At 44.7% G+C, this 114,432-nt stretch overlaps 5 protein-coding genes across 9 annotated transcripts; 3 read left to right on the forward strand and 2 right to left on the reverse strand.

Annotated features, from left to right (window-relative positions):
• The first annotated feature begins 201 nt into the window (after positions 1-201).
• On the forward strand, positions 202-18,597 carry CDC23 (cell division cycle 23). Of its 2 annotated transcripts, XM_084780058.1 has the most exons (16): positions 202-404; positions 490-562; positions 2,213-2,350; positions 5,559-5,601; positions 6,050-6,155; positions 6,244-6,376; positions 8,755-8,932; positions 9,013-9,110; positions 9,227-9,308; positions 13,713-13,866; positions 13,998-14,117; positions 14,388-14,463; positions 14,734-14,795; positions 16,338-16,416; positions 16,492-16,611; positions 17,012-18,597. In XM_084780058.1, exons 1-16 carry the CDS (start codon positions 244-246, stop codon positions 17,180-17,182), a joined length of 1,794 nt encoding a protein of 597 aa, XP_084636184.1. In that variant the 5' UTR covers positions 202-243; the 3' UTR covers positions 17,183-18,597. The 2 variants fall into 2 exon arrangements, with proteins under 2 accessions (XP_084636184.1, XP_084636185.1); XM_084780059.1 differs by lacking the exons at positions 202-404; positions 490-562 and adding an exon at positions 1,304-1,376.
• Positions 18,598-18,715: 118 nt separating this feature from the next.
• KIF20A (kinesin family member 20A) lies at positions 18,716-28,215 on the reverse strand. The gene is made up of 19 exons (XM_084780048.1): positions 28,072-28,215; positions 27,463-27,642; positions 25,519-25,608; positions 25,083-25,202; positions 24,399-24,537; positions 23,267-23,454; positions 23,057-23,186; positions 22,677-22,871; positions 22,469-22,580; positions 22,313-22,381; positions 21,961-22,104; positions 21,660-21,825; positions 21,226-21,387; positions 20,960-21,099; positions 20,756-20,858; positions 19,999-20,197; positions 19,736-19,827; positions 19,310-19,447; positions 18,716-19,078 (listed from the first exon to the last, which is right to left on the reverse strand). Exons 2-19 carry the CDS (start codon positions 27,622-27,624, stop codon positions 18,767-18,769), a joined length of 2,661 nt encoding a protein of 886 aa, XP_084636174.1. The 5' UTR covers positions 27,625-27,642; positions 28,072-28,215; the 3' UTR covers positions 18,716-18,766.
• A 247-nt stretch (positions 28,216-28,462) lies between these two features.
• Positions 28,463-76,111, forward strand: BRD8 (bromodomain containing 8). Of its 3 annotated transcripts, XM_084780023.1 has the most exons (27): positions 28,463-28,611; positions 29,615-29,711; positions 37,002-37,071; positions 39,028-39,077; positions 39,242-39,364; positions 40,599-40,679; positions 40,794-40,858; positions 43,199-43,335; positions 43,945-44,163; positions 44,573-44,717; positions 45,855-46,064; positions 46,431-46,711; positions 47,183-47,635; positions 47,874-47,967; positions 48,168-48,214; positions 48,932-49,146; positions 49,581-49,673; positions 49,838-49,906; positions 50,417-50,594; positions 51,372-51,476; positions 51,881-51,925; positions 58,243-58,521; positions 62,252-62,409; positions 71,000-71,089; positions 72,578-72,646; positions 74,992-75,169; positions 75,644-76,111. In XM_084780023.1, exons 1-27 carry the CDS (start codon positions 28,593-28,595, stop codon positions 75,692-75,694), a joined length of 3,621 nt encoding a protein of 1,206 aa, XP_084636149.1. In that variant the 5' UTR covers positions 28,463-28,592; the 3' UTR covers positions 75,695-76,111. The 3 variants fall into 3 exon arrangements, with proteins under 3 accessions (XP_084636149.1, XP_084636150.1, XP_084636151.1); XM_084780024.1 differs by lacking the exon at positions 45,855-46,064; XM_084780025.1 differs by lacking the exon at positions 43,945-44,163.
• Positions 76,112-77,017: 906 nt separating this feature from the next.
• NME5 (NME/NM23 family member 5) lies at positions 77,018-91,384 on the forward strand. Of its 2 annotated transcripts, none has more exons than XM_084780072.1 (6): positions 77,018-77,144; positions 77,489-77,664; positions 82,747-82,952; positions 85,445-85,545; positions 87,276-87,394; positions 91,176-91,384. In XM_084780072.1, the coding sequence occupies exons 2-6, from the start codon at positions 77,536-77,538 to the stop codon at positions 91,254-91,256; spliced, it is 636 nt and encodes a 211-aa protein (XP_084636198.1). In that variant the 5' UTR covers positions 77,018-77,144; positions 77,489-77,535; the 3' UTR covers positions 91,257-91,384. The 2 variants fall into 2 exon arrangements, with proteins under 2 accessions (XP_084636198.1, XP_084636197.1); XM_084780071.1 differs by lacking the exon at positions 77,018-77,144 and adding an exon at positions 77,155-77,385.
• A 15,927-nt stretch (positions 91,385-107,311) lies between these two features.
• On the reverse strand, positions 107,312-113,504 carry WNT8A (Wnt family member 8A). The gene is made up of 6 exons (XM_084779361.1): positions 113,416-113,504; positions 113,294-113,327; positions 112,822-112,960; positions 110,651-110,776; positions 109,662-109,804; positions 107,312-108,062 (listed from the first exon to the last, which is right to left on the reverse strand). The coding sequence occupies exons 1-6, from the start codon at positions 113,481-113,483 to the stop codon at positions 107,502-107,504; spliced, it is 1,071 nt and encodes a 356-aa protein (XP_084635487.1). The 5' UTR covers positions 113,484-113,504; the 3' UTR covers positions 107,312-107,501.
• Positions 113,505-114,432: the final 928 nt, after the last annotated feature.

The raw sequence follows: 114,432 nt of genomic DNA on the forward strand, positions 1-114,432 counted from the left end.
GCCCGCACCAACTGTTTTATTCATCTTCCTCCCCATCACTTCCTGTTCTAATCTACCTCCTTCAGTAGCTCTTGCCAATCAGGGCCTAACGGTCCCTTTTCCCATCGCCTTTTGGGTACATTACGAATAAGGCTTGTGATTGGTTGTTCCGGAGCAAGGCTAAACCAATGAGAGTTAGACTTTTTCGGTTTGGCGGAGCAAGTATTGTTGCCGCTGATTGGCTGGAGCGGCCGAGGGAGGAAAATGGCTGCGAGTTCCTCGGTTGTCTCGGTGGCAGCGGCCACCCCGACGGTACCGGGTGTGTCCACTAGCGCGGATTTCTCAGACTTGCGGGAAATTAAAAAGCAGCTGCTGCTCATCGCGGGCCTCACTCGGGAGCGGGGCCTGCTACACAGCAGCAAATGGTGAGAGGTCGGGGTCTGACGGGGCGGCGCTGGAACGCGGCTTCGGGGGCTCGCGTGGCTGATTGCGGTTTGTGTGGTGTTCCAGGTCCGCGGAGTTGGCCTTCTCTCTGCCGGCCTTGCCTCTGTCCGAGCTGCAGCCGCCGCCGCCTCTTACAGAGGTAAGGGGCGCCGTTACAGTGAGGTTCCCGCTAACAGAGAGATGTGGCTCGAGGGGGTGCCCAGCAGCCTGTCACTGGAGGGGAGCCAGCTGCTCGGAGGCAGGGGGATGATGTAGCTGAACCGAGCCTTTCTTTGGCCCGGGCCTTACCAGCGAGCCCATGCGGAGGAGAGGGTGGTTGTTTGTGCCTAGGAAGATGTAGTCTCCGCTGTTCCTTAAGCTGGAGAGAATTGGTAAACAGTTATTGCCTGAGATTTCAGCCGTGGTAGGGGTTGAAGGGATGGATCAATGGTTAAGAAGAACCCTTGTTCTTTTTCCGGAGAACCCCAGTTGGATTTCCATCACCCTCAGGAGATGGTTTAAAGCCACTTGTAACTCCAGCTCCAGGGGAACCAATCCCTTTTTTGTCCTTTACGGGTACCCACACACGCATGTGGTGGTATACAGATACGTATGCATACACGTAAATAAAAGTAAATCTTAAGAAAAAGTTCATCCTTGTGCTGGTGAGGTGGTTCAGTGGTTAGCGTGCGTGCCGCTCTTGGAAAGAACCAGAGCCCAGTTCCCAGGGCTGGCGTACAGACATATGTAAGCAGACCACGCCTACACAGAAATCTAAAACAGAGATGCCTCAAGCCTTTTAGGTTTTGTAGACCACATGGACAACACTAGTAAGAAACATACGAACTGAAGTTTTTGCAACAGTGTGAAATCGTTTTTTTCTATACCATAGTTTCTTCATTGGGTTTGGGCTGAGCCGTGTCACGTGCCTTTGATCCCAGCACTGTGGTCAGCTCCTGTGTCACCAAGCCCAGGTATATTTCTAGGCAACTTAAACCTTTTTTTCCCATTTAATTCTCTCCACAACACAAGATAGATGCTATTATTATCCCTACTTGACAGGTAAGGAAACCGCGGACCAGCAATGAGGATGACCTTTTCCCCTCAAGATACCGTTTATCGCCTCTCCCTACCTCTCCCCTTTCCTCCTCCTTTTGCCTTTCCTCGCCTCTTCTCTCTTTAGACACAGGGCCTCTTGTTGCCCAGGCTGGCCTTAGATTTGCTGTAAAGCCGAGGATAGCCTTGAATTCACCCTCCTGCCTCTAGGCATGCACTGAGGTTACAGATATAGGGTGCTGTGTCTGGTTTTTATGTGGGTGCTGGGGATGCAAATTCAGTTTATCATGTGTATGTGGCAGGCACTTTACTCACTGAACCATCTCCCCAAACCACCCTTCCCCTTTTTTTGAGACAGGGTCTCACCGTATAGCTGGCTGTCCTATCTCACTCTGTAGACAGGCTTGGTTTGAACCTACAGAGATCTGCTTCCTAATTGCTTGGATCAAAGGTGTGCACCACCATGCCAGGCTCCACTTCTTATTTGGGGGGGAGGGTGGGGGAAGAAAGGAAATGGAAAAAATAAAAACAACCTTGGAAAAAAAGGCTCTTTGGCTTTACAGGTGCTAATGTTATTAAAATATTGTATCAATGCATGAATTTGTAGGCATGATGTTACTGAGTGCTGTGAAAAGAATGCATTTTGGGAGGAAGAATAATCATTCTTCCTGCATCTTGCAGTTAATGAATATGCTTTTTAAGGTGAACTTTGACTGTCCTAGTCCTAACCACTCACATAACCTGTTTCTCCTAGGAGGACGCACAGGATGTGGATGCTTACACTCTGGCCAAGGCCTACTTCGATGTCAAAGAGTATGACCGGGCAGCACATTTCCTGCATGGCTGCAACAGCAAGAAAGCCTATTTCCTGTATATGTATTCCAGATACCTGGTGAGGTCCACTTTAAGATGTAATTCTGCCTTTGGTGAGGCATCTGTATTTAGAACCAAAAGGAAAAAATGTAATAAAAAAAGAAATTACCTATATGGCTATTTTACACACACACACACACACACACACACACACACACACACACACACATATATATGCACCATGGGTGGGCCTTGTATCAGCAGAGGCCTGAAGAGGGCATTGGATCACCTGAAACAGGAATTACAGATGGTTATTTGAATCTGAGCCATCTGGAAGAGCAGCCAGTGCTCTTGACCACTGAGCCATTTCTCCAGCCTTGAAAAAGTTTAAGTTTTAAATAGCTTGGCAGTGAGTCACCAAGTGAATGTACTTAATAGTTATAGTGCAGAAATAAAAATGTATAGTAGTATACTCCTTTAATTCTAGCACTTGGGAGGCAGAGGCAGGTGGATCTTTGTGAGTTCAAGGTTAGCCTGGTCTACAGAGTGAATTTCTGCCCAGCTAGGGCAACACATACACGCGCGCGTGATGAAGAAGAAGCCAAGCATGATTCCAGGACATGGGAGGCAGAGGCAGGCCTTGAATCTCTGAGTTCAAGGCCACCTGGGTTTACAGACAGCAAGTTCCAGGGCAGCCAGGGCTACACAGAGTAGTCCTGACTTGAGAAATGAAACAAAACAAAAAAGAAAGAAGAAGGAAAAGAACATAAGTAGTTAAAGACAGGGTGACTCTTTTCTTTGGGTTATGTAAGGTCTTTATGAGTTGATAACTCAAGAATTTGCAAGGTGTGGTGGTGTCTGTTGTTTCAGTACTCCAGATGCAGAGGATTTTGGCACGTGTGAGGCTAGCTTGACCCACACAGTGACAGTGATTTCCAGGCCAGGTAGTGGTAGGGACCCTCACTCAAAATGAAGTGGCTGAAAGCAGGACCTGATAGTACACACATGGAATCCGAGAACTCGGGATCCTGAAGCAGACAGAAGAAGCGTTTGAGACCAGTTTGGGCTAAATAGCATGGCCCTGTCTCAAAAAAACAAAAAACAGAAAATAAAGGAACCTCTCTAAAAAATAGAATTGAATTAAAAAGCCTTAGTTGATTTATATAGTTTTATGAATTCACTTATCACTGTTAATGGCTGTTAATTTTGGTTTTGGTTTTGGTTTTGGTTTTTTTGAGACAGGGTTTCTCTGTGTAGCTTGGCTGTCCTGGAGCTTGTTCTATAGGTTAGCTTGGAACTCAAGAGATCCTCCTGCCTCTGCCTCCTGAGTGCTGGGACTAAAGGTGTGCGCCACCTTAATACAGGAACAATACAGCCTGTGTGGCAGCATACACCTGGAATTCTAGCACTCCAAAGGCAGAGGCAGGAGAATTTCTCTGAAGTTGAAACTGGTCTATATTGAAAGTTCTAGGCCAGCTATGGCTATAGTAATGAGAATGTGTCTCAGAAAGACCTAAATAAAAGGAATAAATGACAATGTAAGTCAAACTAATACTGTATTTATAATTGTTTGTTTGCTTGTTTTGGATACTGTCTTACCGTGTCCTGTAGCCCAGGCTGCCCTGGACCCATAATCCTCCTGCTGTAGCTCTCCAGCGTGCCAGGTTTACAGGCATGTACTACCACATGTGGCTTTTCTTGTTTTTTCAATTCGTAGTCTATGCATATAGCAGAACTTGTTTGGACAAGTTATGGTAGAAAAAGAAGCAGCTTTTGCTGACATTTTGGAGAAATTTTTCCTTAATGAGAATGTATACAATGTAAGTATACAAGTCCCAATATTTCCTTTTCTTGAGACCGTCTCATGTAGCCCAGGCTGGCCCCCGTTAAGCTCCTGCTTCTCTTCCTTCTGCCTCCCGTGTGCTGGGGTTGTAGGCGTGTGCTCCCTTGTCCAGTCCATGCAGTGCTGGCATCAAACCCAAAGCTTCCTACATGCGAAGCAAACATGCTTCTAACTGGGCTACACCTCCAGCCCCTTTCTGGCTTTTGTATTTATTAATGCCTTAGGTTTACTTACTTTTTTTTCTTTTTATAATTTTTGGTGGGAGGTAAAGCAGCATAAGAGGACAACGTGAGGGAGCTGGTCTCTACCTGTGGATCCCTGGGAATAACACTCTGCCCATCAGTCTTGGTAGCAAGCTCATTTACCTGCTGAGCCTTCTTACTGGCTCCTTTACATTTTTATTCATTTACTTATTATTATATTTGGTTTTTTGTTTGTTTGTTTGTTTTTTGTTTTGTTTTTTGAAGACAGAGTTTCCCTGTGAATCCTTGGCTGTCCTGGAACTCACTCTGTAGACCAGGCTGGCCTTCAATTCAGAGATATGCCAGCCTTTGCCTCTCCGTTGCTGAGGTTGATAGTGTGCGCCACCATGCCCAGTTTGACTTCTTTTTATTTATTTAATTTAATTTTATTTTATTTTGAGACAGGGTTTCTCTGTGTAGCCTTGGCTGTCCTGGACTTGCTTTGTAGACCAGGCTGGCCTCGAACTCACAGCAATCCGCTTGCCTCTGCCTCCCGAGTGCTGGGATTAAAGGCATGTGCCACCACGCCTGGCTGCGACTTTTTTTAAAAAAGGTGATGTACACAGAGAAACCCTGTCTCAAAAAATTAGATAGACAGACAGACAGACTATCCTGGACTCCCTTTGTAGACCTGGCTGGCCTTGAACTGTCATAGATCTGCCTGTCCCTGCATTCCTGGTGCTGGGATTATAGCATGTGCCACCACACCCAGCAAGGCAGGCACTCTAACAACTGAACTACATCTGCAGCCACAATATCCATTGCTGATTTTTGCCTGAAACAGACATTTTGCTCCTCAAAGCACTTTTACCTGATGTTGCAGAATGATTTGTTTTCTCCATTCCTGCATTCTTTCCACCCTTTGCCACCATGAGGAGAACCATGTCCCCTTCCACATTTACTTCTTTACTTAGTGTCAATACGAACTCTCAGATTCTCATATATTTAACTATTCTATAAATCATTAATGTAAAAAACCAATTCATTAATGTATTTAAGTGTTTGGTAGTCAGTTTGTTCCATATTTATCCGGTGGGAACACTTGAATGAATGGCTGTTTATAAGGTGGATGATATTTTGCTGAGACATTAGTTAACTCTATAGATAGAACCAGGCTACTAATTTTAGAGTAAGCTGGGAAAGAAAAAAATAAAACCTACTTGTTGATTTTTTCCTTTTCCTTTTTCCCCCCTCTCTTGCAGTCTGGAGAGAAAAAGAAGGATGATGAAACAGTTGATAGCCTAGGTATGATTTTATTTTTCCTGTCCTAACCTTTCAGACAGAAAAGCAGGGCTGTGTGCTTAGAGGCCGTACAGGCATGCAGTTACTGTAATGAGTAGACTGCAAGGCCCAAGCAGAGTGGAGAGTTCGTGGCTTACCTCAGCTACCAGTGTCGCCCAGATCCACCTGAGGGTTGTTGTGGGAATGAGCCTGGTGGCGTGCTTGTTCCCTTTGACCCGTGTTTGCTTTCTGCAGCCTAAGGTGGATAATTCAATTTTATAGCAGCTTCTGATCTGTAAGCATTGATAATCTAGGACTGCACAGCAGCCATTATCTCGAATGAACGGATTGTGTGAGGGAAGGGCCACCTGCAGTTACTAGAGGTTTAGGTTGATGATAACAGAAATATGTGCTGTATCTGAGGATGAAAATGAGCCTGCTTTCTTCAGATAAGAGACTGTTTCTCTCTTAGGACCCCTAGAAAAAGGACAGGTGAAAAATGAGGCTCTCAGAGAACTGAGAGTGGAGCTCAGCAGGAAGCACCAGGCTCGGGGACTCGATGGATTTGGCCTTTACCTGTGAGTGTTACAGGGTTTGGGGCTTTCAGCTGCTAGTTTGCTTCCTGAGTAGAGGAGATCTCTCAGCAGTAACCTCCCTCTTTCCCAGGTACGGGGTGGTGCTTCGGAAACTGGACTTGGTGAAAGAGGCCATTGATGTGTTTGTGGAGGCCACTCATGTGTTGCCTTTGCACTGGGGAGCCTGGTTGGAGCTGTGTAACCTGATCACAGACAAAGAGATGGTAAATTGACCTGAGGTTCATGGGAAGCCCTTTGTAATCTGTGATCGTCCTGTGGGGAGAAAGCATGCCACCACTCTATAGCCTTTGTTCATAGAGAGCTCTGTGCTGTGTCCCCAGTCCCTTTCACTGTTTTGTTTGTTTTGGAACACTGTCGTAGCTGTAAAGGCTGAGCTGGAACTCGCTAGGTAGCCTGGGAGTTATTTAGCCTGGTCGTCGTTCTGCCTCTACCTCCCTGGAAGTTCAGGTGTGTACTGTCTGTTTGAGACAGAGGCTCTCTATGTAGCCCTGGCTATCCTGGAACTCTGTGTAGACCAGGCTGTGTCCCATGTGCTGGGATTAAAGGTGTGTGCCACTCTACCCTACCCTGACATGCTTTTTAATATTTGCTATCTGTGAATTTTGTTTATAGGACTCGTTTTGTCCTCCTTCAGTAGTCGACACACAATGTGCTTTCTTTTGTTGCTCGGAAAGAGCTCAAGGCGAGCCACGCATGGTGGTGAACGCCTTTAATCTCAGTACCGGGGAGGCAGATCTCCGAGTTAAAGGCTATTGTGGTCTATATATTGGGTTTCAGGCCAGCCAGGGCTACACTGTGGGTTCTTATTTCAAAAACAACAAAAGCTAAAGGTGGATTGATTCTTCCCTTTCCCCCACAGTGGTTTGTGCTGCTAAGTCAGTGTCTAAAAATGGATCTTTATTTGTATTCACCTCTATGTTATGCTTTCCTTGAACTCAAAATATGCAAAAGCATTTTTTGTTTTGTTTTATGACAAGGTTTCTCTGTGTAGCCCTGGCGGTCCTGAACTCACTCTGTAGATCACGCTGACCCGGAACTCAGAGATCTGCCTGCCTCTGCCTCCCTGGGTGCTGGGATTAAAGACCTATGCCAGCGCAAAAGCAGGTTTTGCTTGTTTGTTTGTTTAGTTGGTTTTTTGGTTTTTTTGGCATATCAAAAATCTCTTTTGCCTATCCTATTTCTTCTTCTTTCCAACTTGATCATTATTATCACTATTCAAGATATCCTGGGCTCAGTGGGGGTGGGTACAGTTGATGTTGATCATAGTAGAGATTAAATCTAGATCTGTCCCTGAGCTGAGAAAGCTTTCTACCGCTGACATGCAGTATAAGTCCAAGACATCCAGTCTCAACGCCTCCTAGACTGTCTCCTCCTTTTCTCCTGTCTCTCCTATCCGGTGCCTTGGTTACTTCTCTATAGAAATCTTTCTCTTGCTTGCCTGTCATGTCTGTTAGCATCTCACATCTGGATCATTTAAATAATAGACCTTTCTTTCTACCTTTCCTGAATTTCCAAGTCATCCTGAACACCATTTCCAAAATTACATTTAAAAAATTTATTTAGAAAAGGACTTACTTAGTTTTATTTTATATGTGTGAGTGTTTGCCTGCATTAAGGGATGTGCACCCTATGTGTGTGAGTGTTTGCCTGCATGAGTGGATGTGCACCCTATGTGTGTGAGTGTTTGCCTGCGTGAGTGGATGTGCACCCTATGTGTGTGAGTGTTTGCCTGCATGAGTGGATGTGCACCCTATGTGTGTGAGTGTTTGCCTGCATGAAGGGATGTGCACCCTATGTGTGCCTGGTGCCTAAGGAGGCCAGAAGGCATCAGAATCCCTGGAGTTCTAAACAGTTGTGAGCCACCATGTGGGTGCAAGGGATTGAACCCAGCTCTATGCAAGAGCACACCCCCATCCCCCAACTGGGTCTCTTTATGTAGCTCTGGCTGTCCTGGAATTCTCTATATAGACCAGGATCTCACAGGGCTCCTGCCTCTACCTCCCGTGTGCTTGGTTTAAAGGTGTGTACCACCATGCGCAGCTCCTTTTTCTTTTTTTTTTTTTTAAGATGGCCTCTGTGTAGACCAGACTGGCATCAAATTTGTGGCAGTCCTCCTGTTGTAGCCTACTGAGTGCTGGGATTATAAGAAGCCGAACGAAACACCTCGGGCAGAAATTTGAGTAGGGTTTCATTGACTCTTGTTCCCTGGTGTGTGTGGGAACAAATTTTTTTTGTTGTTTGTTTTTTGTTTTTTGCATATAACTTCCTCAAATTTTGACTGGAATGCTTTCTTTATTCTCTTCTCTCTGTTTCTATTTAAAGTCTACTTATTCTCTCAAGTTTTGTGTGGTTTTGTTTGTTTGTTTTGTGCCTTGTTTTTTTGAAGTCTATCCTACTTATTAGGCCATTCTCTCCTAATTATGTTGTAAGTCAAACTTACTGGGATTGTCCTGTACTTATTTGTAGGCGTTCCAATAAAATTTTAGAGATAAATTCTTTTTGAAAGCAATGATGGCTCTTTGGTGTTCTTTTGGGAGAAAGGCTAGATTGTATTAAGTGTGTCCTTCTCTTCTGGTGCCAGCTGAAATTCCTGTCTTTGCCCGACACCTGGATGAAAGAGTTCTTCTTGGCTCACATATACACAGAATTGCAGCTGATAGAGGAGGCCTTGCAGAAGTATCAGCATCTCATTGATGTGGGCTTCTCCAAGAGCTCATACATTGTTTCCCAAATCGCAGTTGCCTATCACAACATCAGAGGTAAGTGACTGAGGACAGTGGGGTGCTGACAGAGCGGAGCTGCGGTTAGTTGGGATTTGAACTCTGTATTCTTTCTGCAGATATCGACAAAGCCCTTTCTATTTTTAATGAGCTGAGGAAACAAGATCCTTACAGGATTGAAAATATGGACACATTCTCCAATCTTCTTTATGTCAGGGTAATTTGTTTCTCTTGATGAAGCTCCTGTATTAGATTATCATGTTTGCACTAGCTACGGAAAAAACAATTCAGGGTGCTTGTTCTGGCTCATGTGGTCTCCCTCTTTTTTCCCAGAGCATGAAGTCCGAATTGAGTTATCTGGCACATAACCTCTGTGAAATTGATAAATACCGAGTAGAAACATGCTGTGTAATTGGTGAGAGTTAACTACTTTTATTTCTCTTAAGATCTCTCTTTATCTCTGTTTTTCTTTTACTTTTTTGAGACAAATATATATTGCTTCCTGGATGTTGCCATCAACGGCAAGACACCACTCCTGGCTCCACCTTGATACTTTGTGACAAGATCTGTTCCTGAACCTAAGCCCAACCATTTGTTTGTTTTTTCGAGACAGGGTTTCTCTGTGTAACACCTGGCTGTCCTGGACTCCCTGTGTAAGACCAGGCTGGGCTGGAACTCACAGAGATCAAGTGCTGGGATTAAAGGCGGGGGCCACCACTGCCCAGCAGCCCAACCATTTGTATAGACTGGCCTAAAACCTATCTTGCTAGCCCTGTTTTTTTGTTTTTTGTTTTTATTTTTTTCTAGACAGGGTTTCTTTGTGTAATAATCTTAGCTGTCCTGAACTCAATTTGTAGACCAGGCTAGCCTTAAACTCAAAGATCCACCTGCCTCTGCGCTAGCCATGTTTTTATTCTTACTTTTATTATATTTATTTGTGTGTGTGCATGTGCATTTATGTACCAAGGTATGTGTTCCAAGGTGCACTGGGGCGGTCTGAGGACATTTGAAGAGATTCTCTTTTTACCACGTGGGTCCTAGGGCTCAAATTCAGGTTATTAGGCCTGGCAGCCAGTGCTCTTAACCTCAGAACCATCTTAGAGTGTTTTCTTTTTTCTTTTTCTAATTTAAAACTGTATTTTTATCTGTAAAGATATTTTGCTTGCATGGTATGCCTGGTTGCATGGAGGCAAAAGAGGGCTTGGGACCCTGGAACTGGAGTTACAGGTGGCTGTGAACAGCCGTGTGGGGGCTGGGAACTGACCCAGGTCCTTTGCAACAGGAGCTGAGGAGCTGCCGCTCCAGACGCATCTTACACGCTCTCTGAGTGTCTCTCCCTGTCGCAGAATAATGTAGAATTCTTTAGCCCACATAGGCTTCTAACTCATGGCATTTCTTTTGCCTTAAGTTCCCAAGTGTTATGATTATTGTCATGAACTTCCATGTCTGGTTTGCTTTTGAAATTTTTAATTAAAAAATTTTTGTGCTTAAGTCTTGGCCTATGAGTGCTGATAACCACCTCCAGTCAGATCCTGGCACTCGTGAGCCTTGTAACATAGGGACTAAGAGTCAAGCTCAGTTCCCCCATAAAATCAGTATTCTCTCCTAGGTGCTGAGACCTCTCTCCAGCTCTGTTTTGCTTGCTTTTGTTTTTGTTTTTTCTTTTTTGTTGTTGTTCTTGGGACAGGATTTCTCTATGCAGCCCTGTCTGTCCAACACTTGCTTTGTGCACCAAATTGGCCTCTAACTCACAGAGCTCCACCTGCCTCTGCTTCCTTTTTTAGCCTCCTAAATACCTCTCAAGTAGTGAGGTTGCAGGTGAATTCCTTTTTTTCTTTTCTTTTTTTTAAGACAGAACTTATCTACAGAGCCCTGGTTTTTGTGGAACTGACTCTGTAGACCAGGCTGCCTAGAATTCATAGATATCTTCCTGCCTCTGCCTCCTGAGTACTAAAATTAAAAGACATGTAATTTCAGTATATAAAGTATGGCTATAGAGATCATAATACCCTATTGCTTTCTTCTAGGTGGATGTGAAATTGAGTTTGAACTCACCGTAAATAATCAGACACAGACAGAATACAAACAGTGAATATAATTGATTGTTCATAAAACAACCTAGAGTTATTTTAAGAACTTATAAAGAATTTTTATTGATGTTGTCTTACCAAAATGGAATCATTTATATAATTACTTCAAATGTTCATTATTTTACTTACTAGTATCTCATGTTCCCTACAAGTCAGTATAATTTATATTGTGCAATCTGTATTTGTGCTGGCTTATTTGTGCACATATCATTTATACATAAGAGAAATGTTATTTTGTTTTTTGAGGTAAGGTTTCAACCTGTAGCCTAGGTTTGACTGGAACTCACTTCGTAGCCCAAGATGGCCTGCCCCTCTAGGCACACCTGCTTGACTGCATCCAGCTAAGAGGGGGTTCGTGGGATTTTATTTGTTTTGCTTGTTCTACTTTTCCCTCTTTAAGATAGTTATCTGCATGTTCTTGGTCCATATAAAACAGTGGTTCTCAACTTCCCTAATGCTGCCACCCTTTAATAACAAACAGTTCCTCTTGTGGTGACCCCCAAACATAAAATTATTTTTGTTGTTACTTTATAACTGTGATTTTGCTACTGTTATGAAGAAGAATGTAACCATCTGTGTTTTTTAATAGTCTTAGGTGATCCCTGTTAAAGGATTGTTCAGCTTCTGAAGGCATTCAGGCCCGTAGGTTGAGAACCACTGATGAAAACATACACATGCTGGGCAGTGGTGGTGCTCACCTGTAATCCCGGCACTTGGGAGGCAGAGGCAGGTGGATCTTTGTGAGTTCAAGGCCAGCCTGGTCTACAGGTGAGTGCAGGCCGATCACAGTGATCACCTGCCTCTGTCTCTCTGAGTTCTGGGATTAAAGCCACCACTGCCTGGCTAAGAAAAGCTTCATTGGAACAGTTAGCAAACCACAGGACTTACCCGTTTTTAAGTTCATGGTTGAACAGATTTTGCAGATTTACAGTTTTGTTAACGACATTACAGTCGGAATCCATTAGCACAAGAATTTCCCTTTGTCTGGTTGTAGTTAGCTCCTTTCCCTTACCCCAGTCCACTGGTTAGCTTTCTAGCTTATACATTTGCCTCTTACAGGAATTTTATATAAATTAATATTATTTAATATTAATAAAATACTACTGTCTGACTTTTTAGTTAGCATCTTTCTTTCTTTTCCTTCCTTCCTTCTTTCCTTCCTTCTTTCCTCTGGGTGTCTGGAGCTTGCTATGCAGACCAGAGTGGCCTCAAACTTAGAGAGCTCTGCCTACCTTTTCTTCCAAAATGCTTGGATTTAAAGCATTTGCCACCACTCAGCCAGCATGCTTCTGAGACTTACAAAGTTTGTACCATCTAAAGTAATTCTTCCTGTATTGTGTCCCATTGTTTGGGTCTACCATATTTTGCTTGTCCATTCATGATGCACAGTAAGACAGGTAGCTTTTAGACTCTTAGTATCTTTCACAGTGCCGTAAATGGCTCTTTTCTCTGTGCACAAACAGTAGTGATAGAACTGCTATGCTGCATGGGCATGAAGCTCAGCACTCTACTTTGTTTTTGTTTGTTTTTCGAGACAGGGATTCTCTGTGTAGCCTGGCTGTCTTGGACTCACTTGTAGACCAGGACTCTACAGACCTTGAACTCAGCCTCCCAAGTGTTGGGATTAAAGGCGTTTGCCACCACGCCCAGCTGAGCTCTACCTTTTTAATCCTTTTGGGAAATTCCTTTGAAGTCTAAGTTTAAAATAATATAGTTCAGAACACTAATCTAAACAAGCAAAACTCAAGCCAGGTGTGGTAGAGCACACCTTTATTTCCAGCTCTTGGAGGCAGATCTCTGTGAGTTTGAGGCTAGCCTGATTTACAGCCAGGGCTACACATAAAAGCCCAAACCTGTCTTGAAAAACCAAAATGTAAAAAATAAAATAAACAAAAATTACCAATTTAAAGCATGCTGTAGAAAATTCTTATATTATAAAAATGTATGCAAATGCTATATCTAGCCAGGATCTTTGTAAGTTCAAGGCCAGTATGCCGGGTGTGGTGGTAAACTGCCTGGTGAACACCTGTAAATCCAGCACTCGGGAGGCAGAGGCAGACAAATCGCTGTGAGTTCTAGGCCAGCTGGTCTCCAGAGTGAGTCCAGGACAGCCAAAGCTACACAGAGAAACTCTGTCTCGGAAAAAAAAAAAAAAAAAAAAGAAAGAAAGAAAGAAAGAAAGAAAGAAAAAAGAAAAAAAGAATAAAGGGAACTGTTTTTCATTTTTGTTTGTTTGTTTTTTGCTTTTTTGAGACAGGGTTTTTCTGTGTAGCCTTTGTGTTGGACTCACCTTGTAGACCAGGCTGGCCTTGAACTCACAGAGAACCACCTGACTCTGCCTCCCAAGTGCTGGGATTAAAGGTGTGAGCCACTGCACCCAGCAGGTTTTTTTTTTTAATGTTTATTTTTATTTTTAAAGATTTATGTTGTTTATTATTATTTGCCTGTGTGTGTGTGTGTGTGTGTGTGTGTGTGTGTGTGTGTGTGTGTGTGTGTCAGTATGTATGAGCCTGGTACAAGAGGAGGCCTGAAGAGGGTGTTAGATCTGGCACTGTAGTTACAGGTGGTTGGGAGCTGCCATGTGGGTTCTGAGAACTGAACCCGGATCCTGTGGAAGAGCATCCAGTTTTTTAAACCACTGAGCCATCTCTCTAGCCCCTTTAGTTCTGTTTATATGTATATGTATGTGTTGTTTTACTATGTTTTATTTTGGTTTTGTTTTAAATCAGGCAATTACTATAGCTTACGTTCCCAGCATGAGAAAGCAGCCTTATATTTCCAGAGAGCTCTAAAATTAAATCCTCGTTATCTTGGGGCCTGGACACTGATGGGCCATGAGTACATGGAAATGAAAAACACGTCTGCTGCTATTCAGGCTTACCGGTGAGCATCTAGTAGGGCAGGGGAGGGGTGGGTGTGACATTTGCCTGTGGTATGGGAAGCCTCCGTTACACCTGTGTGCTGCTAACCTTAATTATTTTGCAATGCCACTAGTGTGTTGGTCTGTTTCGTAGACATGCCATTGAGGTCAACAAGAGAGACTACAGAGCTTGGTATGGCCTTGGGCAGACCTACGAAATCCTTAAGATGCCATTCTATTGCCTGTATTATTACAGACGGGCCCACCAGCTTCGGTAAGTTGGTTATTTAACAATGTGGGAAGGGTTGATAGGATACCGTCTTTCTCAGACCTAAAGGGTGTGGTTTAGTTATTTTTACTTAGTGTCTTCTGCTTGTGGGTCTCAAGGATAATTATGAACACAATATAATGTAGTTAAATGAAGCATTTGACTGAAGAACAGTCCTTTCATAGACTTGGAGAAGCATGGAAATAGTAGAGAGTAATCTTTCAGTTGAAGACTTGAGGTAAATCTTTGCTCTGATGATGTTGCTCTTTTTCATAGTCCCAATGATTCTCGTATGCTGGTTGCCTTAGGAGAATGTTATGAGAAACTCAATCAACTAGTGGAAGCCAAAAAGGTACCTCAAATTTCGGCCTGGAGAAGTTGAGCTTGGGCTGTATGTGCTGTGATTCCCCGCCCCCCGCCCCTTTTCTATAGTCTGTTCTGTGTATAGCAACATATGAATATTGTTTAGGTATATAGTATAAAAAGAAATGTAGGCTGAGATTACAGTGTGGACCTATCACTGTTCAGAAAATACTCTGCATCCTGAAAGCCTGAGTTTCTAGAAGGTGCAGATTGTTGCACATGAGCAGTAGCCAGAAGTGACCTGTTTGTTCTTTGACAGTGTTACTGGAGGGCATATGCTGTGGGAGATGTGGAGAAAATGGCTCTCGTGAAGCTGGCAAAGTGAGTGAATATTTCTGATGCTTATGTTGGTTTTCCTGGAGTGTTGCTCATATATAAATATGTGGGTGGAGCAGGGTGTAGAAATGCTAGTTTGGTAATTGAGCACACCCCCCCCCCCCAAATGTTCTGGATGAATCCAGGATCTTATAAACGCTAGGCACAGAGTTCTGGTCTAGCCTTAGCCTCTTCACTCTAGAGAGTGGCACTTCATTTTGAATTGGAAATAGATTTCTATTAGGCAAGAGTTGAAAAAGACATGATAGACTAGAAGTCCAGTTCCGTGCTTGAGGGCTTGTCTAGCATGCGTCAGAGCCTGTGCTTGCTCAGCAATAGTTGTTTGCTATAGTTTTCATTCTCACCAATATTAGCAGCATGTTGTTGTTGTTGTTTGGGGTTTTTGTTGTTGTTGTTTTTTGGTTTTTCGAGACAGAGTTTCTCTAGCCTTGGCTGTCCTAGACTCACTTTGTAGACCAGGCTGGCCTCGGACTCAGAGAGATCTGCCTGCCTCTGCCTCCTGAGCCCTGGGATTAAAGGCGTGCACCACCACACCTGGCTCTGCTGAGCTAGCTCTCCAGCCCCAGAATTATTACTATTATTAGGTGCCACCACGCCCGGCAGGAAATTTTTGTAAGGGTATATTATCCACTGTCCAGTTTAAGTTAATTACTCTTTTTAAAAACATTTTCGTAAAATTTTGCATGTGTGTTGGAAGTCAGAGGCCAACTTGTGGGAGTCAGTTCACTCCTGTCACTATGTAAGCCCTGAGAGTTGAGCTCAGTTACCAGGCTTGCCTTCGAACCTTGCTCTGTACCACTGGGTGGACACCTGTTACTTTTCAAAAAATTATTTGGGAGTCAGGTGTGGTGGTACACATCTTTAAACCAAGCACTCAGGAGGCAGAGGCAAGCGGATCTCTGTGAGTTCAAGGCCAACTTGGTCTACAAAGTGAGTCCAAGACAGCCAGGGCTGTTACACAGTGAAACACTGTCTCAAAAAACCAAAACAACAACAACAATAATAATAACAACAACAACAACAGTAGCAGCAGCAGCAGCAGCAACAACAACCATCATCATCATCATTTGGGCACTCCAATCGTGCTCACTTCCCAGTCCTTTTATGTCCACTGTGTGTCAGTCCCCACCCCTAAAAAGGGAAAAAACCAACAAAACCTCAAGTCTGGTTTGTGTTGTTCATATACTCACTGGAGCATGGTCAAACTCCCAGTGGCCAGAACCCCAAGGGAAGCTGAGTCCTTCAAGACAGGGCTTTTCTGTGTGGCCTTGGCTGTCCTAGAACTCACTTTGTAGACCAAGCTGGCCTCAGACTCAGAGATCCACCTGTGTTACATAGGTGTGCATTACTGCTCTCAGCCCTAAACTTTCTTAGAATAACCATCTGGTGGGCACTGATAGTCTTCTGTGTCTTTATATGTAGTTTGTATTAAAATTTACTTGTTTACCTGTCATTTCTGATTTTAATTACATCTTTACTTTTTAATCTCTGACTTGCTTAGTGGTGTGACTTTTATTTCTTTTTTAGGCTTCATGAACAGTTGACTGAGTCAGAGCAGGCTGCCCAGTGTTACATCAAATACATCCAAGATATCTATTCCTGTGGGGTATGTGTCAGAGCCTGAGAGCTTTGTCACTGAAGGGTTCTTGTCATCTCAGTCACGCCTGCTTTCCCTATCTAGGAAACAGTGGAGCACTTGGAGGAGAGCACAGCCTTCCGCTATCTGGCCCAGTACTATTTTAAGTGCAAGCTGTGGGATGAAGCTTCAACTTGTGCTCAAAAATGCTGTGCATTTAATGATGTGAGTATTATATTTTAAAGGGTTTGGATTTTAGGCCAAAATGTATATTTCTTACCCTGATGTGTAGGAAGCTTGCTTTGACCCTCGGAAGTCATCCATTGAATGGTGCCTTTTTTTATTAAAGGGGAGTAGGACTCCTTTTGCTTGTGAGGAATGATCTGAACAGTATTTTATTAACCAGTTTTTTTGCTTTTTGCTTTTGCGAGACAGGGTTTCTTTGTGTAGTCTTGGCTGTCCTGGACTCACTTTGTAGACCAGGCTGGCCTCGAACTCAGATATCTGCCTGCCTCTGCCTCCCTAGTGCTGGCATTAAAAGCGTGCGCCACCACCACCCAGCTTAATAACCAGTTTCTGAGAATAGCATTGAACACATCTTGAAATAGCTTTGACTTTGTTTCAGACCCGGGAAGAAGGTAAGGCCTTGCTCCGCCAAATCCTGCAGCTGCGGAACCAAGGGGAGACGCCCACCACTGACACGCCTGGTACCTTTTTCCTCCCTGCCTCACTGTCTGCAAACAACACCCCCACACGGAGAGTTTCTCCACTCAACCTGTCTTCAGTCACACCGTAGTTGCTCAAGTCAGCACTCTGCTAGACCAACATTAAACGTTACCTCCGGTGAAGAACGGCCACATCTGTTCTCCAAGGACCTACGTTCTCATCTTTACAGACAGAAGCAGCCTGGGGCACAGCCTATGGAAGCACCTTCAGAGGCAGACAGAAATATGGCAGGAACAGATACTGTCTTCTGCGAGCCAGCAAGTCTCCCTTCTATTCAGAATGGCAGGTCTTGGCCTTCCCATAGTCTCTCCACACCCTGCGCCCCAAATGTTTTTACAGCATAAGTGATGCAACAGAAACAAGATTTCTTTTCTTTTTTTTCTTTTTGGTTTTCCAAGACAGGGTTTCTCTGTGTTGTCTTAGCTGTCTTAGACTAGCTTTGTAGACTAGGCTGGCCTCGAACTCACAGAGATCCGCCTGCCTCTGCCTCCGGAGTGCTGGGATTAAAGGCATGCACCACCACGCCCGGCCTCAGAAACAAGATTTCTGTAGGGAGTGGGATAGACAAGGGAGAAAAAATTATGCTTTTGTTCTGGCCGTACAGAAGTCAGCTTGAACAATAGTGACTTTTTTATTTTTTAAAGGCAGGGTTTCTTGGTGTAGCCTGAGCTGGGTTCCTCCTGCCTCTGCCTTCCTAATGATAGGATTATAGGCGTATGTCATGAGGTCTGGCTGGAATGACCTTTATGTATGTCCCCTATTCCCATGTCACATTTTGTGGTTTTCTGAGACAGGGTTTCTCTGTGTAGCCTTGCCTGTCCTGGACTCACTCTGTAGACCAGGCTGGCCTGGAATTCAGAGATCCACCTGCCTGTGCCTCCCTGAGTGCTGGGAGTAAAGGCGTGCATCAACACCCCTGACTGAGATTAGGTTTTAATAGAGTGGAGCTACTCATATGATCTGGAGTTTTCAAAGGGAGTCTAATGAGCATGAGCTGTGGCTTACAAACTATACCTGATGAAAACAGCACACGGGGACAAGATGACTTCATGGACACTTGGAAATAATTTTTTTACTTCAGATATTAAAATTTATGCTGGTATCTTTTAGTAAATGCTTGATGTAATTGTTTTATTTTTAATCTCCAAAAGAATACTTGCTTTCCAACCTTATCTACAAGGTTGAGGGAATCATTCTGTTCATGGAGGTTTCGAATACCCTTTGATGCCTGCTGTGAGTTTGTGCCGACGATGCTATGGATCATTGTTTAGGAGGCTAGTCTGTCTACACAGCAAGTTCCAGGCCAGACAGAGCTACGTCTGAAGACCTTACTTGCCATTTTATTCATTTATAGTGCACATTAGGCTGGTTCCTGTTGTTGCTCCTGTCCAAGGGTCCAATAGGCCAGATTGTATTTATATCAATTTTCTGTCCCCCTTTTTATATTTTTCTAAGTTTGGAATCCAAATAAAAGCATAAACAATATCTTTATTCCATATAATATTTGTGCATGAAAAAAACAAGATTATATAGGTGATTATTATACAATAATTCTGGATATAGTTCTGGGTATGTGCTGAAGCTTAAAAGAGACTCAAGCTGAGCAGCTGACCAACCTCAGGGCAACAAGCTGTGCGTCTTCAGCCCCACAACTTTATTTTTTGCAAAAGGGAGATCTGAGTAAAGGAGAGTGCCGAGAGCGCAAGATCCGCGCATAAGGGCTGCTGCCTGTCGAGCTCTGGCAGGTAGGTGTTCGGGGAAGCAAGTTTCGAAGGAATGGTTTCTTTCCTGGGGGTTGGTGATTTGGCTGCTGGTTTTCCTGGTTTGCGCCCAGCCGCTTTTTGGCAGAAGCCTGGCCTTGAAGCACCAGCACGGTGTGGTACTGCTCGGCGATGCAGGCTGCCTTTTTCCGAAGGTCCAGCTTCACTAGCATCATGTTGTTCTGCAGCTCAGCCAGGGTCTGGTTCTAAGAACATTAAAGTTAGTATAGAGAAAACAAATACCAGGACTCCCAGCCTCTCCCTACATATCAAGTACCGTGTTCAATCTAAAGTGTGCATCTTTAAATCGATGAGAGTAGAGTGCCTGCTTAGCACCTAGAAGACTCTAGGGTCTCAAATTCCCCTCTCACATACACACTGGATTGGGCTAGAAAGGAGAGCAGGACCAAGGGGCAGGGTAGCTAGGCTGTCCTCACCTGTTTTATTAAGATGTCATCGCAGTTGGTCAAGGCTTGACGAAGTTTTCCTGCCCCAGTGCTGTGGCAGCAGGCCCTCTCTGCTGACTGGAGAGACTGTCCTAGTTTCTGAAGCTCTGTTCGTAGCAGCCTTATATTCTGAAAGTGTAGGAATTCGACTGTAGCCAACGGCAGCCATTTGAAGGCAGACTTAGGGAGGCTGGGACGGGGGGAGACTTAGCTAGTGATGGTACTTGCCCCCCAAGCTTGACAATCTGGGTGAAGTCCCAGGTGGAAAGAGAACCACTCTTCTGGCTTCTACATTACCATATACAAATAAATAAATGGAAAACAAAGCAAAAGGCTGGTTTTCTAAATGAAATAGCCTTTCTTCAGGACTCTGGCACCGAAACAAAAAACCCTTGAAAACAGAAAAAGTTTAACTACCTTCCGGCCCTCCTCTAACTTCTTATCCACGTCAGCGGTGAAGGGCGTGGCTGTGGGCGGCGGTTCCAACATTTGCTGATACTTCTGCAGCTCTGAGGAGGGAAACGTGGACTGTGTAGACACGTTTGATACATGGGTTTCCCACTTTGGGCCTTAACAGTAACAAGAAGGCCGTGAGGCCATATGCAGTCTAGAGTGAGATGTGGGTAGATAGCGCTTGGAGTTGGCCTCAGACCCGAGTCTGAACAGCCGCCCTTCCTCACCTTCAGTAGCAGAGTTCAGCTCTGCTTTGCACTGCTCTAGTTCAGCTTTAACCTCCTGCAGCTGCTGGGTGGAGGCGGAAGCTGCCAGCCTTTCTGACCGCCGCAGGGACAATTCAGAGCCCCCCAACTGTTGTGCCACTGGCTGCTGCTTGGCTTTCTGCAACAGAGTTTCTAGCTCTTCAATCTTTTGATCCCGCTCCTAAGAGGGAACAGAGAGCACAATTCTGTCCAGGATCAGACAGATATCAAGGAACCAGATTAAGTGAACATAAACTTTCTTGCCATTTGTGTTTGACATTAAGCCTATTAGCATACTTTCGTGGCAAACTAAACCCTGAATTTAAGCATGACACCTACAAGGCACTATGGGAAATTAATAATATATTCCTGTTCTTTCTAGAGTTTATAGAACTTAGTTTGAGGCCACACTGGTCTACATAGGAGTTGTGGGCTGGCTAAAGCTACAATCCTGAAATCCTGTCTCAAAAATACAGAAATAAGCTGTGGAGAAGGGGGATGGCAGGGACGTGCCTTTAATCCCAGCCCAGAGGCAGGCGATCTCCGAGCTCAAGGCCACTCTTGAACTGGTCCACAAAGCGAATTCTAGGATAGCCAAGTCTCTGTTACACAGAGAAACCCTGTCTTGAAAAGCCAAACCAATCAACCAAACACTTAAGTAAAAGTAAAAAATGTGTTTATCCCAACAACCAGGTGGCGGAAGTCTGAGTGGCAGCCTGACTGGCTGGGGCACGCTCACCTGAATCTCTTCTTGGTAAAAACTTGTCAGCGACTCCTTCAGGATCTTTAGCTTCTCTTCATATGTTTCCTCCAGCAGCTCCTTCTGGGTGTCCAAGTGTTCACTGTCAGACAAGGCTTGTGAGGAGGGAAGCCGGGAGCCACACCCTAACCCAGTCCCTCTGTCCCCATCACAGGGCAGAAGGGGTTGTCACTCAGCCAGCACCTGCACCACTGCTCCCGTTGCTGCATCTGTTCTACCATCTCGTTGCAAATTTCCTCACGGAGCTGCATCTCCAACTGCAGCTTTTCTTGACGTTCTTTTAAAAGTAGTGTTTTCATGGCTTCCACCACCTGGAGCAGCTCCTGAGAAGAACATGTCTGTGAGATCATGAGATTCTCCTGCACTAAAAAGGCCCAAGCCCCCCTGGAACACGCTGTGGAAATATACAGCCATCCCGCCGCTGGCCTAGAGCTTTCTTGTATTCTCACCTCCTTGCCATACATGGAGACGTCAGCTTCACTTTCAGGGTCGTCATCAAGGCCTGAGTCAGCCTTGTCCCCTTTCTTTAAGCCAGGGGAAACCTGGCTGTGCTCTTTGATGAGTGAATGCAGGGATGGGAGTCCCAGATGCACAGGTGGGGCATGCACAAGCTGGAGGAGGGGGAAAAAAATCTTAATTGACTCCTGTCTCTAGTTGCTAAGAGCTATTTTAAGATTGCCAATCCTGCTGGGTGGTGGTGGCACGTGCCTTTAATCCCAGCACTCTAGAGGCAGAGGCAGGTGGATCTCTATAAATTTGAGGCCATCCTGGTCTACAGAATGAGTCCAGGACAGTCAGCCACACAGTGAGGCCCTGTCTCAAAAACAAATAAAAAGATGGCCAGTCCAAAGTCAATACAATCATTATGCCTACAGCTTCTCACCTGGCTGGCCAGGGCTGAGAATTTGGCTACATGAAGAGTCTCATCATATGTAGATGCACAGGGATTCACATTGACAACCATACAGGAACGGCCTCGACCTGTGAAGAAGCCTTGGAACACACGAGTCAACTTGCTGTCGCGGAACGGAATCAGGTTCTGCTTTGACCTTGCATAGAACCAGACAAATAGTATTGTCAACATAACTGCAGCTCTTAGGGGGCACGTGATCCAAGCACCATCCTCAGCGCTGACCGGGGACTGAGCAAATTGCTAGGCCCCAGGCCCCCAGCCTACAGCTTACCGGTTCTGCTGATTCTGTCGCAGGGCAGCAATACAGCGGCCCAGGGTGTGCAAAGAAGTGTTAATGTTTCCTGCTTCCTTTAACCGCTCACCACTCTTTTGATCTTTGCACCGCTCTGAGCCAGCCAGATCACAGAGTGACAGTCTGGAATAAAGTATAGGTATATATGTGTATACATATATATATTATTATTATATTAAGGACCTCATAGCTTATAGAATTCCGGAAAGGGAAGGACCCACTAAAGCCTTTTGTATCCAAAGAAGGAAAACAATGAATTCCTTTGAGAACTTCCTTCTGCCCCCACAACCAGGTGGCCAAGATGATCAGATTTCTTAGCGGGAAAACTTACTCACTGATCTTGGGCACTATATCCCCTTCTCCCTGAAGGTGCAAGATTCTGATTGAGAAGATGCTATGACTGAAAAGGAAAAGAGAAAAATCACTAAGTCTTCCACGATCAGGGGGAGGACCACAGCTTCCTAGACAGTTAATTCTCACAACTTACCTGCGACTAGAGTTCTGGTTCAGATGGGTGCTGGCAAAGCTCTGGTTCTTACGGCCCACCTTCAAGAGTTTCCAGGCTTCCTCGATGTCTTGAACATGAATCCAATTGAGGTCTGGGGCCAAGAAAGAAAGATGGGAACACACAGCCCCCTTTCTAGTTCCCCCATACCCCTCCCGAGTCCCTGCGAACCTCTTCTGCCACTGCCTACCTTTCACGTAAGGATTGCCATTTTGATCCTCGCACAGCCGCAGTGTCTGTCGTTTATGCTGATGGCTAGGTGGCTCCAACAGGTCATAAAGCAATTCATTGTAGATCTCAAAGAAGGAGATCCAGACAGAGAAACGAATGTCTGCAGGGACACTTACTGGGACAGTGTCTGGCTGTGCCCATGAATGACTTGTTTCTGTGAGAAAAACCAACGCGTACGTCATTAACCATGGGGTGTTAATGACCGTCTTGCCTTGGTCTATAGGAACTTCAAAAGATGAAATTCAGGTTGCCATCGCTCACCGATACCCCTCACAGCTGCTGGGAGGAGGGAGTGGATGCCCACCACTGTGCAGCACAAAGCCCATGCATGGGACGTACCATCCAGCTGGCTACTGCTGGTGAACTGACTGGTGGAAGAGAGCCCAGCAATGCCACTGTCAAAGCTGCTGCTAGTACCCATCCGACTTTCAATGTGGACACGTTTTCTCAGGGAGGTGGACAGCTCCTCCTGAAGGGGCACAGAGAGAAGATAAGCACCCACCTTTGCTGAAACCTGTGCTCTTTATCCCAACTTCACAAATACGTCACCTCTTGGAGGCCTCCAGTTAGCAAGGACAGCTTCTTTTTCTCCTCCTGTCGAACTTGCTTGCTGTCTAGCCAGATTACTTCGTTGGACAATAAGGGCTTCAGATCAGGTGTTGGATGAAGTTGGCCTTGGAGACTATTAAAGATGAGAGCCAGGGACCGAGGCAGAATCCCCCCATCCTTAATAGTACCTGGAATAGTATTACAGATAGTATCTTTCACTTTAGGGTATCAAAAGGCAAAGACAATCTATAAGATTGCTTGTTGGATGCCTGTTGTGCACTGTGTAATCAAACGCTGATTTTTGTACCCAGAGACCAGGTTGCAGTCAAGACTTTGGCACTGTCTTTTTTTTTTTTTTTTGGAGACAGCGTTTCTCTGTGTAGCCTTGGCTGTCCTAGACTCACTTTGTAGACCAGGCTGGCCTCAAACTCACAGAGATCCACCTGCCTCTGCCTCCCGAGTGCTGGGATTAAAGGCATGCGCCACCACGCCTGGCATGGCACTGTCATATTATGAGGCATCTCCTGTCATCATATGTTGTACACATTGTTCTCCATCACCTTCTGATTCGTCAAATAAAGACCTGAATGGCCAATAGCTGGGCAGGAGATTAAGACAGGACTATTGATCCCAGAGAGACAGATAGACAGAAACAGAGTGAGTGTCTCAGGTGGAGACTGAGAGGAGTCACCATCAGGACACGGATGAAGAAGGTAGAGCCAGGGTGAGACTAAGAGCAGGTAACAGGCCACGTGGCTGAGATGTAGGCCGGGCCAATATTGTTGGGTTAGAATAGCTTAGTATATGCCCAGCTATAGTGCCTGAAGCTTTTGATAAATATAAAGGTCAGGCTGGAGAGATGGCTCAGAGGTTAAGAGCACCAACTGCTCTTCCAAAGGTCCTGAGTTCAATTCCCAGCAACCACATGGTAGCTCATAGCCATCTATGAGATCTGATATCCTCTTCTGGTTTACATGCAGGCAGAACATTATATACATAATAAATAAATAAATCTTAAATATATAAATAAAATGTAAAGGTCTCTGTGTCATTATGCAGAGCTAGGACAGACATAGAAAAACCATACTTTGACAGATGCCAGTTAGCAAGCCTCCTGAAGCTTACTCCTTACCTTGAATCGTGTAGGTTTTCCCCGAGTTGGTGACTCCGTACGTGTATATGAGCCAGTTCTGCCCTTTGAGTACATCCTTTACCATCTCCTTCACGGTCAGGTTAAAGAAGGGCGCCTGTCCCACTTCTGGCCCAAATATCTAGAAACAGACCAGTTTCTCAGAGGGCGCACTTCACCTGCCGCAGGCCTCCTGGGCAGGGCTGGCAGATACAGCCCTACTCTGAAGACCACTCAAGCTAGTGTTCCTGCTGGACCCCACCCGTCCCTAAATGCTGAAGACTCAGCCACTCTCGGCTAGTCCCTTTCACTCAGAGTAAACACTTAAGGACTGCTCGTAATGTGATGCTGCGCGCACAGGGATAATGTAAGTTGGATGTAAGCCTGGGTTTGGAAATGGATGGGTCCAGACCCTAGCTCTGTCCCTACCATTAACGAGCTCTATAGCTCCAGCAAATTTACCTTCACTGTAGTACGTGCCACAGTACTCTTCTCAGGGAGAAGACGGGTATAGTAATACAACACCAGTGGAAACTGATGTGCATAAACTCCCTGACACACTGACTGGCACATAACAAGTTATAGATAGACACACTCAAAGAACCGACACTCAAGTAGAATCTTTTAAAGAAGAAATAAAACCTCCCGTAAGTGCTGGGTTTTTGTTCAGACACTAGCATTGCATACCTGGGAAAAGGTGAATTTGTGGGTGGCTTGACCAATTCCCCTCTCATTGCTCTTCAAGGCAAAGGAGTCTTTGGGTGCTTGTAGCAGAAGGGTTTCATTATTCTCAATATGGACACAGCCCTGAGAAGGTAGAAAGTAGAGGCTAGCAGAGTAAAGAAAAATTCCTGGGGCTGGGCGTGGTAGCATAAGCCTTCAATCCCAGCACTTGGGAAGCAAAGGCAGGCGGATCTCTGTGAGTTTGAGGCTAGCCTGGTCCACAAAATGAGTTCCAGGACAGCCAAGGCTACACAAGAGAACCTTGGAAAGGGGGAGGGAAGAAGAAGAAGAAGAAGAAGAAGAAGAAAGAAAGAAAGGAAGGAAGGAAGAAAAAAGCAGCCGCAGCAGCCACATCCTGGGAGCCTCTCTTGTTCTACACCAACCCACCTTAAATCCTTACCTGATCCTCCTGTCGGTCTAACTCAGAAGTTAAGAAGGGTCTGATTCGAAGGAAAACTTTCACCTTCTCTGTAGTGTCCTCAAATGGAGCCTGTAACAAATTCCAGAGATTCCAGACCGCACACAGAATTAACCTCGAGGCAAATGGCAAACAGCCTAGTTCCTAGGAAGCGTGCTGCCACTCCCTCATTCCATCTTAAGTGGCCCTGTGCAGCTGTTCTTTGCTTCCACAATCACTCTTGCTCACATGAACTATGTTACCCTTTCCTGTTTCATCACTGCCCTGTAAACCTGGCTTGCTGTCTCAATGATCAGAGTTAGAAATGGTTGATACTTGAAAATCAGCATGGACCGTATGGTGATGTGTGCTTGTCCCAACACCTAGTAGTAGGTGGGGAGAGGGAGATCAGAAATTTAAAGCCAGATATGGCTGCAAATACTATGTCAAAGTAAATAATTTTTAGTTAAAGGCAATTGTGAGCCATCCAACATTGGTGGTGTGACACTAACTTGGGTCCTCTGGAAAAGCACAAAGGACTCTTGACCCTGAGCCATCTCTCCAGCTGATAAACATTCTTTCAAAGCTCAGTAATGAAAACAGAGTTAGTGAGCCTGGCGCAGTGGCACACACCTATAATCCCAGCACTTAGGGAGGCAGAGAGATCTCTATGAGTTCAAGGCCAGTCTGGTCTGCAAAGTGAGTCCGGGACAGCCAAAACTACACAAAGGAAAGAAACCCTCTCAAAAAAAAAAAAAAAAAAAAAAAAAAAAAACCAAAAACAAAAATAAATAAAAATTGAGTTAGTAGCCAAGCGTGGTGGCGCACACTTTTAATCTCAGCACTCAGGAGGCAGAGGCAGGTGGATCACTGCGTTCGAAGCCAGCCTGGTCTACAAAGTGAGTCCAGGACAGCCAAGGCTACACAGAGAGACCCTATCTTGAAAAAAAAATTGCCTTAGTGAAATGGCTCATCTTGCTGAACAAGCCTGCTAACTTGAGTTCAACAACAGGAATCCATATAAAGACTGAGGAGAACTGACTCTGACTTCCACATGTGTGTATCTCCCCATCATACATACATACGTGCAACAGTAAGAATGTGCATGCCTGAATTGAATCTGAGCCTCAAACTTATCATTAATAACCAGAAGACCATGAACAAGTTCTGAGTGAATCATATGAAGAATGAAGTTTAACAGCAACCACTCCGTTTATTCAGCAGGTATTTAGAGAATGTCCCTGCGTTCCCAAGGACACTGAATTCTAACTGTGAAAAACATCTTGCCAAGCATAGGGCAGCCCCCTCCAACAAACAGATGCTCCCAAACATCAATAGTGCTGTAACTGAGAATCTTTGGCCTTGCAAAAGAAAGGCTAAAACAATGGCTGCCAGGATTTATTACTGAAACAAGAATTCCATTTTACCCACTTAAGGCCAGCATGCTTCTCTGCAAACAATTGTGTGTGGTGCTGATATATGAACCCAGAATATACCAAACATGCATTCCCACATCTGCCATCCTTGTACCTGTCATTTAACAGAAATAGTCTGTGTGTTAGAGAAATAAGCTTATTCTTCATCAGTTAACGGAAACCATGCTGCACTTGGAGTATTGTATTTCATGGATATGATGCCAATAATATTCTTACGGATACAGATTCCATTTTTCACTTGTTTTGTTTTGTTTTTGAGACAGAGGTGCTCTGTGTAGTCTTGGTTTGTCCAGGAACTCAATGCGTAGACCAGGGCTGGCTTTGAACTCACAGAGATCCGCTTGCTTCTGCCTCCCAAATGCTGGGATTAAAGGCGTGCACCACCACACTGCCTGGCTTTTAAATTGATCTTTCATTTCATTACTGGCCTTTGATCTCATACTACCTTGTATAAAGAACTATTAATCTGAAGATACCACTTTCTGCCCCTAACGTCACTTAACTCCTTTACCTGTTTGTCCTCCAGACAGGGGGAGATGACAGAGCAGTCTGACAACAGGTCCTTTCGGATCACAGACCTCAGATCTGCAGCTGTAGATTCAAACACGGGGGAGACCACAACGTCTTCATCAGACAGTAAGCCCTCTGGCGGAGACAGGATCCCGTGAGACATGACAGAGTCGGTCTATGTCTAAAACCAGACAAAAGCAGATGGGTGGAAGGACATTAACGCTCAGAAACTGCAAGCCTGTGGGCTAAAAACAATCCCCTCGTTCTGCCAGGAGAGACGCCCTTGCTTAGGACACTCGGTCACGTCTATACAGCTTATCAGCCAAGGGGGAAGAGAACGAGAACAAATAATCCAGCCCGAGGCTGTGTTTCTGAAGGCGAACAGACACCGAGACAGATCTAGCTCTAAAAGCAGAGGGCCACGCTCCACATAGGCTGTCTATAGCCCCGCCAGGGCAGGTGTGGGTCCGTCTCCCTAGGGTACTTTTTCAACCTCCCTCCAAGACCACGGGGAGAGCTCGGGAATTACGGAAAACACAGGAGGAGCCTCCAGGAACCATGCCACGCGGGCAAGAGCTGATAACCCGGGCTCCAGCCCAGCAGCACTCACCCGAGGACGGCCCGGTCCGCCTCGCAGCTTCTCGGATCCCAGCTCCCACCGAGTTGCAGAACGGCGACTCCCGCTACCGGAGAGCGCAACTCCGCCCACGAGGAGCAGCTTTGTTCCTCTTACAATGTTTTAAATTGCGCGCTGAGCTCGTCCGGCCAATCAGAAAGCGAAGCCTGAAGGACCCAATCACCAAAAGGTAGGGGCGGAGCCAGCCGGGAGGGAGCCTGCGTCCAGTGTGGGTCTGGGTTACCAACTGTCACGAGTTCCTAGTTGTTTGTTATGGGATTCCTCTCAGTTAAAACTCTAGATCTAGGCGTTTCGTTTTTGAGGCTTCGTCTCTGATCCCTTGTCCGTTATTAGTTTAAAAAGAAAAAAAAATTTTTCCCCCCCTAAAGGGACTTCGTTTTAGGGCAAACGGACCCACCCACATTACCCAGGAGGCACCGCGAACGGACTCTGGCGTACTGTATTTCCCAGAGTGCCCCGCGTCTCTCGCAAGCGTTGAAGAAGTGGGAGCCAAGATGGCGACCGGGACAGGCAGTGAGTATCGTAGCTGCTTCTACGTTCAAGGCCTTTCGTAGAGTCCAGGCTAGGCATCCCGTTTTCCTCACGCATGGAGGGATTGGCGGGGTGTGGGTTGTCAGAGGGCGCCGTCTGCGGAGGCCGGCCTGCCGTGGCGCTCTCGGGCTCCTCCGCCTGCTTTCTAGTGTAGGAGGGGAAGGGAGGCTGCAGCGAGCAGCCCAGGAAGCCTTTGTGCGCGCCGCTGTGTACGGTAGAACATAAAGGCAATGTCGACTGGCCGGCGGCTCGGTCGCTTATCTAACCGAGCTGTGTGAAGCGGTCGGGATGATATCTTGTTAACTGGGCGTTCTCTGCCCCCGGGGAAAATTCGCTTCGTGTATTTCCGCCATTTTTCAGTTTCACTGACGAACTGTTTTCATAAAACCCGACAGTTGAGGAGGGGGCGGGGCTGAGGTGTAAACAACTTTATGCAAAGAAGGAGGTGGGCAGTGGGAGCCGGTGGCCGCAGGGAATCTTGGGAAGTAAGCCTGCGTTCAAACTGAAAGTTGTTAAAACCGGATTTTCTAAGGAGGGCTTTATTTTAACGTAATGCTACCATTTTTTTTTTTTTTAATTTAAAGCAGACCTTGAAGCCATGGCATTTAAACAAACAAAATGTTCCATAAATGTGGATTCAGAGAAAGGTATCCTGGCCTATAATGGTGGTATTTCATTGGAATGGTGAAAAATCAAGATTTGGTGATAGTAATTTATTGTAGTAGTTCACATTGTTGGAACAAGTTCGAGATTTGCTTATTTTGAGGCAGGCTTTTGTTGTGTGACTGACCCTGGCTGGCCTGGAACTCACTGTGCAGACCAGGCTAGTTTCACACTGAAGTCTGGCTGCTTCTGCTGCCTGAGATCCAGGACTAAGACTTCCCCCTTGGCCTGCGGTCATATGGCATAACAGGCTTTTAGATGTGCTAGTTTAGTTTTAGATGAACTAGCTCAGCGGCTGTTTCTAAGCCTACTTTATTCACAGAGCACAAGCTGCTGAGTACTGGCCCGACAGAGCCATGGTCCATCCGAGAGAAGTTGTGTTTAGCATCGTCTGTCATGAGGAGTGGAGATCAGAACTGGTAAGGAATCAATCCAAGCTGGCTGGTTTCTTGAGCTGTAGAACTGAGTACCTCTTTCTTTTTTTGTTTTCGTTTGGTTGGTGTTTGGTTTGGTATTTATTTTATTTTATATTTTATTTTGTGGAACCCTGGTAATCTTAGAATTCACACTACAGACCAGGCCGGCCAATATTGGAATTTAAGGTGTGTGCCATCAAGCTAGCCAGGAGTATTTTTCACTGCAGTGTGTTCCTTTACTAAGTTACAGCTTTATGAAAATCCAAGTCACACACCATGAAATGGGCCTACTAAAAGTGAAAAATCTGATGCTATTTTCACAAAGTTGTGCAGCCATCCCTGCAATCTAATTAAAGATTTTTTTTTTAAATGCCTGGCAGTGGTGGCGCATGCCTTTAATCCCAGCACTTGGGAAGCAGACACAGACAGATCTCTCTGAGTCCAAGGCCAGCCTGGTCTACAAATCAAGTCCAGGACAGCCAAGGCTATACAGAGAAACCTTGTTGTCTCGAAAAACAAACAAAAAAGGCTGGTGCTATGGCTCAGTGGTTAAGAGCATTGCTTGCTGTTTCAGAAGTCTTGAGTTCAATTCCCAACAACCACATAGCAGCTCCTGACCATCTATAAAAAGAGATCTGATGCCCTCTTCTGGCATGCAGGTGTACACACAGACAGACCATTCATATGTAAATGGATTTTTAAAAAAATAGTATAGCCCAGGCAGGCTCTCTGCTGTTTCAGCATATCCTACTAATTTGTGTCACCTGAACTACAAGTTTGTTTGTTTTCAAATAATGTAGCTCTGGTTGTCCTGGAATTCACAGATACCTTCCTGCTTCTGTCTCCTGAATACTAAGATTAAGTGTGAGCCACTACAATGAGCTAAATTCTTTTTTTTTTTTTTCTTCTTTTAGTCAAGCTAGCTTCAAACTCGCTATGTAGCCTAGGATGGATGATACCCTTAAGCTCCTGACCCTGCCTCTACCTTCTGAATACTATGATTTCAGGCATGTGCCACGAGGCACATTCATTCATGCTAAGCAAGTACACTACCAATTGAACTGTATTCCCATTCCCTCCAGTTTCTTTTTTTGTTTGGTTGGGTTGTTTTGTTTTGTTTTGTTTTCAGAGACAGGGTTTCTCTATGTTATCCTGGCTGTGCTGCACTCACTTTGTTCTGCCTCAAACTCCCAGCAACCCACCTGCCCCTGCCTCCTGAGTGCTGGGATTAAAGGTGTGTGCCACCTCCAGTTTCTTTATTTACATCATTACTATTTCTTTTATAGTAGCTGTACTAATAAGTCGCCTCATTATAGATTTTCTTTCACAATTATTCGTGTGTTTGCGTGCATGCAAGTGTGGATGGAGGTCAGAAGACAGCTTGCAGGATTGCTCTGGGGATCAAACTCAGATCATTAGACATGTTTCTCTTGTCTTTACCAGCTGAGCCAATTCAGTGTGCCTTGTTGGGTTTTTGTTTTATTTTGTTTTTCTTTTTTAAAGGTTTATTATTTATTGTGTATACAGTGCTCTGCCTGCATGTACACCTGCAGGCCAGAAGAGGGCATCAGATCACATTATAGATGGTTATGAGCCAACGTGGTTGCTGGGAATTGAACTCAGGACCTCTAGAAGAGCAGTCAGTGCCCTTAACCTCTGAACTGTCTCTCCAGCCCTTTTTTTGTCTTTTAAGACAGGGTCAGTACATATAGTCCAGGCTGGCCTAGATCACAGTGATTCCCCTTTCAGCCTTCTCACAAGGAATTATAGAATAGAGCCATCACATCTAGTTGCTTATTGTTTGGGGGGGGGGTTGTTTTGTTTTGTTTGTTGTTTTTTTTTCCCCCTTGGCAAGGTTTCTTTTCTGTGTAGCCCTGACTGATCTGGAACTCACTCTGTAGACCAGGCTAGATCTGAACTCACAGGCATCCACCTGTCTCTGCCCCTGGAGTGCTGAGATAAAAGGAGTGTGCCACCACCATCCTGCACCTATTTTTGTTTTGGTACTCATTTCTCTGATGAACTGTGTGTGATAATGAAGATCTTTTCGTGTGGCTATATAGACATTACATATCTATGGAAGATTTTGCTCAGATTTTTGTTCTTTGTGCTGGGTTGGACTTCTTTCTGTAATTGCATTATAATTCCTTGTGTATTCTAGGTGCTAATCGTTTAATTTGCAACTATTTCTCCTATTTTGTATATTATCTTTATACTTAAAAAAAAAAAACCAATCTGGGGTTTTTTATTTTATTTTAAGACAGGGTTTCTCTATATAGCATTGGGTGCCCGGACTTGCTTTTGTAGACCAGGCTGGCCTTGAACTCACAGAGATCTGCCTACCTCTGCCTCCCAAGTGCTGGCAATAAAGGTGTTACCACCAAGCCTGGCTAAGAAACAGTCTTTTAATTACTTATTTTCTTTGTATGAGTTTTGCCTGCATGTATGTCTGTAACATATGTATAAGCTAAAGAGGGTGTGAGATCCCCGGAACGAAGTTACAGATGATTTTGAGCCACTGTGTAGGTACTGAGAATTAAACCCAGGTCCCCTGGAGGAGCAGCCAGTGATCTTAACTGCTGACTTATTTCTCCAGCAAGTCTTCATACTTTTTTGATTGGTATTGTTTACAACACAAAAGTTTTGAAGCCTTTTTTTTTCCAAGCTGGCTACATCAACCAGGCTGGCCTGAAACTCACAGATCTGCCTGCCTCAGCCTCCCAAGTGCTGCAATCATAGGTGTGAGCCACTAGGTCAAGCCAAAAGATTTTTGTGCCCCTCTGTCTGTCTGTCTGTCTGTCTGTCTGTCTGTCTTTCTTATTTCTTTAAGATTTTATTTATGTATATGAGTATTCTATCTGCATGTACACCTACAGGCCAGAAGAGGGCATAGATGGCTATGAGCCACCATGTGGTTGCTGGAAATTGAACTCAGAACCTCTGAAAGACCAGCTAGTGCTCTTAACTGATGAACCGTCTTTCCAGCACCCCAGCCAAAAATGTTCAATGATACAGTGTAGTTTCTTCTGTTGCTTTGCTTGAGAATAAGCTAGGAATTTACCTGTTTTGTTTGTTTGCTTGTTGGCTTTTGCTATTAAAAAAGTATCTTTTAATTATCATTATTTTGTGTGCATCAGTGTTTTGCCTGCATGTATGCATGTGTACCATGTGCTTGCCTGGTGCCTTTGGAAGTCAGAAGTCATTGAACCCTTAGGGACTGGGGTTTCACAGGTAATTGTGAGCTACTGTGTGTACTGGGAGATAGACCTGGATTATCTGCAAAACCAGTAAGTTCTCTTAACCACTGAACCAACTCTTTGGCCCTGTACTATTTATATTTTTTGGCATTTAGTTATGGGGAGGGGGGGTTCCTGGGATCAAACTCAGGTTGAGAGGCTTTTAGAACAAGCACCTTACTTCGTGAGCTATCTTGTTGGCCCTGGATTTCTTTCTTTTTTCTTTTTTTAGAGAGCATTTTTATTCTTTTAGTGTGTGTGTATGTGTGTGTGTGTGTGTGTGTGTGTGTGTGTAATGTGGATGGAATACAGGTGCTCTTGGAGGTCAGAGGCATTGGGTCCTTCTGGAGCTGGAGTTTGAAGCTACTGTCAGCCCCTCATAGGCACCAGGCACTGAACACAGGTCCTCCGCAAGAGCATTCCATGGTCTTAACCTCTAGTCATCTCTCTAAACCATTTTTGTTCTTGAAACTGCCTGGCTCTAGTCTAGCTGGAACTCACTATGTAGACTAGGCTGACCTTAGCTGCTTCCCAAGGGTTAGAATTAGAGGCAAGCACTACCCTGCCTAGTATGATTTATTTTAAAGACAGGACCAAAATCACACAGCCTTGAATTCATAGGTGCTGTCCTGCCACAGCCTCCAAAATTGCTAGGATTATAGGCATGTACCACCATACCCAGGCAACCTTTCAATTTGTTGTTGTTGTTTTTGGAGGCAGGGTTTCTCTGTGTAGCCTTGGCTGTCTCAGACTCACTTTGTAGATGAAGCTAGCCTCGAACTCACAGTGATCTGCCTGCCTCTGCCTCCTAGAGTACTGGGATTACAAGCATGTACCAGCACACCTGGCTACCTTTCAATTTTCTTAAACTTTATAATCAAATAGTTTCTTTTTAAGACATATTTTCATGGATTGTTTGCTTGTTTTAAAGACAGGCCTGGATATGTGGTCTAGGCTGTCTTGAACTCACTGTTGGCCCAGCCTGGCCTAGAAATCTTAGTGGTTCCTCATCATGGAACCTGAACTTGCTATGAGTCAAGGATCACCTTAAACTTGATCCTCGTACCATACCCAGCTCAAGTATAATGGAAAATCTAGCTGGTGTGGTGCCATGCCTGTAATCCCCGCTGGACAGGGGAGACAAGAGGACCAGGAATCCTAGGGTAGCCTGAGCTCCATGAGACCTCTCCTTATAAAAGAAAACAAAACCAAAAAAGCAAACATAGGCCAGAGATGAAGTTCAGTTGGTAAATGCTTACCTAAGATGCTCGAGCCTCTAGATAAACTGGCTGTGAATGTGTGTTTCTAGAATCAGTATGTGGGAGGAGGTAGAGAGAGGTAGGTCATCCTTAGCTATAAGTTCATACATGAGACTGACTAAACCCCACAAATTTTAACCATGTAGATGAGTTTATAAAATTACCAGCACCATGGGGCTACAGAGATGGCTCAGAGGTTAAGAGCACTGGCTGTTCTTTTGAAGGTTCTGAGTTCAATTCCCAGCAACCACATGGTGGCGTAAACATCTGTAATGAGATCTGGTGCCCTCTTCTGGCCTGCAGGCATACATGCAGGCAGAATACTGTATAAATAAGTAATAAATAAATCTTTTTAAAAATTATCAGCACCAGTCAAATTTTTGTATGCAACTTTTGTCTTTATTGAATTAACTGTACTGTGTATATATATTTTCGGATTGGGTCTCATTGTGTAGCTCTGACTGACCAGGAACTTGCCTTGTAAACTGCACTGACCTTGAGTGATCGTTTGCCTCTGCATCCCAAGTGCTGGGATTACAGGCCTACATCTCCATGCCTGGCCAACTGTCATACTTTTCAAGCAATTTTTTAAGAGATAATTCTGCTTTAAAAACAATCAAATCTAGTCTTTTGCCTCCTCCCAAATGTCATTGATAGTAAACAATTCAAAAAGAAGGCATCACTGTAGTTTAATTGTTTCAGTCTTTTGTTCTGTAATATATAACAGTATCTCATATCTCAGTCATAAAATTTAGGGAAACACTTGTTCTTTTGTTTGTTTGTTGTTTTTATTTTTTGGGACAGGGTTTCTCTGTGTAGCCTTGGCTGTCCTGGACTCGCTTTGTAGACCAGGCTGGCCTCGAGCTCACAGCAAATCTACCTGTCTGCCTCCTGAGTGCTGGGATTAAAGGCGTGTGCCACCCCCCACACCCCACCAACACTTGAATTCTTTACTTGAAACAATATATGTCTCATTGACATGTGTTAGTTGATTATAAAGGTTTGATTTTTGTGCTAGCCTCCAAATCTCTATATGGCTCAACCTTACCTGATCGTGAGCTCAATATTTTATCTCTCTGTTGATTGTTAGGATCATATGTATGCACTAACACCCAGCTAGAGAATATTTTAATTACAGAAAATTGTACATAGACTGGCTCGTGTCTTTTAACTCATTGGCTATGACCTTGCCTTTGTTCGTTTTGTTACTTTGGTTATAGATATGGTCTAGTATTTGTTTTTCCTCTGTCAGGAAGATAATGAAGAGGTTTAACGTGGTTAAAGAGCCTGATTGATCAAAATACTCTTGGCGGGTTGGTTTGGTTTGGTTTATTTTGACATGGAGTTTCACTTTGTAGCCCTGACTGCCTGACTGGCCATATAGAGCAGTGCTCTGCTATTTTGGGCCCAGGGTTGGGGTGGGTGATGACGGTGATGATAGGGTCTTGTTTTTAGTTCTGGAGGGTCTGGTAGTCATTGTGTAGCTCAAGCTAGCCTCAAACGTGAGATAGTCTTCCTGTCTCACACTCTCTTCTGTTAGAATTATAAGCATACATTGTATACAGTAAAAATACTTAACACAATTTAAATGACTGGGCATCTGGTGCACACCTTTAATCCCAGCACTCAGGATTCTGAGGCAGCTGGATCTCTGAGTTTGAGGCCAGCCTGGTCTACATAGTGAGTTCCAGGACAGCCATGGATGCTTCACAAAGAAGCCCTGTCTCTTTAAAAAGAAAGAAAGAAAGAAAGAAAGAAAGGAATTAAGTGTTAATAAAAGTATTTAAATATAGTTTCATAATGAGGGTTAAGAGATAAAGGGTCTCAGAAGGAAAGATGAGAACAGAGGTATAGGTTTCTCAAAAAGCAGTCATAAGAGTAAGATATACCAAATATGGGTACTGGTTTCTCAAGAATGGCCGAGGAGCCAATTTTTAAAAGACTGGGGAGCTGGCTGCGGTGATGCACACTGTAATCCCAGCACTGTGAGAGGCAGAGGCAGGCCTGGTGTAAGCGGGCCCAGGACAGCGTGAGCTACACAGAGAAAACCCTGTCTCAAAAAAACCAAAACCAGAACCAGAAAAATTCAGATGGGGGATATAGTTTGGTTATATTGTATTTGCCTACATATTTGAGGCCCTGGATTCATTGAAATATTTTTCTAGCATTTAAAGTTTCTTTTAATGGCATTTTTATTTATTGTGCATGTGTGTGTATAGGTAGATGCAAGCCACTGTGCATGGTGTGGTGGTTAGAGAACAAGTTGTAGGAGTTGATAGTTCTACCCTGTAGATTCGGGGGCGGGGTTCAGACCATCAGGGTTGGCAGCAAGTGCCTTTACCCCCTGGCTGTTTCCTGAGCCCCTGAACTGCTTTTTGAATAGTTGTGTCATTTTCCATAGTCGGGTAGTTCAGAGCTAGAGGTGTAACTCTGGTGGACCACTTGCCTGATGTGCACTAGTGAGTGTTTGTTTTGTATTCCCAGCACTGAAAAGTAAATAGAGTTAATCATAAAGGATAGGTATTCTGGAAGACTTCTCAGTAGCAATTGTTTGTTTGTTTGAGACAGGGTCTCTCTGTGTAGCCTTGGCTGTGCTGCACTCACTTTGTAGACCAGGCTGGCCTCAAACTCACAGCGATCCACCTGCCTCTGCCTCCCGAGTGCTGGGATTAAAGGCTTGGGCCACCACCGCCAGCTAGCAATTTTTATTCTGTGATCTCTAAACTTCACACTCAGTGTACCTCTGCCACCTACATTTTTTCTGTTTGATATACAATAAGGCTTTTCTCATTTTGCAGGGTATCAGTTAGCAGAGCAATCAAGCCCTTCGCAGAACCTGGCCGCCCTCCAGACTGGTTCTCTCAAAAAGTAAGTTACCAGTCAGACCCTTCTTTATACTCACTGGAATATGAAATTGGTTCTTTACCAGGCTCTGCCTTGTTGCTTACAAGGTTTTCTGTATCATGAAAGGGAGAATAACTTAGAATGCTAAAGGCTGGATGCCGTAGCACATGCCTATAATTCCAGCAATTGGGAGATAGGCAGGTATATACCAACACTGCATGAGACCAGCCTGGTTTACATGATGACCCCGCCTCAAAAACCAAAGGAAGCCAGGCCTGATGGCGTACTCCTGTAATCCCAGCACTCAAGGAGGCAGAGGCAGGTGGATAGCTGTGAGTTTGAGGCCAGCCTGGTCTACAAAGCAAGTACAAGACAGACAAGGCTACATAGAGAAACTCTGCTTGGGGGTGGGGAGACAGAGGGGAAAGAAAGGAAATCATGGTTGGGGAGGGGGCTCAGGGGTTAAGGTATTGGCTGTACAAGCACAAGGACTGGAGTTTGGATCCTTAAACCCACTTAACATGCCAAGAAGGCATGGCAGCCCAGCAGGTACCACACTGTTTGGAATATAGAGGCAGTAAGTGATCCTTGGGGCAAGCTGGCTGTCTTGACTAGTTGAAACAAGTTCCGAGCTGGTTGGTGGTGGCGCATGCCTTAATTCCAGCACTTGCAAGGCAGAGGCAGGCAGATCTCTGAGTTTGAGGCCAGCCTGGTCTACAGAGCGAGTTCCAGAACAAGTGAGGGCTGTTAAACAGAGAAACTCTATCTTGCAAAACAAAACAAAGGAAACACAAGCTCCAATTTCTTTGAGAGACTCTACTTCAGAGAATAAGGTAAAGGCTGAGAAAGACTCCAGAGTTAATCTTGGGTGTCCGCATGCACATGCACACACATGTACATATACTTACATATGTATATGAACATGTGAACACAGATGCACATGCACATTTTTTTTTAAGTAGAAGGTGATGGGAAAGAAGGTGAGTGGTTAAGAGCACCTAATACTCCTGTAGAGGACTCAGATTTAGTTCTCAGCAGCTGTATCTTGTGGCTTATAAATACCTTGTAACTCCAGTTTCTGAGGATCCAATTCCTTCTGTGGCCTCTGAGGGCACCTGCAGTCAGATAGTGCACGAAAATTCACATAGGCATACACATACAGACATAAACAGAAAATAATTTTTTAAAGATTTATTTATTATTATGTATACAGTGTTATGCCTGAATGTACACCTGCATGCCAGAAAAGAGCAACAGATCTTATTATAGATGGTTGTGAGCCACCATGTGGTTTTTGGGAATTGAACTCAGGACCTTTAGAAGAGCAGCCAGTGCTCTTAATCTCTGAGGTATCTTTCCAGCCCAGAAAATAAAGTTTTAAGTTAAAAATATTTTAATTAACTATTTTAATATTAATAAAAAATAAAAATTTAATTTATTAAAATTTATTTAATGAAATTAAAATATTAGAAAATTTTGAAAAATTAGGGCTCAGAGTTAAGAGCACTAGCTGCCTTTCCAGAGGTCCTAAGTTCAATTCCCAGCAACCACATGGTGGCGCACAACCATCTATAAAGTGTTACAAACTTTTTTTTAAGAAGTAGTTTTATATGTGTAGGGAGGGCAGAGGACAACTCTCAGGAATCAGTTCTCTCTTACTGTGGGTTTTGGGCATTGAGCTCAGGTTGTTGTGTCTGCAACAAATACTTTTACCTACTGAGCCATCTTACTAGCCTCAAACACACAGTGAAGCTCTCTTTTTTGAGATAGGCTTTCACTATGTATCCCTAGCAGCCCTAGAACTCAGTATGTAGACCAGGCTATCCTTGAACTTGATCCCTTGTCTCTGCCTCCTGCCGTGACCGGCTAACCCACACAATCTTGAGTAACTTACTTTACTACGTCTTACTCTGTTGTTGAAACTTGGAAAGCTTGTTTCTTTCCAGGCTTGCTTATCATGTTTTCATATATTTTTTATAGCATTGTGCCTCTCAGTATTCAGAGCTCTTAGAGACTACAGAGACTCCAAAGTGAGTATAAACCCAGGTACACATCTGTTCTGTTGGGAAGTGTCCACTGTGGTAATATAGAGCAGATGTTATTTATGATTAAACAGTAGAAAAGGGCTCAATAAATACAAGTGAAACAAATGTCCTCTTACTTGAATTTGGATTTGTTGTTTGATTTTCCACAGACGAAAACGAGGTGAAAAAGGAGAGGTGGTAGAAACTGTTGAAGATGTTATTGTCCGGAAGCTGACTGCTGAGAGAGTTGAGGAACTGAAGAAAGTGATTAAGGAAACACAGGAGAGATACAGGTACTTATCAGATAATTTGTGTGTGTTGCAGGGCGAGAGGTGTGATTTGGAAAGACATACAGGGCTGACTTCTGGTACACATGAGAATTAAATTGGTGTTGTTTGTGACGGACTCACTATATTGTCCTGACTGGCCTGAACTCTCTGTAGAGACCCATCATCCTCTGCCTCCATGTATTGTGTGTGATTAAAGGTGTGAGCAGAACCAGCCTCAGAAGAGTTGTGTAAATGACAGATTAAGAAACTTAATCTTTTTTTTTTTAATTGTTGTGCTTAACAACAACAACAACAACAAAAAACCCAAAAAACCAAAAATTTAGTTAATAGATGGGTGGTGATGCCTCACACCTTTAATCCCAGCACTTAGAAGTCAGAGGCAGGCGGATCTCTTGAGTTTGAGGACAGCATGGTCTACATAATGAGTTCCAGGACATTCAGGGCTACACAGAGAAACCTTGTCTCAAAAAAAAAAGAAAAGAAAAGAAAAGAAAGAAAGAAACATGCTAGGTGTGTGGTGCTAACCAGCTATTCCAGAGGTTGAAATGAAAAGGTGACTTGAGACCACAAGTTCAGGCCAACCTGGACCATGTAGCAAGGTCTTGGCTCAAAAATAAGGCAGGGCTGGAGAGAAGGCTCAGAGGTTAAGAGCCCTTGCTGCTCTTCCAGAGGTCCTGAGTTCAATTCTCAGCAACCACATGGTGGCTCATAAACATCTATGATAAGATCTGGTGCCCTCTTCTGGTGTGCAGGCATACATATGGGCAGAACACTGTATATAATAAATAAACCTTTTTTAAAAGAGGAAGACAGACAGACAGAGCCATGGAGATTGCTCTGTGGATTAGAAGAAGTCTGAAAACCTGAGTTTGATCCCTGAACTCATGTAAAAAGCTCATTAGGCAACTCAGTGGCAGAAATGAAAGGGACCCTGTTTGAGTCAAGGTGGAACCAATGCCCCCATCCCAAAAGTTGTCCTTTGACTTAATGTGCTGTGGAATTGTGTCCACCTGTACTTGTACACATACAAACACACTAAAAAACAAAAAGACCAAATCCCCAGAAACAGAGTATGGTGGCTCATACCTGTACTCCCAGCACTTGGGAGACCAAAATAGGAAAATTTCTAAAAGTTTGAGCTTAGCCTGGGCTACAGAGGAAGACTCAGTAAAAACCCAGAAACTTACCCACTAAGAAATCATGGAGAGCTGCTGTTTGTCTGTTTTTGTTTCTATAGGAGGCTGAAAAGAGATGCAGAACTAATTCAGGCTGGACACATGGACAGCAGACTGGATGAGCTTTGCAATGATATTGCAATGTAAGTTCCATTGGTGCTCCATGCCAGTTTGACCAAAAGAAACCTTCTTAGGAGGGCAGTGTGAACTCTGAAGTCGAGCTAGAGCTAGCTAACATACCTCAATTCCTTCTTTAGGAAAAAGAAATTGGAGGAGGAAGAGGCTGAAGTAAAAAGGAAAGCTACAGATGCTGCATACCAGGGTAAGCTGAGTCTAGTGCCTCTGTTAACATGTGGCCACATAGTACTGCATGCTGACAACAGGTACCTGTTTAGTTAGTTGAGTGTGATGACCACTGCGCTCTGAACTTGCCTGTTGGTGTTACATAGCCTGCTGGTTTACATTTACTCAAAACGTACCATGTCTCTCCCCTTCCCCTTCTTTTCCCCCCCAAACATTATTCTTTTTGTTTCCTCTGCTAGGGATTGAGCTAAGGGCCATGTACATGCCCTAAAGTTAGACCTATAGATGGCAGTAAATGAGCAGGCATCCCAGTGTGCTCATAAGCTTTCAAACGCATCAGAAGCCGATGCTTTCATCTTTCTGTTCACCATTTACCATGGTTTCCAGTTGTGGACTGTGGATCAAGCAAAATGTCTGAGGTTCCTGACTGATCTGCCAAATTGTAGAGCAGTTAAAACTTCCTGCTCTAAAGCTTGGGTGTTTTGAGTCTCTGAAGCAAACTAGCAGTAAACAGGAGAAATACACAGATTTGTATGTGTACAGAAGTCTCATAAAAATAAGGTGCCTAGGTAAAAGATGGAGCGCAGTAGTAAACCCTTGCCTAGCGTGCATGAGGCTTAGATTCTAGCACAACAAACAGCTAGAAAGAAAGATTCTTTTTTTTGTTTTGTTTTTTGTTTTTGTTTTTTTTTCCGAGACAGGGTCTTTCTGTGTAGCCTTGGCTGTCTGGAACTTAACTTTGTAGACCAGGCTGGCCTCAAACTCATGGAGATCCGCCTGCCTCTGCCTCCCGAGTGCTGGGATTAAAGGTGTGTGCCACCACGCCCAGCGAAAAAAAAATTGTTGTTAGCTCCATTCTACCAGAATAAACCACCCTGTATGTCTAAGAAGAAATACTTAGAAAATGAGGTCTCTTCAGACTCTCTAGGTCTCCAGTTTACTGGTAGGACTCACAAGCTGGAGAATGATATACTAAACATCATTTAAGAGGGTTTTGCTGTTTGTAGTTCTTTCCCCTCCCCCACCCCCATCCCCTAGATAGAGTTTCTCTATGTAGCCCTGGCTGTCCTAGAACTCACTTTGTAGACCAGGCTAGCCTTGAACTCACAGAGATCCACTGCCTCTTGAGTGCTGGGACTAAAGGCGTGCACCACCATGCCAGCTAAGGTTTTATTATTTTTTTTACATGTGTTTGCTTAGAGGTGGGGCACAGGTGATTGCAATATTGAGTGTATATAAACCAGAGGACAAGTTGTGAAACTTCATTCTCTTCTTTTACCAGGTGTGTCCCTGAGAGTGAACTCAGATCATAAGTCTTGATAGTTTAGAACCTTTACCCACTGAACCATCTCGCTGGCCTTAATTAAGGTTTTAGGACTCAGAGGCCAATAAGAAAGGACAAGCATGGATCTGGGTGTAGTGGTGTACATCTTTAATCCTAGCATTTGGAAGGCTGAAGCAGGCAGACCTCTGTGATTCAGTTTAGTTTATATGTGGGTTCCAGGTCAGCTAGAGCTACTTTGTGAGAGTCTGCCTCCAAAAGAAAAAGGAAAGGAAAGGAAAGCCAGACACTACATGCATGCCTGTAATCCCAGAATTTAGGATGTAGATCCAGGAAGGAGATAGGATCAAGAACTGATCTCAGGGACTGGAGAGATGGCTCAGGGGCTAAGAGCACTGACTGTTCTTCCAAAGTTCCTGAGTTCAATTCCCAGTAACCACATGGTGTCTCACAACCATCTGTAGTGAGATCTGGTGCCCTCTTCTGGGATGCAGGCACACATGTGGGCAGAATACTGTACAAATTATAAACAAATAAATCTTTTTTTTTTAAACAGATGTATTTATTATGTATACAATGTTGTGTCTGAATGTACACCTGATCACAAGAGGGCACCAGATTTCATTATAGATGGTTGTGAGCCATCATGTGGTTGCTGGGATTTGAACTCAGGACCTCTGGAAGAGCAGCCAGTGCTCTTAACCTCTGAGCCATCTCTCCAACCCCTAAACAAATAAATCTTTTTAAAAAAAGAATTGATCTCAGCCACTCTGAGGAGGTGAGGTGAGGGAGAAAAACTAAGAGCTGGCAAGTTTAAGATAGACTCTATGGTGTGAGCCAAGGAGGTCTACTCCTCTAAAGCATAATCTCAAGTATCTGAAGAAGGCACTGAGAAATAGGTAACCCAAGAAGGACCTTTGAAATAATTAGTAGTTTATTTAGTGTGAAAATTGCATTTAGTTTGAAAAATTAAGCTAAAAAAGGTAATAAAACTTTTAATGGGTGCTTCAGGGGATAATAGTGGCTGCTTTCACTATTTAACCCTGAGGATTAACTCTCTGTTTGCTTATGTTCTAGCTCGGCAAGCAGTAAAAACACCTCCTCGAAGGTTACCAACCGTGATGGTCCGCTCGCCTATAGATTCCGCCTCCCCGGGCGGGGATTACCCACTTGGAGACTTGACTCCAGCCACTATAGAAGACGCTGCCCCCGGGGTAAATATATTTGCATTTGTTGAAATGATATGTAAAGGGACAGTATGCCAGCAGAGAGCTGAATGATGGGAACCCACTTCTACACTCTCCTCTAAAATGAGGCTGACCTAAAAGCTAAGGACCTAACAGATAAGGATTCTGACTTTTCGAGAGATAGGTAAACGACTGTGTGAATTATTTGTAAATATGTTTAGTCTTATAAAATTTCTGCGGAAGAAAGATCCATTTCTTTATCAATATAATAGTAATGTTTAAGGAGTTTGAAAATAACAGGTTGAGCTGGGCATGGTGGCACAAGCCTTTAATCTCCTCCCTTGGGAGGCAGAGGCAGGTAGATCTCTGTGAGTTCGAAGACAGTCGGGGCTCTGTTATACAGAGAAATCCTGTCTCAAAAAACCAAAAAAAGAAAGAAAATAGCAGGTTGGATGGAATGATTGGGTTGTGGGTTAGAGTGAGTGGAAGAGAAAATTCTATTGGAGAGAAGTATAGATGGTTTTTGGTTGTTTCCATTCAGCACTAATAAGATAATAGACACACTAACCCATCCAGATTAGTAGGGAACCTTCCATAGTTTGAGAAGTCAGATAAAGGTTCTCTGTTGTCTCTTAGGTAACCCCTGGGACTTTGCCGAGTACCCCAGTCACCTCGTTTCCTGGGATTCCTGACACCCTTCCTCCAGGCTCTGCACCCTTAGAAGCCCCCATGACCCCAGTAACAGATGATTCACCCCAGAAAAAGATGCTTGGACAGAAAGCAACTCCACCCCCCTCCCCTCTGCTGTCAGAGCTCTTGAAGAAGGGCAGCCTCCTGCCTACTAGCCCCAGACTGGTATGGAGACTTCTTTGGGTGTTTGAGAGCTGTGGTGATTTAGTACTTGGAAGGGAATGCCTGGGCCCTAAAATATGACCTGGGGGAAACAACAACAACATTTAAAAAAAAAAAAGCCACCTCCAATAACAACAAAAACAAGAAAAGATGTTCTAGTTAAAGGTTAACTTTAGGGAAAAAAAATTGCATTAAGTTTGACCTTGGATCCTAACGTATCTGAAGGATAATTATTGTGGTTTTCTTCCCCTAGAGAACTCTGGTCACTTAAGTTCTGATCCCTCTATCTTAAATTATTTTCTATGCGTACTAAGTGTAGTTTCAAGAGGTTTGGTTGACTACCAGAACGTTTTTTGGGAAGTGGTAGTAAAAGAGCTTGAGTATAGCCTTCACCTCTGTTCTTCCCTGGTAGGTGAATGAGAGCGAAATGTCTGTGGCTTCCGGCCATTTGAACAGCACAGGTGTTCTCCTGGAGGTAGGCGGGGTTCTTCCCATGATACACGGTGGGGAGATTCAGCCAGCAGCCAGTACTGTTGCAGCCTCCCCTGCCGCCTCAGGTAAGTTACTGCTCTTATTGGAAAGAAAATAGTCATCCTGGATGATTTAAGGCCCAAATGCAGTGTTTAGACTCTGCTTTGGAGATAGTTTTTTTTTTTTTCTTAAATTAAACAACATAGTGTTTGAGATGATTGATCCATGTATGTAAGATATTGATAGCTCTAATTGGCCATAGTATAGGTGATGATGAAAGAACAGTACAGTTAATAGTGAAGCCATTTCTCTGTGGCTTGCAAATTGTGAAAAGATGCCAGAGATCCCTAAGATTATAAAATATGGGAAGAGATTTAGATCTGGGCTTGACTCTCATATCGTTCATAGTGTTGATCTTGTGACCTTGACTAGATAACTTGAAACTGTTTCTATTTCATTAATGTTGGCAAAATTATGGAAAAGATGCTGAAACCTTGGAGATTATAAAGTAAGAGAAAGAGATTTAGAACCAGAGACCTGTTGGAACCTCAGATCTGCCATATTTATTGGATTTGTGACCTTGGAGAGGCAGCTTAGCTAAGAAACTTAGTTTCCTGTTTTACTTAATGGTGGCGTATATTCTTCATGGGGATGTGCTAAAAATTAAATGACATAGAAAATATGAAGCAAAAATAGTAATACAATATAAACAGTAGAGACTGGGATTTGATTAATACTGAGCTTGGGTGATGTACAGCATGCTGAATCTCAGCTTGTCCTCTTTTGTTGTTGTTTTGGGTTTGTTTGGGTTTTTTTGTTATTGTTATTGTTGTGGTTTTTGTTTTGTTTTGAGACAGGGTCTTGATATGGAGTTGAGGATGTCCAGGATTTTGCTTTGTCGTTGTACTCTCTCCTTCCTTAGACTCTTGCCTGTATTACCAGTCATTTTATTTTATTGTTATGACTGCTTATTTTTCCTTAGAGAAAATGACCACCCATTTTTAATATATGCACTGTATAATCTGGCACGTGGGTTCATTCCTAACTTGAAGGAAGATCTTCGGTGAGGCTAAAGAAAATAGGGGTGTAGGCGATAAGCTTATTCAATCGGAATTACTTTCAATCTTTGAAGCTGTTTTTTTTAATTCTTGATTGAGTCCTAGAGTGGCTATTGCTTCTTGTTCATGTGCTTTCTTTCCTCATTTTGTGTACTTCTTTGTTAGGTGCTCCCACTCTTTCCCGGCTTTTAGAAGCTGGTCCTACACAGTTCACCACTCCTCTTCCTTCCTTCACTACTGTTGCCAGTGAGCCTCCAGTTAAACTTGTGCCACCCCCTGTAGAGTCTGTGTCCCAGGCTACCATTGTCATGATGCCTGCGCTGCCAACACCATCCTCTGCTCCGGCTGTCTCCACTCCTGAAAGTGTAGCTCCAGGTGCGTTCCTGACCCACGCCCTGAGCAGCCACAGGACCAAACTTTAGTTAGAGAAAGGTGACCAAGATCATTATTTCCCACCTCAATACCTCTGTTCTGTTCTCCGTAGACCTTCTTTATCCTTGGAAAAACAAGGGTAGGAGTGGGCGGTATTTGTGAGTTGGGTGGGGAAGGTTAAGTGCAGAAACATAAGCAGGCTTGAGATTCTCACTTTACTTTGTAAATAAAACAAGGGAGAAGAAAACATGGACAGAAATAAGGTTTTGACCTTAAGTATCTCCAGCTCTGGTGTGATCTTTGGGTGGTCATTTAATAATGAATAACCTTCTGAGTTGCTTTTTTTTTTTTCCTCCTCCTGTTAATTAGTGAGTCAGCCCGACCCCTGTGTTCCCCTGGAAGCTGTGGGGGATCCACATACTGTGACCGTTTCCATGGATAGCAGTGAAATCTCCATGATCATAAATTCTATCAAAGAAGAATGTTTCCGGTCTGGGGTGGCGGAGGCTCCTGGTGGATCAAAGGCTCCCAGCATAGATGGGAAGGAAGATTTAGATCTGGCTGAGAAGATGGATATTGCTGTGTCTTACACAGGTGAAGAATTGGACTTTGAAACAGTTGGAGACATCATTGCCATAATTGAGGACAAGGTGACTATTTAGCGAAATCCTAAGTAGTTTCCTGGGTGCTACATAGACTGCACCCTTCTTCGTTTCTTTGATTTTTCTTAGTGAGAATTATTTCATTCAGCTGAACATGGTAGCACATGCTTGTCATCCCAGCACTCGGGAGGCAGAGGCAGGTGGATCTCTGTGAGTTCGAGGCCAGCCTGGTCTACAAAGTGAGTCTAGGACAGTCAAGGCTACACAGAGAAGCCGTATCTTGGGGTGGGGGGAAGCAAATTATTTAATTCTGCTTTTGCCTTTTTTCATCTTTGTAGTCTGATATATTTCCCTTCCATCCCTCTTACTTGTTTGCACAGCACAAGTGTCTGTCCACTGTTGCTTCCACTAAATGGTAAAGATAGAAAGCAGCTGTGTATTCAGTGTCTAGTTCTGCACTGTTAAACTGAGGGACTGGACTGCTTCTGTGTTCTCAATCATTTTTATATTGTGGGACAGGTGGATGACCACCCTGAAGTGCTGGATGTGGCAGCTGTAGAAGCAGCACTATCGTTCTGTGAAGAAAATGATGATCCTCAGTCCCTGCCTGGCCCTTGGGAGCACCCTATCCAGCAGGAACGGGACAAGCCAGCACCTCTTCCAGCACCAGAGATGACAGTCAAACAAGAGAGGCTGGACTTTGAGGAAACAGAAAACAAAGGGATCCATGAACTGGTAGACATCAGAGAGTCAGGGGTTGAGATTAAGGTGGAGCCTGCAGAGCCAGAGCCAGGCATGTCAGGGGCTGAGATGGTAGCTGGAGTTGGTCCAGTCTCAAGTATGGAGCCACCAGAACTCAGGAATCAAGACTTAGATGAAGAACCTAGAAGTTCTGCAGCTGGAGAGATTGGTGAGACAGATGGTTCCAGTGGGAAAGGCGATGAGATGGCCCTTTCAACTGTGAAGACGGAGGTATTTGATAGGATTGGGCTGGGAAGAGAAGAGGAGGGCTGTGACTTAGGCAGAAAGTAAGCATTGAGGCACATACCCAAAGCCACAGGCTGCGATTCGTGCTGTGCTCACACTATCCTTCTGTGTCGAGCTTTAAAGCACAAGATGAGTCGGCCTTGGGATGTCTTCAATGGTGTCAGAACTGTGGGAGCTACAGCGACATATCAGTAACTAAAGCACTTACTCCTCTGTGGTTCAGGCGTCCCCTGAAAGCATGCTGTCTCCATCACATGGCTCAAATCCTATTGAAGACCCTTTAGAGGTAGAGACTCAACACAAGTTTGAAATGTCAGGTAAGTAAAGGACAGGAAGTCTGAACTGTTTCTAACTTGAAATCTTTCCTTTGGCTTCTCGGGGATTGTGGGTTATGGGCAAGTAGAGGAGGCAGGCCAGGACAGCATGAAAAGGAAGGAAAGCTGCAGGGAAGGCCATGGTCCACAGGAAGGGGCGGCTGAGGTGCAAAGTCTTGAGGTAGTCTCTCTCTCCTCTGCAGACGCATTGAAAGAAGAAGCAGGGGCTATTTTTGGAAGCCAGATAAAGGTATTTCAGACTTTTCTTTATTCTTGTCATACGATTAGATTTTCCCACAGTTTTTAATGAATTCTTAATTTAAATGAATTTTAGTAAATTCATATCTTTATCTTCTGGTAAAACTGGTGAGGAGTTGGATGACAAAAACTGTAGTGGACATTCTGACCTAATGGGAGTACTGTAGTGACATGTGCTTCCCCTGTGAGGGCTGTAAAGATCACATAGTCCTTTCTGTGTTAATGCACGAGGAAATGACTTGGAGTGAATAGAAGTGCTAGGAAGAGCATATAGGAGTTAGGTTACAATTTAGACTATCAAAAGAGAATCTGGTTTTATTAAAGTAACGTGAAGTGAGCTTGCTCCACCAGAAAAAGACATAAAATAAAACTATTTTTGATAACTTTGTACCCAGAGTCAGAGTTCCTCTCAAGAGCGAGGGGAAAGAAGGAACGCATCTTAGCTAGGTCTTAAGTAAGTAGCTTTTTTTTTTTCTTCCTTTTTTCCTTCTTTTTAAAAAGATCCTGAGCTGTATTCTTTATCCAGGTTCTAAAGTTGTTTACTTTAGTCAGTTAAGTAGAGGGTAATGTAAGTGATAGAGGGCTCAGCCAAGAAAATCGGTGTGAGGCCATTTCTAGAACTGATCTAGCCCAAAACAGATGCCATTTCATAGTGAACTTACTAGGTGGCTTTGCTTGCGTTTGTTAACTAATGCACACTGTGTCTAAGGATGCTCCGGGTGAGGAGGAGGAGGAAGATGGAGTCAGTGAAGTAACTAGCATAGAGGAGCCTAAGGAGGAGGATCAAGGAGAAGGATATTTGTCTGAGATGGATAATGAACCCCCTGTGAGCGAAAGTGACGATGGCTTTAGCATACATAATGCCACACTTCAGTCACACACACTGGCAGACTCCATCCCAAGCAGCCCTGCCTCTTCACAGTTGTGAGTATCTGTAATTCTTTTTTTTTTTTTTTTTTTCTTCCTTCATTTTTAGTCAGGGTCTCATGTACTCCAGGCTGGTGTTCAACTCAAACTGTGTAGCTGAGGGCGATCTTGAACTCCTGGTCATCTTGCTTATTGTTAGTAAGAGTGCTGGGATTACAGACAGATTACCACTGTGCACAACTGTGCCTTTCCACACAGACACACACACACCCATGTGGGCTTGTGTGTGTGTGTGCATGCACGCATGCATATATACACGCACACTTGTTTTTGAGGCATTGAGCCAAGAGCCTTTTGAAGCATTCTACCATAGAGCCACATTTGTAGCCTTAATTTTACTTATTTTTCCTTTTTTGGCTTGAAACAAATAGTTTGAGAAACGGGACTTTTCCCCCACTTAATGCTTAGTAGCGCTCTTGTGTCTGTTTCAGCTCAGTGTGCAGTGAAGATCAAGAAGCAATTCAGGCTCAGAAAATATGGAAGAAAGCCATCATGCTTGTATGGAGGGCTGCAGCAAATCATAGGTGAGCTGGCATACCAGCTCCTTATTGTTGGCTTAGAAAGTATTTGAGTACACTGTGGGATTGCTTATATGTTGGTGTTGGTTCTTAGTACCTTCTGCCACACAGAGTAAATTCTCTGCTTTTGTTTCTGGAGAGTTAATAATAAGCCTATTCTTTTTGGACAGGTATGCCAATGTGTTCCTGCAGCCTGTTACAGATGACATAGCTCCTGGCTACCATAGCATTGTACAGAGGTAAGCCATGGTCCAACTTTTAATTTGTGTAGATTTAAGTGAATTTTTGCCTTAGGTAGTAAATTTAAAGCAAGGGTGTTGTGTTTTGTTGGGTTTTTATTTGGGGTGGAGGTGGGGATTGTTTGGAGACAGTCTCGTTATATTATAGCCCTGATTGGCCTGGAACTCTGTGTAGACCAAGCCAGCCTCTAGCTCACAGAGCGTGAGTAATCCTTGCTTCCGCCTCCTGAGTGCTGAGATTGTTAAAGTCTGGGATTCAATTGTTAAACCTACCGTTGCAGTGGCTATACTACCATTAATAGTCTAAAAGAACTAACACCTTTTATTACTTTTCTTGGTGCCTGTCATGCAGATTGGCTTTTGGGGGAGTTGAATACATGCTTTGGGATAATGGGTTGGCATTTGAATTCTGGTTCAGACGTTGAAGGACTGTATAATAATACAACATTCAGAAATCCGAGTGAATCCTCCTCCCTCCATGGCCAATCACCCTATTTATCTGTCTTTTAGGCCTATGGATTTGTCAACTATTAAGAAAAACATTGAAAATGGACTGATCCGTAGCACAGCCGAGTTTCAGCGTGACATCATGTTGATGTTTCAGAATGCTGTTATGTACAATAGTTCAGACCATGATGTCTATCACATGGCAGTAGAGATGCAGAGAGATGTCTTGGAACAGATCCAGGTACATTGAGGCTCGCTTTTGTTTCAGTAGGGATGAAAGGAGGGAAGAATTTGTATTGATGACTTTTACTTGTAATAGGCATCAGGAATACAGGTAAGTAATTTCTTTTCTTACTGAAGTTGTATAGATTTGATCAGTTTGATAGAAGAATTGTGATACAAATTCTGTCTTGGGCAAATGAACTCGGTTTTTGAAGGTTTCTGTTGCTGCTGCTGCTGTTCCGCTCTTGTTGCCAGGGATCTAAGCTAGTGCTTCCCCCCGGGCTGCACAAACACTGTGCCACTCAACTGTGGCGTGCCCACCACAGCAGGCTTGTTCATGTTAGGAGCAGCGCCAGGCCAGCACTGTGCACTATGTCCCTAGCCCCTTTGAAGTTTTTAAGTCAGTTTTTAAAAGGTTGGTGTTATTTGTTAGTTACATTAAATGTTCTGACCCATGTACACAACCAAGAGTAATGCCTGTTTATTACAAGTAGTCTACTTCAATCTTACAGTTGTATATCACATACCCTTTGTGATGTTGACTTTGAGAGGATATTGTATCTTTAAGTTTGCCAAGTGACTTTCATTGCTGAAAGTTCTTTGACTTACAGTATTTTATTTAAAAGCTACTTTTCACTCTAAATTTTTCAGAAATAGCTAGAATTAGCCTTTTAGTAAGCCAAAAAGTATTGAATAAAAGAGTACTGTATAAGTTCTAGGCACAAAACCTGAAGTATGTTAATTCCCTCCTACTGGATTGGATCTTTATGGCCCCCCGTTTTTCTTCTCCCTACAGCAATTCTTGGCCACACAATTGATTATGCAAACATCTGAGTCTGGAATCAGTGCTAAAAGTCTCCGGGGGAGAGACTCTACCCGAAAGCAAGATGCTTCAGAGAAGGTGAGCAGAGCAAAACGCAGTTCAAAACACCCAGAGCACCTTAAGTTATTCTAATCCTGCTAACCTTCTGCAAGCCAGTGTGCGCACAGGTGCTAGAGTGGTGGGTGCTGTGACTAGAGGCCCAGTTACATGGGAGGAAGTCTAAGCTGAATGAGTGAATTACTAATCCTCTGGGAGAGTGCTGTCAGGGTGGGGACGAGTTAGCTCACACTGGTTGAGGACTGTTAGTTCTTGCTCTAGAGTCATATGTCCAGAAGGTTGTGGGATCTCTTTCCTCTTGTTCTTGAGTTTTAAAATGTCTTTGTTTTGTGTGTATGGTACTTTTGTCTCTGTCCTGAGGTTTGGGGTGCTTGTGGCTGAGAGTTTCTGTGGAACCTGATCAGTATTTGTTTGTCCTCTAACAGGACAGTGTCCCCATGGGCTCTCCTGCCTTCCTTCTCTCTCTCTTTGTAAGTATTGAATGGCTGCAAGGGGTGATGTTGCCAGAAAGATTCTCAGCTCCTGCTGGGCCTGGGGGGCAGAGGGAAATCCAACATACAGACTGTGGCAATATCTTGAAATTCTTTTTATCCATCGAATAAGAAACTCTGCTCTTCTGCATTCTGGTCTCTCTGCATGTGAGTGTGTGAGTGTGTGTATGTGGGGGCTGGGAAGAGACTATTTGTAAGATCACTGGGCTGAAATATGAAATATTCTTGGAGTAAAAGACTTAGCATGCACCTGCTCCTCATTTCTTTTTTCCACCTTTTACCAATTCTTCATGTGGAAGATAGCTCAGAACAGCAGAGCTGGGTGAGATGACTCAGTGGGGAAAGGCACTTGCCCTGGGAGCCTGCTGGCTTGAGTTTGATCCCCACACCCCCCACTGAAGGTGGAAGGAGAGTACTAACTCTAGAATTGTCCTCTGAAGTCCACATGCACCACACTCAATAATAGGAATTCTTTTGAAACATTTTTTTTAAAGATCTCAGTAGCAGTGACCACTGGTTACAATAATAGCTGGTTGAGTTCTAGGTAAACATAGTAGATCTAGCCTAAAGGCTTTTATTCTTTTGTTCCATGAATTTAAATGACTGACTGTTCGTGGTAGACCAGTGAAGTAAGGGAAAGAACATACTGAAAAACTACATCGCTCTTACGATCACTGGATAACCTTGAGGGTTATTTTTCTCATCTATGTGGTAGAAGTAATAATGAGTTGAGGGACAGGATCTTGCCCACAGGATCAAGGAATGCCTAGTGTCCAGAGCAGTACCCTGTCTCAAAGCAGCAGAGAGTACTAGAGAGGGGACTCAGAAGCTAAGAATACTTGCACCTGGGTAGCATCTGGGTTGGGTTTCCAGCAACCACATGGTGGCTTACAACTGTCTCTTAATTCCAGTTTCATGGAATCCAAAGCTCTTCTCTGGTCTTCACAGTCACTGTACACTTGTAGTGCCCATATACACATGTAGGCAAAGCATTCATACGTATAAAAGGAAAATACGTCTTTAAAAAAAGAAGATGAAGAAGAAGAAAATAAGAAGATTGAGATTCCTATCCAGCCTACCTCACAGGGATGTTGTGAGGATAAAATAATTTATGACACTAACTTGGAAAAAAAGAATTAAAATGTTACACAAATGCAAGGTGTTATTTCTATTTTTACTGTTGGGTATTGGCAACTTACATTCTAAAAAATTTGTAATCCTTGCATATTAGAAATGCAAAAATGGTCCGGCCCAGCAAGTGTTCACTAGTTCATCTTACCTGTAGACCTGTACCACAAACAGAACACTGTGATCTCTATTCTTTCTTATTGGCCTGCAACAGTGACTCTGGATCCTCATTCGAGTGGCTGGCTATTGCAAGGCCAGTTAATAGGATCTTTTACCTATTGAAGACAGCAAAGTTTTGCACAAGAGGAAGGAGCTGGGCTGCAGGGAGAGAGCAGCAGATGGAAAGAAGCTGATTGTCGTGCTCTCATGGAAAACAACTGTCAGGAGGTGCTAGGGAACTAGTGCCAGGGTCAGGCTGCAGGAAAGGCCTTTCTTGTAGGGACCAACAACTGGACAGGTATGTTAGCCAAGAACCTCACTATCCACTGCCCTTCTGCCTCTCCCATTTTTCATTTTCTCTGCCTAGTTCTTTACACATAATTTGAGCCTGGAAGGGATGACTGATAGTCATTCTGTGGGATCCCAGGTGAATTTTGAGGGCCATGAAGAAAATAGTCTTAACAGTTGCACTCACAAAATGCCAGGTGTTCTTTTAGCTACTCTGTGAGTAACCAGAAAGTTCCTTCCGCCTCATCCCTCTGGTATTCTCTGCAGATTCTTCCCCCCCCCCCCCCCCAAGAAATCAAATTCCCAGCATTCCTGTTGTGCTGTCTCTTAGTATGTAACCAGCTCACTCATGTTTTCTCCCTTTCTTTGATGTTGTCTAGGATGGGGGAACCAGGGGACGTCGCTGTGCCATCGAAGCAGATATGAAGATGAAGAAGTGAATACTCCTTTTGAGCCGAACCTCAAATAGAAATAAACAAGATATTATAGCTTGGGCTTGTGGGCTCAGTTCCACACTTGATCTTAGTCAGAAGGCTGAGAAGCGATATGAGCCCAGAAGTGGGGGTTACAGAAGAGGAGGTCTCCAGGCCAAATGGCATGAGTTGAGAAAATCTCTTTTCAGAGAGTCGCCATAGCACAGTTGCTCGTTTTAGGGCAGAGATCATGGGCTGTGTTAATGCCCTAATGTGTAGCTAGCAGCTTGTAGCGAATTTGTACTGTCTTGTGAAGTATACAGATTTTTTTTAAAATAATAAACCTGTGAAGTGTGTGTATATAACAAACAGAAGGAAAACTCTGGCCTTCGGTGTGTCCTTTGTGTGAGGTGTGTTTTCTTTACCATGATAACTGATCATATGTGGGATAGGAGTGTTAGAGCTGAGAAGTGCAGCTGCCTGCTGCAACTGAGGAGAGGTAAGTAACCAAGAGCGGGTTCGTAATTAGTGTTTTCAAAGAGTTCATTGTAATAGGGACAGTTTGACAGGGCTTTCCTTGAATGGGAAATGTTAGGTTTTTCAGGATCTGGTTCATATTAATTCCTTAAAGATTAGACCATGGAGAAGGTGGCAGAGTATGTCAGTCCTGCCTTTGTCCGTGCTGTCAGTCTTCCTGTAGGCAGAACTCTTGTGTAATATTCTTTTGTTTTTTGAGGTGGCGTCTCCCTAAGTTGCCAAGGCTAGCCTAGAGCTCATTATCTTTCAACTTCCCCAGTAGTTTGGATTGCAGGTGTGTGTACCACACTGAGCTAAAAGTGCTTAAAAACAAAAACAACGTATTGTTCAATTGAGGTAAAAGCTAATCTCTTGAGAGTCAGGAGGTTTAGGCTGGGAATATATTTTGGTGGTATAATAGTACATACAGCTCTTGGCTAGTGTCCTTAGTAATCCCCAGTGCTGGGGAAAAGAAATCACTTAAAAGCAGCATGGTAGCTCATACTAGTAATCCCAGCACTTGGAAAGCTGAGGCAAGAGGACAGCTGACAATTTGTGGCTAGCCTAGGCTATAGAGGGAGACCTTATCTCAAAGCAGTGTATTGGTGGGGCCTGCGTCGTGTCTCTGGGTTCAGGCACATGCTACCATGCCTGAGTTTAATCTCTGAAAACAGCCTTGGTGGGAGGAAAGAAGTGGCTCCTGCAAGTTGTGCTCTGACCTACATGCAGTGGCGTGTGCATTCTCACATGTGTGTGTATGTGATGTATGTGTATGTGTGTGTATATATATACACACACACACATGCATGTGTGCACACACAAATGTAATTTTTAATGTGTTAAGATCATATGACCTTGGTTTTACCCTAACTTCTGTTACTAAATAATATTCAGCAATGAAATCAACTAGGATGAGCCTTTTTAAAAATATACAAAATCATAGTAGGGCATTCTTTAGTACTATCTTGAGGAAAAAGATTTAAGAATATGCTTAAAACCAGGTGTAGTCGTGCATGCCTTTAATCCCAGCATCCCGAAAGCAGAAGCAGGTGCTCTCTGAGTTCGAGGCCAGCCTGGTCTACATAGTGAGTTTCAGGCTGGCCGGGCCTACCTAGTGAGACCCTGTCATTTAAAAGATGTAAACAAAAGGATATGCCCAGAAGTCAAAGATCTTAATGGCCTAAAGGGGGAACTGTTTTGAGGGCTTGGGATACATGTAGCTTAGGATTTAAGGAGGATGCCTTGGGCTTTATTTCTAGCTTTCACACACCGTTGTGATAGGAGCCTGTAGTGCTGGCACTCAGCAAGTAGATGGAGGAGGATCCCTTCAAAGGAATACTTGGCCACAGAGCAAATCTTAGGCCACTCCAAGATATACAAGACCCTGTTCAAAAATGTAAACTTTGTTAAGCGTAGGAAGATTTTGAGATGATAGATTCCCTGAGTTCATGAATTAGAATAGTTAATAGGTCTCAAAGCAGTCCACAAACTGACATGTACTAAAAGCATCAAGGCACTAGAAGCTGGAAAACTGCTAGGCATGGTGATGCCGATCTTTAATCCCAGCACTCCAGAAGCAGAGGCAAGTGAACGTCAGAGTCAAGCCACGGTGGCCCACATAGTGCCAGACCAGCCAGGGCTGCGTGGTGAAACCCTGTCCAAAAATGTTTTTAAGTTGGAAAAGTTTGTAGATAGAATATATTAAAAGATAAATCTTTGGTTGGACTTGGCAAGGTAGTAACTGTTGGGGACAAAAACAAGGAGACATGATTAGGACGTAATAATTAGGAGTAAAATGCAAATGAGACGAGGCACTCGTCCTAGTGGTGGAAGCTACAAGCTAGTCATGGTGGTGCAACTTCATTTCGGTGAGCACGTGTGAAGCCTGAGTAGAGTTGAGTTTGAGGACATAGTAAGACTCAAAAAGTGGGAGGGTGGTATGGGAAGGCGGAGAGCATGCCCTGCTCTTCCTGAGGACTTCATCAGTTCCTGGATCATCAGGCAGCTGACAACAGCCTGCAACTCCAGCAAGTGAGGACCCAGTGCTTCACAGAGCTGTATATACATAAACAGTATTTTAAAATCTTTTTTCAAGAAAAATCAAGGGAGCAGCTTGAGCAGAGAAAATGTTGAAACTTTACACGAATTAATGACAAAGCAGAAGACCAAGAACTCAGGAAAAAGAATCTGTAGAAAGCTGTGCCTAGATGCTAGGGATGTTGCTAGGTCACCTAGCATGCATGGAACTCTGGATTCTATTGCTAGCACCAAATAAAGCCAGGTCATTCGCAGCTACCTACTGAATGTGAGTCCAGTCTACATGAGACCCTGTCTTTAAAAGAAAAAAAGAAAAGAAAACAAAAAAAAAATGTAAGGAACAAGACAAGGTGGTTAAAACATTGTTTTGGGCTGGAGAGATGGATCAACACAAGTGCTTTCTCTTTTTCCAGAGGATCTGAGAGTGATTCTCAGCACCTACATCGGGTAGATAACTATCACTTGTAATCCAAGGGATCTGATCCCTCCCTCTTCTGGCCCCATGGCATTCACTCATTCATACAGTCACCCACCACATAAAAGTAATCTTTAAAAACTCCAAATAAATGAATGGACGAATGAAGGAGTCAAGTGTTTTTATTCTGATAGATGTGACCAAAATGATGCCAAAGGTAACCATGAGTGTTTTCAAACTGATTAATAAGTTAATAATAGAATAAAATTAGTATACAGAGCATCAAAGGACCTCCTTATGGAGATGGCTTCAAATGTGGCAAACGAGCCACTGGGCAAAAGGTCCTCATTACTACCACAGACAGAACTCCGCATTAAAAAAAAAAAAAAAAAAAAAAGGACAAGCTTGGATGCAGGCAGAGTTGACAGCCAAACTCTGCCAAGACAGGGTAAGCAAGTCCTCAATAGTTCCTGCCTCACAAATATGTCTGTCAGATATATTGGGCCAGAAGGCTGAAGAAGATGCCTTAACGTTATAGAGAGTTTTGGGTGACTATTCAGATAGAAAACTGTCTCTGTCATCTTTTCATTTGGAAAGCTACTAACCTGCACTGCCGGCATACTCAGATAATCAAGTTTACTCCTTCTCAAGTCTCTGAAAGAGTTGAAGACCAGGTAGCTTAGTTTTACAATGAAGCTTAATTGTTTAGGGGTTAAGATGTTTTTAAGTCTAGATAGGTGTTCTAAGTTGATGATGACAATATGTGATGGAGATTGATTTGCATTCAGAAATTTAGATGCACCAAGATAGGAAAGATGTCTTCTTCAAGGCTGTCAAATACAAATAGCCAAAACACTAAGAATGTAACATTTATATAATTCCTGATTGTGTCACGGTTCTTCTTGCCATAGGTAATCTATTGTATATATGTGTAATAATATAAATGTATATGTACAAAAATAAAATAATTTTTAAAATTGGTATGTAATGAGGAAGATCTTTTTATCCTCAAGTTTGCCTTGTGGATGAATTCATGGGTGATTTGTGTGATAGAGCAAGTGTGTTAAGCCAGACGTGTTCTAACTTTTCCTCTTCTTTTGGAGTATGAAGAAATCAAAGTTTTAAAATGGGGTAGTATAAACATAAAGTTATTTTTATCTAAAGGATAAACTTTTTATCTAATGTCTCCATTAGCTGGCTTTTATGCCTCCTAATGGATAGACATTTCTGGACCCTTCTATGAACTTGAAAAATAGAGGTGTATTGGGAGTATTGATTTGAATGAATTTATTTTGTTTTAGTTGAATTAATTTAATGCATTTTTTTCTGTGTGTTCACAGGCAGGGTGTGAGTGGGTTTGGCTGGATTCTAGACAAGGCTCTCCTGATGACCCTGAGTCCAGCAATGACTGCAGGTCCCTCTTGAGCTCTTGGGACTCCAGTCTGGACCTTGACTCGGGCAGTTGGAGGGAAGCTGAGGGTGCAGATGCAGAGGCTGAAGAGCTAGAGGACAGCAACCCAGAGAGAGAGTCTAGTGAGTTTCTTGTGGACGATGTGGAGAGTGAAGGACCTCAGGAGGAGGCAGGACCAGACACGCACCTCCTCCGGTTCCTCTCTGAGGTAATGATGCAGCTATTATTGCCACAGCTGGAAAGACCAAACTATACTTTTTTCCCCCTTTTCCTTTTGTTCTTTCCTTTTCCTTCCTTTCCTCTCCCCCCTCCCTCCCCCACTCGCCTTCCCATCTCCCTTCTTTTTTTCATTTTGAGATCTGGTCTAGTTACTTAGTCCTGGGAACTCTTGAGATCCTTCAGCTTCTGCTTTCCAGGGTCTGGCATTTTCAGGCGCTCACCACCATGTCCCACTCATTTTCTTTTCTTTTCTTTTCTTTTCTTTTTTTTTTTTTAACCAGAATGCTTATCCTTGCATGTTCTTACTACTCTTACTATTGTTTAATGAAATGAAAGCTCAGGGGCTGAAGAGATGGCTCAGTGGTTAAGAGCACTGATGCTCTTGCAGAGGGTTGGAGTCTGGCTCGCAGCACCTACATCAGGATGCTCACAAATGCCTGTAACTCCAGTTCCAGGGGCCCCAATACCATTTTCTGGCCTCTGAGGATACCCACATACATGTGTTATAACTCAGAAACATATACACACCCTCACACACACATAAATAAAAAAGAAATCTTTTTGTATGTATGTTTGTTTGTTTGTTTGTTTGAGATAGGGTCTTACTATGCAGCCTTGGCTGTCCTTGATCTCACTCTGTAGACCAGGCTGGCCTCAAACAGACCTGCCTGCCTCTGCCGCCTGAGTGCTGGGAGTAAAGGTGTGCACCACCACACCAAGCAGATAAGAATAAGTCTTTAAAAAAATAAAAACAAAATACAAGTTCCACTGTGGCAAGAGCTGATTGATTGCTATGCTCCTAGCACTTGGTGCTGATATAGAGTATGCACCAAATATGTAATTTGCAATTAATTGTCCCAAATCCTCAGGCTTTAGGGCTCTAGGTCTTAGGGAGTAGAATTTTTATATGCAAGGCTGCCTTATGAATATGCTTGCCATTTGTTCAAGAGCCATTACCTTGGCTAATGGCTAAAGATGAGCAGATTGGGACAGTGAATTTATATTTATTCTGCAACTGAACATATTCAAGAAAATTACATCAAGTTCAGCACTGCCACTTCTGTAAGAGGAATAGATTTTAAGTTTTCTAGACATCCACTCCCAATTAATCATAATTGATACTTGAGATTACAAACTATACTATAATCTGAAGCAACTAATTCAGTGCCTTGGATAAAAAACTTTTTAACACTTTTTTAAAAAGATTTATTTATGTATACAGTGTTTTGCCTACATGGATACTTGTATGCCAGAAAAGGGCACCAAATCTCTTTGTAGATGATTATGAGCCACCCTGTGGTTGCTGGGAATTGAACTCAGGACCTTTGGAAGAGTAGACAGTGCTGTCTGTAAACAGTGCCCTGCCTGCATGTATACTTTTAGGCCAGAAGAGGGCACCAGATCCCATCCTAGGTGGTTGTGAGCCACCATGTGGTGGCTGGGAATTGAACCCAGGACCTCCAGAAGAGCAGACAGTGCTCTCAACCTCTGAGCCATCTCTCCATCCCAATCTTTGATAAAACTTAATGACTGAACTGAATGGTTTAAATCTGTTTGCCATCTCAGGCTTAGACTGACAGTGTGAGCATGTGCCACTTCTGATGTATAGATGCTGGTTTCCACTCTGTTCTTGTGCATCTAATAATAAACTCTAATTGAGGGTAGCTTATTTAATTAGGCCATTGTGCCTTAGCAGCAAAGAATGAAGGGAAAACTATTGCCCTTCATCCTGTACCAGGCAATGGGAGGGAAGGGAAGTGGAAACCACAAAAGTGAAAGAGGAGCCCTGAAGGTGGAGAGTGGGTGGGTTTGGCTGGATTCTAGACAAGGCTCTCCTGATGACCCTGAGTCCAGCAATGACTGCAGGTCCCTCTTGAGCTCTTGGGACTCCAGTCTGGACCTTGACTCGGGCAGTTGGAGGGAAGCTGAGGGTGCAGATGCAGAGGCTGAAGAGCTAGAGGACAGCAACCCAGAGAGAGAGTCTAGTGAGTTTCTTGTGGACGATGTGGAGAGTGAAGGACCTCAGGGGACCAGCTAAGCTAGACTTAGACTCAGTGGCTGAAGTGAAGCTACTGAGAGAATGCAGAAAGCCAGAGGCAGCTCCAGCTCCCACAGATAATTGTGCCCTAATGGGGCTGCCCACAGAGAGTCTTCACAGGGAGGTGAAGCAGAGTGCCTAGAACACATAGCTTAACCCCAGAGAGATAGCTAGACTTCTTGTGTCCAAAGTCTGGCTTCAGCACCAATTTTAGCCAGTATGCTACAGGATATTTAGAACCTCTGTTTTCTCTACTCCAAACATATTAGTGTGCTACTTTGTAGGGCTTTTTGGGGTGTGAGATTTAAATGTAGGAAATCAGCCAGACATTGTGGCACACCCCTGTAATCCCAACAGTTGAAAGGCAAAGGCAGGAGCATCAGAAGTTCAAGACCATCTTTGGCTACACAATGAATTTCAGACTAGCTGGGCTACATGACACCCTGTCTCAAAACACCAACGGGGCTGGGGGTGAACTCGACTGATCGATTTGCTTGCTTAGCATCCATAAAGTCTGGGGTTTGATCCATAGTACCAAATAAGAAGAGTGTGATGTTCCACACGAGTAATCACAGTAGTCAAGAGGTATCAGCAGAAAGGTCAGATTTTTGAGGATCTCCTCAGCCGCACCTCAAATTCAGCTTGAGGTAACTAAGATTGGGTTGCAAACTGACAGATGAGAAAATTGAGTGGTTTTAGTGATGCACACCTGTAGTCCCAGCTACTCAGGAGGCTGAGATAGGAGAGTCATTTGAACTTGGTGGTTGAGATCTGCCTGGGCAAGAGAGTAAGACCAGTCTCAAAACCAAAAAATAAATAGCCAAGTAAGAAATTAAGGGCCTCTGGGATGCTTCAGCAGCTAAAGGTGTTTGCTACCAAGTCTGAAAATTCAAGATTAATCCCCAGAACCCATATGATGGAAGAAAAAAAAAACTGACTGCTGAAAGTTGTCCTCTGACTTCCACATATGCTCATTCGTGTGTGTGTGTGTGTGTGTGTGTGTGTGTGTGTGTGTGTGCTTCCTTGCTATTTCACTTTCCCAGTGTTGTCACTTTTATCCTAACATTTGTTTTAGCCCTAACATAATCAATAAATTTAGAATCTCATTCTTAATATTATCTGGCTGGCTATAATAGCTAACTTTAATTTAAGAGCACAGGTGGTAGTGAAAGGTTGTTTTTTGTTTGTTTGTTTTGTTTTATGTTTGTTTGTTTGTTTGTTGTTTGGCTTGTTTTCCTACAGAGGTCAACATCAAACTTAGAATTGAGTAAATACATCTTCTCATTTTGGGTCAAATTTTTATTTATTTATTTATTTATTTATTTATTTATTATGTATACAGTGTTCTGCCTGCATGTACACCTGCAGGTCAGAAGAGGGAATTAGATCACATTATAGATGGTTGTGAGCTACCACATAGTTGCTGGGAATTGAACTCAGGATCTTCAGAAGAACAGCCAGTGCTCTTAACCTCTGAGCCATCTCTCCAGCCTATTGGGCCAATTTTCAAATTATTCAGATTTATCACTGAAAACTTGATTGATTTGTCTAATAATGTCACCTTTTTTCTAATTTTTCTGGTAGCTTTATAGAATTGGCCTCTTCTTACCCTGAGGCTGCCTTCATTCCTCTGTGTAAGTAAAATTATGATACAGTTTTCGATGCTTCTTGGATTTCCTAGGGGGAAGCTCAGCACGACTCAAAAGAGGAGGGTCAGGGTGACGGGGACACTTCTGCCCTAGAAGAACAGCCCCCTTTAGGTGACGATGATGATGGGGTCAGCATTCAGGAAGCCCCGCTGGTGGATATCCTGTACAACTGTGCTACCCCCTCAAAACTGTAAGTGTGGGCTGGGTGCAGCTGAATGGTTGAGTGCGTATGTGACACACTCAGGTTCCTAAACGTGCTCCCCAGCACTGCTGGGACCTCTAAACATATATCTATGTCCAAGGTTGTTAGGATTCATACTTTTATTTATTTCTGCTTATAATTACTTAAATTTGTGACTATGAAATAAATTATTTTTTATAAGTTTTGTTTTGTTTTGTTTTTTCAAGACAGGGTTTCTCTGTGTAACCCTGGCTATCCTGGAACTCACTCTGTAGACCAGGCTGGCTTGGCACTCACAGAAATCCACCTGCCTCTGCCTCCTGAGTACTGGGATTAAAGGCGTGCATCACCACCTTCTTTTATACGTTTTTTTAAAGAAGGAAGTTCTAGTTGGAAAACACTAAATTTTTTGAACAAAGGGCTTGTTATGTTACAAGGCTAGTGTGACCTCGTGAGCTCAGGTTAAATTTTAACGTACTATAAATAGAAGTTTATATGCTATTCTATTATAAAAGAAGCCTGTTTTAGAACTGAAGAGATGTCTCAGTGGTTAAGAGTACTTGCTGCTTTGCACAGGACCTGGGTTCAGTTCCCAGCACTAATCTGTAGCTCACAAATACCTATAACTCGAGTTTCAGGGGAACCTACTTGACTCCTGCTGAGGTACCAGGCATATATACAATGCTAATATATACATGTAAGCAAAAAAAAAACTTATGCATATAAAATTAAATAAATGTTTTATTTTATTTTTTAAGCTGTTTTGTTGGCCGGGCATGGTAGTACACGCCTTTAATCCGAGCACTAAGGAGGCAGAGGCAGGTGGATCACTGTGAGTTCGAGGCCAGCCTGGTCTACAAAGTGAGTCCAGGACAGCCACAGCTACACAGAGAAACCCTGTCCCAAAAAAAAAAAAAAAAAAAAAAAAGTTGTTTTGTTAATATTTAGAGAGTCTCAGAGATGCAGATGTAGCTCAGTGTAAAACATTTGCAAAGCCCTAGGTTCAATCCCCAGCACTCTGAAAAAGGGAAAATAGAATCTCTTTCATAAATAAACCTTCTTAATAATTGCTAGTATCATTTATTTAGGAATGGCGCTAAATGATCTACTATTATACAAATTATGCCTTGAAAAAAAAAAACTCAAACAGGGCCAGAAGTGCATGCACATCATCTTAGCACTTAGGAGGCAGAGGTAGGAAAATATATAGCTAATAGTTCAAGGCCAACATGGTCTACTTGATGAATTCCAGCACAACCAGAGCTATAGATTAAAACCCTATCTCAAAAGCAACTTTATAGATACACTTTTTTTTTTTTTAATTTTTTGGTTTTTCGAGGCAGGGTTTCTCTATGTAGCCTTGGCTGTCCTGGACCCGCTTTGTAGACCAAGCTGGCCTCGAACTCACAGCGATCCACCTGCCTCTGCCTCCTGAGTGCTGGAATTAAAGGCATGCGCCACCACACCCGGCTCCACATTTTTTTAAATGATCACTTTTTCCCCCCTGAGACAGGGTCCTATGGAGCCCAGGCTAGCCTCAAATTAACCATGTGATGGAGGTGACCTCGAGCTACTGATCCTTTTACTTCTATCTTGCAAGTGTGGGATTATAAACCTAAGCATCATGCCTAGCTCTTTAAGAGTAAAGCTTATGCTTTCCCTTTTTCTTGCATGTTTCTTGGAACATTGTTAATAGAATTGTCTTATTTTTATAGGGAATTGAGCCACTGCAGACCGTATTTTATTTATCTCTTTATTTTGAAAAATCGTCTTGCTAGGCAGCTCTTGCTGGCCTGTGCCTTGTAATGTTCCCCCTGCCCCTGACTCCTGAGTGCTGGGCTGCAGGGATATATCCCCACGCCCTCTTTAGATTGTTGACTAGAAAGCAAAAAATACCCGGATCTGTTGGTGCAGGGAGGCAGTGATCTCAGCAGGCTGAGCCTGCTTTTGTATGACATTATTACTGAGGAAATGTGGACAAACATCTATGTACTTCAATAGGAAACTGATGGCAGACAAAAGTAATGATACCACCAAAGTCCAACCTAGTGAACCAGGAGTTTATTAGGGTGGCTTACAGAAGTGTAGGTGAGGGGTTACTTGGAAGAGGACGGATACCACAAAGGCTGTCTCCATCAAGGATAGCATCTCATGGAAGCTGAAACCCGCTTCTCTCTCTTCAACTTGTAGGCAGCGGCTCCTCAGAGTAACTCCGTGGGGATGGGCTTTGAATCTCTCACTTTCAGGGACATCCTGAGATTTACCAAGTTGTTTGCTTCCTGAGCTCAAGGAGCCTCCTTTTAGAACTCCCCAAGTTTTGTTTGTTTGGTTTGTTTTGCTTTGAGACAAGGTGTCAAGCATACATAGCTCTGGCTGTCCTGGAATATGCTATGTAGACCAGGCTGGCCTGAAACTCATAGAGATCCACCTGCCTCTGCCTCCCACGTGCTGGGACTAAAGGCGTGTGCCAACATACTCAAGAGCTTCCTGAGTCTTTTTTTTTGGGGGGGGGGTTCGAGACAGGGTTTCTCTGTGTAGCCTTGGCTGTCCTCAAACTCACAGTGATCCACCTGCCTCTGCCTCCCTAGTGCTGGGATTAAAGGCGTGCACCACCATGCCTGGCAGCTTCCTGAGTCTTTAAGGAGCTTCATTTCAAAACGGAATGTTTCAATTCAGAGAAAAGTGCATATACTATATCTTAAAACAAAACAAAACAAAAAAACACTGGGAGGAGGCAGAGAAAGGGAGAGAGGTGGCAGGAAAGGAAAAGAAAGCAAAGAGTGGCAGTAATGCTGTCTGCTAACCAAATGCCTTTTTTGTTTATTTAGTTTTTGAACAGAGTCTCACGTAACCCAGGCTGGCCTAGAACTCTGTATATAGGTGACAATGACCTTAAACTTCTGATTCTTCTGCCTCTGCCTCCTAGTAGAGGTTATAGGCTTGGCCAGTTCTTAAGGGGAGATAGAAAGGTGAATTATGTTAAAGCAGAAGTTTAAAATCTCTTTAAAATGGGAGGCAGAGGCAGGCGGATCACTGTGAGTTTGAGGCCGGCCTGAACTACAAAGCGAGCACAGTACAGCCAAAGCTAACACAGAGAGACCTTGTCTCAAAAAACAAAATAAAAAACAAAAAAAGAAAAAAAAACCTTTAAAAAACAATCCTGGGCCGGTACCTCATACCTATAATCCCAGAATTTACTAGTTTCTTGGTTAACCTACATTTCAGTCTGGGTTACAAAGTGAGTCAAACAGCAGCAGCAGCAGCAGCAGCAGCAGCAGCAGCAGCAGCAGCAGCAGCCATCGCCGCTGTCCCTGGGGTGGGAAGTTGGAGGTAGACCCCAGTGGTAGAACTCATTGCTAGCGATCTTGGCTAGCATACGTAAGGCCTTATTTATGCTCTAGCATTGGAAAACAAAAACAAACAAAACTAACTTTCCCAGGCTCTTTGCTCACCCAATCCTTAGTCCCCGCTGACAGAGGCGAGAGAGATAGAGCCTCTTGGGTCCCACTTCTACCATACATTCTCCTGCTTTTATTTAGATTTATGTTATGTGATATTTGTCTCTATATAGAATAAAGGTAAGAAAGAGATTCTTAAAATATTCATAGTGGAGCCAGGTGTGGTGGTACATGCCTTTAATCCCAGCACTTGGGAGGCAGAGGCAGGTGGATCTCTGTGAGTTCAAGGCCAGCCTGGTCTACAAATAGAGTCCAGGACAGCCAAGGCTACACAGAGAAACCCTGTCTTGAAAACAACAACAAAATATTCATAATTGTTTAATTATGAGTTTACAAAACCTACCATAGTACAGATAGTGGATACATTAAGTACTTTTTTGTAAATGCATGAATGAAGTTCTACAATCTAGTACAAAGGAAGAATTGTTAATTTAGTCTGCGCAATCAGAGTCTTAAGGTACACAGGCTCCTATAAACAAACCTCCCATCCACCCACCTGTAAATAAGCCTAACGACACTCATCAGGACACACACACACAACGACACTCCTCAGGACACACACGCACAATGACACTCATCAGGACACACACACACAATGACACTCCTCAGGACACACACACACAATGACACTCCTCAGGACACACACACACAATGACACTCCTCAGGACACACACACACAACGACACTCCTCAGGACACACATGCACAATGACACTCATCAAGACACACACACACAATGACACTCATCAGGACACACACACACAACGACACTCATCAGGACACACACACAATGACACTCCTCAGGACACACACACACAATGACACTCCTCAGGACACACACACACAACGACACTCATCAGGACACACACACACACACACAGACATGTCAGTAGGAGCGAGGCTGGCTGGGAAAGGGAAGGAGGCTAACAGGAGCTGGAGGAAGACAGAGATGGTAAGGGAGTGGTGAATATGATTGATCTATGTACATGTACATGTATGAAAACATAATGAAGTCCATTATTATGTATGATTAATATAGGCTAATAAAACATTCAATAAAATAGGAATGACTGGAGAGACGGCTCAGCAGTTAAGAACACTTGCTACTCTTGCGGAAAACCCAAGTTTGTTTCTCAGTCCCCACATCCCGAGGCTCACAGCCGTCTGTAACTCAGCTCCAGGGAATCTGATGCCCTCTTCTGGCCTCCCCTGGCACTGCACTCATGTACACAGAAACACACAGACTTACAAAACAAAATATAAAATCTTAAAATAATAAAATAGGAAAAAAGAAAAGAAATTTGTTTTGTGCTTTAAATGTCTTATTTGGATAGGGTTTTGTAAATAATAGCATTTAGGAATAAGTTGACTAAAGATCATAGAAAAATTATATGATTTAGATCCAGGTGAGGCCAGGTGTTGCATGCCTTTAGTCCCAGCTCTCAGGATACAGAGGCAGGTGCATCTCTGTGAGCTCAAGGCCAGCCTGACCTACCTAGCAAGTTCTGGACTAGCCAGAGATATGTAGTGAGACCATATTTCAAAATAAATAAGTAAATAAATGATTTGAGTGGGGATGGAAAGATGGATCAGCAGTTATAACTACTTGCTGCTCTTGTAGAGGACCAGGTTTTGGTTCCCAGCACCCACATGGTGGCTCATAAACATCTGTAATTCCAGTTCCAGGGCATCCAATGCCCTCTTTGACCTCCACAGGTACCAGGTACACATGCAATCAAAAATTCATAAACATCAAATAAAAATAAAATAGGTCTAAAAATTGAATCTAAATATAGTTGAAATATTATATAATAAAAATAGTTATAAGGAGGTATTAAAAACAAACAGATAGTAGGATTATAGTATCACGTGGATTTATATCATCTGGTATACAATGGAAATGAGAATGTGAAATTCTCTATTTTTCCTGAGACAGGGTCTCATGTAGCCCAGGCTGGCCTTGAATTCACTGTGTAGTCAAAAATGATAAACCTCTGATCTTCCTGTTTCTATGCCCCAAGTGCTGCTATTACAGATGTATCACCACGCTGACTTAGAGAACATGGAAAATCAAGTGTTAAGAGAACCCTTCTCAAGGGAATAAGACAGTATGTAATGTGGAATAGGTAACATAAGATTTCGCTTTGGAGTAAACAGAAAACATTTTTGTGGGTTTTTTGAGACAGGGTCTCTCTGTGTAGCCTTGGCTGTCCTGGACTTGCTTTGTAGACCAGGCTGGCCAAGAACTCACAGCGATCCACCTGCCTCTGCCTCCCAAGAGCAAGAATTAAAGGCGTGCACCACCACGCCTGGCTCAGAAAACATTTTTTTTTCCCGTTCCTCCAAGACAGGGTTTCCCTATGTAGCTCTGGATGTCCTAGACTCACTCTGTAGACCAAGCTGGCCTCAAACTCAGAAATCCACCTGCCTCTGCCTCCTGAGTTCTGGGACTAAAGGTGTGCTTCACCTCCCCCTGGCTCAGCAGAAAACTTTTCAACTGGGAGGATTCTAAGGTGAGGTAAAATATTGAGCTGTTGTATCTCAGAAGAAAAGCAGAATGAGAGCTTTAGCCCAGGAAGGAGGGATCAGGAGGATACTTCGGGATTCGTCCTTTTTGAAGATTATGATAGCTAAGGGTACGGTTTAGTCATAGAGTGCTTGCCAAAAAAACAAGAAGTCCTGGGACCAAAAAAACAAAAATGAAAAACAAGGGCCAGAGAGCGGGTTCAGCGTGTACAGGCCCTCGCTGCCAACCTGTCAACCTGAGTTCAGTTCCCAGGACCCACAGTAGTGGGAGGCGAGAACCAGCTCCTTCAAGTTGTCCTCTGACCTCCACAATGTACACACACACTATAGAAGAAATTAGTAAAAAAAACAAAAATCTCCACAACTCTACAGGGGCAGGCTGAGGGACACTGAGAGGCATGCCTGAGGGCTGGAGCTTAATCTCCAAGACAGAAGGAGACATAGTTTACACCCAGAGCCAGTCTAGGGCAGATGGCCCATATCAGAATGTGTTAGAATGGAAAGCAGAGGGCGGCCATTATTAAGAGGTTGCTAAGGGGAATCGCTTATTTCTGTTAGATAAAGCAGAGGCGCGCAGCCTGATAGGAGTAGGGGTCCCAAGCTGCTGGCAGGCTTCTAGTTACACTGCTGAGAGAGGGGTGCCAATGCACAGTGCGCTCAGTGAGGGGCTCAGGCTGTCCTCCTAGAGAAGAGGCTGCTATGCGTACAGCCCAAAGAAATGGAGCTCCAGCTTGCTAGGTTTGCCTGCCTCTAACAGGGCATACAGGGAGAATGAAAGACAAATTTAGCTGGGTGGTAGTGGCACACATTTTTTTTTTTTTTTTTTTTGGTTTTCCGAGACAGGGTCTCTCTGTGTAGCCTTGGCCGTCCTGGACTCACTTTGTAGACCAGGCTGGCCTCGAACTCACAGCGATCCGCCTGCCTCTACCTCCCGAGTGCTGGGATTAAAGGCGTGCGCCACCACGCCCGGCAGTGGCACACATTTTTAATCCCAGCACTCAGGAGGCTAAGGCAGGCAGATCTCTGAGTTTGAGGTCAGTCTGATCTTCAGATCAAGTTTAGGCAGCAGGGGCTCCACAGAGAAACACTGTTATCAAAAAAAGAAAAAAGAAAAAAAGAAAACAAAAAACAGAAAAACAATGAAAAAGAAAGAAAAAAGAAAAACAGTTCATTTCTAGAATTCAAATAAAACATAAGAGAATTTTCAATGCATGAGGAATAATTTAGTAGTATCTACTATGTACCAGGCAGATAACTTAGGAAAGAACACTGACCAAAAACCTTTTTTTTTTTTTTCCTTTTTTGAAGCAGCATCCCATTTGGCCCCGATTGGCCTCTAACTCATTATATAGCCTTGAACTGCTCATCTTCCTGCTTCTACTTCCTAAGTTCTGGATTATAGATGTGTACCACCATGCTCACCTCAAAAACTACTTTCACATTGGGAGGCAGAGGCAGGTGGATCTCTGTGAGTTCGAGGCCAGCCTAGTCTACAAAGTGAGTCCAGAACAGCCAAGGATACATAAAGAAATTCTATTTAAAAAACAAAAACAAAAACAGAAAAACAACAACAACAACAAACCCTGTTTTCACAGATCAGTTCTGTGAAGCACAGGTATAAATCAGCAAGAGTAGACCAGGCACAGGTGAGCCAGGCGGACACCTGAGGTGAGCCAGGCGGACACCTGAGGTGAGTCAGGAGGACACCTGAGGTGAGCCAGGCGGACACCTGAGGTGAGCCAGGAGGACACCTGAGGTGAGTCAGGAGGACACCTGAGGTGAGCCAGGAGGACACCTGAGGTGAGCCAGGAGGACACCTGAGGTGAGCCAGGAGGACACCTGAGGTGAGCCAGGAGGACACCTGAGGTGAGACAGGCAGACTCCTGCAATCCCAGCATTTGGGAAGGCGGAGGCTCAGGCTGGAGCCTGAACAGTTTAAAGCCATTGTTTTAGAATTCTGGTATTTTCAGAATAGTCCTGATGACATTGCTGACCCTGGAAATGCCAGAGTGAGGGAAAAGGAGAAAGAGGAAAAGAAAAGGGCACAAGCAATTTCAGATTTGTAGTAAATTTTATAAGATGGTGACCACTTACCCCAGCTTGGTGGCATAGGCCTAAAATTCAGGTGCTTTAGAGTACGGAGGAAGAATTAGGAGTTTCGGGTCATCTTCAGTTGCATAACTAGTTTAAGACGAACTGGTTTACTCAAGACCCTATCTCAAAAGAAAAAGAGAACCTACGAAACAAACAAAGGCCACCGCCTCACTGAGCAGTGGTGACAGCGTTTGTGGTGTCTGGACAGAGACAGCTTAGCCGCTGTACTACTCTTGTAGAGGACATGGGCTCAGTTCTCAGCACGCGGATGAAGCAGCTCACAAACCGCCTCGAACTCCAGTTTGCAGGTGCACACAGAGGTACATAAAAGAAAAAAAATGTTAAAACTATGTAGTTACTATCCCTTATAAAAGTGTTAAGTACATTTTCATACCTATGCTGTTATAGTCCTTCAAATGTTTAATTAGGAGCACTATGCCTTGAGAAAGCCTCATTACCCACCTAGTGAGACACAGTACCATTTATGAAGCGACTGTCTCTTTTCTGTCATGTACCCTGTAGGAATGACCTAAGCCAAGGTGATCCTATTCAGGATCATTCCCTATTTAAGAAGACTCTTTTGCAAGTCTGGAAGATGATTGCCAGTCACAGGTAGGTTTCCAAAGTGAGACTGTCTCCAGAACCAAAACACATACTTGGATATGACACAGAAGGGTATGTGTTCATCCTTCATATGAGCCATAGTTGGAGTGGGGGTGTGGGGTTGCTCTGGTGCCTGCCGGCCCAGTGTGTGTGACGTCCTAGCTTTCATCTGAATGTAGCGAACACTGGCTGGGGCCACAGTGCTGTCATCCCAGCTTTAAGGCTGGAAGTAGGACGGTCAGAAGTTGAAGGGCATCCTGGTTTGAGACAGACCTGGGCTATGGGAGACTCTGTCTCAAAACAAACAAAAAACAAAAACAAAAATGAAGAGTCCCCCAAACTAAGAACCGAGCCATGGTTGAGACCTGTAGCTGTTGTTTTATTAGTGTGTAAGAAGTCATTTTTGTGCTATCTGAGTTGCCTCTAGAACTTTATTCCTAATGCATTGGTATTTTGTACTTAACATATATATGCCTCCTTTCCATATGGTGGATTTTCTTTCCCACAGTAACAGTTCTCAGAGCTACAGACATAGCTCAGCTGGTAAAATGTTTGCCTCACAATCATGAAGGCCCAGATTTAACCCTCCGGGTTGCATGTATATACTTACATACCAGTACACACCTATAGTCCCAGCACTGGAGGAGGCAGAGCAGGAAGGTCAGAAACACATGCTCATCCCTAGCTACACAGCAGGTTTGAGCTACGTGAGACCCTGCCTCAAACAAACAAATGATCAGAGAGCTCAGTGTGTAAGAGCACTTGCTGTTCTTGCAGAGGACATGGGTTCAGTTCTGAGCACCCACATAGTGTCTCACAAGTTCTGTTACTCACGTTCCAGGGGATCAGATGACCTCTTCTGGCTTCTGTGGGCACTGCTCATATATATACATATATACATGAAGGCGGACCATTCATATACATAAAATGAAATAAATATTTTGAAAAGGGAAAGAAAATACCAGGCTGTTGGAAAAGTTGGACAAATTTTTGAGCGCTTAATTTTAAAAGATTACAACGAGTCAGGCGTGGTGGGACAAAGCTTTAATGCCAGCACTTGGGAGGCAGAGGCAGGTGGATCGCTGTGAGTTCCAGGCCGGCCTTGTGTATGGAGTGAGTTCTAGGACAACCAGCACTGTTACACAGAGAAACCTTGTCTCAAACAAAAACAAAAACAAAACAAAACAAAACAAAAAGTTATAATAATAGTTAAAGATATTTTACAGGTTGGCCCTCTTCCCACACTCTTGCTGTTTGGGAATGTCAGGAAGAAGCCACATGCTGTAGGTCACTCTGTGTTTGCTCTGCTTGGTAGCCGGGCTGGCCTAGAGCTACAACAGAGTGTATTGTCGAGGCAGGCCTCTGATTCTTGGTGATCCTCCTGCCTCAAGGCCTACTTTGCTCTGTAGTTGTAAGTGCTCTTGTTACTAGCCACCCTGCTCCTTCACAGTGACCTGCCAGGCTTTCTTTATACTCTTTGGGTTTATTTCTTAACAGGTTCAGCAGTCCATTTCTGAAGCCTGTGTCAGAAAAGCAGGCCCCAGGATACAAGGATGTGGTAAAAAGGTCAGTGGGAAAGGGACCAAGAGTGGCTGGTTGTCTATTTACTTATTTATTTGTTTGTTTGTTTATTTATTTTGTTTTTGTTTTTGTTTTTTTGGAGACAGGGTTTCTCTGTGTAGCTTTGGCTGTCCTGGAGTCACTTTGTAGACCAAGCTGGCTTCAAACTCACAGCAATCCGCTTGCCTCTGCCTCCTGAGTGCTGGGATTAAAAGGTGTGTGCTACCATGCTGGGCTATTTTTTATTTTTATTTTAAGACAATGCTTTATGTAGCCCAGGATAACTTCCTAAACTGGCTAGATATCTGAGGGTGACCTTGAACTTCTGACCCTCCTGACTCCAATTCCTCAGTTCTGGGATTATAGGCATGTACTTCCATGGCCGTGTGTGTTTGTGTGTGTGTGTGTTTGTTTGTGTGTGTGTGTGTGTGTGTGTGTGTGTGTGTGTGTGTGTGTGCATGCATGCAAGCGTGTATGGCGCTGAGGGTTAGACCGGGATTTAGTGCATGCTAGGCAAGCTAGGCAAGCACCCCACTAGCTCTGCTCCACCCCCGGCTGGGCTCACTGCTTTTCTCTTTGTTTGTTTTGTGGGTTGTATATAGCACAGGCAGGTCTCAGGTAGTTGAAGCTGATCTTGAATTCCTAATTCTTCAGCATGTAGCTCTGACATGCTGGACTTGCATGCCTGAGCCACTACACCAGACTCCTCGTTGCCTTTATATCTGTCCTTTCATTCTTTATTTTCCATCTTTTCAAGTATTCATCTTACTTATGGTACTCACAAACTCAAGATATATTCTAGAACCAATTAAGGGATTTATTTATTATTATGTATACAGTGCTCTGTCTGCATGTACTCCTGCAGGCCAGGAGGGGGCATCACATCTCATTATAGATGGTTGTGAGCACCATGTGGTTGCTGGGAATTGAACTCAGGACCTCTGGAAGAGTAGTCAGTGCTCTTAACCTCTGAGCCATCTCTCCAGTTCTGACTTAAAAATTTTAATATGCTTTCTGCTCCCCACCCTCTAGTGTCCCAACACTGGCAGAGTACAGCCAAATTCTTTGCCAGAATAAAATCTTCATGGCATCTAGCCCAGCTCCCAATAGAATCCAGACCTCTACATTATTTCCTCTGTCTCTTTGTCTTACCAACCCCTACCAGCGGAGCCCGTGCAGCTCTCACAACACTTAAGGCTTCTCTAGCCCAAGTGTCTAGTCTCTTTCATTTTCCTCTCCAAAACTAGTTTCAAAGCTCTAAGAACCTCACAGTCAGCTTTATCACAACAATGGCCCCTCTCTTGGTACCAGTTTCTGTCACTGTAATAAAATATTCTGAAAAAAAATCAATTTAGGGCTGGGCAGTGGTGGAGTACAGGGTGTCTGACATGTGACCTCATTGGTCCCCATGGCAAAGGTTGAGATCCACTGCCCTAGGTTCAATACCCAGGGCCTCCAAAACGATGATGATGACAAGTAATGCCTACCTTGTATGTTTATTGAGAGGATTCATTTACTATAGAATGTGCTCAACATACTCAACATAGTGCTTGGCCTTTATAAAGGATCAGGTGTTACCCGCGGCTGCTGTTTTATTATTTTATGTAATTGTTATCTTTGCTACTCCTCTAGTTTGTTTTCAATTGCTGTGATAAACAACATGGCTAAAATCAACTTGGGGGGCGGGGAAGGGTTTATTCCGTCTTACAGCTTGGAGTCTATCATCTAAGAAAATCAGAACTGAAATTAGGAACGTGGAGCCAGGAACTAGAGCAGAGGCCATGGGGGCTGCTGCTTACTGTCCTGCTCCTCCTGGCTTGCTCAGCCTGCTCTCACAGAACCCAGGGCCACCAGCCCAGGAGTGGCACCACCCACAGTGAGTGGGAGCCTCCCACATCCATCATCATCATCAATAATAATAATAATAACAACAACAACAACAATAATAATAATAAGCCCCAGACTTACCCACAGGCCAGCCTAACAGAGACATTTTCTTAATTGAGATTTCCTTTCCCCCAGATGACTTCAGCTTGCATCAAGTTGACAAAACAAAAAATAAAAACAAAATGACCAGTGCAGCTGCTATTTTCACTAAGAACAAGTTCTCAAAAACAAAACAAAACAAAACAAAAACAACTGTTTAGACATTACACCGTCTGTCTGTCTATATGTCTGTCTATATGTCTATATGTCTATCTGCTTTGAGAAAGGGTCTCACTCATACTGGCTTGGAACTCACTGTGTCGCTTAAGCTGTCCTCAAACTCATGGTAATTTTCCCGCCTCAAACACCAGAATACTAGTTCATTAGACCCTACATGAAGGTTTGGTGTCCTCTGGCTTCTGCAGACCTATGGACTTAACAACCCTGAAGAGGAACCTGTCTAAGGGACGCATTCACACCATGGCTGAGTTCCAGCGGGATCTGATGCTAATGTTCCAAAATGCTGTGATGTACAATGACTCTAACCATCACATATACCACATGGCTGTGGTGATGCAGCGGGAGGTCTTGGAGCAGATGCAGGTACTGTAACAAAGTGCTGTGGGAAAGGGGATGTGACCTGAAGCCTGTGCGAATAAAGGTGATGTGCTGGTGGCCTTGTGTTCTTAGAGTTTATCTTCAGAGATGATGGAAGGACCTTGAGGACGGGTGTTGTACCTCAGGACTGGGAAGCTCCATGTCTTAAGGGGTCCAGATTTAATACACAGTGGGGTGAGGTTGTCTGGGAAGTACCCATTGCTTCTGCTTTCAGAGGCCCAAGTTGTAAGGCTAAAAGCCCACCATCCATGCCTTGTTTGCTGTAGCTGTTGATATTGATGTGCATGTATATTTCCCATAGATGGGGGATAAGACATAGTAAGTTCAAGGATTTCTCTCTGAGGAAGCATCAACCTTTAAAAGGTGCAGTCTTATCTGTTTGCCAATAAAATAAATACAATTGCATATACTCCTCTGTGGCTTTAGATCATGCTTTGCTGTCTGCCCTTGTTCCTGTAGGTGCTGAGTACTTGGCTGGACAAGAGGAAGGACTTGAGCAGTCTGGAGTGAGTGCCGGCTAGTCCAGTGGACAAAGGAGCCTGTTTTGTTAGCCTGGATCTATGAGTCCAATGCCTTCTCAAGTCTGTAGCTCTCCTTAATCCTGGCCAGCGGATGTGAGGACCTGCTCCTTCTCCAGTGCCTTCCCAAGGAGGATAATATAATAAATAACGCCTACTTCCCAACGGAGAAGTCGGTGGTGCTTGCAGATAGAATAGTTTTAAAGGGGTGGGGGTGGGGTGCCAAGATCTGCATTTATGATGCAAATATTGCCCATATTTTGGGGGGTTTTGTTTTGTTTTGTTTGTTTTGTTTTTCAAGACAGGGTTTCTCTGTGTAACAGCCTTGCCCATATTTTTGTTGCATAAATTTAAAAGTAATTTGATTAAACCTTTTGCTTATCTATAAATAAATATTTCACAAACCAGAGATTTTGTTTGGTTTTTGAGGTAAACATTGAAAGGCAGACTTTCCTGGAAATCTCTGTAGCACCCAGCCTCCCCCTCTAAGGCAGAGCTGGGGTTAGAGGGAGGCCACCACACCATCAGACCTAGGGAAGACAGCTTTTTAAATGACTAAAGAAGCTAAAACTAGAGGAGACAGCATCATGTGGTGCAACAAAGAAGACATTTGCTCAGTGCTTGAGTGCCTGCTGATCATGCATGAGGCTCTGGGTCTGATCCCAACCACCATCATCATAAATAAATAAATAAATAAATAAATAAATAAATAAATAAATAAATAAATAAATATTAAAAATAAATTTAAAAGGGGGAGGAGGAAAGAAAGTAAATTTTTAAAAATTAATCTTTCATATGTCTGGGAAGGAGTAGAGTGGGCTGAGAGAAGTGTCTTATATATCTCATTTACAAAGTGTAGATAAGGGGCTGGAGAGATGGCTCAGAGGTTAAGAGCACTGTCTTGCTCTTCCAGAGGTCCTGAGTTCAACTCCCAGCAACCACGCGGTGGCTCACAAAGAGTAGCTAAGGCAGCATCCTTCATGTGGGCACTAGCAGGAAAGGAGATCCACTGGAGAAGAGAGAGCCTAAGGCTCAGTGGATAAAGAGGCTTGCCCTCAAGCCTGACCCCCTGAGTTCCACCCCTGGAAACCACGGAAACATGGAAAGGACTTGACTCCATCAAGTTAGTTGGTTAGTTTGTTTGTTTTAACCGCCACATCACAGGACACACACACCACACAGTAAGCAAAGTTGTTTTTTAAATTATGAGAAAAAACCGTTAAAATTATGTCTAGTATTCTAAGACTCATAAAGAGAATAAAATGTGCATGGCTAATTACTGCCCTAGGTTAAGACTAAGGCTGTAGTTTTACAGCCTTTAAAAAAAAAACAAAAACAAAAAAAAACAAAAAAAACGCTGCTGGGATTGGCCCTCTGCAGCCACCGTTGGAAAACCAGCTTCAAGTCTCTTAGCAACGGGTTTTGACAACAGGGGAACGGAGGTGAGTGCTGCGATGGTCCAGCTGTATGTTTCCTGAGGACTTGGGGACCCTGCTGTCGAGTCACAACTAAGCCTGTGCAAAGGGTCCCCGCGGGGTGGGGGCCCTTCTCCAGGGCAGCCGCCTAGGACCTTCTCCTAACCCTGGAGAGCGGCACTGAGTTTCCCATCCAGGCTCCAGCCTCAGCAAAGAGGCCAGGGCTCCCCTTGGGCGCCGTACAAGTCGTATTCTTGGATAACTGCTTGTAGGAAAATATGGCTGTTTCTCCTTTTTAATATAAATTAATCAAACCTAGCACCAAATATTGCCACGGGCTGACTTTGGGACGGGGACGGGTGTCGTTGCAGTGGATAGCCGGTCGGGAGATTCGTGAACTGAACCGGGAACCGCCAGCATGGAGGTATCCATGCCCCTGCCTCAGATATATGTGGAAAAAACCCTAGCCCTTATCAAGCCGGATATTGTTGACAAAGAAGAGGAGATCTGCGATATTATTCTTAGGTCAGGATTCACCATTATTCAGGTAACTTCTGGCGTCTGTTTGCATCATACTTAAATAAATGTAGCCACCCATTAGATCCTTGGCAACATTAAGTTTTTGTTTCTAAATATGACGGTTGTATGTCGTCTCGGCATGTAAGCATACGCCTGGAATCTCGGCACCGGGAGGAGTAAGGTCAAAGTTTGACATGTCTGCCTGGGCTCTGTGAGAGCTGTCTCAAAAACAAACAAGGTGCATGTAATTGTTAATAGTACAGTCATAGCCACACAAAGCTACTCAGACACCCGTCCCAGTTAGAGATGGATAGTTTATTTTGAACGCACACCCCAGGCCCGGTGATGACCAGGGACACAGAAAGAACTCAGGAGCCTGTGACATCAACCTGTTCTTACACGCAGCCTTTTATAAGAAAACCAAGAGCAGAAGACGGTGGGGGGTGGGGGGTGGGGGTGGGGTAGGAGGGGTGGGGGGGGTGAGTAGGGTCGGGGGGTAGGAGAGTTGGGGGCTGGGGAGTGGGGGTGGGGGGGCAGTAATACATTTTGGCTAACTGTACAATTACCAGCTAACCTTTAAGTTGACTGGTCCCAGGTGAGGTAAGTGAGGCAGTGGTTAGGGTCTTTCAGAGTACATCCAAAGTGTGGCCAGGTGTGTAGATAACAGAGTCCCACCAGAGTGCAGCCAGAGGGCTGCCAAGTGCATAGATAACAGAGTACGTCACTGAATCATCTAGTGTAGGTTAACTTGACGCTCTGACAGTGAATGCTAGTGTCAGCTGTGCGTAACTGCTTGTAGGAGGGCCGAGTTGAAAAGTTAAAAAGTTTTGAACTGAAGTTCACCTTATTGGCTGAGTACAGAAATGGCCGCAGCTGTGTCAAAGAGTAGGCCTCGACAGTAGCAGACAAGTTTTTCACACTTCCAAAGGACATAGACTAAAACACAAAAGAAGCCAATTAGCTGCCTTGTCCTTCTCCACATCAGCTCTAGAGGGAGACAGTGACCACATTCTCGTCTCGCAGAAGCCACTTGTCCTGTCTGAGTCATGTGCAGTATTCCTGTGCGCACTTTGGCGCTCTAGTGCTGGAAGGTTTGGTTTTTGTTTTGTTTTGTTTTGTTTTAAGATAGGGTTTCTCTGTGTAGCTCTGGCTGTTCTGGAGCTCACTCTGTAGACCAGATATCCTTGAGCCTGCAGAGCTCCGTCTGCCTCTGCCTCCTGAGTGCTGGGATTAAAGGTGTGCCCCACCACTGCCCAGAAAAGAGTTCATGGTGTTTTGTCTTTGGTTTGGTTTTGTTTTTCGAGACAGGGTTTCTCTGTGTAGCCTTGGCTGTCCTAGACTCACTTTGTAGACCAGGTTGGCCTCAAACTCATAGCGATCTACCTGCCTCTGCCTCCCAAGTCTGGGATTAAAAGTGTGTGCCACCACACCCATCTTTATTTTTTAACTTATTTTTATTTTATGTGCCCTGGTGTTTTGCCTGCATGAATGTCTATGTGAGGGTGTTGGATCCCTTAGAACAGGAGTTACAGACAGTTGTGAGCTGCCATGTGTGGCTGCTGGGGATTGAACCCAGGTCCTCTGGAAGAGCAGCCAGTGCTTCTTACCGCTGAGCCATCTCTCTACCCCCACCCCTGCCTTAAAATTTTTATGTAGTACTATATCATCTATTTTGTCAGTGTTTTAAAATACAGACAGCTGAGCTGGAGAGGGGTTTGTGGCAGTGTTTGCTGAGCAAGCACAGGGACCTGAGTTTGAATCTCCAGCGACCATGTATGTATCCCCAGGGGTGGCAGCATGCCCCTGTAGACAATCTCAGAGCTGGGGAGGCAAGGCCGGAGGACCCTGGAGCTGGCAAGTCCACCCGTCTTGCCACATTGGTGAACTTCAGGTCAGTGGGAGACCCAAAGTGGTGAAAGCAACTGAGGCAGATGCCCAGTGTGCACCTGTAGCTCCACACATGGCACCTGAACTCCCACATATGTGTGACTCTACACAGACATGTGCATATATCACACATACAGAGTTTTTTCTGGGATAAATCTAAATGGACCTACATATTTAAAAATTAAACTTAGAGGCTGTGCTAGGGTGTAGCTTGGTGGAAGAATACAGGCTCAGCAAGCATGAGGCTGTGCGTTCAATCCCTATCATTCTCCCTTACCAAAAATATCAAATCATGTTGTAACTTCTGGAAGAGAAAGTGGATCAACAAACAATTGAGGAAACAAGATACTTAAAAATCCAGGTTCTCAGCCAGGTGGCGGTGGCAGCATCATGCTGCCTTTAACTCTCGGGGCAGAGGAAGTTGGATCTCCGAGTTCAAGGCCAGCTTTGAGTGAGTTCCAGGATGGCCAGAGCCACAGAGAGAAACTCTATGTCAAAACAAACAAACAAACAAACAAACAAACAACCCCCCCCCTAAAAAACCCAAAACCAAACCAACCAAACAAATCCAGGTTCTCAGGGAAGACCGTGCAGCTCAGTTGGTGGAATGTATACCCAGCACTGCACAAAACCTGAGTGCCAGCGTTCAGGAAACTGAGGCAGGAGGACCAGACATTTAATGAGCTCATCCCCAGCTATATAGTAAGTTTGAGGCTAGCCTGAGCTATATGAGACTCTTTGTCTAAAACAACAAAAAGAAGAAAGTCTCTAGATACGTAGCTCAGGGTGTCTTCCACGGCACGTGACCACCTGCCTCTCCTTCAGGACAACTGAGGTTAAGGTATTCGCCTTGTAGTTTGTTTTCTGACAGGACTTCACTATGTAGCTTATGTGGCTTCAAATTTATGATTGTGCTGCAGGCTCCTGAGTCTTGGGATGACACACTATGCCTGGCTTAATTTTAAATGTTGTAGTGTTTATTCTTAGGAAGATATTTCTGACTGGGAGTGGCAAGGGAGCTTGGCTTCTGTACCTTGCACACCTAAGATGTTTTAAGCCCTTTATATATACATTATATTCAATATATGTGTGTGTGTGTGTGTGTGTATGTATGTATATATATATATATATATTTGGTTTTTCTTTCTGTTCTTTCTTTCTTTTCTTTTCTTTTCTTTCCTTTTTTTTGAGACCAGGTTTCTCCGTGTAGCCTTGTCTGTCCTGGAACTCATGTTGTAGACCAGGCTGGCCTCGAATTCACAGAGATCTGCCTGCCTCTGCCTCTTGAGTGCTAAGATTAAAGGCGTGTGTCACCAAGCCCTTGTTTTTTAAAGGAAGGAAGTGTGTTTCCATCTTCTCCAGCTCCTGGTAGCCACTGTCCTAGATTCTGTCCCAAGAAATTTGACCCTTACAGCTATTTCCTATAACCGAAACTGTTACATATTTGTAAGATTCAACTGTGAAATAGGCTTCAGTATGGTGAGCTCTCAGAAAGCTCTGGAAACTTCTCCCTCTTTCCAGCAGATGGCAGCCTTTTCTTTGTCAAAAACTATGAGTTCTTTGTTTTGTTTTTTTGAAACAGGGTTTCTCTGGGTAGCCTTGGCTGTCCTGGACTTTGTAGACCAGGCTATCCTTGACCTCACAGCGGTCCTCCTGCCTCTGCCTCCCTGAGTGCTAGGATTAAAGGTGTACCCCACCGCACCCGGCTGGCAAACTATGAGTTCTGTTCCACTTATTTTATATCACTAATTTCAAAAGTTTTTTCACCTGATTTCATTTTTTAAAAAGATTTGTTTATTATGGATACAATCTTCTGCCTGCTTATACACCTGCGCACCAGAAGAGGGCACCAGATCTCATTACAGATGGTTGTGAGCCACCATGTAGTTGCTGGGAATTGAACTCAGGTCCTTTAGAAGAGCAGCCAGTGCTCTTAACCTCTGAGCCATCTCTCCAGTCCACTTGATTTCATTTTAAAGCAACCAATCGAATCATTAATTTTGTATCAACTTTAAAGATGAACTCTAAAGTTTTACAATCACGCTGCAGGAGCTAGCAAACCTGACGAAAGGGCACATGGCTGTTGAGCTCCCAGCTGTCCCCTGGCTAGGGAGACTATGACAGTAGAATGATTACACTGGCCTGTCTGGGCTGCATAATACGATCCTGTCTCAAAACAAACAAACAACCAGCTTGTATGCTGGGCATGGTGGAGGAAGGGTTAGTACTGATGTGCAGGGAGTCATGTGAGAGCTAGGCTTCCTGGGAACTGGCTGTCGAGTTCATCAGAACATTCCTTTGTGGGGTCTGAGGAATCTCTAGCCCCTATAAGACCATGCCTGGAGGGAAACTCACATACATTGTTTTAGAGACAGGACCTCACTCTGTAGCCCTAGCCAACCTGGAACTCACTGGGTAGACGGAGCTAGCCTTGAGCTCAGGGTGACTGTGTGCATGTATGTGTGCCTACACATATGCCTGGGCGCCAGAAGAGGGCATCAAATCCCATGTAGCTGGAGTTACAAGTGTTTGGCGAATACCCTACTTGTAATGCAGGTGCCAAGATCCAAACTCCGGTCCTCATGATGGCTCAGCAAACACTCTTTAAACGTTATTTGTAGCCTGGAGGTGGTGGCACGCGTCTTTAATCCCAGCACTCAAGGGGCAGAAGCTTTTGGATCTCCATATATTCAAGGCCAGCCTGGTCTACACAGTGGGTTCTAGGACAGCTGCGGCTACACAGAGAAACCCTGTCGTCACAACAACAGGTTTTGTTTTGTTTTGTTTTGAGGCAGGATTTCTCTGTGTAACTATCCTGGCTATCCTGAACTCACTTTTGTAGACTAGGCTGGCTTCGAACTCACAGTGATCCACCTGCCTCTACCTCCCGAGTGCTGGTATCAAAGGCGTGCGCCACCACGCCCGGCTCAACAACAGTTTTAACATTTACTTATGCACGTGCACAGCGTCAGTTTTCTATTCCCAACATGTAAATTCTGGGGGTTGAATTTAGAACTTCAGCCTTGGCAGTAGCCCAGGGACCATTTTTTAAGTGGGATAAATACTTCCTCTGAACTTATTTAATTATCACTTGCTTTCTGTATAATAAAGCAGAGATAATCACAGGCATGCCGGACCCTGCCTGGTAAGTTACTGATGACTTAATGAGCTTTCATCAAATTGTCCCTTTAAATGCGGTTGTCGACTTTTGTTTTGTTTACAGAGACGAAAACTACACCTGAGCCCTGAGCACTGTAGTAACTTTTATGTGGATCAGTATGGGAAAATGTTTTTCCCAAATTTAACAGCTTATATGAGCTCTGGACCTCTTGTTGCTATGATACTAGCCAGACATAATGCCATATCTTACTGGAAAGAACTTTTGGGACCGCCTAATAGTTTAGTAGCCAAGGAGACACACCCGGACAGGTAATTTTCCTGGAGTGCCTTGAAGGATTGAAGCCGCCTTAAAATACGAAAACAAAAGAAACAAAAAGGCCCGAGCCTGCTGCCTTCCAGTTCTGGGTCTCCATCACGTGGAAATTTTCCTGCGTGAAGTTATCTCTGGTGTAGGGCAGTGAATTTGACATTCTCACCATGTTTTGTTTTTGGTTTTTGGTTTTTTCGAGACAGAGTTTCTCTGTGTGTAGCCTTGGCTGTCCTGGACTTGCTCTATAGACCAGGCTGGCCTCCGACTCACAGCGATCCACCTGCCTCTGCCTCCCAAGTGCTGGGATTAAAGGCGTGTGCCACCACCCCAGGCTCTAAAATTTATTTATTTATTGTATATACAGTGTTCTGCCTGCATGTTCTGGCCTACACCTTCAGGCCAGAAGAGGGCATCAGATCACATTATAGGTGGTTGTGAGCCACCATGTGGTTGCTGGGTATTGAACTCAGGACCTCTGGAAGAGCAGTCAGTGCTCTTAACCTTTGAGCCATCTCTCCAGCTTGTTTTTGATTTTTTGAGGCAAAGTCTTATCTGTGTAGCCCTGGCTGTCCTGGACTTGCTTTGTAGACCTGGCTGACCTCGAACTCACAGAGATCTGCCTGCCTCTGCCTGCCTGCCTGCCTCCTGGGTGCTGGGATTACAGGCTTATGCCACCATGCCCGGCTCATTCTCACAATTTTAATGTCTATCTTAATATCAAATGCTACATAAGGCATCAAAGAATATCTCATCGATGGCTGATTAACCTTGCATTAAATTGCCTCTAACGCAGGATTTATTGATTGATTACTTTTTTTTTCTTTCTGTTTTTTCTTTCATTGTTTTGGTTTGGTTTGGTTTTTTGAGACAGGGTTTCTCTGTGTAGCCCTGGCTGTCCTGGACTCATTCTGTAGACCAGGATGGCCTCAAATTCAGAGATCCGCCTGCCTCTGCCTCTGAGTGCTGAGATTAACGGTGTATGCCACCCTACCACTGCCCTGTTTTTGCTTGGTTGGTTCGTTGATTGGGGTTTTTAAATTATTTTTTGAGGCTAGGTCTTACTCTGTAGACCAAGCTGGCCTGTAATTCACTGTGTCGCCTAGTTTAGCTTTGAATTGTGATGATCCTCCTGCTCTAGTCTCCCACCCCCAGCCTATGCTGGAATTACAGGCATGAGCCAGGATACATGGCTATGAAGCAGGATTTTTAACTTCACTTTGTTTTTATTTCTGGGTATGTTGTGCCTTTCACATGTAGAACATGACTCAAATCAGGCTTTCTGGCAAGTGCTTTCAGCAGCTTAGCCAACTCACTGGTCCTGAAAGGAGGATTTTTTGTTTTGGTTTTTTAAAGATTTATCTTACGTAATTTATTTTTATGAGTGCTCTGTTCAAACATACACCTGCATGCCAGAAGAGGGCACCAGATCCCATTACAGATGGTTGTGAGCCACAATGTGGTTGCTGGGAATTGAACTCAGGACCTCTGGAAGAAGCCAGTGCTCAGTGCTCTTAACCGCTGAGCCATCTCTCTGGTCATTTATTTATTTATTTGGTCTTTTGAAACAAGGTTTCTCTGTGTAGCCCTGGCTGCCTTGGAACTAGCTCTGTAGACCAGGCTGACCTCGAACTCACAGAGATCCACCTGTCTCCGTCTCCCATGTGCTGGGATTAAAGATGTGCACCACCACACTCAGCCTGAAGTAGGATTTTTTTTTCTGAAGTAGGATTTTTTTAATGGGAAAGTTAGAATTTCTTAGGTTTGTTTTCTGGACATGGTGATATATACCTTTAATCTCAGGACTTGAGAGACAGAAGCAGGCAAATTTCTGAGAGTTTAAGGATAGCCTGGCCTCCATTAGCAAGTTCCAGGCCAACCAAGGATACATAGTAAGATCCTGTCTCAAAAATAAAAAATAAAATTAAAATTAAAAATTCCAAATCTTCAGCATTATTGCTAGCTTCTAGAAATGAAATAGTTATAGCACTTTTGAATTTATATTTCCTTTTCACAGAACACCTTTCTTCATCTAGAGAATGCCATTTTCACAGAGTGTGCCACCAGCATACAGAAATGCAATGACCCTCATCTAAGTAGATGAAAAAGCTTAAAATTAGACTAGTGAAAAAAAAATTAGACTAGTGATGGCCTGTTTTAAAAAAAAAAATAGGCCGGCCATGGTGGTGCACACCTTGGATCATTGTGAGTTCGACGCCAGCCTGGCCTATAAAGCGAGTCCTGGACAGCCAAGGCTAACACAGAGAAACCCTGTCTTGAAAAAAAGAAGAAAAAGAAAATGTCTAGCAAGATGGCTGAGTGGGTAAAGTCTTGCAGCCAAGTGGGGGCGATCTGGTTTCGAACTCAGGACCCCCAGCTAGAAGGAGAAAACTATTCCACCTGTTCCCCTCCCTCCTCCGAATAGTGTAGAGTGATCGCGCTGACATGCAGGAAAGCGTGTCAGTGGAAGCACAGCGTCTTTAATTCTCCTCAGTCTAAGGGCGATCTACGGTACGGATGAGCTAAGGAACGCTCTTCACGGGAGCAATGACTTCGCCGCCTCAGAGCGAGAGATCCGGTTCATGTTTCCAGAAGGTGAGCTCCTGGTGCCTGCTTTCTCGCTCGCTGTGCCTCCAAACTGGTCGCCTCCTAAGTTTGTTTTTTACTTTTTTTTTTTTTTTTTTTGGTTTTTCAAGACAGGGTTTCTCTGTGTAGCCTTGACAGTCTTGGACTCACTTTGTAGTCCAGGCTGGCCTCGAACTCACAGTGATCCACCTGCCTCTGCCTCCTGAGTGCTGGGATTAAAGGCGTGCGCCACCACGCCCGGCTCTCTAAATTTGTTTTTTATCTTGAAGACATGGCTGGGAAGGAAGATATTTTCCTCCTAGATGCTCTGTTATCTTTTCAGATTGTGAGTCGTTAACACTTGAAGATGGAGGGGCCTGGGATGTTTACAGGAAGCTTGCCCATCCCCAGGGCAGTCCTGGGTTTTAATCCCATCGCCGGATAAAACCGGGTGGGGTGGGGGACCACAGCCTCCAGTGGAAGCCAGTCTAGGCTACACAGACCTTAGCTCACAACAAAACCAAAACACCTCTGGGTACTTGGGAGGTGGATCTTTTCTCAACAAAACAAAACAAGAAAGTCTTAAATCAACTTGAAACTGATAATTCCAGATCCTTTGTGGTTTCCGTCCAATCTGAAGTCAGGACGTCGGTAAAACTTTAAAAAGAAACCGACCACTGCCTTTTAAGTACTGAGAAGTGAACCCAGGGCTCCATAACAGGCAAACCTTTGCCAGTGAGCTGCTTAGTCCTCACTCCTTAGCCTATTTATTTTTAGGATTTTTTACAAATATGTCTATGTGAGTGTGCATGTGTCCTCAGAGGCCAGAAGGTGGCGCTGGATCCCCTGGAGTTACAGAAGGCTGTGAGCCACCTGGTGTGGGTGCTGAAATCTGAATTTGGGTCTTCTGGAACAAATATTGGTGTTAACCACTGAGCCCCCACCCTTAATTTTGAGACAGCCCCCCTTTTAATTTTGAGATAGGCCCGTATGTCTCAACTGGTCTTGAACTAGTGATCTTCCCACACCCCCAATGCTGGGATTTCAGGCCTGTACTGCAGCCTGGCTTTCCAGCCCTGTTTTTTGAGGCAAGTCTCACTACGGCGCTGTCCACAGGGAAGCCTGCTTCACTCGGGCTGAGCCAGCCTCCTGAGTGGCCTCTGCGCTTGGCTGGTTCTGTGTTTGCTCTTTTGTATATGGTGGTTATGGTCATTTTGGTTCTTTTATTTTACATTATTTTTATCTCTCAGTGTGATCACAAATTCAGCAAGCAAGCACTGCGTGTAAATACCTTCGTAAACAGGTAGAGTGTGCTTGCACACACCTGTTATCACAGGAGTCAGGTAGCCAACTAGGAAGAGCACCTTGGGTTTGGTGCCAGCCTACGCTGCCTAGTAAGTCCCAGGCCAACCTGGAATACAGCACAACCCTATCCAATAGCCAGTAATAGTAACAATGATAATACTTTAATAAATGGAAAGATATAAAAATCAAATTTAAAGCTCATGACAGATAAGAACTCTTTTTTTGTTTGTTTTGTTTTGTTTTTGTTTTTCCAGACAGGGTTTCTCTGTGTAGCTTTTGCCTGTCCTGGACTCCCTTTATAGACCAGGCTGGCCTCCAACTCACAGCAATCCACCTGCCTCTGCCTCCTGAGTGCTGGGATCAGATAAGAACTCTTGAAGGCATCCTTTTTAATAGCTATATCATGTTTAATCACTTATATTTGCTCCTTAGTGTGAACTTGTTTGTATTTGCAGTGATTATTGAACCTATTCCAACGGGACAAGTTGCTAAGGACTATTTGAATTTGTACGTAACGCCAACCTTGCTGCAAGGACTCACAGAGCTTTGCAAGCAGAAGCCAGAGGACCCTTATGTAAGATGACTTTTCATCTCAGTAGAAAATGCTGTTTATCATTTTCATACTTAAGACCATATCGTATTTGTTTATTTTCAAGACAGGGTCTCACTGTGTAGTCCTGGCTGTCCTAGTGCTCACTCTGTAGACCAAGGTGGCCTCAAACTCACAAAGATCCACTTGCCTCTGCCTCCTGAAGGCCGGAGTTAAAGATGGTGCCATCATGCCTGGCTACTATTTATTATTTTTGTTTTGTTTTGCTTTTGTTTTTGTTTTTCAAGACTGGGTTTCCTTGTGTAGCCCTGGCTGTCCTGGACGCGATTTGTAGACCAGGCTGGTCTGGAACTCACAGAGATCTGTCTGCCTCTGCCTCCTGAGTGCTGAGATTAAAGGGTAGCACCATGCCTCACTTAATATTTATTCTTTGAAGTCTGAAGGTTTGGGCTACGTATTGACTCCATGGCTACCAAGCAGGACAATTTAGTGAGACCCAGTCTCAAAGTAATTATAAAAGGAAGTCTGGTCATAGAGGCCAATGTCTTTAATCCCAGTACTTGGCTGGAGGAGGCAGGCAGATCTCTGTGAATCCAAGGCTGGTTTAGTCCACATAGTAGATTTCAAGCCAGTCAAGGCTATAGAGTGAGACTCAGTCTCAAAAGAAAGGTGTGTGTTGGGGGCCTGGGAACTGGGTGGGCTGGGAGGCAAAGTGCTTGCTGTGCCAGCCTCATGACCTGAGTTCCATGCTGGGATTCCACAGAGTGGAAGTAGAGAGTCAGCTCCCAAAAATTGTCCTCTGGCTTCACAGATGTGCCCTAGAGTGTGTGCCTTCACAACAACAACAACAACAACAACAACACACACACACATATACAACTCGGGGATGTGGACACTTTCTGGGCATAGCCAAAGCTGTGGGTTCAGTTCCCAACACAGAACAAAAAAGGTGTCTGGCTTATTTCACTAATAGCCAGACATTGTAGACCAATAGACCAAGCTAGTCTCAAAATCAGAGATTTCACCTGTCCCTGCCCCCTGAGTGCTAGATTTAAAGGCCTATGCCACTGCCCAGCCCAACCCCATACTCATAATCATTTTGCAGTGATGACCTAACTTTGTAGAAGAATGGTTTCACTGTTGTAATAATTTTCTTTCTTTCTTCCTTTCTTTCTTTCTTTCTTTCTTTTTTTCTCTCTCTCTTTCTCTCCCTCTCTTTCTCTCTTTCTCTTTTTCTCTCTCTTCCTCTTCTTAGATTTTTAAAAAGATTTATTTATTTTTTATTTATTTATTTATTTATACAGTGTTTTGCCTGCATGTGTGCCTGTACCCCCAGAAGAGGGCACCAGATCTCATTGTAGATGGTTGTGAGCCACCATGTGGTTGCTAGGAATTGAACTCAGGACCTTTGGAAGAACAGACAGTTCTCTTAACCTCTGAGCCATCTCTCCAGTCCCCTAGATTTTTTTTTTTCAGACAAGGTTTCTCTGTGTAGCCCTGGCTGTCCTGATACTCTCTAGACCACGCTGGCCTCGAACTCAGATTCCCCTGCCTCTGCCTCCAGAGTGCTGGGATTAAAGGCTTGAGCCACCACGCCCGGCTCATATGTTTCTTATTAGCATTATGCAGGTTGGCCACAAAACCTAAAAGCCTTGAGGGTTGTTGTTGTTATGATTGCCACAGTGTCCCAGTTCTAATGAGGTAGCACTCTTCCCTGCTCTCTTCCCTTTGCTGTCTCCTGCTTTAGTTCAGCATTTACACTGGGCTTGTTAGGGGGTCTGCGTAGTTCCAACGCAACTCAAACACAAAATTTATTGCAATCAAGTCGCTACTGATCAGTCAGGGACGCAGAACAGACTTGGAGGCTGAACTGCGACACCCACCGACACATTCCAGCCAGATTTTTTTTTTTAAAGACAGGGTTTCTCTGTAGCCCTGGCTGTCCTGGACTCACTTTGTAGACCAGGCTGGCCTCAAACTCAAAGCAATCCACGTGCCTCTGCCTCCCCTAGTGCTGGAATTAAAGGCATGTGCCACCGAGCCCGGCCCCCCAGCCAGAATGTTATAGAGTTTGTAAGTCAAAAAGCCACAAACATCTGTGCCAAGTTACAATTACACCAATCAGGATTTAGGGTTACAGGACTTTCCTAGGAACATTTCCTTATGTGGTCCTTCCTGTTCCCATTGGTTGGTTTATTCAGCTGTGGAGGGGCAACTTGCCTAGCCTTCATGTTTCAACTTGCCAACCAGGGTCAGTTATCCATATACATGGTCTTTCTCTCTGCAAAGTAGGATGTCAGTTACTCAGGAAGGTCTTGGAAATTTAAACTTTAGTTAACTCTTATTCAAAATGGAAGTTTTATTCATAATGGCAGTTTGGTTCCTTCTTTCAGGCTCACAGTCTTCAACTCCCTTAAGGTAGACCAGTAGTCTGGTCTGAATCTCACCCTGCTCTAAGCCCCAGTGAAACAATGGTCACTGGGGGATAGGATATCATCTCTCTACATGAGGTCCCTTGTCAACTTCCAGGGTTGTAAAGATTTCCCTAAACTGAGGCAGTGTAGTGGATGTACACATGCTTTTGTTTTGATCTCAAGTGTGGGATGGGGAACGGACTTGTCAGAGAACAGGTGATGTTTATCCACTAAAAGATGAACCACCTCGTGCGGGGGCTTGGTTTTTGCCAGCTGAAACACATCTTAGTACAGACTCTGAGAAGAGATATATATGAGCCCAAAACAGGAGGGTTTTTTTTTGGGGGGGGGGTGTCTTGGTATTGTTTGGCTGTTCATCGCTCCACTTTGAGATGCTCCTAGAGAGAACCTTGCCAGAGAATGCTTCAGGACTCCGGGTTCAGGCTGCTGTTCCAGGTTCCAGCAGCAGCTTTGGTGGAATTGCTGGTCTGCTGAAATCCTGCCTACCACACCAGGGGAATCGCTCCCAGGAACTGAGTACAAAAAGGTCTACTTCTCCTGTTCCCATTAACCTCTTTTCTATCCTACCTAGGGTAGGTAGGTTGGAAGGGAGGTATAAGCATTTAAAAACCTCAAATAAAGTAGGTTTGGAAAAGGTCGAAGCCTACAGGACAGGGTGGTAAAGGTGGCAGCACAGGACTTTAATCCCAGCACTTGGGCTGGAAAGATGGCTCTAAGGTTAAGAGCACTGGCTGCTCCTCAAAGGTCCTGAGTTCAACTCCCAGCAACCACATGGTGGCTCACAACCATCTCTAATGAGATTTGGTGCCCTCTTCTGGTGTGCAGGTGTACATGCAGACAGAATAATGTATACATAATAAATATATAAATCTTTTAAAAATCAACCCATCTATAATAAGATCTGGTCCCCTCTTCTGGCATCCTGGCTCACATGCAGGCAGAGTACTGTATAAATAATAAACAAATCTTTAAAAAAAAAACAAACCAATAATTCCAGCACTTGAGAGGCAGAGAAGGCAAATCTCTGAATGTGAGGCCAACTTGGTCTACAGATTGAGTTTCAAGACACCAGGGTGACACAGAGAAGCCCTGTCACAAACAAACAAACAAACAAACAAACAAACAGAAAAGCTGTTTAGCTAGATGTCATGGCATTTGCCTTTTATCTCAGCATTCAGGAGGCAGAGGCAGCTAGAACTCTATGATTTCAAGGCCAGCCTGGTCTACATAGTAAATTCCAGACAGCCTTGGCTGTGAGACCCTATCTCAATTTCTTTTTAAAGATACTTAGCTTTTCAGTTGCCATTTTCATTATACATTAAAAGTAAATATTTAAATCTTTATTAACGTGAGTTTTTCTTTTTCCATAGACTTGGCTAGCTGATTGGCTGCTGAAAAATAATCCCAACAAACCTAAACTGTGCCACTTTCCAGTACCAGAAGAGCCTTAGTGCACTCTGCAGAGTGAGTGGCAGATTGTTTTACTGTAAAAGCTGTGCATCTACTTTTTAAATGAAACTTTTTTTCTAATGGTTTAAGGATACGTGTATTAAACTATTTTTCTTTACATTAAAAACCATATATGTGTCTCTGTGTGAGTACAGGAACCTGAGGCGGCTAGAGGCGTTGGGTCCCTTGGAGCTGCAGCTACAGCTGGGTTGTAAGTCACCTGACATGAGTGTTGGAAATCAAACTAGGTATGTGGAATTGATAGTAAATTCCAGAGGATTTCTCTACCCTAGCTAGTTCCCAAATCATTGAGACAGAGACTTTTTAATTTTACAAAGCTTTAAGGCACAGTAACTGGGCAGGTATCAACCCTCTAAGTTATTTTGCTATTTCCCAGCTTCATACCCCAAGTTACTTGCCATAATTGCTCCTGCCTGGGCTGCTTCTGTCCCATCCGGCCAGCCCTCATGGCCACGTGCTCATGGTTCATCCTGTCCCATGGTGACCTCCTCCTCTCCGGCTTCCTCTCCCGCTTCTCTCTCCTGCCTCATGGTCACCATCTGACCCCAAGCCTGGGACCCTAAGCCCCACCTACTTCCCCACCTTCCCCACAGGCTGTCAGCTACTTTATTTAACCAGTCAGAGAATATTGGCAAGCAAAGTTACACATCACTTGGTGATGTGCTTATCTGTGTGGTTCTGCCACCGGGGCACTGAGCTGAAAATGTGCACCGCTCTGCCGGAAGGCCCAAGTGTTGTAGGACTCTGGCAGAAAAGGGCGGAGCGCAGATTCCCAAGTGAGCCTAGAACAAAGTGTCACAAGATCTCTGGTCCAACTAGGGGTGTGGGAAAAGGAGATTTTATCTACAATAAGTGCTACTGCTCTTTGGCTGAGCTGCGGGCACCAGGCTAGGTGGCAGCAGGGAAGTCAAGGCTCCTAGGCTGAGTCAGGTGGCAATGAGGGCCAGGCCTGAGCGGTTCTGAAGTGACTGGTTGTCTGGCAGTTGAGTCTGAGGGTTCCAGCGATGAATTCGCCAGGGAGGAGGGAGGGCCTTCTTTCCCCAGCGCTACAGCTCAGAATAAACAGCCAGTCTCAGGCGTCCTTCAGAGAAGCAGATGGTGCTTGTCATTTTTCTTTTTTCAAGTGAAACAGGGACTTATAAACCTTGGGCAGAGGAGAGGGGCTTTGAGGATGAATGTATCTCATTGGCTGGGACTTAGGATGCTGGCAACGCTCTGTTGCATGGGGAAAGATAACAGGTAACAGGTTCACATGACTGACCACCTGTAACCACTTTGGGGTTGTGTCACGTGCTCCTGAAGCAGGTACGGAAACAGGGACCGAGTTTTGTCCCACACCTTCCATTCTCAGGATGAGATTTTAAAGCTCAAGTTTGAGGTTTCTGGAGTTTGAACACGAACAATCTCACTGGTCCCATGCCAATTCCCATGGAGGCATGGTCCGTGAGCCCCACAATCCGGGCTGCAATCAGACCTTGCGGGGCAGTAATTTAGCATTTGAATACATAGCATCAGACCAACCTCCAACAACCTGGGTCTTCTGCAAGAGTATGTATGTTCTTTGCCACCAAGCCACTTTTCAGTCCTACTTTTTTAATTAATTAATTTTTTGGTTTTTCAAGACAGGGTTTCTCTCTGTAGACCTGGTTGTCCTGGAACTCACTGTGTAGACCAGGCTGGCCTCGAACTCACAAAGATCTGCCTGATTTCTACCTCCCGAGTGCTGGGATTAAAGGCGTGTGCCACTGCTCATGGATGACTTGAAACTCCAGATCTTCCTGTTTTTACTGACGAAGTGTTGGTATCACAGATTTGTGCCACATCTTCCAGTCTATCCGGTGCTGAGGAGCAAGCCCAAGGCTTGGTATATCAACCGAGCCAATCCCCAGATCCTATCTTTTTATTCTGAAAACATATTTAATTATATTTACTGAGTGTGTGTGCATGTGCATGTGTGTACAGAAGACCTTTATTCTTTGCCTTTTTTTATTTGTTTGGGTTTTGGTTGTTTTTTGAGACAGGGTTTCTCTGTGTAGCCCTGGCTGTCCTGGACTCATTCTGTAGATCAGGCTGGCCTTGAACTCAGAGAGATCTGCCTGCCTCTGCCTCCTGATTGCTGTGATTAAAGGTGTGTGCCACCACTGCCCAGCTATAGTCTTTTGTGGTCTTTTAAACAAATATTTATTTATTTTATTTATTGCATATGAGTGCTTTATCTGCAGAAGAGGGTGTTAGATCACATTATAGATGGTTATGAGCCACCATGTGGTTGCTGGGATTGAACTCAGGACCTCTGGAAGAGCAGGCGGTGCTCTTAACCACTGAGCCATCTCTCCAGCCCTTGTGGTCTTTTTTTTTTTTTTTTTTTTTGGTCTTATTTTCATCCTAACAATTTTTAGTTATTATACAAGGTCTTCTAAGGATACTACATGTTAATAATACTTAGTCTAGCCAGGCAGTGGTGGCCCACGCTGTTAATCCCAGCACTCAGGAGGCAGACACAGGCGGATCGCTGTGTTTTTGAGGCCAGCCTGGTCTACAAAGCGAGTCCAGGATAGTCAAAGCTACACAGAGAAACCCTGTCTCAGAAAACAAAAACAAAACAAACAAACAAAAAAAAAAACAAAAAAAAAACAAAAACAAAAACAAAAAGATACTTAGTCTGTATCTGAAGAAATTGTTTTTTAAAGTTTATTCTCATCTACTTACTGTTGTGTGCACTGGGTATGTATATCAGAGGACAGTTTGGCGGAATCTGTTTTCTTCTTCCATCTTTCATGGGTTCAGGGTTCAAACTCAGGTCTTCAGGTTTGCATGGCAAGTGCCTTTTTTTTTTTAAAGATTTATTTATTTATTATGTATACAGTATTCTGCCTGCAGGCCAGAAGAGGGTACCATATCTCATTATAGATGGTTGTGAGCCACCATGTGGTTGTTAGGAATTGAACTCAGGAGCTCTGGAAGAGCAGCCAGTGCTCTTAACCTCTGAACCATCTCTCCAGCCCTACTTTTTTTTATGTGCTTATTTATTTGGTGTGTGTGTGTGTGTGTGTGTATGTATGTATGTATGTATGTATGTATGTATGTATGTATGTGTGTGTGGTGTGCATGTGAAGGCCAGAGGGCAACTTTGTGGAGATCTTCTCGACTTCTATCTTTATGTAGGTTCTGGGAATTGAACTCAGGTCACAGGGCTTGTGTGGCAAGCACCTTTATCCACTGGGCAATCCTTCCTACCCACCCCCACCCCTCACCCACCCCCACCCTTTTTTTTTTTTTTTAATGAAAAATCTCAATCCATAGCTCAGCCTGGCTGGGAACTTGTACTGATTTCTGTCTTGGTCTTTGCAGTGCTGGGATTGCAGGTCTATGACCCTATGGGTCCTACTCTATGTCAATGGTAATTTGAGCTCACAAGACAGACAGTCAGGGGCAAGAGTGTCTGCCACCAACTCTGACAACCTAACCTTGATCCCTGAGACCCATATAGTGGAAGGAGAGGACCAGGTCTTGCAGGTTATCCTCTGCCACGTATTCCTCCTTCTTCTCCAAAATACATGATAAATAATCATTTTTAAAAATTGCTCTGAGGCCTTGTGGTCTACAGAGTGATTCCAAGAGAGCCAGGGCTACACACAGAGAAACCCTGTCTAAAAAAAAAAAAAAGGAAGGAAGAAAGAAAAGAAAAAGTATGGTGGTGCATGCCTTTAATCCCAGCATTCAGGAGGCAGAGGCAGGTGGATTGCTTTGAGTTCAAGGCAAGCCTGGTCTACAAAGTGAGTCCAGGACAGCCAAGACTACACAGAGAAACCCTGTCTTGAAAAACAAACAAAACCAAAAAACAGTTGTGGGGTGGGGGGTGGGGCAGCATGCTGTAGCTTGTGCCTGTTGTTTTGGAGGCTGAGAAGTGAGGGCTGTGAGTTTGAGGCCAGGCTGAACTACATAGTGTCTCAAAAAGGAAAACAAAATCAATTTAGTATTCCTTAGCCAGAAACTATTTCCTAGTAGTCAATGCCTGCTTCAGCATCCCTACTGAGAGCTCAGAGGAAAACTGTGGGATACCGTACCTGGCCTTTTTCTCATTTTTAAATTTCTTCTTTTCTCCTTATTTTATTTTATTGCAGGGGGCCCAGGGCTTTGTGCATAGAGCCTAACACTTTCTGTTCATTGGCTAAATCCTAGTTCTCTAGGTTTTTTTTAGACAGGGTCTCACTAAGTTGTCCAGAGCAGCCTCGAACTGATGAACCTCCTACCCCAGCCTGGATCAAAACATGGATCGGCTTGAACTGAACTTGGCAAATATATTTTGAGAAGTTTGCACCCCAAAATACTGACCCTGCACTTACACAGTCAACTCTCTCTAGGAACTACTTAGATTGTTGATTCAGACTTGGCCCAGGGCGCAGCACACTGTTTCTGTGACCTCAGTTGCTTTTCTTAGGTCCTCCTGTTGATTCCCTCACCATTAGCAACATCTCCTGAGATGATTCTGATCTAGACCCTAACAATGCCTTTGAAAAATTAGGGAGATCAGGGACTTTCAGGCCTCCAGAAAAGCTGGCTTCTAAAATGGAGTCCAGTGGAAGTTTCAGATAGAGACTGCAAGTGAGTCAGCTTCTTACTTCACCCAAGTCAATCCTGAGGAAGGCTCCTTTCCTACTGACTGGTTTGTTGATCATCCTGGAAAGGGAGGTGATGAAGGAAGCCCAGTTCACCTCCCCCCAATTCCCCTCCCCCACCCCTTCCCACCTCCCACCTCCCATTTCATCCAAATCAAAGGCTGAAGACTGCCATGATTGATGCCTTTTGTCCCCAGATCAAACTGCTTTTTATAGCCCACCCCCTGCCACTGCCATCAGCTCCAGGGGGCCCTGTCCCTAGGCTTCCTGGACAGCAGCTGCTGTGTGGTGGAGATCACGGAGGAGGAGGAGGTCGGGAGAAGGAGGGGACAGCATCTTACAGACAAATCGGTGGCTGATCCCACCACCAGCCCCAGCACTAGAATCATACAAAACCCCACCCCACCTTCCCTGCCACTTTGCCTCCTCATCATCTCAGGGCTGAAGTGGGGAGCTGCTTCTCAAGAGTCTGGCTTGCTCAGGGCTGACAACCTCACCTCGTATTTGCTTTCTCAAAGCAACCATGCTCAGTCAGCCTGAGTGTTGTCAACTCCCCGGAGATATGGGACAGCTTCATGACAGCAAATTGGGATGGTGATGTGAAGAGAGAGAAATCCTTAAGCTAATTTCTGAGACTTCCTCCAATCACTGTCAAGGTCCCTCTTTTCCACTTTGGGGCAGCCTTTCTTAGATTACTTAGTGTTCTCAATTGCTTTGCCAGAAACTGGTTACTTTTCAGCATAATCCTGAATGCAAAGGGCTAAATTGTTTTATATGAATAAGCATCATGGGGCTAACAAGATGGCTGGGGTTGGTGGGGTCAGGGGTGGTGTTGGTGGTGGTGCTTGCTGCCAGTCCTAATGACCCAACTTCCTCAAGTTCTGCCTGCAAGTGTGTCTGCACACCAGAAGAGGGCACCAGATCTCATTATAGATGGTTGTGAGCCACCATGTGGTTGCTGGGAAATGAACTCAGGACCTTTGGAAGAGCAGCCAGTGCTCTTAATCTCTGAGCCATCTTCCTGGCCCCTTGTTTTGTTTTGTTTAAGACAAGGTTTTGCCTATCTTGGGCTTGCTTTGTAGACCAAGCTGGCCTCAAACTCACGGTGAGTTTTTTTGTTTGTTTGTTTTTGTTTTGTGAGCTGTTGTTTTTGTTTTTAAACCACCCTTGAAAGGTATAAGAGACTGGGCATGGTGGCACACACCTGTAATCTCAGTACTCGGGAGGCACAGGCAGGCAGATCTTTGTGAGTTTGAGGCCAGCCGGGCCTACAAAGTGAGCCCAGGACAGCCACAGCTACACAATAAACCAAAAAACCAAAAAACAAACAAACAAAACCCAGAAAAAAGAAAAGAAGAAAAAAAAAAGGCATGAAGGAAGAAATAACAGTTTGCCATTTGTATATCAAGCCCATATATGTAAAAGTAAAAACAGGTCAAGCTAAAATAAATTGGAATCTGGGGTCCTCTTAACGACCACACTGTAGTTGAGCTGAGGAACCCTGAAATTTCAGAAGTATACAGACTGCAGTTGGCTTAGTGTGCATCCAGCCTTTGGATAGGGGCGGAGTCACTGCCCCCATCCAAAGGCCAGCATCACCAAGGAGAAATAATTTATTTCCAAAGCTTCTACCTCTGCATAGACTGCTTTAGGCTGGTCCTTGTCTAACCATTTTATGGCCCCAGAACCACAGATATACTAAAGACCCCCTTGAAATGGTCATACACTGGCAAGGACCAGGAACTTGGTCAGGAGCTGATGTGAGGCCATGGAGGTGTGCTGCTTACTGGCTTGCTCTCCATGGTTTGCTTAGCCTCCCTCCCTCCCTCCCTCCCTCCCTCCCTCCCTCCCTCCCTCCCTCCCTCTCTCCCTTCCTTCCTTCTTTCCTTCCCGTTGTTGTTGTTGCTTTCAGACAGGGTTTTTCTGTGTAGCCCTGGCTGCCCTGAACTCACTTTGTAGACCAGGCTGGCTTTGAACCTACAAGAGATCCACCTGCCTCTGCTTCCTGAGTGGTGGGATTAAAATTGTGCACAACCACGCCCGGCTACAGCTGGATCTTATGGAGGCATTTTCTCGATTGAAGTTCCTCTTTTCAGATGACTCTAGCTTGTGTCAAGTTGATGTAAATCTAGCCAGCACAAGTGGTCACTTCCTATGTCAAGAATCTTGAGATTAGGGGCTGGAAAGATGGCTCAGCAGTTAAAAACACTGGCTGCTCTTGCAGAGAACCCACGTTTGGTTCCCAGCATCCAGATGGCAGCTCACTACTGTCTATAATTCCAGCCTCCTGAGATCCAATGCCCCTTGCTGGCCAACATGGGCACCAGCACCTATATGGTGCACAGACATATATATGCAAAACTTCCATACACACAACATTTTACAATGAAAGGAGGAGGCAGAGGCAGGTGACCTCTGTGAATTCCAGGCTAGCCTGGTCTACAAAATGAGCCCAGGATAGCCAGGAATATAAGAGAAACCCTGTCTTGAAAAACCAAATCAAACCAAAAGCAAAACAAAAACCAACACCAACACCACCAAAACCAGGCCTGGTGAACTGGATCGATGGGTGAAGTGTTTCTGCTCAAGCATTAGGGCTAGTTTGGACCCCCAGAACCCAACCATATAAAAGCCATGAAGGCCCATGGCCTTCATCATCATTTTCTTTGCCAGATAGATATGACTCACATAAATTCCTTTGTACCTTTTTAATTTGTTCATGTTTGCATTGACAATTTTTCAAGCTTTGGCTTTGCTAATGCTCAAATATGTGAATCACTCATGCTGTTTAACTACTTTGTCATAAGGGTCCCAAAACAAAACAGACACTGGTCCCAGTTGTTTGTGTAAAACTTTTATTTGCCAACTTTGAGGAATTAATGCCTGTCATGTTACATGTGTATAATACATACATACATGGAATAACATGATTATAAGAGAATATAAAAAAAGGTGACATAAGGGATTAACTGCATAGGAACAATTTGTTAAAATCAACTTAAACTTTAAAATCATTCCTCTTAATTTCTCTCCCTAACACCTGTAGGAAGACATCAACACGTTTTACTAAAAACCATAATTTTATATAAACAGCCTTAAGAGTCAAACCAATGGGTAGGCACTGCTAGATTCATTACGTGGTGCCAAGACTCCGCCTCTGTGCATCTGTTAGCTTTCTCTGGACTCTAACATGACCGGTAAAGCCGTACCATGGCTTAGCACCAGACAGCAGAGAGGGGCCCTCCCCTGGATTTCAAGTGCATATTGATAACTCCACTGCCTGGGATGAACTTCTACAAGAGACAACACAAATATTATCCATAGCTCCAATCTGCCATGCAACCAAGGAGACATTAGAAACACCACTAGTGTGGCTGGGCTGAACTTGTCCTTAAGAACATTGGATCTGGGGGAAAACCCAAAATATCTTTTTAAAAAATTCTCCTATTATGATTGCTACAGTCTACAGCTCTCATGAGGTAATGTCACTGCCAGATCTACATTACTATTCAACATCTCCACTCTGCTCACATTCTTCAACCCTGTTAAGGTAGCCCAAGTAGTCTGGTCTGAACCTCAACCTCTACTAAGCCCCAATGATACCAAATGGCCACTGGAGGATGTTGTCAAGTAAACGAACTCCATGGACTCCCTTGGAGAATTCTTGAGAACTTTCTCTAGAGATGCCCCTGTGTCTGTCCACATATCAAGTCCATTTTGGCCATATGTACAAGTGAATATACTTGTTTGTTTGTTTTTAAAGATTTATTTATTTATTATGTACACCAGAAGAGGGCACCAGATCTCATTAGAGATGGTTGTGAGACACACACACACACATATATATACATATATGGAATGAATGATAGAATGTATATTCTATACATATATTCTATAATGTATATTCTATACACACACACACACACACACACACACACACACACACAAATGCATATATAGTCTATCGTTCATTCCATCACTTGGTTCCGCTAGAGAACCTTGCCTAATACACCCTATCTTGTGTGCTCTTACGAATTCTGGTTAGGCTTTCCCTTACCATAAATTGCTCCTCGGCCTTGATGTAAGAAGAATTATATACAGCATAAGGAAACACACTCTTAGCCTCTACCTAGACCTGTCCTTCAAACTCTGGAGATTACACAGTCAGTCTGAGGATACAAATGAGCAGCGAGAAAGCTCTGGAAGGGATGGCAAAGCGGAGGGTGCCAGGGACCTAACAGACCTTAATGAAGCTCCCCACCACCACCACCACCATGCTGGCCCTGGATTAACCCATCATCTCCCAGGAAGAGTTTTCCCGGATGCTTTGCTTTCGAGAGGCCCCTTGTGTAAATCTATGAAATTGACCAACTGAGTTTGACCATGACTGGCTTTGTTTTGCAAAACAAAATTGGTAAAGCAGGCCTCATGCTGACTGACTGACTGGTGTCATCCAGTCCTTCAAGGGGGGCCACAAAAGGAAGGAAGTGAACCTTCAGTTTCTGGCTCTGTTAAATGACAGCCTGTCCTACTGATTCTGATCCTTATGCCCAGGGCAAAGGATTTTATTGCTCTGTGTGTGTGTGTGTATGAGAGAGAGAGAGAGAGAGAGAGAGAGAGAGAGAGAGAGAGAGAGAGAGAGAGAGAGAGAGAGAGAACAGTAATAAACTACTGTCTCCTGCTTTCCCTCTGTGCTCACCTACACCTCACACCTGTTTGACCAAGGTTCATTGGAAAAGCCTATTCTCTATTGATTCTCTATTGTCAACAGTCAAAGATCAAAACCCTTCTTTTTGTGCCCACACACCTGTCATGACATTACCTTTCCGCTAAGAAGTACAGATTTGTGTAAAAACAAAAGCCCATGGATGAGCAGAAGGAAACAAGTGCCCCTCTCATTGCTTTCCTCAGGCCGCCATACACTTGTCCTGCCTTGTACACTCGTCCATCAGAATGCTCATCACCTGGCACTGTTATGGGCCTAACTGTGCTTGCCTTTAAGCATTTGTTGAGACTGAGTACAGCTGTGTGTGTCTATGACCATCATTATCCTTAATTTATGTGTGTATGATTGGGGGGGGGCATTCCACAGTTTGTATAGAGGTCAAGGGGCAACATGAAGTGGTTCTCTTTCCACCTTTATCTAAATTCCAGAGACTAATGGCATCATCAGGCCTGAATGGCAAGTGCCTTTATTTGCCGAGTCCCCTCACCAGCCTGTGCGTGCGTGCGTGCACGCGTGTATGCATGCATGTGTGTGTGTGATGTGCATGTGTGTTTGTAAGTGTGCACATGAGCATGCATATGTAGAAGGTTGACATCAGGGGTCCTCCTCAGTTGCTCATAACCCTGTTTTTTTGTTTTTTGCTTTTTTTGTTTTTAAGACAGGGTCCCTCATTGAGCCTGGAGCTCACTGGTTAGGCTGAATTGGTCTGGTCAGGAAGCTCCAGGGATTTGCCTGGTTTTGCCTCCACAGCTGGGGTTACAGATGTGTGCCACCCTGCCCAGGGATCTGAGGCATGGAGTCCTTACTGAAAGTTTGAAGCCAGTTCTAACCTACATAGCTAGTTTCAAACTAGCATAACTACATGGCAAGACTGTGTCTCAAAACACAGAGACAAGCCAGGTGTGGTGGCACACACCTTTAATCCCAGAACTCCGGAGAGGCCATTGAAGTCCAGTGGGATCTTCACAGTGGCCCTGCCTCCAAGAGAGACACATGTCAGCTCTATTGTGGCTTATTTATTTATTTATTTATTTATTTATTTATTGCGGGAAGAGGGCAGGGAGTTGGTTTTTAGCAACAGGGTTTCTCTGTGTAGCCATGACACTAGCTCTGTAGACCAGGTTGGCCTCAAACTCAGGGATCTATGTACCTCTGTCTCCTGAGGGCTAGGATTAAAGACCTATGCTACCATGCCTCCTCCCTCCTTCTCTCTCTCTCTCTCTCTCTCTCTCTCTCTCTCTCTCTCTCTGTGTGTGTGTGTGTGTGTGTCTTTATTATTATGTATACAATGCTCTGTCTGCATGTATACCTGCAGGCCAGAAGAGAACACCAGATCTTATAGATGGTTGTGAGCCACCATGTGGTTGCTGGGAATTGAACTCAGGACCTCTGGAAGGGCAGTCAGTGCTCTTAACTTCTGAGCCATCTCTCCAGCTTCCTCTTCTTTTCTAATGTAGCTTAGAATAACTGTGATTTCCTGATCCTCTTGCCTCTACTTTGCAAGTGCTACAAGTGTGTGACACCACATCCGCTGGGAATGTGTACTATGGTGCCTTATTTACTTAGTGTTTTAACCTCAGAATCAGATAATTTTGTTTTTTGTTTTTTTTTTTTCTCTAGGCCTTAGTGAAATCTTTTTCTTCTGTCATTTATTTGATCATAATTTTGCCTGTATGTACTTGGACACCTGACGTACCAACCACAAGGCCTTTCTGCAGCCCACTGACGACTTTTGTTGTTGTTGTTTTGTTTTGTTCTGTTTTTTGAGACAGGGTCTCTCTGTGTAGCCTTGGCTGTCCTGGACTCGCTTTGGAGACCAGGCTGGCCTCAAACTGAGAGCGATCCACCTGCTTCTGCCTCCCGAGTGCTGGGATTAAAGGCGTGCGCCACCACGCCTGGCTTCCCACCTGCTTCGTGTCCACATGCTCACTCCCCCATCCTCTCTGACAAAGTGCGGCTGAGGCCCCGCTGATCCGCTGATCCGTGGCCTCGCTCTGTCTGCGCTTCCCTTGCATTGTTACACCTTCCTTTTCTGTCGCCTCGCCCTGAGAAGGGCAGCCTGGTTTGAATGATCAGCCATGGAGGGTGCTCAGGGCTGGTGTTTCTTCTTTCCTCTGCTATACGGATTCCTTCCTCCCGTGGTAGGGAGAAAAGTGGGACCAGACTGCTTAGAGCTATGTCACAATCCTTTGAGGCGATCCTTACTTTCATTTCATTTTTATTTTTCTCAATGGGAGCTTGCTTTCCCCTTCCTCTTCCTCCTGAAGTAAACACCCTCCCTTGACAACCTCCCCTCCCCTTGAAACTTTGATCTCTAATGAATCCGTAATGATTAGTGGTTTTGCCCCTTTGAGCCCCCTTGGAGAACTAGGAGTCTACCCTCCCAGGCAGCAGGCGCCCGGCCATGTGCTTTATCTTTCTAAGGAAGGCTTTTGCAAATCAAAAGTTAAGGTCTTTTCTCATGAGAAGCACTGATAACTCTAACTCTCTCACTTGTAGAAGAGGGAGAAAGGAGACACCTTTTACTGCATATGAATGGATCTCACTCCACAGAACTGTCACAGTGGTTCGAGGGTCCCCGGAGATTTGGGGCTCCCTGCGGGGGAGATGGTTGTAAAGGGAAGAATTTGTATTTATGAGGTGACAGGTCTGAACTCAAACCCACCTCCCTGTTGTTACTCCTAGGTTGGGATGATTGCCCTCTCAGAGGCACTATAAGAGGGGAATTACTGTACCCCTTAAACATTGCGGTGTTTTGAGGGGATTACAGGGATTGAACTCAGGACTTTGTGCTTGCTAAGCACATACTCTACCCTGAGCCATACCCTGAGTCCCCACCAACTTTAACTCTTTAAATAGACATTTGAAGACTGAGGAGAGGGCGTTGTTTGTCACTTGACAGATCTAATCCTCCCTTCCCATTGTGGTTCCTGTACCCCAAATGTCACCAAGCTGCTAGCTGAGGAGGACACGTCAGTGGCAGACCCCGGAATGCTCTGGAAAACTTTAGAAGCTTCTTTAGGAGTCCCTAATTCTGCTCACATCAGAGTTCGCGTGAGAAGAAAGAAGAGGAGAAGGCAGTGGGGAAGAGTCTGCAGTTAGCCTAAGTGTATTTTCTAGTCTGGACAGAAAATACGGGAATTTGTTTTTCGGGTGCAGTGATGTGGGCCTGGGCTGCATGAGGTACTGGCTCAGGGACAACTTTGCCGCACTGAGTCAATCCCCCTTTGTTCAGGCTCTCCAGAGCCTCCATTAACTAACTGCCTCCTGGCTCCGACCCTGAACCTATCAAACGTGAGAGTTTTGTTTTCTGTCCTTGTAATGGTGGCCTGCTTGTCAAGAATGAGCCGAAAGGGAAGAGCTGTGGGGCAGCGGCCGATGCATTTGAGTGAGACTGGGATGGACCCCTGGCAGCAAGGTGATGAGCGCAGAGAAATCTAAATCCCTATAGTTTCATGCCGAGGGTCCACGGGAGAAGGTTGGTTGCTATGACAGCTGATGACTTTGAAGGCAAGATGGAGGAGGGTGGCGGAGGCTCAGAACGAGACGCCAATGGGCTGTGAGCTTTAGGGGGTGTTGAGCAAACTTTCCACAAAATTCTTTTTTTCTTTGTGTTTTCTTAGCGAGAACTCCTCCATAGCCCCACGGGGAGCACAAGGCATGCTCTCCTGGCTGCTTTCTTAAACAAAGCAGCAGGGATGCTTTTGTTTCTGAACACGCAAGATCATTTGGTATATCAATACAGCCCGAGGGTCAGGAGGTAGGGGAGGAATGTCAAGGCATCAGGTGCCTTGGGTCCTTTGGCTGGAAATTCTGTTAAGGATAGCGGGAGAAAATCAAGTTGTTCCCTTCCCTCACATAGTATCACGACTCAAGTTGGGTGTCAGGCTGGGTAACTTTGAAATCCACATTTATTGAGGGTTGGCACTCAGGCTTATGTAATTTTGTGCTTTTGTTTTTATTTCTCAGGAAAACTTTTCCTTTTCTTTGGCTACCTCCTCAAAGCCTTTGCCCTCCAGATAGTCTCTCTCCTTCCCCTATTACAACCCTACGTCATCCACAGTACCTCTCCCTGGCGTTACTGCTACTGTGGTGTGTTTTTAACCCTTTGCTTTGAAGCAGGCCACTAGGAAAAGCATTTCTATGGATTCCCGATTGTATCTGACACCCATGGTGGGGGGTATAGAACTGGACACGATGGAGGTTAGGCTGACCAGATTAGACTTTAAAGAAACCTGTGGATTCTCTTGTGAGGCCAACTTCCTCAGTGAACATTTCGCTTCCTTTATCGCAACAATCTGAAACAAAAATAAATAAATAAATAAATAAATAAATCTGATTATTGGAGCCAGAGAGAGCACTCAGAGGTTGAAAATATGTTCTCTTCCTGCAGAGGACCCCAGTTCAATTCCTAGCACCCACCTCAGCTCCACTTTCAATTTCAAAGGAATCTGAGGCCGGACGTGGTGGCGTATGCACGCCTTTACTCCCAGCACTTGGGAGGCAGAGGCAGGTGGATCTCTGACTTCCAAGACAGCCAAGGCTAAACAGAGAAACCCTATCTCAAAAAAACAAAAACAAAAACAAAAAACAAAACTAAACAAAAAAAAAACCAACCCCCTCCAAAAAATATCAAAGGAAGCTGAAGCCTACTGGCCTCCATGGGTCAGGCATGTGCACATAGCCATCCCCCGCCCCCATGCACCTAATTAAAACTAAAACTAAAAGATGAACTGATTATTCTCTCAGGCATTTAAAAAACTTACACTTCTTAATTCTTTCCAATGACCAGAATATTTGTTTACTGTAGGTAAGTAAAAAAGAAGCAGAAATGTGTTGTTCTTCAAACAAAACCCCTTTGGGAGAACTGCCTGCTCTGGGAGGTTGGGGCAGCCACTCTCACTTGTTAAACCTCCCTGCTGGGATCCCTGCCTACACAGCAGAGTTGCCCCAGGCTGTGAAATTCAGAGTTAGAAACCCAGAGGTTTGGGAAAGAGGCGCAGCTCCTCCCCCATTGCAGAGATAGATACCTTTGGAGGAAGTGACAGTGTAAACCAGGGCAGCAGAATCCACAGCTTTCCTAGACCACTGCCCTGGGGCTCAGGGCTTGGTGTACAGACACCGCAGGAGGTCAAAGTCAAGAGAGTAAACACACTTTGAATATGGTCCAAGTTCAAAGGGCTTCCTCACTTCTCACGTTGCTTAAGTCACTCTGAAATAACACCGAAGTGTGTGTGTATTGTTTTCGTGTTACGTTATTTTTGTTGTTTGTACTTTGTTTTGTTTTTCAGGACAGGTTTCTCTGTGTAGCCCTGGCTGCCCTGGAACTCACGCCATAAAACAGACTGGCTTCTGAGTGCTGGGATTAAAAGCCACCACCACCTGGCTTGGGTTTTTTGCTTGTTTGTTTGTTTGTTTGTTTGTTTGGATTTTAGATACAACCTGGCCTCATTCTCCCTTTATAGCCGAACCTGAGTTCAATTCTCAGCACCCACATGGTGGCTCACGATCAAGTGTAACTCAGGTTCTTCTGATTTCCCCGGCATATGTATGGCATACAGACATACATGCAGGCAAAATACTTATACACACAAAATAAAACAAATAAATATTTAGAGAAAAAATGAGAAAAATCCTATTTAGATATATCCTAGAAGCATTTGTTGCAAATGAAATTGAGTTTCCAGTTTTGGAAAATAACAAGCAGAGATGCTCTGTAACCCCCCCCCCAGATGCTCTGTAACACCCCCCCCCAGATGCTCTGTAACACCCCCCCCCCCGGGGAGATGCTCTTCTAGAGTGTTGTCAGGTAAGCCCTTGTCGCCCATCCACTAATAGGAGCCATTTTGGGTCCTGGTTTTCCTAAACTTTAACTGGGGGTGGGGGAGCTTTTTCAAAGTGCATAAGCAGATGAAAAACCCAGCACACCAGCAAACCCGCAGAAGGAGAAAGCTGGTGTTTGCCCCAAGCCGCTCTGCATGGACAGAAGGGAGGGAGGGCTCCTTCACAGATCGGAACAGAACTCTTTGTCTTTCTACATTTAAGGGTTATTTTTGTTTTTGTTTTTGTTTTTTCCTTTTTTTTTTTCTTTTTTGGTTTCTCAAGACAGGGTCTCTCTGTGTAGCCTTGGTTGTCCTAGACTCACTTTGTAGACCAGGCTGGCCTCGAACTCACAGAGATCCACCTGCCTCTGCCTCCCGAGTGCTGGGATTAAATTTAAGTTTCTCTCTCTCTCTCTCTCTCTCTCTCTCTCTCTCTCTCTCTCTCTCTCTCTCTCTTTGTGTGTGTGTGTGTGTGTGTGTGTGTGTGCGCGCGCATGTGCGTGCACATATATTTTGCCTGCATATATGTCTGTGCACATCTGTGCCTGGTGGCCACTGAGACCACATTCGCTGAGCTGGAAGTACAGATGGCTCACAGCCCCCAGGTGGCTGTTGGGAAGTCCCCTGAAAAGCCAGCCAGTGCCCTAGACCCCTGAGCCATCTCTCCACCCACAGGACCCCTTTCCTTTAGCTTCCCTTCCCTCTAGCTTCCCAGCAGCAAAGCTGTTCAGAACAGGATCTGAAATTTAATGGAACAAATTCTTTGAGGGCCCTCTGACTGCACACCCCAAATCAAACTCCTTTAATAGCATAAGTCCAAGACTGACTGCACAGAAAAAGCTGAGTCCACACAAGTCAGGCGAATAAGGTTCATTTATCAGCTCTGCAAAGATAATTCTGTATGAATATGCATCTATGTATGATTATCTACCTATCTGTACGGTCTACAGGCCAATACTGTGACGTCCCAATGTTTTCCAGTCTGTGTTCTCTAAGCCAGAAGCTGTATCCTCACCTCCACTGTCGTGCAATTTAGCAGCAAATGAATTTGTGACGGTGTTAGCACCAGGCACTGTCCTTGCCTCTGCCCAGGGGTCGGGCACTGCCTGCGGGGCGGCGTGTGCAGTAGTACCTGGTCACCACGCGCCGGCACTGGCTGCACTTGACGGTGCAGCACCACTGAAAGCTGCAGTCACAGCTGCTCACGGCCTCTGTTCTCCTCTCTTCCACCTGCAGCCCACACTCGGTGCACAAGCGCCCGCAGCTGCGCTCCTCCCACCTGGAAGCGCTGCGGGGGTTCTGCAGGCACTCGCGTCCTTCTGTGCCGCAGATGCCCAGGCTGGCATTGCGGGTGCAGTAGTCAGGAGACCCCTCTAAGAAGATCAGCTCGGACTCTGCGCTGGGAAGAAAGGCTTCTGTGGGAGCCCAGCGGCCCTCGGCTCTGTTGCCAGCCCTTAGCTGGGGCTTATCCATCTCAATTTTCAGCGCGCGGTCGTACTTGGCCTTTAGGTAGTCTCCCATCTCCCGGAAGTCAGCCAGCTGCAGCCAGCACGTCTGGATGCTGCAGCTTCCTGAGATGCCATGACACTTGCAGGTCCTTTTCATGGAGGCCCTCACTGCCTTCGGGGCGGGGGGTGGGGTGGGGTGGGGTAGGGAGGGGGAGGGGGAGGGGGAGGAGAGAGAACATAAAGAAGAACTCTTGGTGGAAAAGGTCAGTGGCTAGCAAGCAAATGGAATATTCTAGAGCTTTGGAGACCTACGTGGATTGGGGGTAGTTTCAAGGAGAGACTATTCAAGGGTTAAGGATGAGGATGCTATCTGTGAAGAGCGGGCCAAATGCTGAAAAGGTGGCCGCAGCCAGGAATACATAGGCTCCTGGCCCAACCCAGCCACTTCTTCAGTGTGTTTCTTGGCCCAGTTAAAACAAGTATTGGATAAAATAGGGTAGGGTGCTTGCCTAGTGTGTGTGAGGACTAGAGTTTAGTCTCCAGCACCTCAAAAAAGCAAAAAGAAAAAAAAGCGATCAAAGAAACACTTTGTAAGTTACAAAAGAAATGACTTCAGTGGGCTGGAGAGATGTCTCAGTAGTTAAGAAGACCCCGGTTCAATTCCCAGCACCCACATGGCAGCTTACAACTGTCTGTAACTACAGTTCCAGAGGCCTCAGCACCCTCACACAGACATACATGCAGGCAAAATACCAATGCACATACAATAAAATAAATAAATCACTTAAAAAATTACAACCTTAGCGGGCCATGGTGGTGCATGCCTTTGATCACAGCACTTGGGGAGGCAGAGGCAGGCGTGAGTTTGAGGCCAGCCTGGTCTACAAAATGAGTCCAGGACAGTCAAGGCTACACAGAGAAACCCTGTCTTGAAAAAAACAAAACCCAAAACAAAACAAAAATCACAATCTCAGATACTGTATCTGTTTTGAAGCCTGGATCTAGACTATCTGTGGTGATTTGTCTGTCACCTGTCAGCTGTCACCCTTCCTCCTGTCTCCTCTACCCTCCCACCCCCCAACCCCCCACACACTCAGAGAGAAAGGAGCTCCTGGTATCTGAACCCATTTACCCTCACGGCGGTGGCTGAGGTCGTCTTGAAAGTGCCTCTCTCCAGCCCTGGGGGACCAGAATACCCAGGAGAAGGCGGCTCATGGGAAATTTCAGTGATTTTCATTCCAAGTCCAACTTACTTCCACATTTGAGTTCACGATCTCACCCCACCAGAACCTTGGTGAAGAATAGATTCTACAGTCTCAACCTCTCAAATCCCAGACAGACTTTAGGAAGATTATAGGCCTCTGTCAATGTCTTAGTGTGAGGTTAAAGTGCTTAAAATCTTTGGGGCTGTAATTTCAGCACTTGGGAGGGTAAGGTAAGAGGATTGCATAGGGAAGGACCAGGGAAGCCAGGGCTACCTCAAAAGACTCCATTTTGGAGAACACCCCCCTACCGCCAGCCGCCAACACACACACACACACACACGGAAGCATGCCAATAAAAAGTATTAAATGCATTATTTAACGGATGGAAGCAAGGTTTATCAACTGCATTGTCTCGCAGAAGCCACTTTTCTTGGACTCAACTGTCTGTCCTGCAGAGAACAGAGGCAACTGCCTTGGGTCATCCTGAATGGCTTTGAGGGTGAACGAGACAGCTCTTGGTGACTGTGAGGGGGCTGTTGTGAAAACTGGATGGCCCCCGTACCCACCAGCCTGCCGGCCCTGTTGTTGTGCAGGTTCACCAGGGCTCTGGCATCCTTCCCTTTCTCCAAACTGTCCACGAAGAGTTTGGAGATCTTTTCCCCGAAGTCCACGTTGTCGCTGCAGCCTCCCCAGATCCAGCCGTGGCCGCCTAAACACAAGGAGAGAAGTTCTGCGTACAAAACGGCTAAATCCCAGAGTCGCAGTCTGCTCAGTCAGTCGGACAGCTAAGCCATCCCCAAGAGCCCTGAGACATTAAGCTAAAGCGGTGTGGATCTGAAGGCGGGGCAGGGGAACCGAGCTACTTGGAGTGGGTGGGTAGGGTCCCACCGCCACTCCAGGTGCTTCTCGCCCCAGGCAAGAAACAGGTGCGTGTGCAGGCACCCAAACCCAGACGTCTCAGAGACTCTTTGCAGCTCTGACTTTCTGGAGCTTTGCACCTCTACAACAACAGTACCAGAGAGCCCCCTCCACCCTCATTAGTGACAGGTCTGAGTCTGTAAAGAGTGAGGAAGTTTGGTTGAGGACAAGCTATTCTTTTTATTATTGTTGTTGTTGTTGTTGTTGTTAGTTTTTTTGAGACAGGGTTTCTCTGTGTGTAGCCTTGGCTGTCCTGGACTCACTTTGTAGACCAGATTGGCCTTGAACTCACAGCGATTCACCTGCCTCTGCCTCCGAGTGCTGGGATTAAAGGCTTGCGCCACCACGCCGGTCTAGGACAAGCTATTCTTGTACCAGGGTTGGACCTTCAGCTCCCGCAGCCTTCTCACTCCCAGTCTCCTTGTTGGTTTTAGAGAAACTTTGTAACTCCTGGTCTCAGGGATTAGGGTCAACTCAGCTCTCATCAGTCCACGAACTCCCAAGAGTGAAGGGATTGCTAGTCTAGGCATCTAAGAGAGCTCAGTGCCCCAGACTCTCTTAGAAAACTCCATCTGTGCACAGCTCTGGTGTACCCCACCCCCTCCCTACGAACTACTCGTCCACAGAACCAAGGTACCTGCTTTTCCATTCCTGGACTCATCACAGCCGCAGTTTTCAAAGTCACCCATGCTACAGTTCTTGGTGATGGTATACACGACTCCAGCGGAGCGGATAGCGTGGATGAAGGATGTCTCTCTCGTGGCTTTGGAGAGAAATGGGGGGGTGGGGGGGGCACTGACTAGAAACTCGGATCCTCGAGGCCCAAATCAGAGGCCGTGGGAACACAATGGCGCCTTGTTGTCTCACCTTCTCAAGCGCTTAGCATTTCGTTCCCCTCAGAGCACTTTCCCTTTTCACACTGTCACTGTGTCCAGGCAGGAATGGACACCCCCAAGCTACAGATGGGGGACTTGAAACCCAGAGACCCATGAAGCTAAGGCCACTGGCCAGCTGTGGCTTTTGGATCAGGAGTTCGCTCTCCTGAAGTCTGTCCTACACTTTTGCCCACTAGCACACAGGACACAGCCACAAAGCTGGCGTAGGTGAGTGAGAAAGACCTTTTATTTCTGAATACAGAGTAGGGAGGCCTTATATTGTGTGTGTGTGTGTGTACATGTGGGTGCGTGTGCCTGTAGAGGCTCAAGGTCAACATCAGGTGTCAATTGTGCTCTGTCTTACTTTGGGATAAGGTCTCTCACTGAATCAAGCTCAGTGACTGGCTGGACTCTCTGGTCACTAAGGCCCCTGGATCCTCCTGTGCCTGTTTTCCAGAGACAGGATTACAGGTGTGTGCCACCACACCCAGATCCAAACCACGTCCTCATGCTTGTACAGCAAGCCCTTGACCCACTGGGCCATGTCCCCAGACACCCTGGCCGGGTCTCATCTGAATGCTCCTTAGTCTACCTGCGCGTTCCACAGGAAGGAAGCTCCCTGCCCGTCTCCTTCACCCTCTCCAAGTCTTCTCAGCAACTCTATTGTTTCTTTTTTTAAAAGATTTATTTATTTATTATGTATACAAATCTCGTTATAGATGGTTGTGAGCCAACATGTGGTTGCTGGGAATTGAACTCAGAACCTTTGGAAGAGCAGTCAGTGCTCTTAACCTCTGAGCCATCTCTCCAGCCCTATTGTTTCTTTAATAAGGTTTTCCATACAAACTACTGCACCTAACTGTAAACATGCGCACACACATACACATGCACATGTTCGAACACACACACACACACACACACAGATACACTCATTTACATACACATATAGACACATATACACACACATCACAGACATACACACATACATACCACACACACATATACACATATCATACACACCACATACACATGCTTCTCACAAACATGCAATGCACATACATCACCCATTCACACCATGTACACACATAGACACACCCCCACATGCACATACTTCTCACACACATGCACACACATATACACCACCCCTACACACCATACATACATACACACACTGCACACACAGCCACCTAAGGCAAACTTATTGTAATCTTTCAGCTTTATTGTTACTAGGCTTTTATGATGATGGGCAAACGTAACTCCTTCAAGGGCTCCATGGAACCCTTCTTCCATTTTTATTGCATTTCATGTAAACCAGAGCAAGGTGAGCACGTATAAGCACACCAGTGCAGGTCTGCATCGGAACCTACAGTAACATGTGCCATAGCATCCCTCCGTTCATTTCCCTCACAATCAATACTCCTAGGCTTGTGAGATGGCTCAGAAGTTCAAGACATTTGCATCCAAGCCTGGTGACCTGAGTTAATCCCAAAACTCAGGGTGGAAAGAAGGAACAGACTTCCCCATGTTGTGTTCGTTCTCTCTCTCTCTCTCTCTCTCTCTCTCTCTCTCTCTCTCTCTTTGTTTGTCTCTCTGTCTCTGTCTGTCTGCCTGCCTGTCTCTCCCTCTCTTGCTCTGTCTGTCTCTCTCTTTCTGTCTCTCTCTCTCTCTCTCTCTCTCTCTCTCTCACACACACACACACACACACATTGTGGCATGCCCCCTCATAAATAAATACATAGTGCAAAACTCCTTTTGAGCAGGTCTAAAGCCCTCAGCTCCATGTGTTGAGAGAGAAAGAACCCTCAGGGTCACACAGCCAGGAAGTAGTGTGTCAGGAGCTCACCAGTCACTTTCACATTTCGCTGTGCACACACATTTCATACACACACACGCACCGACAACCCACCATGAACCGCACCCCATGGGAACTTACCCCCTCTCAGCCTGTTGTGGGTGGAAAACTGGAACGCATGCTCCGGACAGTTCCATTGCTCCCAAGCAAACTGGAACTTACATTCTTCGATGCCAATCTGAGCGCCCAAGGCCACACTGGTGGTGTAGGTCAGATAGGCCTGTGCCAGGAAACAGGGCTGTGAGCTTCCCCGGGTATAGGTCACATGGGTTCAGGGAAAAGGCAGAACTCAAATACAATAGCTTCCCAGCAAGAACCCATGGGGGTGGGGTGGGCACTTCTCCGTAGGAGACCGCTTGCCTAGCATACACAAGGCCCTAGGTTCAATCCCGGGCACCACAAGACAACAACACAGCAAACAAAAAATAAACAGCGCTGGATTTCTGAGTGAGCAGCACTGACATTGTCTCCCGCGTTCTCTTTCCTTTCCCCAGAAGAGCTTCATCAGGGACCCCAGAGGATAAGAAACAGGAGGGCTGAGAGATCATCCTACCTTGGGACCTGTTATCAGGAAATTATTCACTGACCTACCAAAAAGAAAAACTGAGGTGAGCGGGGCGGGGTGGTGAGACAGTGACCGTCCCCAGTGGGGAATGGGGCTGGGGAAAGCCTTACCAGGCAATGGCACTGAAGGCGGAATGGCACATGCCCGCAGCCACCCACAGCATGAGCCAGTGCTCCATGACGCTGCCTATCCCCGGAGACCAGATCCAACTCAGAGCCAAGTGCAGAGAGGTGAGGAGAAGGCCACGCCCCTCTCAGTATGTATGTAGGCAAATTCTCAATGGGCGGCAAGGAAAACTCAACAGCCCATCTCATTTGTCTCTCATTGGCAGAACCCTGGGAACCACTGACCCAATGGGGGATCAGAGAGGAGGGTCCCCGCCTACCAAGCCTACAAGGAGGCCACACCCTTCTCTCCCAGACAGAGAGGGGCTAAGGCAGGACTCCCACACTTAGGGTCACTGACTGCAAGAGAGGGCCCATTGCTTAGAATTACATAGCTTCCGGCAGCCCAGGCCCCGCCCCCGAACTCGTCACCTCTCCCTGGGAACTGCGGATCTTCAAGTGTTAAGGAGGCCACACCCTTCGCCCCATTTCCTCCCCACATTGTTAATCATCATAGGAGAACTTTTTGGGAGATCCTCTCCTAAATGAGTGGGTACACTCGTTGTCTCTACCTCTGTCCTGGGTGACTGTGGGGCTGTGGAGCAAAGCCACAGAGACCATCTCTACCACTGTTTCTCCTACTTTCCGTCAACGGAAGGCTTGGTATATTTCTAGTCTTCCCTTTTGTGTCTGGAGGTCAGATCTCCAGTTTATTATTTTTAATTTTTTAATTTTTTTAAATCAATCTTTGTGCCATCCAGGCCTACATTTGAAAAAAGAGCCCTACCTTTATTTCTGTAACCGACACCGCTTTGCGGTGGAGGGATGCTGGGTGTCAAACTTAGTGGCTCTTGCATGCTAAGTGCCACTCACTGCTGCTGAGTGACACCTTCAGCCTCCTCTTGATGCCACTTTGTCACTACGGTTTCAACTACTTAGGCAAGAGACCTGTCTTTCTGATTCCCTGTGGGCTTAGTCCTTTAGAAAGCGGCTGGATAAACAGGGAAGGAAGGAGGAAGGAGC

Source organism: Acomys minous (genome assembly GCF_964271855.1).
Source record: "Acomys minous genome assembly, chromosome: 4".
Lineage (NCBI taxonomy): Eukaryota > Metazoa > Chordata > Mammalia > Rodentia > Muridae > Acomys > Acomys minous.

Coding starts and splice junctions, on each gene's coding strand:
- CDC23 (XM_084780058.1), top strand. CDS start 244: ATGGCTGCGAGTTCCTCGGTTGTCTCGGTGGCAGCGGCCACCCCGACG. Junction 8,933..9,012: donor TGCCTATCACAACATCAGAG/GTAAGTGACTGA, acceptor TTCTTTCTGCAG/ATATCGACAAAGCCCTTTCT. Junction 16,612..17,011: donor AATGCTGTGCATTTAATGAT/GTGAGTATTATA, acceptor ACTTTGTTTCAG/ACCCGGGAAGAAGGTAAGGC.
- KIF20A (XM_084780048.1), bottom strand. CDS start 27,624: ATGTCTCACGGGATCCTGTCTCCGCCAGAGGGCTTACTGTCTGATGAA. Junction 25,609..27,462: donor CCTGTCTGGAGGACAAACAG/GTAAAGGAGTTA, acceptor AATTTGTTACAG/GCTCCATTTGAGGACACTAC. Junction 20,859..20,959: donor CAACGGGAGCAGTGGTGCAG/GTGCTGGCTGAG, acceptor CTTGTCTGACAG/TGAACACTTGGACACCCAGA.
- BRD8 (XM_084780023.1), top strand. Junction 40,859..43,198: donor TACAGATGCTGCATACCAGG/GTAAGCTGAGTC, acceptor CTTATGTTCTAG/CTCGGCAAGCAGTAAAAACA. Junction 44,718..45,854: donor AGCCTCCCCTGCCGCCTCAG/GTAAGTTACTGC, acceptor CTTCTTTGTTAG/GTGCTCCCACTCTTTCCCGG.
- NME5 (XM_084780072.1), top strand. CDS start 77,536: ATGGAGGTATCCATGCCCCTGCCTCAGATATATGTGGAAAAAACCCTA. Junction 77,665..82,746: donor CAGGATTCACCATTATTCAG/GTAACTTCTGGC, acceptor TTTTGTTTACAG/AGACGAAAACTACACCTGAG. Junction 82,953..85,444: donor AAGGAGACACACCCGGACAG/GTAATTTTCCTG, acceptor AATTCTCCTCAG/TCTAAGGGCGATCTACGGTA.
- WNT8A (XM_084779361.1), bottom strand. CDS start 113,483: ATGGAGCACTGGCTCATGCTGTGGGTGGCTGCGGGCATGTGCCATTCC. Junction 113,328..113,415: donor GCCTTCAGTGCCATTGCCTG/GTAAGGCTTTCC, acceptor TCTTTTTGGTAG/GTCAGTGAATAATTTCCTGA. Junction 110,777..112,821: donor CCACAACAGGCTGAGAGGGG/GTAAGTTCCCAT, acceptor TTCTCTCCAAAG/CCACGAGAGAGACATCCTTC.